This window comes from Camellia sinensis, chromosome 8, assembly GCF_055761805.1.
Source record: "Camellia sinensis isolate YWXY chromosome 8, ASM5576180v1, whole genome shotgun sequence".
Lineage (NCBI taxonomy): Eukaryota > Viridiplantae > Streptophyta > Magnoliopsida > Ericales > Theaceae > Camellia > Camellia sinensis.
This window is the reverse complement of record NC_138968.1, coordinates 24,538,405-24,682,583: the sequence shown is the minus strand read 5'-3', so window position 1 is coordinate 24,682,583 and position 144,179 is coordinate 24,538,405. Positions and strand designations below refer to the sequence as shown.

The 144,179-nt window shown below is 36.0% G+C and overlaps 6 protein-coding genes and 1 pseudogene across 21 annotated transcripts in view; 3 read left to right on the top strand and 4 right to left on the bottom strand.

Annotated features, from left to right (window-relative positions):
* The window catches only part of LOC145797635 (transcription factor MYB17 pseudogene), a 10,043-nt pseudogene extending 1,196 nt beyond the window's left edge, over nucleotides 1-8,847 (top strand). Inside the window, exons 2-3 of the transcript XR_014339112.1 lie at nucleotides 7,795-7,927; nucleotides 8,217-8,847. The product of XR_014339112.1 is annotated as a transcription factor MYB17 pseudogene (transcript). The remainder of the gene's footprint in view (nucleotides 1-7,794; nucleotides 7,928-8,216) is intronic.
* Nucleotides 8,848-24,578: 15,731 nt separating this feature from the next.
* LOC114268549 (transcription factor MYB17) lies at nucleotides 24,579-27,734 on the top strand. The gene is made up of 3 exons (XM_028209734.2): nucleotides 24,579-25,213; nucleotides 26,508-26,637; nucleotides 26,928-27,734. The coding sequence occupies exons 1-3, from the start codon at nucleotides 25,081-25,083 to the stop codon at nucleotides 27,544-27,546; spliced, it is 882 nt and encodes a 293-aa protein (XP_028065535.2). The 5' UTR covers nucleotides 24,579-25,080; the 3' UTR covers nucleotides 27,547-27,734.
* A 470-nt stretch (nucleotides 27,735-28,204) lies between these two features.
* On the bottom strand, nucleotides 28,205-34,200 carry LOC114268550 (remorin). 2 transcript variants are annotated; one of them, XM_028209735.2, is made up of 5 exons: nucleotides 33,510-34,200; nucleotides 30,420-30,470; nucleotides 30,239-30,326; nucleotides 28,758-28,839; nucleotides 28,205-28,596 (listed from the first exon to the last, which is right to left on the bottom strand). In XM_028209735.2, the coding sequence occupies exons 1-5, from the start codon at nucleotides 33,682-33,684 to the stop codon at nucleotides 28,402-28,404; spliced, it is 591 nt and encodes a 196-aa protein (XP_028065536.1). In that variant the 5' UTR covers nucleotides 33,685-34,200; the 3' UTR covers nucleotides 28,205-28,401. The 2 variants fall into 2 exon arrangements, with proteins under 2 accessions (XP_028065536.1, XP_082738415.1); XM_082882289.1 differs by lacking the exon at nucleotides 33,510-34,200 and adding an exon at nucleotides 31,707-31,894 and having other exon boundaries at nucleotides 30,420-30,825.
* A 39,358-nt stretch (nucleotides 34,201-73,558) lies between these two features.
* On the bottom strand, nucleotides 73,559-82,825 carry LOC114268548 (transmembrane ascorbate ferrireductase 1). The gene is made up of 4 exons (XM_028209733.2): nucleotides 82,577-82,825; nucleotides 75,578-75,626; nucleotides 75,280-75,479; nucleotides 73,559-73,939 (listed from the first exon to the last, which is right to left on the bottom strand). The coding sequence occupies exons 1-4, from the start codon at nucleotides 82,715-82,717 to the stop codon at nucleotides 73,640-73,642; spliced, it is 690 nt and encodes a 229-aa protein (XP_028065534.2). The 5' UTR covers nucleotides 82,718-82,825; the 3' UTR covers nucleotides 73,559-73,639.
* Nucleotides 82,826-87,900: 5,075 nt separating this feature from the next.
* LOC114268546 (uncharacterized) lies at nucleotides 87,901-92,785 on the top strand. Of its 2 annotated transcripts, XM_028209729.2 has the most exons (8): nucleotides 87,901-88,039; nucleotides 88,189-88,389; nucleotides 88,474-88,605; nucleotides 88,786-88,823; nucleotides 88,939-89,047; nucleotides 89,137-91,137; nucleotides 92,112-92,179; nucleotides 92,323-92,785. In XM_028209729.2, the coding sequence occupies exons 1-8, from the start codon at nucleotides 87,965-87,967 to the stop codon at nucleotides 92,570-92,572; spliced, it is 2,874 nt and encodes a 957-aa protein (XP_028065530.2). In that variant the 5' UTR covers nucleotides 87,901-87,964; the 3' UTR covers nucleotides 92,573-92,785. The 2 variants fall into 2 exon arrangements, with proteins under 2 accessions (XP_028065530.2, XP_028065532.2); XM_028209731.2 differs by lacking the exons at nucleotides 87,901-88,039; nucleotides 88,189-88,389; nucleotides 88,786-88,823.
* Nucleotides 88,083-120,790, bottom strand: LOC114268547 (uncharacterized). 13 transcript variants are annotated; one of them, XM_082882281.1, is made up of 11 exons: nucleotides 120,386-120,725; nucleotides 119,133-119,860; nucleotides 117,158-117,297; nucleotides 116,760-116,828; nucleotides 116,293-116,420; nucleotides 114,582-114,859; nucleotides 114,063-114,465; nucleotides 112,909-113,969; nucleotides 111,987-112,798; nucleotides 111,771-111,889; nucleotides 111,540-111,678 (listed from the first exon to the last, which is right to left on the bottom strand). In XM_082882281.1, the coding sequence occupies exons 8-9, from the start codon at nucleotides 113,240-113,242 to the stop codon at nucleotides 112,158-112,160; spliced, it is 975 nt and encodes a 324-aa protein (XP_082738407.1). In that variant the 5' UTR covers nucleotides 113,243-113,969; nucleotides 114,063-114,465; nucleotides 114,582-114,859; nucleotides 116,293-116,420; nucleotides 116,760-116,828; nucleotides 117,158-117,297; nucleotides 119,133-119,860; nucleotides 120,386-120,725; the 3' UTR covers nucleotides 111,540-111,678; nucleotides 111,771-111,889; nucleotides 111,987-112,157. The 13 variants fall into 13 exon arrangements, with proteins under 13 accessions (XP_082738412.1, XP_082738413.1, XP_082738408.1 ...); XM_082882277.1 differs by lacking the exon at nucleotides 119,133-119,860 and having other exon boundaries at nucleotides 114,549-114,859; nucleotides 114,959-116,420; nucleotides 120,386-120,790; XM_082882276.1 differs by lacking the exon at nucleotides 119,133-119,860 and having other exon boundaries at nucleotides 114,959-116,420; nucleotides 120,386-120,790.
* Nucleotides 120,791-126,002: 5,212 nt separating this feature from the next.
* On the bottom strand, nucleotides 126,003-127,319 carry LOC114316929 (heavy metal-associated isoprenylated plant protein 39). Its single transcript, XM_082882274.1, has 3 exons — nucleotides 127,150-127,319; nucleotides 126,948-127,026; nucleotides 126,003-126,394 (listed from the first exon to the last, which is right to left on the bottom strand). The coding sequence occupies exons 1-3, from the start codon at nucleotides 127,156-127,158 to the stop codon at nucleotides 126,186-126,188; spliced, it is 297 nt and encodes a 98-aa protein (XP_082738400.1). The 5' UTR covers nucleotides 127,159-127,319; the 3' UTR covers nucleotides 126,003-126,185.
* Nucleotides 127,320-144,179: the final 16,860 nt, after the last annotated feature.

The following is a 144,179-nucleotide window of genomic DNA, read 5'->3' as shown; positions in this document are numbered from 1 at the left end:
CATAATCTGTACATCAAAATAATTTCAATGTTAATTGTTTAAATAAAAATTTAAACATTTAACCATTAGTATGTTTAATTTCAACAATAAATTTTTATTTGTTTAAATAAAAATAATCTGTACCAGTCAATTTTTTATCAATATTAGTATGTTTAAATATCTTTAAACAAAATTTAACCATTAGTATGTTTAATGTTTACTAAAAATAATTAAAATATTAAAGATATGTTTAATATTGCTATTACTTAGTAAACAATTGAAAAAGGGTAAAATAGTCATTTGTTCATTTATCCTATCTAGTCCGTCCAATCAAACGTTGGATTCATTGAAAATAGTCCTATCCAGACATCTAATCCCATGAAAAAACAAACACAGGATACATATCCAATCCGACCAAATAGTCCGGGGGATTCACAGTCCCAGAACTCAAGTCCGATGGATTCTAATTCCCCTTTTCCAGTCCGTCCAATCAAACACACCCTTTGAGATATGTATAACTAATAGTGATGCAATCGTATATAGGCTAATATTGGAGTGTAGTAAACAATATTAATCGATATATGTATTACAAGGTTAAAATCTCATTACTGACAATATTTAAATGTAAAATTTTATTTCAAATAGTCTCCTATCACTCATACCTACTAACTACCGGGTATAAGTTAGGTAGAAATTATTTATTGTAACCACGTGGTTGAGATGACGTGGTATATCTCTTCCCCTAATTAATTGTCATGTGGTAAAAGTAAAACTCGGTAAGTCACTTTATGCTTGGTTAGACGTGTTGAGTATTCGGTCATATCAATTTTCGGTTTCACTTTTAACCCATGACAATTAATGAATAGAAGAAATGAAAGAATACTACGTTATCTTGGTCACGTGATATATTCGTTACATTAAATTAAGTGCAAATTACACAAATAGTCCCTATAATTTGGAATTTGTGTCACTTTGGTCTCTGACTTTTCAATTGTGACACATTTGATCCTGAATTTTGAATCTTGTTCCAAATAAGGACAATTGAAGATACCATTGTTTAATTTCAAGGGCAAAATAATCAATTTAATAAAATATAAACTAATTTGATAAAAATAAATGTCAAAAAAATATTTTTCATTTTTTAAAAATTATTTTTATCCACCAATGATAAAATTATGTAAAAATGATAAAAATTAATAAAAATTACATGATTAATTTTTTAAAATTAATTTTACATGATTATTATCCAAACACATAATAAAAATTAATTTGGTAAAAAACAAATAAATATCTACAAGATTTATCAATTTTACATAATTTTATTTTTAGTGAGTAGAAATAATTTTTAAAAATTTAAAAATATTTGTTTGACATTTATTTTTATCAAATTAGTTTATATTTGATAAAATTGACAATTTTACCCTTAAAAAATCTAATGATATCTTCAATTGTCCTTATTACAAGATTCAAAATTCAGGATCAAATGTGTTACAATTGAAAAGTCAAGGACCAAAGTGACACAAGCCCTAAACCATAAAGACTATTAGTATAATTCATTATTAAATTAATTATCAGAGGAGTCGCTCAATGGGTCAATCGCTTCATGATATTCAAATTGGGGATCTACATTTCTAAAATAATGTTTATCACCACTTAATTTGCCACTCGAGTAACCCTTGGGTAAGGTCCTCGATCATGATTTTTTTTCATGATTTTATCACAGCATTGACACATTTGCAAATGATATAATCCAATGGTCTATATTTGAAATTTCGCACAATGGTACTAGTCTCCATTTGAGATCATGTTATTTTAATTATTTTTTAATTTTTTTGTTAAAATATGAGATAAAAAAATTAGTGTGTTTAGAATATCTTTTTAGTTTTTTATGAAAAAAATATGTAAAAAGTAGAAAGAAAAGAGAATCTTTAAGTTTTTAGTATAAGTTGCTTTTTTAATTTTTTTTTAATAATTTTTTGACTTTTAGGCTAAAATAGTGAGTTGCCAAACGAGACTTAAATGTTTTTTAAAACTAAACACACCCAAAATGATGCAGTTTTGCTTCATCCCAGCATCCCTGCTTCATCCCTGTTTCTGACTTTTATTGGTATTGGGGTTGTTTTGATAATGTAGGATTCAATTTCAACATGAAATTTTGAATTTAAAGTCCATAAATTTAAAGCATGAAAGTGTGACTGTTAACTAGGTCTCCTTTGCGGGTCATTTCCCTAAATAAGTCAAATTATCAATTCAATTCCTAAACTAGGTCTAGTTTTGAAAGATTTCCCAAAATAGGCTAAAACGTGGTTCAGAACCACGCTTTCACGTCTGTGCGCCTGTCCCGCGTGAGAATTGGGAAGTCTTAAAAGCGTGGTTACAAAACGCGCTTTTAATTAAGAAAGCGCGGTTACAAAAGGCGCTTTTAATTAAAAAAAAATTCTTCTGAAATTGCTGTTCTGAACCACGCTTTTAACTTACATTTTTTTTGTTCTGAAAGCGCGGTTGTGAACCACGATTTTAACCAAAAAAAATTTCTTCTGAAATCTTGGTTACGAACCACGCTTTTAGCTTAATTTTTTTTTCTTCTGAAAACGTGGTTATGAACCACCCTTTTTGGCAAAAAAAAATTTCTTGTGAAAGCAAGTTTGTGAACCACGCTTTTTATACGATTTTCTCTCTTTAAGTGAAAGCGTGGTTTGTAACCACGCTTTTAAAACTTATATAAAATCTCCCCAGCCCCGTCTTTTGCAATCACGCTTGTTACACTTAACACATTTCACTCTCGCTGCCTGTTCTCTCTCCCTCGCTCCCTGCTCTCTCTCTCTCTCTCACTCACTCTTACTACTCTCTCTCTCTGTCGCTGTGCTCGAGCTCCCTCTGCTTCAGTACTGTCGCTCTCTGTGCTCTCTCTCGTTAGTATGGCTTCTGTCTCTCTCTGTTGATCTACTTTAATGCGTTTTTTGTGTTTGTGAAAATGTGAATGTGGGTATAATGTTGGTAGAATAGGGTTCATGAATGTGGGTATAATGTTGGTAGAATAGGGTTCATGAATGTAAAAATATTGTGAAATCAGAAATAATAAATTAGGGTTAGGGTTTATAATTGTGAAATCAGAAATTACGATTACGGTTTGAGAAATTAGGGTTTTGAATTGTGAAATCTGTTTAAAAATTTGTGAAATCTGTTTAGAAATGTGAAATTTGTTTATAATTGTGAAATCTGTTGAATGTGAAATCAGATTTCCATTGAATGTGAAATCAGATTTCTGTTCAATGTGACATCTATTAAATGTGAAATCTGTTGAATGTTGAATCTGTTTAGAAAAATTTAAATATTATGTTTGAAATGAGAAAATGAGGGTTATGGTTTCTATTGAATGTGAAATCAGAAATGAGGGTTTTGGTTTTGAATTAGGGTTTTGAATTGATGAATGTGAAATCATTTTTCAATTAGGGTTAGGGTTTTAAATTGTGAAATCAGAAATGAGGGTTATGGTTTTAAAAATTAGGATTTAAGAAATTTATGATAAGTTAAATTTTTTTAATAATGTTATATGATTTTTTTTAGTAACAAATAATTTTTAGGAACAAATAATTATCTATAATAATAATAATAATTTTTTTGTATATTATTATCGTAACTAACTTTATAATTTCTTAGAAAAAAATGGCAAAACACAAGAAAATCTAATTTTGTCTATATAAAAATTATCTATAATTAAAATTTCAAAATTTTCTATCCCTTTCTTTCAAAATTTCCAAATTATTATTATTTTTTTCTTTCACTTTCACTTTCCACAAATTTTTTTTTTTAATCAAAACATCTTTAAGAAATAATCATGCCATTCCCTTTTATTTTCATTCCAATAAATTAAGCACAGCCTAACAATATTTACGATATATTAAAAAAAATAAAAATAGAATCATATAATATATATCAGTGTCATACAAAATTGAATTACAAGGAACTATGTTTAAAGTTGTCATGGTTAGTCTAGTACTAATTTATCCTGAGTCCATGGATCCAACTGATCATTATATCATTTTTTCTTTCTCTATTATGGAAAGTATAAGGGGATGTTTGGCATAAAAGAAAAGCAAGTTCAGCCAAAAGAAAATGAGGAGAAAATTTAAGGGAAAGGGGGAGAAAATTTTCAGTTGTGAGAGGGTGGCCGCGTCCTTCGCCGCGAATAGTCTGAGTGAAACCCAAGATGGTCGTCGACGACGTTCTTCTGATTGTGAATTACAAATATATTTTATAGGGTTTTCAATTGTGAAATCATAAATTAGGGTTATGGTTTCAGGAATTTGGGTTTTGAATTGTGAATCATGTATATATTTATTGCATTGTTAACTGTGAATCCTATCTATTTTTTTACAAATTAGGTTTTTGAATTTTGAATTGTAAATCCTGTCTATATTTTTTGAATTGAAAATTTAATATCTGATTGCTTCTTAGTCCTGTCGATATGGTTAAATCTTGTTATTCTTTCGCTTATCTCTTCAGCTTCATCATTAGGCCATTATAACTAGTACAAACAATTTTTTGAGTTGTTTTAGGAAATAAGTTAATAGCTAATTTTTTGTATTTTTTTAATTTTTTTTTTGGAAAAACGTGTAAAAAAACAGCTCGTTGCAGTCAGTGCCAGCAGACAGGTCATGACAGGCGAACATGTCCGGCGCGACTTGGTCGATGAAGACTATGTAATACTTACATATTATAATATATCATTTTGAAATTCTTTATTTGTAATAGATCATTTAATTATGTATTTTTAAATTCTTTATTTGTAAATGGAGTCGTACATTTAAAATGTGTATTACAAAATGTGTACTTGATTCAAAATGTGTAATACAAAATTGAAAATGTGTATAATTTATTCAAACTTGTATAATTTATTGAAAATGTGTACTGGTTTTTCACTGTGTACTTGATTCAAAATGTGTATTACAAGATTCTATACTTAATTACGTAGTTCTTCTACCATTTCAAAATTTCATATTTTTAAATAAATTTAATATCGAATGCTGGAATCATTGTTCACATTTTATAATTTAAAAAATTTACAAATTTTTAAAAAATTAACCTATTATAAATTAAAATTTTAAAAATTGGAATGCTGCAGTCATTGTTCACAATTACAAATTTTATATGTAATTTACAAAATTTATAATTTATTCAAACTTTTAGCATTACAAAATCAATATTTAAGTTTTGTCAAATATGCCATAAATGTAATCATTAATTTCGAATTGCTTCCATGTAAGTAGCATATAAATTTGTCTTTTCTCGAACCCAAAAGATTTACTTCATTGTATTTTAAATCGTTAAGTACAAAATCAATAATTACAGTTTTTCTGTTATTATGTTATGATTAAATGAGATTTTGATATGGATGATCTAATATTTCAGTTGTACAGGCTTCATGGCACATATACTTGAGGAGGTTCCACTGTTCAGGCAGGCACATCGGGCTGACAATATATGGGAGCGTTCGGTATGCAATAACGTTTGTTAGACTTTATGCTTATAATTAAAATACATTGCATTTTGTTGTATATTTCGTGATAATGCTATTATTTAAACTGGTCATTCTGTTGTGCAGGATGAGGCACGCACCGTGTTGACATGCCGTCGGGCAGATTCTGGATTGTGGGAGCATCCGTTGAACCATAGAGTCTTGCAGTATGTATTACGCGCGGGATTCTATGGTGTATATCGTATTGGGTACATTCGTATATATGGGATTGTTATGCAGGGGCATCTTTCTAAAGCTGTTCATAACCAACTATATAAACGACTAAAGGTGAAGACACAACCTTACAACTCATTTCGCCCTACGAAATTATCATTCATTTGTTTTAAAAAAATTAGCATGGCTACATGGTTCATGGGAGGGAGTGGGAATCGTAGAGGTGGTAGGAACTTGCAAAGGGGTGACAGTTCACGATGAGGAGGGGGAAGGGGACGTGGCGATGCTGAAGACGATTCATGGGAGGAAGTGGGAATACTTATTTTAGATTATGCTTGTGGTTATCGTGATAGGTTTGGGAAGCGACATTTTTTGATGCCCAAGTATTATCCAGTTCAAGGAGGTTCATGTATGGATCCATCAGATAATCAAACAGGATATAGTTTAGCAGACGCTAGACTTCTGAAGTGGCCCGCACTATTTATAGAGCGAGTGCAAATGGAAAGATTATGTCGGAAAAATCGACTGAATGTGCCAAAAGCACGTTCTGTTGAGATTCAAAAGGAAGATCCTGATAATGTTGATCAACTATGTGAAAGACTACAACGTGAGATTTCTCAAATGCGCTGTAGGTTAGCCCGCGATATGCAGCTATACATAGTTAAGAAGGATGCCCAGAAGAACAAAACAGAATCAAGTGTTGCGGCTATCAAGGGTATCATGGAGGATCCTGAGCTTGTCTCTGACGCTGAGCATTCGGATTATTCAGACTCTGAGCCACCTACCGATTTAAGTGCGAATTAGGAGTTAATGTCTACACTTCGGCAATATTAGGTCATGCATTAATATGTAATGTCTGTGTTAGACTAAGTGTTTCCGTAATGAGTTTGTCAGATTGTCTGGCTAATATTTGTCTGTCTAACTGTTATGTTTATGTATATATTGTGTGTTCAGTTCATGGTGTCCAGAATATATTGTTGTCGGAGACTTATGTCTGTACTACCTATGTATTTTTGTGGGAGACTTATGTGTTTTTTCCGCAAGGTTTTCTGAATTACATTATCACCTTCTAACCCAAAACAAAGACAACAGAAAAATATATATATATATATATATATATATTTAAATGAAAACGGCTTTAATAAAGCCAAAACAAATTTCTGAATAACACCTTCTAACCCAAAACAAAGACAAGAGAAAAAAATAAAAAATAAAAAACTTTACATGAAAACGACTTTATTAAAGCGAAAAGAAATTTCTGAATTACATTAACCTTCTAACCCAAAACAAAGACAAAAGAAAAAATATATATATTTAAATGAACGGCTTTATTAAAGCTCAAACAAATTACTGAATAACACCTTCTAACCCAAAACAAAGAGAAAATAAAATATAAAAAAATTTACATCAAAACGGCTTTACTAAAGCTCAAAAAATTTATGAATTACATTACCACCTTCTAACCCAAAACAAACACAAGAAAAAACAAAATAAATTTACATTAGTAAAGCCAAAAAAAAATTCTGAATTACACATTCTAACCCAAAAGAAAAGAAAAAAAAATTAACACGAGAACGGTTTTAGTAAAACAATTTTAACCCAAAAAATTATTCTGAAATACATTATCACCAAAACAATGACAACAGAAACAAAAAAAAAAAGAAAACCAAAAAAAAAAATTTATTCTTCAGAGTTCAATTAAACTGAAACTAAATAATTGGTGTATATAAAAAGCGTGGTTCACAAACATTCTTTCACAAGAAAAAAAATTTTGCCAAAAAGCGTGATTCATAACCATGTTTTCAGAAGAAAAAAAAATTAAGCTAAAAGCGTGATTCATAACCATGATTTCAGAAGAAAAAAAATTTAAGTTAAAAGCGTAGTTCAGAATAGCGATTTCAGAAGAAAAAAAAATTAATTAAAAGCGCCTTTCGTAACCGCGCTTTATTAATTAAAAGCGCATTTTGTAACCACGCTTTTAAGACTTCTCAATTTTCACGCAGGACAGGCACACAGACGTTGAAAGCGTGGTTGTGAACCACGTTTTAGCCTATTTTAAAAATTCTTTCAAAACTAGGCTTAGTTTGGAAATTGAATTGATAATTTGACTTATTTAGGGAAAGGGCCCCTCCTTCGCTGCGGAAAGAGCTGTCGCCTTCGGTGGACCAACTATCTTCGCCCTGACATTATAAGGGGTCCATTCACTCCTGAAGAAGAGAACAGAATCATCCAGCTCCACGGCATGCTCGGTAACAAGTAATCTATTTTTCTCAATTTTCATCTATCAATTTTTGATCACTTAAACAGTTGAGTTTAAGGATGTTGCTAACTACTTTTTCAAATCACTTCCTAGTAGAATTGTGGAGTCTTTTTTTTGTTTTGAATGTTTAAGAATTTGTTCTTTAAGATAGATAAATCAGAAGTGAAAAATTACAAATTTGCTGTCATGGGTGAAAATTATGTTTGTGTCCTTTATTGGCTCATTGATTTTTGGCAAACCTTGGGCAATTTTTGTTTTCTTGCTGACTGACCGTGGAAATTTCAGGTGGGCTGCCATTGCTTCCCATCTACCGGGAAGAACAGACAATGAGGTTAAAAACTTCTGGAACTCCAATCTCAAGAAGCGCTTCTTCTGCATCAGCGGCCTCAACCTGCAGGCCTCCAAGACACCCTCCGCTTCTAATTCAATCAACACAAAACCCGAGCCCCCACCAACTCGTCATATGGCACAATGGGAGAGCGCCCGGGTTGAGGTTGAAGTATGGCTCTCAATGAACTCACTTCTCAGCCCATCACAAACTGTGAAAACTGACTGTGATTACTTCCTCAGGCTATGGAATTCTGAAGTTGGAGAATCATTTCCAAGCCTAAATGGAAGGAGGAAAAGTCAGAGCCCAATGTCCCAAACGTCCTCATCAACAAAAGTGGGGTCTGGTTCGGGTGTCACGATGCAGGCAGGGCCCTCGAGGACTAGTTCCCCAATAGAACAAAAATGTTTGTATGTCCCAAAAATGTATGTATGTATGTATGCAAATGATATGATGGATAGGTCCCAACCATTGGTTGAGATAGGATTAAATGAGTTTAAATTTTTTGTAACAAGGTCTTCACACCACAAAAAAAAAAATGACCAAAAAACATTAAGAATTGAACGAGAAATTGTCTCACAAAATTGACCTCATGAATAAGGTATTGGAAATTGTGTATAACTCCCAATCCCACATTGATTGTAGAAAAAAGTTTTGATAGGTATTTAAACCTCAAAATTTTAATAAGGGCATGAGCCCTTTGAGGAATCCAAATTTTTTGAAGGAAAGGAAGTATGGATGTTTCAAAGATGGGCTTGGGTCAAAATTATGGTTCAAGTTGGTTATGAAAAAATTACCAAACGCGCACATGCCGCTCGGATCAGGGCGGGGCCGTGATCCGTGGGTGGTGGATCTTGGATCTTGAGGCTTGCTGAAATGGGTTAGGTTTGGGCCGGATTGGTGGGTGGTGGATCTTGGATCTTGAGGCTTGTTGAAATGGGTTAGGTTTGGGCCGGATTGGTGGTCCATCAACCTAATCTTTTTGGGGCAGGTCTGTCTACAGAATATGTATATACACACAGGTGTATAGTTTGTGTAACTCACACAATGAAGAATGAGTTAGATTTGGGCTGGGTCAGATTGGTGACAGGTGTGTAGTGTGTGTAACTCACACAATGAAGAATGAGTTAGATTTGGACTGGGTTAGATTGGTGATCCACCAACCTAATCTTTTTGAGTTAGATCTACTACGGATATGTATATACACACAGGTATATAGTGTGTGTAACTCACACATTGAATCCCCATCAATTTTGTGCATTATTCCAACAGTTTTCTAGAAGTAATGGACATTGGTTGCTAACTTTCATGGCTAGAGGCTTCTCCTCGATCCCTCATGGTGTATAAATAGAGACGTGTATATGTGTCACCCACCCGCTTAGACCGGGTCAACACAGATTTTTGCCTTCCAGAATTATATAGGCAGTCTGTTTGCTTCTATAATTTTTTTCCTGTGTTCAGAGAGTGCTGTCATTGTCAGGTTCGCTAAAGCTAACAGAATGTACTTTTGCGTTAATCGGTCTAAACCGTCATATCTTGGGAGACAGAAGTCGACATACCTCCAGCACTCAGGATGAGGTGGTTAATCTGTTTTAAGGAGACTGTAATATCACACCGGTTTTGATTTGCTTCTTTATCAGTTTTCTATTTGATATGTATTTCTGTTCGTCATGTTTATGTTCTAAAATTTATTTTATTAAATAAGAATTTATTTATTTTGTTTAATTACCCAATTTGTACAAAACATTTATCACCCATAAATCAAGTGTGACGTTGAGATTTGGGAGAAAGACCAGATATCAGTAACCATTTGATTGCTCAAAATAGACGGGTCGATCTTTCATTTCTTGGTTGCAAATCAGCATATAGTTGGTCCAACTTTATATTGCATCATCAACTGCATTAATAATATTTCCATATCTGTGAATATATGGCAGTCTTTGCATTAAACTTGGTTGGACTTTGGACCACAGTGCCATCCAGAACAGAAATGATTAATCAAATTAACCCATGTGAAACCCAAAAAAAAATAATAAAATAAAATAAAATAAATTATTTTTTTCTTATTTAATAAGTCAGCGGGATTTGAATTGTGTCGTCTTTTCCATAATAATTTTCATATTATTATCATAATATATTAGGCATACATGATTTATGAAAAAAATTGAAATTCTTAAAAAGATGATTATAAATTAATTTTTAATTTATAACAAACTCAATCATATGAGATCTAATTATTTCTTTATCACTTTATTGCAGATGAATTTTAAAGAATTTTTTTCTACACTACAATTTTAATTTTTTTTTTTTTTTATTACAATCTCAACCCTATAATCTCTCTTTACACTTTTTCCTCTTCCTTCGTATCACTTGCCACCACCCTTTTCCAACACCAACTATGGCCACCTAGTCACCATACTTTCTTCTATTGGAAATTTGGTTCTTATAAGCTTAAGGTTGGCTATCTTTGAGCCTAAATTAAAGTAGGATCCACACATTTTTTGGGGTGAGTTCAAGTGATGACATGTTTCTTGCCACATAGTGAGTCACACCTCAAATTCGGTTTGTCAAAAACATTTCTGAGTGAGTGGAAAGTTGATGTCATTTTAGATTTCATAGAGTTAGAAGTTGAAGAAGCAAATGTGGGTTTGCTCAAAATGTGTTGTTCTATATTCAAATAAGAAGAAAGTTTATATAAGTATATAAATTCTAAGTTGGCACACTTGGGAGGGCCCATGAGGGAACCCAAATTTTGTGGAAGGGGCAGTTATGGACCAATCAAGCTTTAAACTCAAAAACCACAAGTGCGCCACCATTCGGCTAAGTCGGGTTGGGTGTGTGGTATGTATTGAGTCGTAACTTTAATTTTTTTGACAAAATTCGTTTGAATTTTTTTTCAAATTTCGTATGAGAAAATTTGAATTTCCAGAACAGATTCAGTTCAATTTTTTTGTAGGAAAATTCAAATCTGAACCAGTGTGTCTCTTTCCCTCTCCGATCACTTCTCTTCACTCTAGTGGTTTTCAAATTCGCACCAGTTTCAAAGGGTTGTCAACCCATCTGAACAGTCACCATGAAACCTTAAATTTAATCCCTCTCCAGCAATTCATTCATTCAGTTTTTTGCAATCATTTCCTTGCATTCTTTTACATATTTTCTTGCTATGTTTTACGTGTGAGAGAGAGAGGGAGAGAGAGTTCAACTCAGTTTGTTTGCCAGACTCAATTTCATAGTGCTGCGTTATTGAGGTATAGTCATTGCATCCTAGGAGATCGATATCAACAGTTCTCAAGCATCATAGTGAGTATGTAACAATCTTAAAGAAAGTGTGTCCAACACACATCTCGACTTTTTCCTTATTTCTGCATTTGAGTTATCTACGTTTTATAAGTTTGTTTTTTGTTTTTAATTCATTTTAATATGCAATTTTATATTCTTGTTTGTGTTTTATACTTGAACAAGAATTTCTTTGTTTATTTGGATTTTCAGAAATAATTTTGTGAAAATTATTTTCAAACTTTTAGTTTAATATTGCAATCAATATTTTATTCATTATATTTATTTTAAACACACAATTCGCTAATTTAATAAATAGTTTCCCTACATCTTCTCCACCAACCACTACCACCTTCTTCCCCCTGTCTCCATCCTTTATAATGTACCATAAAGAGCATAAAAATAATTAAATAATAAATAAGAAAATTAAAATGTATATATGACAATAGTAAATAAATTATAAATAATATTTTGATGGTTTAGAGATATTTGAATGTGATTTTCTATCATTTTGATGTAGTTTCATTTTATTTGCAAAAAAATTGACTCGAAACTCCATTCGATACTGAATCTCTGAACAAGTTAAGATTTTTTAACTTTTGGTACCTGAACATTTTTAAGACTATTCGGAATAAGGTCGAATACGATTAATTTCTCTAATTTTTCTTTAGGGAAGTGATTGAGACCCCCTCCAATCACCATCCCCACCACCCCCCACACACACGTGGCGGATGGTGATTGGAGGAGAAGGAAAAAAAGAAAAAGAAAAAAAGAAAACTGGCCAATCAGAAAGAGAGGGGGTCAAAGGGGGTGTCTTCTTGAAGGGGTCCAACTCATTTTCCTTTTCTTTATTCAGCCGACTAAAATTGAACAAACTTGATTTGTCCATCATTGCCAGTCCAACAAACTTAATTTCAACGAGATATGACAAAGCAAATCAAGTTTGTTTAGCCTTAATAAAATTTGAAGGTAAAACAAATAAAGTTTTAAAAAATTTGTGGTGTGGTGTCATGTGGTGGTGGGGAGGGCTGCTGGTATTGTATTCTCCTTTTTGTGTGGTGGTTTTTTTCAATTCCTTTTAGCATTAGTGTTGTACTTATTGAACAACTTATTGTTATAAATACAATATATTAAGTATCATTATTTTCTAATAAAAATAAATAAATTATACTGATGGTTTTATATTTTATCTATTATATCATCTTAATCCTCACAATTTCAATTGGCCCAAGTTTAATTCTTAATTTTTAATTTTATGTCAATTTGGTCCAACTGATAATGCTGTTAGTGTTTTTGACGAAAAATTATCACTGAATTGATTGATGTTAACTCACTAAATTGAGTGTGTCTATAACTTTGTCCTTTAAAATGTGATATATACCACTTATGTACATATCTTTCATTTAAAAAAAAAAAAAAAAAAAAAAAAAAAAAGAGGAAGTGTTGTAATTAATCTAACCAAATTAAGACAAAATTACAAATTTAAAATCAAAATTATAAAAATTAAAATGATACAAACACAAATCTACCACAAAATTACGATGCAACTGAATTCATTGATTACGTCAGGGCGTTATGGTAATGCATTCATTGAATCAATGGGTTAAAATGAAGTTTACTAGTAATTAGGCTTTTCAAATGGGTATGAGAAAAAAAGAAAAGTTATTGGTTGGTTTAGGGATAGTGTCACGTGATGCTATACTACATATATTGTGGTTGATGGGGGGAATTAAATTTATAATTTTGTATTAAATGATTTAAAAATATAAAAAAATATGAAGATTTGTGATTGACCTGAGATATGGTTACATGATACTCATAACCAATCAATAATTTTTTCAAAAAAAGATCTCACTTGTCCGTTGAATTACAGTAATCCAAAAGTGCCTTTATTTTTTAGCCCTTTTTTGTAAGGATGATATTTTTCTCCCTACGTGTTTTGTCCTAATGGCCTAATTTGGGAATTTAGTTACTTTTAGTCTAGGTGATATCAATTTTTTACTTTTTAAAAAAAAAATTAAAAAATTAATTTTTAACCAACTTCTTAAAACAATTCCTATTTCTCTATGGACCTTTGCAAATTTTTTCACACCTGACGAAGAAATGGGACTGGATTTTTTTTCCCCAACCCCGTAACTAGTCTTTTTTTAATAAAATTTTGAGAATGTTCAAAGCATATTTGATATAAGAAAAATGCTACAAGTAAATTGATTTCTTATTTATTCTATTGAATAATTTTTGTGAAAAATTTTATTATATACACCTCTATATCATATGCACTTTTAATTATGTCATTTTATTTTTTAATTATGACTAATTTTCTTTTATGATATTATTTTGAGATATTCGATTATGACTTTTGTGCTTTTTTAACTTTTTATTTTTTTTACTTTAGACTTAAAAATATAAAATTATGTCATTTTCTTTTATAATTATAATATTTGTGTGGGTGATTTTCTGATCACACTGCCCGCTTAGTAACCAGCTAGAGAGCACTGGCAGAATAGATGGCACCTGACGGACCTGCAACAGAAATATAAGAATCTCGCGGTGGTTTCGACCACCCGGGGGCACTTCGACGATCAAGTCAGTATATCTCTCAAAGATAAATCAAGTACTAAACTCACAAGCTTGAGTATCAAAAGCATACCTTAGACCCATGGGGGTGTCTCTCTTTTATAGCCAATACAATCCTAGTCCCAAAAGGAGCCTGGCCCTAATGGACTTAGGATTACTGCTAATCTGGGACTCCCAGTGGGATTAGGATAAACTCTCTAAGAGTCTTATCTTTACCCAAACTGAAATCTTCTCCCAATCTAGGACTCTTGTCCATATCCAAGTTAAGTTCCCTCTTCATTCTAGGACTCTTGTCCCTTATCCGCTTATCTCGGATTCCGATATCTTTGGAGGCAACCTCGGCCTAGCCGAGATGACCTCGGCACAACGACCAAGACACATGGCACCTCGGCTGATACGTCGGCGTCACCTTGCCACGTGTTGGTACTCAGAAAATATATCCCCACAACTGCCCCCTAGGTTCGACAACCTCGGCATTCTGAGGTGATGGAACCTAAACTGTTCGTTCACTTGTGCCCCTCTGTCCGAGATCAAATTCGCCGACCTCAAAGTTCCCTGGACTTTACTGTCCACTAGTGTCAAGAGACAAGTTTCATGCTTTCCAGGCTGCTTGAAATCGTACCTCCTAGCCGAGATTCTGGTTCCATTAATTCGTAAACTCCAAGAGCTTTGCAACTGCTCCACTCACACTCTCTGGTGAGTTCCCGATTTCCAGTCACCTATTTGACTCCGGCGATTTTCATATCGGCGTTCACTTCACTTTGTAGGTTCATAAACTCTTACTTTTTTATTAAGCTCAATCTTTCATAACTCTTCTGTTTTACTTTGAATCTGTTTATTTGCCATCTGTGGCCTTCTGTTCTCGTCTGTCTTCAAGTTTTTGATTTCTTATTTGCTAAAATGCCTGGAACTGTTCTTTGTCATATCCGCTTTCTGTTGCGAGCATCATGTCTGGTTCATTACTTTCTTGTTCTTCACATATTTACTTAGTGCATGTGCACTTGGCTTTATTCTTTGAACTTTGTCATCTTCTTGACTTCTGTTTTTCTCTTTTTTCATTTAATCCTCTGGCTTCTTCGCTTTATAGCTCTTTTGCTTGAATCCGCCATTTGTTCCAAGCTTTCAAGCTTCTGCAACTGTCTTCGTTTCTCTCCTCCGGTGAAGCTTTACGTCATTCTGTCATTGTCGTCAGACTTCGGCAATTCTCATTCCGGCTTCCCTCTTTCTGGTAAGCCACTGATCCTCCTGGTTTTATTTCTTGTTGCTTTCCAAGAAGCTCTACTTCATTGTTAATCACCATTGCTTGTTTTACCCGTTATTTCCAAATCATCTTCTTAAATACACACTGTTCACACATCTGTTGATTTCTACCACTGTTCTTGGCTTGACACACTTGTGCAATCTTTTTGCCTTGATTTCTTGATAGCTTCATCATCATTCTTGATTACGAATTACATTCATGTTTTTATTTTCTGTGTCTTTTTCCAGATTCTTGCTTTCAATCTTTGCCTTCAAACTCTGAGGTGCCAATCGCCAAGAAGAGCTTTGATCAAACTCTTCAGGAGGTCGATGCTGAGCTCGTGGCTGAGAAAGCTGCCGAGAAGTTCTTTCCAACTGTCTTCTGGGGGTGAGACACAACCTACCGCTGATGCCGAGTAGTTTGCTTCCTTCTTGAAATTGATGCCGAGGTAGTGGTAGAGAAGCTCCTCCAACTTACTACCGAGGCTGAACCATTGTCGTCCGTCGAAGCAGATTAGTCCGACGTTCTTGCTTTCAGTCCCTAGTTATTTAAGGTCTTCATTTTTGTACTTGCCAACCTTCTCAGCTCTTAACAAGCTAGTTGGTCATCCCGGTTGACCATATCTCGGAAACGTCTTTCAGTGTTTATCTCGGCTATACCAAACTTGTAAATTGTTACAAATTTCAACAAGTGGTAGACTTCATAATCTTTGGTTAACTCATTTTGTAATTTTGCTCAAAAATTTCAACAAGTGTTAACATTCCTTGCTCCTTAATTATCACTCCTTCCCCCTGTACCTTCTCCCTGCCCCCTAATGTGAACGTTAGGATCACATTAGGGAAGTGGGCTTCGTGCTGTAGTCACAGACCTGATGTGTTCTTCTTTTGCCAATGTATTAAAACTTCTGGTATTTAATTCACCCCCTTTAGACCCTCTTTCTCTTGGCCTTTGCAAACTATCATCGCTGTTTCCTGAAGCATTTATTCCTTTCACAATTTTGGTCACCACTTCTGGCGTGCACTTTAGTGGTTCTAATCAAAACGACGTTTGACTCCGGCGAATCTTTTGCCGACATTTAACTTTGTGCACTCTTTAACTTGTAAATTCGCTCAGAATTTCAACAAGTGTTAAGCATCATTTCGGTTTAACTTCGGTTAAGTATCATCTCAGTTTAACTTCAGTTAAACCTCACCTCAGTTTAACTTCGGTTAAACATCATCTCGGCTTAACTTCGGTTAAGCATCATCTCAGTTTTTGAAGTTTTTTCCTTTTTTTGTCGCTTGTACTCTTGTACCTTTTTGTTCTTTAGATAATGTAAACTCTGCATATGGCCGATGTGCCTCCTTGTTCTTCAATGTCTAATTCAACTTTCCTTCTCTGAATGAAGCGCTCTTCGTCGCCCTCCTAGACGACGATTTTCTTCAGTGTCTCTTCACTCTTTTTGGCTGGCTCCTTGCCGACATCATCTAGGACCTCCATGTTCTCGTCTTCAATCTCTGCCTTCCCTGGTTCCCGAATGTTGCAGGTAGTTTTCATTGCTGCCATGGAGCAATTCTTTGCCTGCAGTTGGTCTCCTCTGACTTCTTCAATCTCATATACTGTGGGGAACCGCAATAGTTGATGCAACGTTGAGGGAACTGCCCCCATTGCATGCAACCATGGCCTTCCCAAGATGATGTTGTAAGGTGAAGGCGTGTCAATCACCATGAATTCTGTCTTGATCTTCTTCTAACTACTCTTGCATGATTCTATACTTAGAATATTTTGCATGTCTTTCATACTTTGCCTCCTTTATGCAATCTTCTCAGGGTTACATACCTCGGGTATAATAGCTACAAAACTTTTACTTCGGCAAGATACTGACCTGCAAACTTTTCATAAATTCTAACAAGTGTGGAACATATACTACTCAATGTTAACTTTTGCAAACTTTTTCTCAAGTTTCAACAAGTGTTTAAACGGTGATCTCGGTCTAGCCTACTTGTAAATTGCTGTAAATTTCAACAAGTGTTAACATATACTGTAAATTTTTCTCAAGTTATAACAATGATCTACTTGTAAATTGCTACAAATTTCAACAAGTGGTTAAACAATATACTTAGCTTTTACCTCAACCTGTAAATTGCTGCAAATTTCAACAGATGATCACATGTCGGCTCAACATTATCTTGAAAATTGCTACAAATTTTAACAAGTGTTAAGCATCTTCTTTGGTTGGACCAACCTGTAGATTGCTATAAGTGTGCAAACTATAACCTCGGTTTCATTTCGACTTGTAAATTGTTACAAATTTCAACAAGTGAAGAGAACCAGTAATCTCGGCTTAACTTCAACTTGTAAATTGCTACAAATTTCAACAAGTGAAGATAAGGAATCAGCTTAATTCCAACTTGTAAATTGCTACAAATTTCAACAAGTGAATTAAGGAATAATCTCGACTTAACTTCGACTTGTAAATTTCTACAAATTTCAACAAGTGAAGATAAGGAATCAGCTTAACTCCAACTTGTAAATTGCTACAAATTTCAACAAGTGAAGATAAGGAATCAGCTTAATTCCAACTTGTAAATTGCTACAAATTTCAACAAGTGAATTAAGGAATAATCTCGACTTAACTTCAACTTGTAAATTGCTACAAATTTCAACAAGTGAAGATAAGGAATCATCTCAGCTTAACTTCAACTTGTAAATTGCTACAAATTTCAACAAGTGAAGGTAAGGAACCATCTCAGCTTAATTTCAACTAAGCATCATCTCGGCTTAACTTCGGTTAAGCATAATCTCGGCTTAACTTTGGTTAAGCATCGTCTCGGTTTAACTTCGGTTAAACATCATCTGGGCTTAACTTCGGTTAAGCATCATCTCGGCTTAACTTCGGTTAAGCATCATCTTGGTTTAACCAACTTGTAAATTGCTACAAATTTCAACAAGTGGTAGACGTATTCTTCTTCTCTATGCCCCCAGTGTGAACTTAAAATCCACTTGGGTTCTCATCATACATGTAGCTTTGACCTTGTCGCCGAGGTTGTCGGCCTTGGTTTCTCTATTGATCTTACTTGGCTCCAACTTGAGTTTGATTTTTGGCCTCGCATCGGCGAGCCGTTTCTCTTTTCTTGTTCCGACGCCTTTGTTCCCGGCATGTCTTCCTCGGCCTTAGCATACTTCTCAATTCTGGCCAACTTTAGTCTGATCTTGTGTGTTTCTTTTTTATCTTCTGGGATCTGAGATCTGCTCATTGTGCTCTTCTCTTCTCGGACTCAGGTGCCGAGATCTTATCTTCTGGAATCTTGGATCTGCTCACTCAGGTTAAGCTCTTCTTTTCTCGGACCTACTCATCTAGACTGAGATCATGTCTCCTGGGATCTGGGATCCGGGATTTGCTTACTTAGGTTGAGCTCTTCTATAATTGAATGTTATCTCCTTGGGAGCGCTCATGCCCCTGTCTTTGCATCCCTTCTGGAAGGGTCTTCGTTCCTCCGCAGGTATCTATCCTTCCATACCTGGAGGTCATCTTCGTTGTAGTATCCGCTTCGATCTGTTGTCTTTGGTGCGTCACCTTCCTGGCCGGCGTCTTTCACTCCGTGACTCTGTTCACGAGTTTCTGTGTTGCGATCGTCCCCTTCAATGTCGAGATCGATAGGTCTCCCACTCCCAGTATGAGCATTGTCTCTAATCTGATCCTTCTGTCCGTCATTGGCCATCTATTCTTCTTTCTTTCCCACAGGCGGCGCCAAATTGTGTGGGTGATTTTCTGACCACACTGCCCGCTTAGTAACCAGCTGGAGAGCACTGGCAGAATAGATGGCACCTGACGGACCTGCAACAGAAATATAAGAATCCCGCGGTGGTTTCGACCACTCGGGGGCACTCCGACGATCAAGTCAGTATATCTCTCAAAGATAAATCAAGTACTAAACTCACAAGCTTGAGTATCAAAAGCATACCTTAGACCCATGGGGGTGCCTCTCTTTTATAGCCAATACAATCCTAGTCCCAAAAGGAGCCTGGCCCTAATGGACTTAGGATTACTGCTAATCTGGGACTCCCGGTGGGATTAGGATAAACTCTCTAAGAGTCTTATCTTTACCCAAACTGAAATCTTCTCCCAATCTAGGACTCTTGTCCATATCCAAGTTAAGTTCCCTCTTCATTCTAGGACTCTTGTCCCTTATCCGCTTATCTCGGATTCCGATATCTTTGGAGGCAACCTCGGCCTAGCCGAGATGACCTCGGCACAACGACCAAGACACATGGCACCTCGGCTGACACGTCGGCGTCACCTTGCCACGTGTTGGTACTCAGAAAATATATTCCCACAATATGTATATAACTACAGAAGAAAATTAAAGAGAAAAATGATGGGACAACAACATTCATATAATTTTGAGCCAAATTGATGGACAATTTGACTTCCAATAAAAGGCTTTTTAAGAAGGGTTTGGTTATGGTGTGCAACTTACACCTTACACCTTATACCTTACACTTACACCTCACACTTACACCTTTTGTAAAAAATTAAACCTTACACTTACACCTTTTTTGAGGTTGCACACCATGTGCAACCCACTTACACCTTACACCTTACACTTACACCTTATACTTATACTTACACCTTACACTTACACTTTTTGTGTAAGTGGCACATGGTGTGCACTTGCACACTTAAGAAAACTCCTTTTAAGAAATATAAAAAATCTATGTACATAAAAAGGTCTGGACAAAAAATGCAAAGATGTAAGCAAAAATGTTCGGAAGTACATATGCGAATACTTTTATTTTTATTTTTATCACATTTATGTATTTTGTGTCTGATATCTTCTGTAAATGTAGCATAACAGTAAAGAATGATGATTCAATTTTATTTCAATAAACATTACATTACAATATTAGTAGCTTAAAAAATGAGTTTTAATGAAGACTTTTAAAAAATAATTGAAATAATAAATGGTTGTTTGTCAAATATATAGATTATTTATATAATGTTTGGATTGTTTATAAAATATTATTGATTGCACCAATTATAATGGCCTTTATGTTGAAGTGGATAATATTTTTACATTCAATTAGTTATATCAATTTTCTTTTTTATTTTAAATCAATAATGTAAACCATTGAAGATATTAAAAATTTATCTCAATAATTATAATTTACGTTAACTATAAAAATCATATAAAATTGTTCAAAAAATATAATATTATAGTTATTGTGAAAAGCAAATTATAATTGATTTGCTCACTAATACAATATTTTCAAATATGATTTATCACCTAATATTTTAAGTCGTTTTTGCAGACAAACAACTAATAATTTTAATGTTTATGTATATGTACGGAAATTTGTATAGTTACAAATAAAAAATATTTTACCACCAAACTTTTTTAATAAAAAAATAATATATATATGTATGAATGCCTTAAATTTTGATTTCAAATTGACCCCCTCAAAGCTAAGGCGGATCCTATATGAATGAACATAAATAATACACATTATGCTATATATATTTTTTTATATAGAAATGTTAGGAACCTGCAAAGGTGTATGCGCGTAAATTAAATGTATAAATTAAATAAATAATAAAATAAAATAATTCAGAAATTAATTATATAAATTATTTTCTGAATTAAATGCTTACAGAAATTAATGTCGAGGCTTATGTTGGACACAATCTCCTTAAAGTAGATTTTGTCCTCGCTCCGGTGCTTTGAGATATAACCGGTGTCTACTTTCTAGGATGCAACGACTAACACTTAATTTTATAGCACTATAAAATCAAGTCTGGTGAACCAAATAATGTTGTAACTCTTTCTTTCTCTTTTCCTAAAAATAATGCAAAAATAGATGAAAGAGCAACAGAGGACGAACAAAAGAAGAAAGGGAAGAAGTCTAAAAATTTTCGGATACAAAATGAATTGCTGGAGCAGACTTTTTATAGGCAAGTTGGTGGCTGTTCGAACAGGTGCCAACAGATAAGCAACTGTTGACACCTATTCGGATAGATTTCAACAAATAGAAAATCTGTTTGAACTGTTTGGACAGTTCCAAATCTATCCGGGAAAGATTTAAAAAGTTCAAACCCGTTCGGGTGTATTAGAAACTGTTTGGGTGAAGGGAAAAAATTTGGACCAATTTATTTTGATTTTTGAAACCAAAAATAAAAATTAATAAATAAAGTTCAAATGTTTTTGGCCCAAAAAGATAAATATTGGGCTGAACAAACTCAACCCAACTTCACACCACGCACCCATGCCCAATGCGCCCGATTGACCGGAGGCGGCGGTGTGCGCGTGTGGTTTTAATTTTGGGTCCAATGGGTCTAGCTCACTATGCCCATAACCTCACCCTTTCACAAACTTGGGTACCCCTTAGGGCCCATCTTAATTATCCAATGCTAAAGTTTATAAACCCAAATAATTCCTTAAGTCTTTCTAATGTGGGACAAGCACATTTCACAAATTTGTAATAAACCCATCAAAATACATTTTCACGAACCCGGAAATGCACGTTGAACTCTCATTCATTCGGAAATGGTTTTGAACAACCAAATATATAAATTTATTCACTACGCGGCATTAAACATAAATCCAATTAAAAATGTTAAAAATAACACTTGGGTCCCACCTTAATTAATAGTCAAAGTTAACAAAAAATAAGGCTATAAAAAGCTATTTTCCAACAAGAAATTCTGTTTTTATAGCATTATATTTTTCAAGCAATGAATTCTACAAGTTTTTGTTGATATGAATCTCATTACTTTTGTGTTTGTAACTATGAAAATCGGATAAGAAATCCCTTAATATATAATGTTGGTATAATTTTGATTATTTTTTAAATAATTTTTAAAAATTAATTCTTGAAAAATTAAAAGTAAAATACTTTTGACTTATAAAAATAAACAAAATAAATAAAATAAAGAAAAGAAGTTGCAGCAAAGCAAATCACACACTTGTTGTATTTTCTTTTAATTATTTGTATTTTGTAACTCACACTCTTTTTGTCCTGTTTTGAGGCAGAGGCGCAAAACAAGAAGAAAAAAAAAGAAAACCCAGAGGTGAAACTGAAGAAGAAGCCAAACCTTAGTCAGAAAGCATCGAAACAGAAAAACAAAAACAAAAACAAAAAAAAAAAACAAAATGAACCCAAACTTTCACTTCTCCAACCCAATGTCTTCCCTTTTACTATAAATTGTTTGTCAAATGAACCCTCACTCCCACTTTCAAAACCAAGCTTCTCTGTCTCTCTCTAGGCCATTCTTGAGCTCTGCAACTCTCTCGCTCTCTCTCCAAAATGTTTTTCAAACATAAGTTTTAGGTATGAATCCAGCCTCATATACCTCTGTCTCTCTCTCTCTCTCTCTCATCTATATGTGAGTTGTGTTGTGTGTATAGAAATACATATGCCCACCTGGGCTAATAATAAATGTATGCTACTATATAATTTATAATTTTTTTAAATTTATTGTTTGTCATGCGTTGTAATAAATGTTAATATTTAAAATTGAGATCAATATGTGATATGATAAATTTAAAGCAAAGAAATATGAAAATTTTATAAAATTTATTAATTTATTGAACATTTGTGTGAAGTTTTGTAGACGGTATGTATTTATTCCAATAAAATTTTCTTTTCTTTGCATTTTGGGTATTTACTCACTAGGTTTTTTTTATTTTTTTATTTTAAATAACCAAGTATTCCGATCAACTTACACGCATCTTGATTAAACCTGGAGTTTTTTTTTTCAATAAGATGTTTAACATTTGATGATAAATAATGAGATTATCATAATATTGTTGTTCATGACTATTATGTGATATTATTTATGGGAATCAATGTTGTATGACCTTGACTATATGGTCGGGCTCATTGGCCCGTTACGGTTCCTTTTAATTATTTGAATGGTTTATTTTATTTGATCTTTGGTGTATGATTTTGGTTAATATAATAATCATAATTTTTTTATTTTATCATATTTATCTCTATAAAAATAGACAATAAATATGTTTTAAAAAATAGATCATTTGATTTTTAGAAAAAAATTTGATAACATGAAAAAGTTATAATTATTAAATTGATCTAATTTTTTTTTTTATGAATAATATAAATAAAAAAATCTTAAAAAATAAACGATTCAAATTATTGAAAGATGCCGTGAGGACCATGAGCTTGAGCACGACCCTCAAGTACATGTTTGAATTTGAGAGAAATTCAACTTTTTTTGTGAAATTATTAATAGTTTGTTTTGTTGATAAATGATGACCAACTTAGGTACTGTTTAGTGCACTTTATCGGAACTGTTTATATATATATATATATATATACTAGTGGGTGGCACACATGATGTGTGTGCAATTTAAATAAGTAGGAATAAAAATAATAATAATGAAATTAATATTATAATGTATACTTAGCTTAAGTGGTATTGCACATCTCTTTATTTAACTTTTTTTAAAAAAATAAAAAATACTGCCACATGGCATGAGGAGAGTAAAGCTTCAGGACAGTAAAGCTTCAGGACACCATAAAAGGTATTCACTTTATAATAGTATAGATAGATAGATAGACAGATAGATAGATAGATAGATATATTTTAATTTCGAAAATATGTGTATGTTTGGTATAATTTTGGCTCATAACTTTATGAAGTAGAGAAAAATTTAAAAAATTAAAAAATATTTTGTTTGGTTTGGTTTTTTTAGAAATATTTTTAAATGGGTTCTTTTATTCTTAGTAAACATTTTTTTTATATTATATATATATATATAAATACATTTAATCTAGATGTTTCTAAAAAATATAAAAAAAATTGATTTAGATATATAAAAAAAATTTAAAAAATCACCAAAGACAAAGGAAAATCCATGTAAAAACACATACAAATTTTTATTCAGATTGTTTTTAACAAACCTTTTTCATATTTTAGTGATTATTTCTTTGTTTTGAGAAAATATAGATCAAATCATCTGAAAAGTGAAAAAAAATCATTTAAATTTAAAAAATTACTAAAAACAAAAAAAAAATCTTTTAAAAATTAAAATTTTATTTTTATTTTATAATTATTAATTTTTAACTTGATCCACTACACTCCAAACGAGCCCATGTTTTGTGATTCTTCATTTATGGAGCCACAATAATTTCACTGGGAGACCTTTTTCTTTTTTTTGTCTTCTGCTTTTGTTTAACAGTAGGGTATCTGCATCAACTTATGCACAGCTCTACTAATTTCCTCCTCAGTCCGGTTAAAGGGAAGTCAATAGAAAATTCACAAATTTTATTTTATTTTATTTTATTTTTTATGATCTGACCCAAGAGTTAAACTGAATAATTATGTGAAGAGTATACCACCAACCATTCAAAGTAACCTGAACAGTACTCGGAGACTATAGCAAACTTTTTTTTGGACTGCAAGTCTATGATGTGTGCTTGGACAAGAAGCAATTGAATGCTAAGAAAGAGTGCAGAAAAGCCCAAGTCTAAGTTGTCCGGATGTCTGCGACATTTGCCTTTTTTATTAAATGTTGTATAGATGAGTATCCCTTGCATTTATTATTTCCTTGAGGAGATTCTCCCACTAACCTCTCTCTCTCTCTCTCTCTCTCTCTCTCTCTCTCTCAAATTTCATTTGAGATTGTAGGGTTTGTATCCAGTACTAGGTGGTGTGTGTGTGTGTGTGCGCGCTTGGTTGTTGAATTGAAAGTTGAAAGCTGAGGAAGAGAAAGAGGAGGGAAGAGGAGATGGGAAGAGCGCCATGCTGTGACAAAGAAGCAGTGAAAAGAGGAGCATGGACTCCTGAGGAAGACAAGATCCTTGTTGACTACATTACCACCCATGGCCATCCTACCTGGCGCTCTCTTCCTAAACTCGCTGGTCTGCTTCATCTCTCTCTCTCTCTCTCTCTCTCTCTCTCACTCTCATCATCATCATCTTTTTCTTCATCATCATCAAGTATTGTTGGACATGACTTCTTTTGATTGATGCAACTGCTGCTGCAAATCCTTCATTAAACTAAATTAAATTTCTGGGTATTCTGGTAGGGTTCAAGATGAGTCAAACTAACCCAACTTGAGCTTCACTGACTCAGATTAAATTGAGACATGTATCACTAGTAGTGATATCAGTGACTAATGGTATCATGAGGTTAAAATCTCAGTGACTAATGGTATCATAAGGTTAAAATCTCGTTACGTAACAATCTCGTTACGGATGATATTTAAATGTAAAATTTTATACCAAATAATCTCCCTTCCACTCATACCTGATAATTACTGGTTATAAGTTTAGGGAGAAATTATTTATTGTAACCACGTGATTGAGATGGCGTGGTATATCTCTTCCCCTAATTCATTGTCATGTGATAAAATAAAACTCGATAAGTCACTTTATACTTGGTAGAAGTGCTGAGTATTTGGTCATATCAATATTCGGTTCCTCTTTTAACACATGACAATTAATGAATAGAAGAAATGAAAGGGTATATCACGTCATTTCAGTTACGTGATATATCTGTTACATTAAATTATTTATCAGAGGAGTCACCCAATGGGTCAATTGCTTCATGATATTCAAATTGGTGATCTACATTTCTAAAATAATGCTTATCACCACTTAATTTGCCACTCGAGTAACCCTTGGGCAAGGGTCCTCCATCATGATTTTTTTTCATGATTTTATCACATCATTGACACATTTGCAAATGATATAATCCAATGGTCTATATTTGAAATTTCGCACAATGGTACTAGTCTTCATTTGAGATCATGTTATTTTAATTATTTTTTAATTTTCTTGTTAAAATATGAGGTAAAAAAATTAGTATGTTTAGAATATCTTTTTAGTTTTTTATGAAAAAATATGCAAAAAATAGAGAGAAAAGAGAATTTTTAATTTTTTAATATAAGTTGTTGGTTTTTTAATTTTTTTTTAATGATTTTTTGACTTTTAGACTAAAATAATGAGTTGTCAAATGAGACTTAAATATTTTTTAAAACTAAACACACCCAAAATTATGCAGTTTTTCTTCATCCCAGCATCCCTGCTTCATCTCTGTTTGGGACTTTTATTGGTATTGGGGTTGTTTTGATAATGTAGGATTCAATTTCAACAAGAAATTTTGAATTTAAAGTCCATAAATTTAAAGCATGAAAGTGTGATTGTTAATTAGGTCTCCTTCGCTGCGGAAAGAGCTGTCGCCTTCGGTGGACCAACTATCTTCGCCCTGACATTATAAGGGGTCCATTCACTCCTGAAGAAGAGAACAGAATCATCCAGCTCCACGGCATGCTCGGTAACAAGTAATCTATTTTTCTCAATTTTCATCTATCAATTTTTGATCACTTAAACAGTTGAGTTTAAGGATGTTGCTAACTACTTGTTCAAATCACTTCCTATTAGAATTGTGGAGTCATTTTTTTGTTTTGAATGTTTAAGAATTTGTACTTTAAGATAGATAAATCATAAGTGAAAAATTACAAATTTGCTGTCATGGGTGAAAATTATGTTTGTGTCCTTTATTGGCTCATGGATTTTTGGCAAACCTTGGGCAATTTTTGTTTTCTTGCTAACTGACCGCGGAAATTTTCAGGTGGGCTGCCATTGCTTCCCATCTACCGGGAAGAACAGACAATGAGGTTAAAAACTTCTGGAACTCCAATCTCAAGAAGCGCTTCTTCTGCATCAGCGGCCTCAACCTGCAGGCCTCCAAGCCACCCTCTGCTTCTAATTCAATCAACACAAAACCCGAGCCCCCATCAACTCGCCATATGGCACAATGGGAGAGCGCCCGGGTTGAGGCTGAAGCACGGCTCTCAATGAACTCACTTCTCAGCCCATCACAAACTGTGAAAACTGACTGTGATTACTTCCTCAGGCTATGGAATTCTGAAGTTGGAGAATCATTTCGAAGACTAAATGGAAGGAGGGAAAGTCAGAGCCCAATATCCCAAACGTCCTCATCAACAAAAGTGGGGTCTGGTTCGGGTGTCACGATGCAGGCAGGGCCTTCGAGGACTAGTTCTCCAATAGAACAAAAATGTATCTATGCAAATGATATGATGGGTGGTTCAGAGTGCTCGAATTCATATGAATTGGATGATTCTTCGAATTCAGCAATGAATTTGCTGCTAGATTTTCCTAGCGGCGACGATGATATGGGATTCCTACAAGGACAGCCCGATGATGTCTCCATTTTCTTTCGACATTGAATGCTTACCTGGAGGTGATATTGATGGAACTTTTCAAACCTAGTGTGTTTACTCTGTCATAAATCTTTATTTTCAATCTAGTTGGTTTTCTTGAATTTCATCTAATAGTTGCCCAAATTTCGACTGTTGCCAAGAAGATATCTTTAAGTTGGGTTTGTTGATGAAAAAATACCCAGTTTTGGTGCTAAGTTGACCTGGCTCAGTTCAATGACCCTATCTATACATATATATATATATATATATATTTGTGGTTTGTTTTCTTTTATCCAAAAAGTTCATCTGATATGCATATACAAGTGTAAATCCCTTCTTTACGCTCCATTTGTTTTTGTAGAACATATTTTCTGACATTCGATTCAATAGAAAAAACAGAAGTTCACAAAAATAAAGCTTATTTGAACAGAAAATTTTCACCTCTATAATGTCAAAATTGTTTTTCAGAGTAAAATCTTATCAATGCCACAAGCACTATCGTAACCCCTAGCACACTAATTTCAAGGTCCCAATAAAAATTTATGAAAACGTTTTTTTACAGAAAATATTTTCTGTTAGAAACAAACGACACATTAGTTTGCCTGTAATGTGCTGCAGGTGAGGAAGAACACATACAAAATACAAATTTGTATACCATTTCTCATCAGAAATTGCATCCATAGGCTAAACTGAATAATAATCTTCATTCCAAAGAAATCTGTTTTGTACATATACATAGAAATACATCACTATACACACAATAATGAACAGTAAGAAATTGACCAGCAAATAAGCACGCAAAACAGCCCAAAATACAAAAACAAGCCCAAAGAAGAAACTTTACAAATAGAAATTCATTGTTTTTTAACCAGGTTTGATACTTCAAAATATTCCAAGTAGTTTCTTTGGTGCACTTCCAGTGGCACGATACTTCGCTGCCGTTTCCTCTGCCTTGAGAAGATCTTCGCCGCGTTTGGCTTCAATCATTGCCCTCTTTTCTTCTGCTGCCTTGTGGTAGAGTGCAATCTTGTTTTTCATTTTCTCCACATATTGGGCTTTCTGTTTCTCCAATTTCTCCTACTCACATGATATGTCACAAATATCAGCCGAGTTAAAATAAAAAATAAAAAAGCCTTTGCTAAGTCAAGGACCAAATTCACATTTGAGTGCAAACAGAAACCACCAACTGAAGGGGCTATTGGTAATATTTTTCAACAATGTGAATAGTGACTTCTTACCTCAATCTGTTTCAACTCAGCTTCTATGGCAGCTTTCTTGCTGTTCTCCCATGCTCCGATGGAAGATAGCTTTTTATGAGCTCTGTTCAATAATTTCAAATTGTAAGGTTTGGTATGCATTGTCCACATAGATTACTAGAAACAAGTCTTATTTTGATTTGAAGAAAAATAAGACTTTCAAATATCAAAACCTGTCCATCCAAGAGTGCAAGCATCTCTAAGAGTTTGGATTTTAACACACAAGCATATAACAGTTCCTCAAATTGTTGTCATGTATCAGATTTGCAAATGATGTCAATAGTAGAAAATGGTAGCAAACATTGTGGAGGTTTCAATACACCATATACAATTAGGTTCTTTTTTCTTTTCTTTTAAATTCTTGCATATATATATAATGGTCATGAGCATATATGGGTCCCCCAGGTATACACAATCCCAACACATATTGGGTAATTATTGAGGTGGTGGCTCCCATGAACACTTCATGAGATTCGAACTCGTGACTTACATTTCTTGAGGCACTTATTGCGGCTCAACTTGCCACTTGGCGATAACTGCTTGGGATACAATAGGTTGTTCTTGTCAAGAAAATACCTAAATCTCAAGTTTTACACTAGGACGCCAATATCAATGTACAAACTAAAAAGTGTTGATGAAGTAGAGGCTTAACCATTAGGCGAATAAGCCCATTGCCAAGGCCCCTTATTGAAAGAGGCTCCATATTTTACCAAATCGTATACTTAAATTAAGTGGACGACAATCGTTTTTGTAGAAAAAATGTTAGGACACCAACGATTATACACAACAGTACACGAACACACTCACAAGCATTGAGTGAGCCCCATGCCAAGTGGTGATAAGGCCCATGAAGACTTGTGAGTGCTTCATATGCTTGTGTGTATAACTATTACTAGTTGGCTTAACCAGTAGAATTATAAATGTATTAAAAAGATTTCAAATGATTATTGAATTATATAAAACGATTAGATTATTTCTTTAAATGCATATATTGTTCACATTGGTGATATTATGATATAGTACTTGTAGAAAAAAAAAATGTTTTTCAAAATTAAAATTGATAATATCTTACCTGAAGATATGTTAGAAAAGTTGAATACAAAAACTTAATTAGTATATTGTATCTCAAAAATAAATAATAATAATAATAAAAATAGTTTTAAATAAAAAATTATAATGTAAAAACGTAAAAATCTTGTCTTGTTTAGATTTTTTGCCTTTGGCCTATGAGAAGGTTGAGCTGCCTCTATAGCATGCCATGCTCCTAGGTTCAGTCTTTTTCTCTTTTCCAAAACACCAGTTTTTATTTTTATTTTTTTATTTTCCCTTCAAAGATTATTTGCTGGACATAATAAAGAAAATTGTTTTTAAGTCTTCATCATGATTATGGCATACTCTTCCTTTGGCAATATAAAGTTTTAGATATTCTTGAAAAAATAGCATATATTCAAGAAAGCTCTTACTTGTTCTCTGCTTTTGACTTCTCACTGTCTTCCCATGCTTTGATTAGGGATAACCTCTTCTCAGTTGAAACTCGTGCAAGAACAGCATCTAAAAAGAGTATGAGCATTCCTTTCAATCATTAAGCTTTGCAATAAATGTACCAAGGTAGAAAATAAACATTGAGATGTGATTTTTCATTACCTCTGTTAATAGAACCCTCAGCAGTTTTCTCTTTTTCAGAATCTGGAACGCCTGCATAGAGCAGAAAAGTCCAAAGGATTAGAAAACAGAACATCCAAAGTGTTACATGGTTAAGCTTGGAAGCAAATAATGATTTGGGTGGGAAAAAATGGGACAAACTTTTAGAACAATTCATGGAATCTTTTAAATTAAGTGCCTAGGCCAGCACCTTGAAGTTGAAGCATGTATTATGCAATGACTGGTGGTTCAATCAGACCAAAATCGGCATCAATAAAGAAAATCAATGAACAGGTAAGTATTGAGGCTAGCACCATGAAAGTAACATACACATATCAAGACTCAACCCTATGCTCTTTCACTGGAATGAATTGGAATTCCATCATAATGTTCATGCACATTTGGTTCCCTTAAAAAATGAAAGAAAATGTATTACAAATGGAATATTATCATTCACCATTGTAAGAAAATAGTTACGAAGGTTAAGGCCTCGTTTGGAAACAGGCTAATTTAGTAACTTTTTGACTATTTGGCTAAAACATGAACTAAAAAAAACTAATAATATGTTTGGGGTGACTTTTTGGCTTTTTACGAAAAGATGTGCAAAAAGTAGAGAGAAAAAAGAATCTTTGACTTTTTAGTATGGGTTATTAGCTTTTTGGCTTTTTTAGTAACTTTTTGGCTTTTTGCCTAAACCGGTCTGCTGCCAAAGGAGGCCTAAGGAATGACTTTTGTTTTATTCCAATGAACCGGCACTACATAAATTCCTTTCAACGTCAGCATGTGAAGTGGGAAAGATGCTGAGATCTCTACCTACGTTTTCTAATTTAATAAGCATGTGTTGGACCAACAGACAGTCTCAAAGAAACTAAATCTAAGAAGCACGGACAATTCTAAGAAGCTAACGTGCTGTATCCAACACTGTGTCGGATACCGACACGACACTCGTCAGACACTTCCTAATACTTGAAGACACATAAAACACATTAAGAGTTTGAATAAAATAACTTGGAATCCAATAATAAAACAAAAACAATCTAAATTTATACATATTCTCCTCTATTAGGTTTTAAAAAATTTATCTTCGGCTTAAATATTCATAAATATGACATAATGACATATAATAAATATATAAAATTATAAATCTTGCATGTGTTCTACAATTTTTGAAAATTTCTATGTCGGCATGTCTATGTCATGTCATGTGTCCATGCTTCTTAAAGCTAAGCCCATTTTTTATTTTTTATTTTTTTTAATTATATAAAAATACATCATCTAAATTTTCCTTACCAGGACAACCACAAATAAAAGTACATGACAAGTTCTTGTTTGGCACCTCAAAGCTTAAGGAGACAATAAATATGCCATCCAAGCTAATCTCTAACAGCACATCTTGTACCATGAACCAAGACTTGACCAATTTTCTGTTTTTAGGCCATACAAAACATCTTAGTTGGGGAGATGAATTCACTCCAGAACTGCAATTCCGCGATTCAGATAAAAAATCTAGTTAGAACCATAATTGTAGCTTATTAAGCACATCAATGGACAGATAACCGTAGTTGCCTCGCATCAGTGACGACCAGACAACATTTAATGTCCTAGCCATCATATTATAAAAATATCCGCATCAATGTTACAAACAAGACTAATGCTAGGCACCATCAGAAATGTCATGGCATTTTTCACCAGGTCGACTTGGTTTTCTAGCCTCTTAATTTTTTGGGAAAAAAGGTATGCTTTGGCAACAATTGTCCATTGCAGACGAACTTCTTAATACAACTTGGAATAGAATAATTAAAAATGTGAATTCCGATGTCATTTTGATGTCAGAGCATTACAACTGTTTGTTTGCCTAAAAAGTTTACGGAATATTTTACTAACCTAGTCAGTTTATAAGTCATACTTAGTCGCCGTTTGGCATTGACTTTTTTAATTGACTTTTCTGAGTTGGGATTTTTTTAGCTTGGGACTAAAAAGTTCTTTTGGTTGGACTTTTTTTTTGACTTTTTTAACTTTTGTGAGAGAAAAAATGAAATGATTATAATTTGAATATAACATTTTGTCTTATTACTTATTTAACCTATTTTTGTCTTTTGTACTTTTTTATCCCAACTAAGTTAACCAAACGAACGCAAATGAATAAGTTAACTTGACAATCTTATTGACAAATCACATCGAGAAAAACTAAGGAAAAATACAAAGAACGTCCTTGGTATTAGCTCTGTGAATGCATCAGAGTGTATTTTTGTGCTTTAAGAGTTGTAAATAAACACAATTGCATATCAAACATCATGGTTTCTATGTAAAAAGGTATAGCATGTTTCACTTGACGGGTCTTTCATCCCCAGATTATGGAGTTAAGAGAAAAAATCTGAAACTTTGAATAAATAAATCACAAATTTGGTTAAACCTCAAATTTTTTAATAAATATTATTTGGTGAGGAAAAAAAAAAAAAAAAAAAAAAAGGCAATCTAGACAATTTTGGATTCGGGATTAGATCAAAATATTGGTATTGCTTTTTAAAAAATTGGTTTTTGATTTTTTTTTTTTTTTTTTATGTTGGAAACATATCAAACGAAAATTAGAATGGAAAATTTGTTTGGTAATAATTTTGTGAAACTGTTTGCTAAATAAATTTATGAATACACCCCCATCTTTTAGAAAACGTTTTAAAGTTGCTTTTTTAATCATCGAAAACTGTTTTAGGACCCAAAAAATTGAAAACAAATGATATTTTCGAAAACTAAAAATATTAAATAAAAAAAAATGAAAAGTGATACCAAATAAAATTTTATATGTCTTAGACTGGATTAGTGATTAAAAATTCAATACAATATGATAACAAAACAATAAATCCTGCCTTATAATAAATTTTGAGTTTATCTAAACTTGTAAAATTCAACACAATCGAATTACTATTCAAAATATCCAATTAAGTTGAGCTAAACATATAAACACTAGCAAAACTCCAAAACAGAGACTTTAATTTCTTAGCCACCAAACAGAGCATAAACCCTATTATACCCGTAGAATTTTCAAAATTCATCAAGAGATCGCGAAATTAAACTAGAGAGAGATGTATATATTACTTTCGACGATGGCGAGAGCTTTGGAGTCATCAAGCTTCTCTTCAGGAGCAGGAACAGGTGGTGGTGGTGGTGGAGTTACGGATTTATCTTCGGCGGATTCCGGTGCCGTCGCTGGAGCTGGTGGAGCCTCCGATTGCGTCTCTGATTCGACCTTCTTAGGTTCGTCTTCTGCCATTTGTTACGGTAAATTTGGCTTCAAGAAATAAAGATGATTATACACACAGAGACAGAGGGATTGGATAGGCGATGATACATATATAGAGATATGGGCAATTGTTGAGTGTGCTTATAAGCATACCCCACCCTATCCCACCTTCCTAATTTATCACAAATATATATATATATATATATATATAAATTATTTTATAAAATTATGTAAATTTGTATAGATTTACATAAATTAATTTATAAAAATTTAAAAAATTACAATTTATATACTATACACTTTGCACTCTCAAACAATTTCTCACGAATAATGATATATGTATTAATTAATATATTAATTAGTGTATCAAATTGATAATGTGGTATAATTTAAAAAAAATTTAAAATTTATAATGTAATTAATCAGTAGAGTCAATAATAATATCATAATTAATATTAATACATTAATTAATACGTTAATTGATATATGTAATATTACCGATTTTCCACTGATATATACAGATATTTGTATAGGCGGAATGAAAGTGTAGATGCAGAGACTAGCTGGATGGTAGGTATGGATGTCCAATTGAGAGCTGTCACATATAACGACACTTGAGAGAGATTCTAATAAATTAATTGTAAATTAAGATTCCACTTTGCCTAAACCCGAATAAACCAAAGATATTTGTCTTGCTTTTTTATTTTTTTGAACTCCCAAACTTTCTTTTAAAGAGGAAAATGGGATACATCGAAATTGAGTATGGAGACAAAGATATTTGTCTTGCTGTGGTCGGTAGGATTGTTTCAATTAGTTAAAAATAGTTTAATTGGCACCTATTTGTTTAGGGTCATTTTGGGAACAACATAATAGGCAATTTTTGTTTTTATTTGAAATAAGTAAAAAGTTACTTATTTGGTGCATTTTTTTTTTTCTTCTTTTAGGAAGATCAAATAAGTCATGACACAAATTTATTAAAATATTCGTAGGAAAAACAATAAAATTTGTTACTAAACAAGAAGGGTAAAATGGTAATTTTCAATATGTGCATAAGGGTAATATGGAAATTCACTTCACAAATGAAGTGACACTATATTATAATAATTCACTTCACAAATGAAGTGACACTATATTATAATAATTTACAAAAAACCAAAAAGCAAATGAATTTATGAAAAAATCAAAAAGCAACCAAAAAAAAAAAAAGAAAAGCAAATAAGGTTTTTTTTTTTTTTCTATCTACCCAAAGTAATCCTAAGTTAGTTAATCTGTGGTTTGAAATTTATAATTTGTTTTTGAAATTATTTCTACTCATCATAATTAATACATATATATTTCTTTTTACTTCCAATCAAATATTAAATTAAAAATTAGTGTGTGGGTGAAAATCTGACCACACTGTCGACTTAGTATTCAGTTGGAGAGCACTGGCAGAATAGATGACACATGTCTAACCTGCAACAGAAAGAGAAGATTCCGGCAATGGTTCGTCGACCTGGAGGCACTCCGACGATCAAGTCAGTATATCTCTCACAGATAATCAATAGTGTAAACTTATTATTCAGAATATAAATTGGGTACTTTAAACCCATGGGGGGCCTCCCTTTTATAGCCAACACAATCCTAGTCCCAATAGGAGCCTAGCTCTAATGGACTTAGGATTACTGCTAATCTTAGACTTCCAGTAGGATTAGGATAAACTCTCTAAGAGTCTTGTCTTTACCCAAACTGAAGTCTTCTCCCATTCTAGGACTCTTATCCCTTATCCGCTTATCTTGGATTCCGATATCTTCGGAGGTAACCTCGGCCTTGATGAGATAACCTCGGCGTCATGACCAGGACACGTGGCACCTCGGCTGACACGTCGGCGTCACCTTAGCCACGTGTTGGTGCTCAGAAAATATATCCCCACAACTGCCCCCTAGGTTCTATTACCTCGGCATTCTAAGGTGATAGAACCTATATCATTCCTTTCTTCCAGTACGTCGGTTTACAGTATCTCAGCCGAGATCATTATGTTGGCTGACATGTCGTCGTTAAAGAACAAGAACTTCAAGAACCCTTTCATGCGTATGAGCTGTCATACAATAATTCAACCGTTTATGACACGTGTCTTTCATATATTGGATTGTACCTGCGACGCGCCTAAAAACTGCCTCGCGCCTGCGTGCGCCGTCTGACAAAGTCGTCTTCCTATGCGCATTGATTGCCCTCTTTTGCCACCGTTTCAAGTTTTTGACAAAACTTGTTTCCCTCTTTTGTTTTTTTTATTTTTCATTCGATTCCATTGCTTTTTCTCTCTCTAGCTCTTGAATACGCCATTGTTCCAGACCTCAAGCTCTGCAACTGCCTTCATTCCTCCTTCTGGTGAAGCTTCCGCCGTTCTGTTACTTCTGTAACCATTGTCTGACTTTGGCGATCCTTACACCGGCTTCTTTTCTTCGGTGAGTTTACTGTTCCTTTCGTTTTCAATTCCTTGATGTTTTCTATTACTTGTTGTCATTACTGCATTTGTTCAAACTTTTAACTTGTGAATCATACATCTGAATGTGTTTTTTCCATAATTTTGCCCTTGCCCATATCTAGAACACACACACTGTTTCACCACTTTCCTGTACTTTTGCCACTATTCTTGGCCTTATACTTCTTGTATTCTTTATGCTCTTGATAGACCATCTCTGTTCTTGATTCTGAAACTCGTTCCTGTTTCTGTTTTTTGTGTCTTTTCCAGATTCGTGCCTTCAATCTTCGTTTCCATAGACTTAGGTTTGGGATTTGTCTGTAGAACCCACAATTTAGGAAAAAACTGAAACATGTATTTACCTAAGTGTTTTACCGAGGTCCCAATAACCCTTTCGAAACATCTTCTGAAATCCAACCCCTTTGATTAAGCCGATATCATGGGTATGTGGAAACATAGGGTAGACACCCTATCCAAACTAAAAAATTTTAGACAAGAGTTTGAAATCCCAGCCGACGTCCATCTGAGATTGGCTGGGGATGATGACTCTATCATGCTTACTGACGACTCCATGCCTTTCCTTGTGGTAGCCTTCATTGAGTGTGGACTTTGGCTCCCACTCAACATCCTTTTCTGTGAAATACTTCATTATTACAAGTTGAATCCGATGCAACTTTCCATCAATTCCTATCGAACCATCAATGGTATCATAGCCTTAGCCAAATAAGAAAATGCTAGGATCACATTAGCCGACATCCAATATTGCTATACTATGTGTGGTCTTAAAAAAGACACTGGCTATGTTTGCTACCTCAAGCCGAGGTCCACTGAATACAAAATCGTTGCCGACCTCCCTGAATCCAACAAGGGAGCTGGGGACGATTATTTCATTACTTCAGGGAACTGGGAGTTCGCCCCAGATGAAGACCTATATCTTTTCCCTCTCCTCTGATCAGTCTTTGTAGAGAGCAATGGTAAGAGCCCTGTATTCATACCTACTTGTTTTTTAAAGTCTTTCATACTTTATCTATTTCTTAATGTTTGTTTTTCTTGTAGTTGTTCCTAAGCCACCAAAAAAATTTTGCCAATCCTTTATTCCCAGCAAGGATTTGAATAAACTCTTGGACCTGCCAGTCCATAAACGAATGGCGCCTCTGGTTCTCAATTTTATTCCAACATACAAGTCAGCTCTGCCCGTCGTCCCTAGGAGGAAGAAGAAAAGCATTTCTCCACCATCTGTCATAACTCCACAAACTGCGTCCACATCTCGGACAGACCAAGGATCGACTTCGGATCCAGCTGATCAGCCGTCGACCTCGGCTCCGTATTTGATTCCGATATCCCAACGAAAACGTCGGCGATGACTTGTTCTTACCACCGAGATGGGCCGCCCAAAACCAGTTGCTAAAGATCTTCTAGCCAACATTCCAACTGATGTTAATGCTCAATCAACACAAACCCTGCCTCCACCGAAGCCGAAAAGAACAAAAAAGGCTCAGCCAAAGGCTAAAGTTACTCAAATTGAGTCTGAGGATGCTTTGTCAATCTCCAAGTTGACTGAGAGTAACAAATCTCAATCCTCTGCTAGGAAGAGGCGCTCTGAGGCCCAACCATCCGAATCGCCATAATCAAAAAAGTCGAGGTCATCTTCTGCAACGACCTCGGGGTCTAAGAAGTCTGATGCCCTCTGGACCCCCGAGATTACTCTGGAAGCTAGCCTGTTATGGCTAGTGATAGCGCCAATGATATCAATGTTGGTGTCGCCCTCAGTACTGCTTTACTTCTTCTCGGCAATCTCGACCGGAATGCCGAGTTGAGTGAGTATGAAAATTATGCTTTGATGCTCTAGCGATCTGTTCAGGTAAGTATCTTTACTTGGTAATTTTTCCTCTCCTGTACTTTAGAAGATTTTGCAATATCTTTTGTTTTGTGTTTTTTCAGGCCATCCAGCATGCCTATTCTTTCTCTATTCAATCTTTTAAAAATAGGGAGAAGTTGGCCGAGATGAAGAGGGAGTTCTCTACTCTTCAAAAAGCTAACAAAAGCCTTCAATCGAAAATGAAGAAGTTAGATGACCAGGCCGAAGCTGCCATCAAGGCTCAAATCGATGCCGAAGAGAAGTTTGATTCTACTGAGGCCATTAGGAAGGTTGCTGAGTCCTAAAAAAGAGAGGCCGAGAAGAAGATGGCCTAGGCCCAAAAAGAGCTGCAGGAGGCCTTGGCTACCAAAGAGGCTGAAATCAAGGATGCCGACGAGAAGGCGTATGCCCAGGGCATGGCCGATGTCACGGAGGCCTACGAAAAGCAAGTGAAGGAGATATGCAACAAGGGTTTCACCCTTGGTTGGATGTCCCTTCTAAAAAAGCTCAATGTCCCTAAGGACTTGCCTTTGAGAAACGCCAACGTCATTCCTCTTCCATTCCCTCCAACACCAACTCCAGCTCAATCTGATGACGACGACTCTGAGTTTGAGGAGGATGAGGTTTTGGTAAGAAAGTCCAAAGATGCTGCTGGGGCCAAGTCTCCTCCTCAAAATGAGCAAGTCCTGGACTTGACTCAAGATGAGGAGTATGAGGAGGTTCGCAAAGATGTTGCTTCTGAGAAGGCTTTATCCGATATTCCTCTTACCGATAAGAGCCTAAATGAAACCCTGCAAGAAATCAACGCTGAACTTGTAGCCGAGAAGGTTGCCGAGATGTCTTCTCAGCAATCCTCCGAGGTCCAAACTCAACCTGCTGCTGAAGATGCTTAATTTTGATGTTATTTGCTTCCATCTTTTGTACTTTTGCTTCTTTTTTTTTTTTTTTGGGAACGATTGTAAGCTTTTGGCTGACGTGTCTTTTTTGAATATTAATACAACTTTCCTTCTCTAAGTGCTTGTATCTTTATCTTCTCTTTACTGCTCTTGTATGATTCTATACTTAGAGACTTTGGTATGTCTTCAATATATACTTCAATCCTTGTGCGACCTCCTCGGGGTGACACACCTCGGTTGTACAAACTGATGATTTATCTCGGCAAGTACCTAACAACCTTTCTCGGCGTAATCTTGGTTTCACTTTGTAGATATAAAATTTCAACAAGTATTTAACCTTAGTCTTCCATATTGTAAATTGTCCACAAATTTCAACAAGTGTTAGATATCATCTCGGATTAACTTCAACTTGTAAATTGTCAACAAATTTCAACAAATGTTAAACAATGATCTCGGTTTAACTTCAACTTGTAAATTGTGCACAAATTTCAACAAGTGTTAAACAATGATTTCGGTTTAACTTCAACTTGTAAATTGTCTACAAATTTCAACAAGTGTTAAACAATGATTTCGGCTCTCTCTGCCCCCTCATGTGAACCTAAGTTTCACTTGGGTTCTCATTATGCATGTATTCTAGAGACAATGTCAAGTATTTTGAAAAAGAAAACCAAGCTGGATCTTTATTTATTTACTTCGGCAAATGACAAAAGAACAAAGGAATTCTAATGATAGAAAAATTTCAAATTGTAAGTATTCCAAGGTCTTGGCAACTTTTTGCCCTCATTATCTTCAAGCCGATATGCCCATTGCCCAACACCGAGATGATTCTGTAGGGTCCTTCCCAATTTGGGCCAAGCTTGCCCTCTCTGGGATCCTTCTTGTTGCCGACGACTTTTCGCAAGACCAGGTCGCCGACGTGGAACTCCCTTGGGTTAACCCTCTTGTTATAAGCTCTGGCAAGTTGTTGCTGGTACGCTGTGAGCTGAATCGCAGCTTTCTCCTTCGTTCTTCTAGAAGATCCAGATCTCGGGCTAAGAGTACATCATTAGTTCCGTTCTCTACTCCCTGGGTTCTGATCCCAGGGATGCCGACCTCCAGCGGAATGATTGCTTCTGTGCCATAAGTCATGGCAAAGGGGGATTCCCTTGTTGATCTTCTCGGCGTAATCCGATATGCCTAGAGTACATTGGGCAATTCGTCTACCCACTTTCTTTTTGCTACCTGCAGCCTCTTCTTTATCCTATCCAAAATTACTTTGTTGGAGGCTTCTGCTTGTCCATTGCTTTGTGGAAAGCTTGGGGTTGAAAAGTAGTTTTTGATCTTGAACTTTGCACAGAAGTTCTTGATTAGCTTACTGTCAAATTGAGTTCCATTGTCTGCGACAATTACTCTTGGAATCCTAAACCTGGTGATAATGTTCTTCCAAATGAAGTTCTTTACGTCCACATCTTGGATCTTGGCAAGAGGTTCAGCTTCTATCTATTTAGTAAAGTAATCTGTTGCTACCAGCAAGTACTTCCTTTTTCCAGTTGCTTGGGGCAGTTGCCCGATGAGATCCATGCCCCATTAGGCAAATGGCCAAGGACTGGATATAGGGTTCAAGTCTGCTGATGGCTGGTGTATCAGAGGTGCAAACCTTTGGCATTGTTCACACTTCTTTACATAGGCTTCTGCATCTTTATGCATGTAAGGCCACCAATACCCTTGGGTAATGGCCTTATGGGCAAGTGATCTGCCCCCAGCGTGGCTTTCACAAATTTCTTCATGAATTTCATATAAAAAATCTTCCACTTGTGAAGGATGTACACACCTCAAAAGGGGTCCAGTGAAAGATCTTCTGTAGAGGTGTCCCTTTGCTGTTAGACTGAATCTTGCCGACTTCAATCTGATCTTGTGTGCCTCCTTGTGGTCGTCTGGCAACTTTCTTTCTTTCAGGAATGTAACAATTGCATCCATCCAGCTTGGTCCCATGTCCACACACATTGCATCATGCTCTGTGGACAGTGGTTCAACGCTCGGGCCCGACAAATAGTCGATCATTATTGTCCTTGCTTTTCCAAGTTGTATTGCACTAGCTAGGTTGGCCAATGCATCGGTGTGGCTGTTATCATCTCAGCTAACCTGAAGTAGTCGGCAGTTGTAAAACAAGGCTGCCAGCCTGATGACCTCTTTTGCGTAGGCCGACATCTGTTCATCTCGGGCAGCAAAACTCGCTCGTTGTCTGGCTGACAATGAGCTGGGAGTCGCAGAAGACTATTACCTCGTCTGCCTCTGCTACTACTGTCAGCTTTAGTCCTGCAATCAATGCTTCATATTCTACTTCATTATTTGAGGCTTTAAACCCCAAACGAATGGACTGTTCCACTATCTGTCCATCTGGAGATATCAGCACTACTCCTGCCCCCGTTCCCTGTCGGTTTGAACTCCCATCAATGAACAATCGAAAGGAGTCGCCGATGTAAATGCTGCAGGGTCTGAGTTTTTTCTCTTTTCTTTGTTCTTTCGCCTTTGACTGAGCTTCTCCTTGCTTGGTTGGACATCGTTCATCCTGGCTCAACGGAGCCCGATGTTCGATGGATTCTAGTGTGAACTCGGCTACGAAGTCGGCCAGAACCTGGCCTTTGATTACTGTCCTCGGCCTGTACTCCAAGTCCTACTGGCCTAGGGTGACTGTCCACCTGGCTATTCTTCATGTTAGGTCTCCTTATTGCAGTAAGGACTTCAAGGGATGCTCTGTTAGCACCATAATTTTCTGGGTCTGGAAGTAATGGTTCAACTTCTTTGAAGCCATTACTAAAGCCAGTGCCAATTTCTCTAAGGGTAGATACCTCGTTTCTACGTCGGCTAGGGTTTTGCTTACATAGTAAACAGCCCTTTGCTCCCATTTTTCTTCTTGGATTAGTACTGCACTTATCGCATGTTCTAAAACTGCCAAGTACAGGGATAGCTCCTCCCCAAGTTCTGGATTCGAAAGAACTGGAGCTGTGGTCAGGTACTTCTTCAGATTGGCTAATGCTTCTTCCCACTCCTCTGTCCAAAGAAAGTCTGTGGCTTTCTTCACTAAGTTAAAGAAAGGTTTGCACTTGTCTGAGCTTCTACTTATGAACCTGTTTAGGGCTGCGGCCCTTCCAGTTAGCATCTGCACCTGTTTTGTCGACATCGGGCTCTTCAACTCTAAGATGGCCTTGATCTAATCTGGGCTGGCCTCAATGCCCCTTCTGGTCACCAGGTATCCTAAAAACTTACCAGATCCAACTCCAAATGCACACTTCGATGCATTGAGTCGGAGCCGATATGTTTTAAGGATTTTAAAGATTGGTTTTAGATAGGCGAGATGACCCTCAGGCTCCTTGGTCTTAATGACTATGTCGTCGATATAGACGTCAACTGTTCGGCCAATCAGGTGTTTGAACATTTTGGTTACCAACCTTTGGTATGTTGCTCCTGTGTTTTTCAACCCGAAAGGCATTACTCTGTAACAGTACAGGCCTTTTAGGGTGATGAACGTGGTATTCTCTTCGTCTAAGGGGTACATGGCTATCTGGTGGTACCCTCTGTAGGCATCTAGGAAGCTCATTCTTCTATGCCTTGAAGTGGCATCTACTAGCTGGTCAATCTTAGGTAGAGGAAAGCTGTCTTTGGGACAAGCTTTGTTGAGGCTGGTAAAGTCTACGCCGACCCTCCATTTACCGTTCTTCTTCTTTACCACCACTGTATTGGATAGCCATGTCGGGTAGTGAACTTCTCTAATGGCCCTGGCCTCTAGAAGTCTGTCTACTTCTTCCTCTACTGCTTCGACGTGTGCCAACGTCAGTCTTCTCGTTCGTTGAATTACAAGTTTGGCTGACCTGTCAACGTTCAGGTTATGGCAAGTGACTTCGGGGTCAATGCCTGGCATTTCGTAAGGTGTCAAAGCAAACACCTCAATATTTGCTCTCAAAAAAGCTTCCAATTCTTTTTCTTCTTCTTCGGCTAAGCCCAAGACGAGAAGAAAGAAGTGTTCTTCATCCCCATCTTGGACGAGGATTTTCTTCAGTGCCTCTTCGCTCTTTTCGACTGGCTTCTTGCCGACGTTTTCCAGGACTTCCATGTCCTCATCTTCAATTTCTGCCTTTTCTGGCTCTCGTATGCTGCAAGTAGATTTCATCACTGCCATGGAGCAATTCTTTACCTGCAGCTGATCGCCTCTGACTTCCTTTATCCCATGCTCTGTTAGGAATCGTAATAGTTGGTGCAATGTTGAAGGAACTGCCCCCATCGTATGCAGCCATAGCCTTCCCAAGATGATGTTGTAAGGGGAGGGTGTGTCGATGATGGTGAATTCTGTCTTGATCTTCCTGGTGCCAGCCTGCACCTCCAAGCTTACTGTTCCCAATGGCCATGTCGGCGTTCCATTGAACCCAACCATTGGGCCATTGGATTGTTCCATATCGTTTGGGTGAAGGCCGAGCTCCTTGTAACATCGGACGTACATGATGTCACAAGAGCTGCCTTGGTCAATCAGGATGCGTTTCACTTGGCACTTCCCAACCTGGAGGGATACTACCAAGGCATCATTATGCGGATGCTGGACCATCTTTAGGTCGGCTTCAGTAAAGGCTATCATTGGTCCCTGGCACTCTTCTGCCCGATGTCTTTTCTCCCCGACTTGGTAGACATGTTGTAGGTGTTTTACCTTCTGGGTCTCTCCTCAGATTTCGTTTTCGTTGACCTTCGAGTGGATTACGTTGATTACCCGAGGTCCTCTTGCCTGCGGCTGCTGTGCTGGGGGAGGTGGGGCTGCTGGTGCCTGAGGTAACCTTGCCCGTTCTTCCTTTGTCCTGGTCTCATCGACAAGGTCTCTCAGATGTCCTTGTCTCACCAGGTCTTCCAAATGTGTTTTCAGGGCTCTACAACCCTGAGTTGTATGTCCATCTTCATTATGGTAGGCACAATGCCTACCAACGTTTCTTTCCATGAACTCTCTTGGAGTCCTCTCCGGCGTTCTGAAATAGGGCTAGTTCCGAATTTGATCCAGGACTTTGTGGATTGGGATTCAGAACACAGTTGTTACTGCTTGTGTGGCCCTCAGTTCTGCCTCTTGTTGGCTCGATCCATTGTTACCTCGGCCTCACTTCGGCGAGCCGTTTCCTTTCTCTTGCTTTATTTCCTTAGTCCCCGACGTATCTTCTTCGGCTCTGGCATACTTCTCGATTCTCGTCATGAGCTCTTCCATACTTTTTGGCAATGTCTTTGCCAAAGACTTTTGTAGTGGACAATTGTCTTTCAGGCCGTTCTTGAAAGATACGACCGCCACCTCTTGATTACATTCAGGTATTCGGTTGAACACCTCATAGTATCTTTTGGCGTAGGCCCTAAGGTCTTCATCTTTGCTGATCTTCAGAGCCATCAATGCGTCCACTCTTAATGGTTGAAGTTTGTTTGTCACGAACCTGGCCACAAACATCTCGGCCAGGCCTTCCCAGGTCTTCACACTTCCCTTTGGTAGTTTGTGAAACCAATCTGATGCAATCTCCCCGAAGGACGAGAGGAACACTTTGTAGAGCAATGGCTCGTTCCCACTATATAATGCCATTGAGTTCAAATATAATCCAACGTGGAAGTTGGGGTCTGACTTACCATCGTATATTTGAAACCTCGGCATATTGAATCTCTTTGGTGCCTCGAATTTGTCTAACTCCACCAAGAATGGTGTTCTCGGCTTAACAGGTGAAGTTACTTTGACATCGGCGTTCTGTTGCTTCCTCTTGAGGTAATCTCTCAAGTCTTCTTTGCTCCACCCAGGAGCTCGGCTATCTTTTGACTTCAGTCTTTTCGGTACACTACTCTCGATCTCGTGGTGAGCCCTTTTCGATCCTTCTCCATGAGTTGTGTCGAAGCACAGCGCCTGCCCCTGAATATGCCGATGCCCTTTGGGGTCTGCCTCCTTTGTGCGATGCGTCCTCCGTGATTCTTCTCTTCTTGACTCTCTTCGTCCGACTTCCTTGGAGGGTCGGTGAGAGTGTCTCTCGCTCCCGTTGTGCTGAGGTGCTACGGGGATTGTTTTCTGCCCTCCCTTCTGGGTATTGGCCGCTGGAATCGGTGTGTCATGCAGCGGGAACGGTGGCTGCATGACATTATTTTGCATCATGAAATTGACGACCGACTGCAGGTCTGCCAGTTTGTTTGCCATCTTTTTTACCTCTTCGTCCCTCCGCAGGCATCTATCCTTCCAAACCTGGAGGTCGTCCTCGTTGTAGTAACCACTTCGATCTGGTTTCTTTGGTGCGTCGCTAATCTGGCCGATGTCTTTCACTCCGTGATTCTGGTCACGAGTTTCTGCGTTGCATTCGTCTCCTTCGACATCAAGGTCAATAGGTCTCCCACTCTCAGCAGGAGTGTCGTCCCCAATCTTTTCCTTCTGTCTGTTACTGGCCATCTATTCTTCTTTCGTTCCCACAGACGGCGCCAAATTGTGTGGGTGAAAATCTAACGACACTGCCAACTTAGTATTCAGTTGGAGAGCACTGGCAGAATAGATGACACCTGTCTAACCTGCAACAGAAAGAGAAGATTCCGGCGGTGGTTCGTCCACCCGGGGGCACTCCGACGATCAAGTCAGTATATCTCTCACAGATAATCAATAGTGCAAACTTACTATTCAGAATATAAATTGCGTATCTTAGATCCATGGGAGTGCCTCCCTTTTATAGCCAACACAATCTAGTCCCAATAGGAGCCTAGTTCTAATGGACTTAGGATTACTGCTAATCTTGGACTCCCAGTAGGATTAGGATAAACTCTCTAAGAGTCTTGTCTTTACCCAAACTGATGTCTTCTCCCATTGTAAGACTCGTGTCCCTTATCCGCTTATCTCGGATTCCAATATCTTCGGAGGTAACCTCGGCCTTGACGAGATAACCTCGGCGTCATGACCAGGACACGTGGCACTTCGGCTGACACGTCGACGTCACCTTAGCCACGTGTTGGTACTCAGAAAATATATCCCCATAATTAGTGTGAAAGAAATTTGAGATATAATTTTTTTTTTTGCAAAGTAATGTTATATATATATATATATATGAAAAATATCATGTAAAATCAGTTAGTGTTATATATTATATAAGTACTTTATAATTGCTTAAGGTTTACTCTTTATTAACTAATAGGTTGAAATTGTTCAAACTGTCGAAATCGCAATTTGGTTACGGATAAAAAATTTCTCAAACTGCCATCCAAGATTTGAATTTAATTTAATCATCAAACAGCACCCACTACTAAAAAGCAGGGCTTTTGAGTCGGCAGCTTGCCGTCGCAAATAGCGGATTTGCCGACGCAAAAACTTTTTGCGACGGCGTTTCGACGGCAACTCAAGGGACGAAAATGGTGGGGTCGCAAAAAGTTTTTGAGTCGGCAATCTGCCGACGCAAAAAGTTTTAATTTTTTGAGACGGTAGATTGCCGACTCAAAAAGTGGTTAAATGTTTTAAAAAATTTAACTCATAATTTCCTCACTGAGGCTCCCAAGGTTCGAACACACACCCATTTGGACAAGTTGACCCAAGGTCAACGCACTACACCCACTTCACCACCACACCTCTTTCAGATATTAAACGAGATATATATTATTTATAGTATATACACTCAATATTAATATAAAAGTATATGTATAAATAAATATATTTATTAAATATAATCAAGTAAATAAATATATATCTTGGTTATAATTTTTTTTTTTGCTACGGCATCAGTTGCCGACACAAAAAGGTCTAATTTTTTGCGTCGGCACAAATTTGCCGACGCAAAAGGTCTATGCCGACTCAAAAGGTCTAATTTTTTGCGTCGGCACAAATTTACCGACGCAAAAGGTCTATGCCGACTCAAAAGGTCTATCTTTTGTGTCGGTAAATTCAACCGACTCAAATAATACTATCAAATATTAATTTTTTGTGTCGGCCAACGGTGCCGACACTAAAGGTTTGGTATTTGAGTCGGTAACTCTGTGCCGTCTCAAAAAGGCTACCTTTTGCGACGGTAAAATTTGCCGACTCAAAAAACCGACTCAAAAGACCCTTTCTTTAGTAGTGACCACACACACTGCTAGTGGTCTGTTTGGCATCACTTATACCTTAATTTTTAAAATTATTAATTTAAAAGATTTAAAATATATTATAAATTTATTCAATATAATTTTCGTAATATGTAAAAAATAAATTTAGTTAAATAAGTTGTCAAATAATTTTTTTTATTGTGTAAAATTTTAAAATACCTTTAAAAGTTATAATTAAGGTAAAAAGAATGAGACTAAATTGTTCATAATTATTTATTATTATTATTTTTTTTGATTGGAATATCTAAGTCAAGTGAGTTAAAAAAGTTACAAATTATAATTTAAGAAAATCTCACTTATTTGGGTCAAATAAGTTGTAAAAGTCAAATAAATTATAATTAAACACTATTAATCAACTTATTTTAATTAAATACCTTCACTAATAAATATTATGAAACAACCCATACACTCTCATCTATGTTTACGGTACAATCTAATAGTGACTACGTTCGTTTTTATTGTTTCATGCATGGGTGAAATCAGAATTTTCAATCAAGAGGGACAATTTTCCTTCAAATTCTTTTGATATATATATATATATATATATATTTACAACAGTACAATTTCAAAAGCCTAATTGATGTATAGATTTAATCACATTGCTTATTATTATTTAGGCCAAGTTTGGCTATCTTAAATAAGTACACATTTTTTATCTTTTTATCTTTTTTTCATCACATCATCTTTCTACTTTTCTGCACATATTTTCGTAAAAAGACAAAAAGTACACTTATTTAGGTCATCCCAAACAATCCCTTTTGATTTTTTTTTTTTTAAGATTTAAAACTTATAATATTCATTTGTTAATTATATAATACTAATAAATTATGATATTCATAACTGAGAAGGTAATTTATAGGTAAAGTGGGCCGAGCTGGGTAATGGGCCGTAGTGGGCCACAGTAAAAAGGGCTTGGAGATGGCCCGGTCCAGAGAGAGCTTCGGAGTTAAGCTCGGTCCATAAGAGCTTGGTGATTAGCTCAGTCGTCACTGTCAGCGCGGTTACAGTTAGTTCGGTCAGATCATCTTGAGCCAGTATGTTGAGCTTTTCTCAGAACCATGCTATGGGTTAGTTCGGTCTTAACTTGGAGTGGTTAGCATGGTCTTAGAGCCTGGTTGGAACGTGTTAAATCGAGGTACGGACAGTGAAAGGAAGAACCGAGCTAGGTGGAGCTCGGTCTAGCCTGTAGCTTTAGCATGGTCGTGTTATCTCGGTCGTATTAACATCTAACCAAGGTAAAACCATCTCACTTGGTTTAAGCAGTAAGGGGGGTGTTGAAAGATAGGCATTATCTTTCAGGAGAGTGACTCCTAGGAGGACTTTACATGGAGGAGTAAGAGTCCTACTAGGATTGTGCCACACGGAACCTATAAAAAGCTCATAACATCACTTATGGAGAGGTAACACAACTTTGATTCTCGAACACACAGAGCTTTTTGTCTATTTGTCTATTTTGCTGACTTAGGCATCGGAGAGGTATCCGGCACACACCCGCCGGCTAACTCACGTTTGTGTTTTCAGGGAATAAAGCGACGACGTTTGGAGGAGCGCGGACTTGATCAATAGGATTATACGAAAAGGTTTATTTCTTTCCCGTACAATTGGCGCCGTCTGTGGGAATACCAGACAAAGAACAAAACCTCTTGATCAAGTTTCCATCGCTAGTTTAATGGCACACAATGAAGATTTGCCGCAATCCGCCATCGACGGACAAACCCCAGAGGGGGTGGGAGGCGCGAGGGATTGCCCTTTATCCTTCCCATGGCGGACTTAGAGCCCCAGCGACAGAATCCCCGGAAGGATACAAGGGGGAGGCAGAACAACAGCCCCCGTCGCTCTCGCTCACAAAGTCCTGAAAGGCAAAGACGAAGAATCGACCCTCAAGCTCTGGAGGATCGCGTAAAAAAGCAAGATGAGGAAGATAGCGGCGGACATGGAGGCCATGAAGCGCCAGATCAAGGGAAAAGGGGTGGTGATAGAAGAGGGGCGCAAAGGCAATACGCCTTCTTGCCACTCAGAAGATCGTGGTAGGCATACCATGCCATCACAAGCAGAGAGTAGAAGCCTCAAGACAGGCGACACTCAATCAAGGACTTTCAGAACTCGTTACTCCAGGTCTGAAAGAACAAGATCATTGAGGTTTTACACTGAGGGAAGTACCTATCGGCCCTCGCATACGCACCAGACGTCATCTAGGCAAACGGAGTTACCTAGATCGTCCGACTTACGGACAGTGCTTGAAGAAAGGGCGCGACAGAAGGAGGATATCAGGGCGCGCGACCCGCACAGGGTTTCAGTCCTTCAGCGGTTGGCTCCTCGGACGCATGGAAGCGTCAAGGTTGGAATGCCAATGCTGCACCTTGCCTACGAACCAACAGATAAAGCATTGGCAAGATTACATAGCTTGCCGTTCGTTCCGGCGATTGAGAACGCACCATTACCCTCAGGCTTCATCTAGCTTCAATTTACCACGTACGAAGGGAAGACAGACCCTTACATGCACCTAAGCCACTTTCGCCAGGTCATCGCAGTATACCGGTGGAACGAAGCTTTGATGTGTATCATATTCCCATCCAGCCTTGGCGACCTAGGTTTAACCTGGTTCGAAAGGCTACCAGAAGGCAGCATAGCCTCCTAGGCGCAATTAGCAGAAGCGTTCGTGACAAGATTCAGAACGAACACCAAGATGCTAGTCGAGATTGATCAGCTACTCTCCATTGACATGGGCGACAAAGAAACATTGAGATCCTACAACAGTCGCTACTGGGAGGCGTTCAACCAGATAGGGGACTGTCCCACCAATCTCGCCATCGCACAATACAAAAGAGGACTTCTAGTCGGAAACAGATTAAGGGATTCGATTACTATGACTCCACCCCTCACAATGGAAGCCTTGATGGAAAGAGTGCACCAACATATTCGGGTGAAGGAGGATGGCGCCCGTGCCAAGGCAAAATCTAGTGTAACAGCAATACTAGACAAGAAGACTACAGCAAAGGTTAATACGATAGAACGTCAAAGTAAGAATGGACGAGGCAAGCGAGATGGCGAAGAGGACCGAGATAAAAGATGGTTGAGAGTCCGCACTACCATTACCACGGTATTCAATAAACCAATTTACCGGATTCTCAGTGAGATACGCGATGAACCTTTCGTCAAATGGCCAACTAAATTGGGAGAAGCACAGAAGGACTACGACGAAAGATCTCGGTGCACCTTCCATAAGGAAAAGGTGCACCGCACTGAAAACTGCACGCTGTTGAGACAGCATCTGGAGGAATTAGTGGCAGCTGGTCACCTGGACCGGTACATAGAAGGAGGGACGCAGCTAGCCCTCCAAAACCACGATCACCCAGACGGAACACTGACTGATGCCCCATCTCAAGGCGTGATAAACGTAATAGATGGGGTATTCGAGCCTGAGCGAGTATGTGAGCTCAGGGGCATGATAAAGAAGGCTAAGCACTCAAGGGAGGTATTAAGTGCGCAACCTACCATTAAAAAGGGGAAAACAGAGGCCACAAACGTCATGTCTTTTTCAGACAAGGACTTGGAAATGATATATTGCCCTCACAACAATGCACTGGTCGTCACTCTCCGCATCAAGGATTACGACATCAGGCGAATTTTGATTCACTAAGGAAGCTCATGTGAGATAATGTACTACGAAACTTTCAAATAGTTGAAATTGAAGGACAAAGACTTGGCACCCACCGTATCTCCCCTGATCGGGTTCAACTCAATGCCAGAATGGCCAGTCGGCAAGATAATCCTCCCAGTCAGAGCTAGAAGCATGACTAAACAAGTGGAATTCTGGGTATTAAAAGTGCCCTCTACTTACAACATAATCTTGGGAAGGACATGGTTGCACGCCATGAGAGCGGTAGCGTTAACATACCATCAAGTCATGCGGTTCCCCAACGAAGCCGGAGTAATTGAAGAATTTTATAGAGACCAAATTATGTCCAAGCAATGCTTCGTCACAGTAAATGGCAGCCGAGCTGCCAAGGGGTTTGTTCAGATGGTAGAAAAGCCCGAAAATAATGAATTGTTTGCGGATGTTGGCAAAGTCGCTGAACAAAAGGCAGTGAAAGAGTTGGTACAGGTAAGAATAGATGAAAAGAACCCGGATAAGTTCTTTTTGCTTGGCTCATCTATGTCCAGCACTGAGAGAATAGAGGTCATAGAATTCTTAACCTCTAAAATCGAAGTGTTTGCCTGGACGCCGTATGACATGCCTGGCATTGACCCAAGCTTCATCTGTCACAAATTGAATGTCCACCCAACTGCCAGACCAATTATACAGCGCACTCGCAGATCGGCACTCCATCATGCCGAGATAGTAGCGGAAGAAGTAGAAAACCTACTAGAAGCAGGAGCTATCAGAGAGGTGCACTAACCCAGATGGATCTCCAATACAGTGGTAGTGCCTAAGAAGAATGGAAAATGGCGTGTCTATGTGGACTACAAAACGGTCAACAAGGCGTGCCCAAAAGACAGCTTTCCTCTTCCACGGATAGACCAACTGGTAGATCTGACGGTAGGACACAACTGTCTTAGCTTCCTCGATGCGTACAGAGGCTACCATCAGATCGCTATGTATGAACCAGACCAGGAGGTCACGTCTTTTACAACACCAAGAGGACTGTACTGCTACAAGGTCATGCCCTTTGGCCTAAAGAACGTAGGGGCAACATTCTAACGGATGGTCACCAAGATATTTGAACCATTGTTGGGCAGAACAATGGAGGCTTACATCGACGACATGGTGGTCAAGAGCAAGGACAAGAGTGAACATCTCAAGGACTTAGGTGAGATGTTTTAGATCCTGAAGAAACACAAGTTACGCCTTAATGCATCTAAGTGTGCGTTCGGCGTAGGATCTGGCAAATTCCTAGGCTTCCTGGTAACCAACCGTGGCATAGAGGCAGACCTCTCAGATCAAAGCAATCTAGGATCTAGAGAGTCCCAACTCAATAAAAGAAGTACAGCATCTCACCGGTATGGCAGTCGCGCTAAACCGGTTCATAAGTCGGTCGTCAAACAGATGTCGACCATTCTTTCAAGCATTGAAGGCCAAATTTCAGTGGGATGAAGAATGCGACCGTGCCCTTGAAAGTCTGAAAGAATACATGTCTTCTCCACCGCTGCTAATGACCCCAATACCTGGAGAAGAACTATTTTTGTACCTGACAGTCTCACAGCACGCAATTAGCGCAGTGTTGGTCCGAGCGGAAGGAATCCAACATCAACCCATCTTTTATGTCAGCAAGACATTGCCGGCGTGGAAACTAGGTACTTACCATTGGAAAAATTGGCCTTAGCCTTGATGATGGCATCAAGGAAGTTGTTGCACTACTTTCACGCCCACACCATAATCGTCTTTACAGCTTTCCCATTAAAAGCTCTGTTTGAGAGGGCGAACTTTTCTGGGCGAATCTTGAAGTGGGCAGTGGAGTTGGGATAATTCGACGTCAAGTTCCAACCCAGAACTGTGATAAAAGCCCAAGCCTTGGCAGACTTTGTTGCAGAATTCACCCCAGGAAGTCATCATATCTACCCAGTCGACCTGACTAATACAACTGAACTAGGGTTAAAAGTTGACATCGGAATAGCGCAACCCTGGTACAAGATACCCAGTCAGACCCTAAGGCAGACCAGAGTAAAGTAAGGGAGACAGAAGCAAACCATGCTACACCAGGCAAAGACTCACCAACAAATGAAGACTTGGTACAATCAAATAATGAGGGGCAAACAGCAAGCATGGACTTCGAAGAAAACACTAGCAACACTCTTGATCCCAAGGCATCATCTGATCCCTCTACTTGCTGGAAACTGTTCGTTGGAGAGATGTGGAAGCTCTTCGTGGATGGAGCGTCCAACAGGCACAGTGCAGGACTAGGCATAGCCCTCATCTCACTAGATGGCCTAGTGATGGAGCAAGCAGTCAACCTTGGCTTCCCAGCATCGAACAACGAAGCAGAATATGAAGCACTTCTGGCAGGCTTAAAATCAACATCCTACATGAAGGCCACTGAGCTAATGGTTTACAGTGACTCACAGTTGGTGGTAAACCAAATTTTAGGTAACTACGAGGCAAAGGACGACATGATGGCTAAGTACCAAGAATTAGTCAGAAAAGAGATCAAGAAATTTGAAGTAGTGAGGATAGAACAGATTGGTAGGGAAAAAAATAGTAGAGCGGACGAACTAGTAGGCTTTGCTTCAATAACAGATATATCTGTCCCATATCTGTTATTGATTAACTACTTACCAAGACCAAGCATTGAAGAACCTGAAGTAGAAGAAGTATGTTGCGCCGAACTAGGCCCTTCATAGATGGATCCCATCATAGCATTCTTAAAAGATGGCGTCCTACTAGAAGAGAAGAAAGAGGCCAACAAAATAATAGCAAAGTCGCAGCGATTTTGGCTCTCCCCATCAATGGCCTTGTACAAGAAATCCTTCACAGGACCTTATCTAAAGTGCGTCCATCCCAGCAAAGTTGAAGCGTTCTTGTTCGAGATACACGAAGGCGTATGCGGAAGTCACCAAGGAGGAAGATCATTAGCTTACAGAACCATTTCGCAAAGATATTGGTGGCTATACATGCAAGTAGATTCAGAGAAGTATGTAAAGAGGTGTGAGAAATGTCAGAAGTTCGCACACTAAATACATCAGCCAGCCAGAGAACTTCTACCATTAACTAGCCCATAGCCCTTCGCAATGTGGGGCTTAGACATAGTAGGGCCACTCCCAATAGCACTCGACAATAGGAAGTTCTTTCTAGCAGCAACAGACTACTTCACAAAGTGGGTAGAGGCAGAAGCACTAGCATCAATAAAGGAGAAAGATGTGAAGAAGTTCGTCTGGCAGAATATCATTACTTGGTTCGACATACCAAAAGCTCTAATATCAGACAATGGCACCCAGTTCGACGGTAAAATTTTTAGAAGCTTTTGTGAAGAGTACAAGATAGAGTTCTACAATTCTACACCGGCTTACCCCCAAGCAAACGGCTAAGCAGAAGCATCAAACAAAGTTGTCTTGGATGGATTGAAGAAAACGCTAGAAAAAGCAAAGGGCAAGTAGGCTGAAGAACTTCCTCATGTTTTATGGGCTTACCGTACCACACCTCGGCGATCAACCGGAGAAACACCCTTTTCCTTGGCCTATGGCATGGAAGCAGTAATCCCACTGGAAGTGGGACTCCCCACAATTAGAAGTGAAAATTTTGATCCAGACTTAAATAGAGAGACCATAGCATTAAAGCTCGACCTTGCAGAAGAAAGAAAAGAAAGAGCACTGGTTCACATCGTTTCATACCAGCAAGAGTTGTCCAGAAAGTATAACAAGACAATGCACCCAAGATAATTCAAGATTGGAGACTGGGTACTGCGCAAAGTAATGGGAAACACCGTGGTACCTAGAGATGGCAAGTTGGGGCCCAATTGGGAAGGACCTTACAAAGTGGTCGGATTAGCAGGAAAAGGGACATATCACTTAGAAGATGCGAACAACAAAGCCATCCCCAGGCTATGGAACACTGACAATCTCAAACTATTTTATTTTTAGCTTTTTCTCCTTAGTGTTTGTAATTTTCTTTTTTCTTTCTCAATAAAACAAGTAGTTTCTTTTCAATATAGCTGTTTCCTTCTGTAAAAGATTGTTTTAGTAAGTTAGGAGCACTGTAAGCATAGTTGGCCGGAAAAACCAACTTTGCATTCTCTTCAGCTAAGATCAGGATCAGTGCTGAAGAAGTTGGCTGGAATAACCAACACCCCTCATAAGCCCAGGATAAGGATCCAAGTTGTAGAACATTTGGCTGAAAAAACCAAACACTTTACTCTAGGTTGGCTGGAAAAACCAACTTAGAGGTTGGCTGGAATAACCAACACCCCTCCTAAGCCCAGGATAAGAATCCAGGCTGCAGGACGTTTGGCTGGAAAAAACCAAACACTTTACTCTAGGTTGGCTGGAAAAACCAACTTAGAGGTTGGCTGGAATAACCAACACCCCTTCTAAGCCCAGGATAAGGATCCAGGCTGCAAGAAGGTTGGCTAGAATAACCAACACTCCTCCCAAGCCCAAGATAAGAATTCAGGCTGAAGAGTGATTGGCTGGAAAAACTAACACTTAGTCCTCTTCAGCCGAGATAAGGATTCAGGCTGAAGAGTGGTTGGCTGAAAAAACCAACACTTTATACTCTTTAACCGAGATAAGGATCTAGGCTAAAGAGTGGTTGGCTGAAAAAACCAACACTTATTGTTCTTCAGCCGAGATAAGGATCTAGGCTGAAGAGTGGTTGGCTGGAAAAATCAACACTTATTGTTCTTCAGCCGAGATAATAATCTAGGCTGAAGAGATTGGCAACTACGGCTTAATAGATTGGAAAGCTAAAGACCGGGATAAAGTATCTCGGCAAGAGAAGGTTATGCTTCATTCAGATTATAGTTAGAAAGCAAGTACCAGCATGAAAGTGAACCGAGATAACAGTTGGAACAAAAGAGGATTTCATTAAGTGCAAATTAAATACACAAGGTGGGACCTCAGCCCGGTTACAACTTCTTGTCCAAAAGCAAAAAGACGTAATACAGAGATTAGGCAAAAAGGTCATCTATTTTGGCAACAAGATCAACTCGGAGCCCGGTCTCATCTGGTAGCCTGGTCTCATCTGGTAGTTCGGTCGTCAGATCTTCAACCAGTGGCTCCAATTGAGCTGATTGAACAGCAGGTTCATTAACAATTGGGGTATTGTTTGGCTCGGTCTCTTCTTCGTCATACAGAGATTAGGCAAAAAGGTCATCTATTTTGGCAACAAGATCAACTCGGAGCCCGGTCTCATCTGGTAGCCTGGTCTCATCTGGTAGTTCGGTCGTCAGATCTTCAACCAGTGGCTCCAATTGAGCTGATTGAACAGCAGGTTCATTAACAATTGGGGTATTGTTTGGCTCGGTCTCTTCTTCGTCATCCTCAGCCTGAAGAAATTGTTGTTGAATGGCAGCAGCGTACTCCGTCATCGAACCCGGAATAAAATACGGAGGAGGGTTGAAGACCTCAGTCTCTGGCCCATGGCCAAGCTGTGCCACAGCCGCCCTCCATCTGCATTTAAAGAATAAGTCTTTGGCCGCCTCACATTGCTTAATGTAAAGAGCCTCCCATTCCTTGAAACCACGGTCCTCCGTATCTTCCAGCTTCTTCTCAAGCTTGGTTATCTCGGTGTTCTTTTTTCCCTCGAGCTTAGCGAGCTCGCACAGATACTTATCTTTTACCATAGCCGCTGCCTTTTGCTTGTCTACTTCAGCCGAGCTAACAAGACCGGTCAACCGATCATTCTCGATTTTCAGCTCGGCTAGTTGTTTCCTAGCCACTTCTAGTTCGGCCGTTCTTTCATTAGCCTCGGCCATGGCTTGCCTGGTGGTTTTTCGAAGTTCCAATACTCGCTTGTGAGCAATGTGGTTCTTCTGCATGGCCAACAAAAGGATGGAAAAAAACTTTTTAAGTACGATCGAGCAGAAAGTTATAAGAATTTGAAAGATAAGCAAGAGAGCTACTTACTAGCACCATGGATTTGGTGGATGAGCGAAGTGCCTTTAGCTTGGTTAGGTGGTCGTGGTGCTCCATGTCAGGTAGAAGGCAAACACTTTTGGCCAGATTGAAGGCCATTAGGTGATCTTTTTCAAAGACCACTGAATCAGTATCCCGTATAGCACGGTTCTGAAAAGTGATATTTGGAGCCCACTTAGAAGAACTAGCCCGGTCTGAGCACTCCGGTTGTGGGCTTCGTGGAGGAATGGTATCCTCTTCATCAACAAGGCGTGGCTCGGTTGTGGAAGTTCGAGCACGCTTGTTTGGACGAGATGAAGAAGGTTGATGGAACGGTAAGGCCACTACGGTCTCTTGTGGTTGGCTTGCTAGTGGTACCTCGGCTTGGTTTGTTTCGGTTAGAAGGGCCCTCACAGCTTGTTTTTTTGCCATCTCTTGCTCAGCGGTTAGAGGGATCAATCTGATTTGGGGCAAGTTTGGGTCCGGTTCAGGAGAGGCTTCCAATAAGAAGTCAGTTACCTTGGTCTTCCGTTTGCCACTATATCGGTTGGTCGGCTGAAAGTCCAATAGCTCGGTCCAACTTCGATTGGGATATCGCAGGGCGGTGCGAAGTATATTCAAGTTGGGGTAGCTGTATTGGGACTTGAGGAAGTTCAAATCTGCATAAAAGAAGACAACAGTTAGAGCGGTTTAAGATGGGAAAACCGAAGTAAAGAAAGGCGTAGTATGAAGCCGAGGTAACTTTATCAGCTACACCCTTGTTCCAATTTATTCTGTCACCAAGGATTTGGGCCTGTTGGTCCTCAAAATTTCCAGATACCCAGAGAAAGTCATCATCATTTACGTCTTTATCCAGGGTATCCTTTATTATTTTCTCACGCCGGCGTCTTATTCTTAAATAATAGACCCATCCATCTTCGCGCGGAGCCTATAGAATATTGATGGAAGAGCTTGGCTAAACCGAGGTTAAGGCCAGCCCGACGGTTTAGCTCGGCAATACCATTTATTATACGGTAAGAATTGGTAGAAAGTTGGGTTGGGCAAAGGTTGGTCTGCCTAAGGAATTCACAGAGAAGAGGCTGTACAAGGAATCTTAGTCCGGTTTCTACAATGGACAGAAGGGTAAAGGGAACGAAGTCGTGTTTTCCCCATGGTATGATGTCTAGGTTGGCTAAAATGAGATGGACATCATCAGGGATGTTATAATCCTTTCGGAATTCGGCCATGGCACCTGGTGAGTTAACTAAGAACCTATACTTTCCCATTTATGGTTTAAGTTATAAATAAGTTAAACAACAATATTAGCTCAATCGAAGTATGATGCTGAGTAGCTCGGTTGAGCGCTCAAAGGCGTGCCTGGGCAACCTAAGTCTGCAAAGTGAAAAACAAAGGTGTTAAGCACAGATTGCTGGACCGTGCTACAAAAAACAAGGGCAAGATAAATGAAGTCCTAGCTCGGCTACATAAAACGCTATCAGTTTTTAGCTCGGTTTGTGCAAGGGGCTTTTTAGCCCGGTTGAGCTTTTGGGGCAGCACCCTTAGTTCGGTTTGAACTAAAGGAGTTGGTTTAGCCCCAGGTTTTAGCTCGGTCGGTGGCTAAAGCTATTGGGGAGCAATCTTAGCTCGGTCTGAACTAAGGGAGATGGTTTAGCCCAAAGTTTTAGCCCGGGCAGCGATTGAGGTTCTCTAGCATGGTATTACGCAGACCTAGTACGGTTCGATAGCTCGACTAATTGAATCAAAAGGTGGTTTGACTTGTTAAAACTACTGGAATAGCATGAAATGTTAGATCGGTTGGTTAGTCTGGCTAGACTGATATCAACTACAAACAACTTCCTAGTTCGGTTACATTGTGATTTTGGATCAGATGTAGTGTTCTACAGATTGTTTCATGAATACTAGTGGTTCTTACAAGGTTTTTCCCAGAAAACGCAAGGCAAAGCAAAAAAATGGAGAAAATGTGTTTTACAAAAACACACAAACAATATGTTGTGGATTGTAAAAAGCAAGTGCGAAAATAACAAAAAGAGAACAGATGTAGCTTACCAGGTCGAAGAGGAAGGAACTGAAAAATGAAAATGGCACCAGAAGCAAGAACACGAAGCTTTTTTCAGTTGCAGGTCGAAAAACGATGATAGCTCAGGAGGAAAAGGGAGAAGAGTGTGAATAGTAAAGTGATGGATTCAAAACCTTAGGGTTTGTTTTGGTGAAAGACCCAAACTTTGGGTGGGACTGTTCAAAAAACACGGAGTACGAAGGCGGCGTGACAGCTGCATTAGGCCAATCAGAGTGTGCCACGTGTGCTTGGAATGAGAAGCGATTCAGTTACAGCGACTGAAGAGACGTTTTGACCGGACAGACAAAGCTCAGTATGAATTTAGCTCGGTTGGGAAGCTAAAAGATTTTAGCTCGGTTGGAAGGCTAAAAGTTTATTTAGCCCGGTTGAAAGGCTTAAGTTGTTCAGCTCGGCTGATAAACGGGTAATCTCTATCATGCTGTGCAGATGGAATTAAGAGGCAATTGAGAGGGTAATTTATAAGTAAATTGGGCCGAGCTGGGTAATGGGCCGTAGTGAGCCACGGTAAAAAGGGCCTGGAGATAGCCCGGTCCAGAGAGAGCTTCGGAGTTAAGCTCGGTCCATAAGAGCTTGGTGATTAGCTCGGTCGTCGTTGTCAGCACGGTGATAGTTAGTTCGCTCAGATCATCTTGAGCCAGTATGTTGAGCTTTTCTCAGAACCATGCTATGGGTTAGTTCGGTCCTAACTTGGAGTGGTTAGCATGGTCTCAGAGCCTGGTTGGAACGTGTTAAACTGAGGTACGGACAATGAAAGGAAGAACCGAGCTAGGTGGAGCTCGGTCTAGCCTGCAGCTTTAGCATGGCCGTGTTATCTCGGTTGTATTAACATCTAACCAAGGTAAAACCATCTCACTTGGTTTAAGCAATGAGGGGGGTGTTAAAGGATAAGCATTATCTTTCAGGAGAGTGACTCCTAGGAGGACTTTACATGGAGGAGTAAGAGTCCTACTAGGATTGTGCCACACGAAACCTATAAAAGCTCATAACATCACTTATGGAGAGGTAACACAACTTTGATTCTCGAACACACAGAGCTTTTTGTCTATTTGTCTATTTTGCTGACTTAAGTATCAAAGAGGTATCCGGCACACACTCATCGGCTAGCTCACGTTTGTGTTTTCAGGGAATAAAGCGACGACGTTTGGAGGAGCGCAGACTTAATCAACAGGATTATACGAGAAGGTTTATTTCTTTCCCGTACAATACCCTCTTAAAAAATACCACAATTTTGTTTATTTTTTTAAAGCGTAAATTAAAATTGATATTAATGAAATATGTGTGACTAGAATGATATAAAATGAATCTTTATTATAAAGTCTTTATCATCACTCTCACTTAAGTGGTGAGTGGTAAATTAAAATGATGATATGAATTGCGCAGTAATGCTAAAAACAAATAATTCAAATATAGAAAAATATCAAGAAAAATAATGTGTTAATCCCCACCATACAAGAATTAAATCTTAGACCACATATTATTTTTGCTTGATACTTTTTGTTTTTGAATTCTTGACATTATTACTCTTTGGTTATATTCAATTATGAAGAGCAGTTGGAAAATGTTGGAATAAGTGATAAATCTGGAGGAGATTTTTAGGGATAACAAAAAAAAATTATTTAGATTTTGAGGAGATCAAATCAAATTTATTCAAAATTTAAGAATAATATACTAATTATATTGTAAACATTCAAGATTATATAGGGATATTAGCAAAAAAATTTATATTTTCGAGAGAGACGCCAGAGCCACCCCTCTCCCTTTTCGTTTGGCAAGTTGGGTTAGGGGCTTTTTTTGGTTATTTTCGCCACAAAAAACAAAATAGGCTATTTTAGCCACACAAAAAAAAAACATCACATCTAATTCATAATCATTACACTTTTCTCTCACAAAAAAAAGTCAAAAATTCAAAAAGCCCTGCCCAAATCAAGCTTTTTAGCCCAGGCTAAAATAGCCAAAAAAGTCAAAAAGCCAACCCACTTCCCAAACCAACCCCTGCTGTTGTTAGTTTTGTGAAAAAGTAAGCCTTCCTATAGGGAAATTATTTAATAATTTCAAAATATTACGTTTTTGCAATTTTTAATCAATCATGTTTTAATATAGCATTTCATATTTTTTAATTACCCAACACAATAATTTCGTAGTGGAAATGCTACTGCGTGGGCAGCAGCAGCTGCTGTGTAGCGAAATAGGTCCATTTCGAGACCCATTTTAATAATTCAAACCGTTCACATTTTAAAATACATCAAATAGAAGATCTTTGTAAAAAATCAAATTAATCGAATATCATTTATCTATTCGTCCACTCACATTTTTATCTACAAAAATAAATAATAATTGTGATTTAAAGTATTAAAATGAATATAAATGTGAGTGGATGTATAGGTAAACAATATCCGATTAACTTGATTTTTTACAAACATCTTTTATTTGATGTATTTTAAAATGTGAATGGTTTGGATTATTAAAATAGGCCCCCAAAATGGGCCCATTTCGTTGCCCAACAATCGTTGTTGCGCAGTACACGTATCAGCGTCCCCACTTCCCCTACCTACCCATCTTTTTCATCAATCATAATACTATAAAATATCACATGTCCATATTCTAAAATTACTGAATAATTACCCTTTCCTATGCCCATTCCTCTGCCCATATAAAATACCAAATGTCTATACTTCGAAATTACTAAATAATTACCTCTTCTATGCCCACTCCTCCGTAGGAATGGCAACGGGGCGGGGCGGGGCGGGGCCGGGAATCGCACTCCCCGTCCCCGATCCCCGAAGGTGTTAAATTCCCCGTTCCCTCTCCTGATCCCCGGCGGGGAACCCATCACCCCCCCCGGCGGTCCCGTTTCCTAACCGGGATCGGGTTTCCCCAACCCCAAAAAATTCCCGAACATACAGTGATCTGTAAATAGCATTTCCAGTTGTTCCCATGTCTTTACATTAAAAAATTGACACTCAACATTGCAACATCTGCTCCAGTTCTTCAAATTTCACAAAAAGATTTGAGACTCATTTTTCAAAACATAAAAGTTGTTATATTGATCTGTTAAAATTCTTACAACTTCCCAATCCACAAAACAGTAGCACAACAAAACCATTTTTGACTTGAGAACCTTGTTTTCTCCACATTGACAATAAAAATGCATTCATAGTATATTCAGCATAGTTTGGAGAATCATTTGCTGAGCCAAATTCGCAACACTGAAAAAGTAAGATCTTTTTTATTAACTTATATGAAAAAAAAGAAGCATAATACATCGGATCTCCATGATAGGGACATCATAAAATCAATTTTAGTTGAAGAAACAATAGAGTGGTATACATCAAGGTTATAACTCCCCACTATCTTCTTCGATTAGCAGCAAAAAATAAAAACAAAGAGAGAAGAAAGTAGTGATTTTTTATGGAAACCCTAGATCGAAACCGAAATCGTTGAAAATTGATCAAAATTGACCCAAAACCCTGGATCAAACCGAAATCGTTGAAAATAGATGATGGAGAGTGAAGGAAAAATAGTGATTGAGGCGAGCGGTGAGGGAGAGAGTACCCTTTGAATCGGCGGTTAGGGAGAAGCGAGCGAACAAGCAAGCAAGCGGTGAGGGAGAGGGAGAGAGGCGATGGCCGTGTGTGAGAGAGCAAGAGCCGACGGCCATGTGTGTGTGAGGCGAGCGGTAAGAGAGCATCAGCGCCGCGTGAGAGCAGAGCAAAGAGAGAGAGAGAAAGAGGCGAAGGCTATGTGTTTGTGTGAGTGCAACCAAACCCTAAAATGGGCCAACAACACAGAGAGACACATATATATAGACAGGGGTATAATGATAATTTTACTTCGGGGAAACAGGGCGGGGACCAGGGCCAGGGATGGGCCGGGTACGGGGCTGGGAAACATATCACCGTCCCCGGCCCGAAACTCATCGGGGATTCATTTTTTAATACCATCATCGGCCCTATGAAAATTATTTTCGGGAAAAATTCGTTCTAATCAAGATCGGAGGGGCGGGTTCCCGTCGGATCGGGTTTAAATTGTCATCCCTACTCCTCCGCCCATATTTAAATTTAACTTAAATTTGAACAAAAAGTTTATGTGATATGAAAGTTGAAAAAGTAAATGGTTCTGAGTAATGATAGACTTGTAAATTTAAAAAGATTTTAAAATTTTTCAATATCTTAATTTGAGTGAAACGTTGAGAATTTGATTTTTATGTTAAAAAAAACTAAAAAAAAATCATTAAATAAATATAAAGTCATCAAAAAAAAAAATAATAATCACACATGCTAATCATTTACTTTTTCTATAAAAAAAATTTAGACAAATTTAATCATACATGCTAATCATTTACTTCATAAAACAATTACCAAAAAAAAAAGATTCCAAATGAGGTCTCAATTTAATATAAATTCGAGTCAGGGAAGAAATTCTTTTAACCAATTTTAACTCAAATTTAAATTTCATATAAAATTAAATAAAGAGTTGGAGATGTCTTTGAGAATCTACAAGGGAGCTGTTATGGTGTGTTGGTGCAAATTCTAACAAGAAAAATTACGGTTAGTCAAAAAGAAAAAATATAAGTCGCAATTTATAATTCAATTCCAGCTGAAATAACGCATTTAAGTTATAAACAAACTTGCCGACGTACTTTTTGAACTCATCTCCAGATTTATATTCTTTTGTTTTATTCAGATAGTGACGGATTAGAGAGAAGGAAAATTTTGTGGTTTCACATCTCTTAAATAATTTTTTTTTTATTTTTTTTTATCATATTATTTTTTTATATATATTTTTTTAAAAAGTTAAAATATGTATTTATTTAGATCATCTCAAATAATCGGTCAAAACTTTTTTATTGGATCATTTTTTAGTGAAAATGACCGTCTAAATTATTTTGCTTAATATAATTGAGTAAAGACAAAGTAAACAATATATATCTTTTATTAGACAATATTACCAAAATAACATGTTACTGTAAAGGCGGAAGCAGCATATATATGAAGGAGATGGATTATATGAAATCAAAAGACTAGAGCATAGCATACTTGGAATAACACATTAAAACATTAACATAAACATTTAATTAAAATATTGAAATATTTTCATTAAAATACAGGAAATAACTTACAATTCCAAGAACTGCAAGGATCTTTAATTAGGTACAACGGGGAAGCATATAAGGCTCTCAAAACACTCTGGTTTTCTTACAACAAAGATGGGGAAGAAAATTGAAGAATGCCTGAATCCTTACAATTGATTACAATATAAAGAAAAGCAAAACCAAATAGTAAACATGTGACTTTTTGAAAGCAGCTGGCTGAGCATGTGAAAAGTAGATGCTGTCGGTTGCTTTCGGCTGATTGATTGAATAGTTGAGCAGCTTTAACCAAAAGTTGATTGAGTGAATAGTGATGGTGAACAGTAAAAGTGAACAGTATCTTTTACTATTCATCACTTTCGGTGGAACATGTGAATAATGGAATCAATATAAATACAAATTGGCAGCTTTTCTCAAAAGAGTATTGATTGAAGCTAATTTGTATCTATATAGAATCCAATGTTGATTAAATAAATGGATCCTGAGCATCTTGAAACTCTGGGCCGGAATACTGATTTGTTGATTCTTCAGAAGAGTGGATCTGATCTGGGTCGTCTTCTGAACTGTCTGAATTGGTGGATTGGGCTTTAGCTTGATCCAACAGTTTTTGGACTAACTGGATCATGTCTTCTCGGGATGATTGGGCTTTACTTTTGGACTTGCCTTTGGGCTGAGCAGGAGGTAGAATGGGCGTTGCCTTAGCTTTAGATTTTGCTTTGGGCTTTGATTGGGCTGGTTGAGCAGCAACAGCTTTGGACTTGGCTTTAGATGATTTGGGCTTGGAACCACTGGATGAGGGGCTTCCAAGATTGACTAGAGGAAGACTGGAGTGACTTCCTTGAGTAAATGCAGCAATTGGGTTCTGCTGGGCTTGAGCAAGAGCAGGAGTTGGAGCACATTGATCAGGTGGAAATTCTTCTTGAACAATTTCAAGAATTCTGGGAACATTGAACTTAACCCACCATTTAACTGTGTGTTGGCGGATGATGATATTATCATTAATTCCAAAGTGCCATTTGAAGATCCATGGAATTTTGTATTTGGCAATGAATATGAGTAATAAGGGAAATTGTTTCTGGTGAGTAGAAAATGGGTAAACAGAGTTAAAATAATGAATTATGTTTTTGAGATTATCAGGAAGGATAGCTGAAATGGCGCCATAGTGAGACCACCACCTCAGAAACCAGGTAGGTAATTCAGATTTGAATTTTTGATCAAATGAGATGAACCAAGAATGACTGAAAGTTTCATTTTGGTACAAGAAAATCTTGAACCAAGCATCAACGTAATCATGGTAATTATATTGAATAGAATGACCAGGTAAATTACGAAACTGATTAGGATTGCCCCATTCAGCCATGGAAACGATGTTGTGAATATAGAGTGAATGGTATAAGACCTTATAGGCATAGGTGCGATCCTGAATTGGCTTGATTAAGATGGAATGATGGTTGATTAAAATATCCTTGTAATAGGCTAGGGTTTTCTCTGGATGGGAAATGGTGAAATGGCATCCAGAGCCAAAATGGAATTTAGCAATGTCATTGATGGTTTGATTTCTTGGGTGACTGGGTTCTTTATAGAATAGGTTGGTAACATGTGAATTAGTGTATTCGGATTTAGATGTGGTAACAGGGTTAACCGGGAATGGAGTAACTGAAACTGATTGGCTAGATACAAAAGGATCAGAGGCCAATGCGGATGAATAATCAGGACGATGAATAGTACCAAGGGTTTGGTAACGATTAATGAGGTCAAGTGAATAAGAGGGGGTAACTGACTCCAAAGGAGGAGGGACAATAAGTTGATTTGGTTTATTGGAAGAGGAGGCCAAAGCCTTAGAAGGAGGCCTTGGACGAGACATCTGTGAAATAATAAACAGTAATTAGCAACCAGAGAGGAGATCAAGATAATCTTGATGACGATGTAAACAATTGTAGTTGTGAGCAAGTAAATTGCGGCGAGCTAGAATTTGGTGGTAATTGATGTATTGGGCGCGTTTAGTAGTGGGTCTAGCTGATTTGAGGCGGTGAATGTGATGGGTAAGTTGTTTAATGAGAGTTTTGAAATAGGTAATTCGGGATTTATGGTAAGCAGTAAATGGTGCAGTCATCCCTTGCCCCCCTGTAAAAATTCCCGGGTAAGAAAATCAGGGAGGGAATTTTGACAACCAGGTATATAGGTAATATCAAAATCAAAAATACTTAAAATAGCTTGCCAATGGGCAAAAATCTGTTTACTAGCAAGATTTTCAACATCTTTTTCTAAAATAAATTTAGCAGATTTGCAGTCAACGCGAAGTAAGAATTTTTGATTTAAAATATCGTCTTGAAATTTTTGAATACATAAAACAGTAGATAAAATTTCTTTTTTAATAGTACTATAATTGAATTGTGCTTTATTCCAGACACCAGAATGATAACGAACAATTTGTTCAGATGAGTGAGGAGTAAGTTGCTGAAGAAGAATGCCACCATAACCAATATCGGAGGCATCAGTTTGAATAATTTTGAATGAATTTTCAGTGGGAATACCAAGACAAGGAAGGGACTTAACATATTGTTTGACCTGTTTAACAATAGAAGTATGAACAGAAGACCAAGGAGGAGGATTATCCTTTAACCTATCAAAGAGAGGTTGACAAGTTTTCCTAAGGTCTTTATAAAATTCAGCAATATAATTGAGGGATCCTAAGAACCTTTGTAATTGAGTTTTATCAAGAATTTCATCAGGAAATTTGGATGCAAATTCAATAGAGCGACTAATAGGTAGAATAGTATTATGATGAATATTATAACCTAAAAAGCGGACTGTAGTTTGAAATAATTTAATTTTAGGAGCAGAAATAACAAGACCATGACTTTTAATTGTATAAAAGAAGGCAGTTAAATGTTTCCAATGTTCACTAATTGATTTTGAGAAGACTAAAATGTCATCAATGTAGACAATGGAAAAATGACTAAATGGGTTGAATATGTCATTCATAATATGTTGAAATTCACTAGGAGCATTTTTTAAACCAAATGGCATTACATTCCATTCATATTGACCAAAGGGTGTATTAAATGCAGTTTTATATCGATCTTTAGGATGAATTTGAATTTGCCAAAAACCACTTTTTAAATCGAATTTACTAAAAATAGTAGCTTGACTAAGACGTTTAATTAAATCTTTTTTATTATGAATAGGATACCTAATCCATTCTAAAACAGCATTCAATGGTTTGTAATTGATAACAAGCCGAGGGACCCCTCGTTCTAATTCAGCATTTTTATTGACATAAAAAGCAGGACAAGACCAGGGTGATTTACTTGGGCTGATTATACGATTTCTTAATAATTCATTAATTTCTTTTTTACACATTTCAAGTAATTCATGATTCATTTGAATAGGTCGAGATTTTGTAGGAATTTGGGATTCATTAAAATTCTTAATATAGGGTAAGGTAACGACATGTTTTTTCCTATGCCAAAATGCAGTAGGTAAAGTGGAGCAAACAGTTGATTCAAGTTTTAATTTAAAACCATTGATTTGAGAGACAAGAACTGGATTAGTTAATTGTTGATCAATTCGTTTGTGATTAATTTCTTCTTTAAGAAATTTTAAATGCCGAGTTAGGCGGTTAATTTGATGAGAAATAGAACAATCTTTTAATTGATTTAAGTGTAATAATTCAGGAGGAGATAAAAACTTAAATGTAACTGGTTGGCCTAAAACATGTGTAGTAATTCCTGTACTAGATGTAGTAAAGGGATATAGTAAATATATAAATGGGGAACCCAAAATAATTTTATCAGTCATATTAGTGACTAAAACAAAAGAGGTTTTAAAACATACATTATCTTGGCAAACATGTACTTTTGGTAATTTATATTTGATATGCATTTTAGTACCATTAGCAGAAGTTAATTTTTCTTGACATTTTTCATAATATGTAGTAGGAAGTAATCCTTCTTGGATACAATTTAAATCAGCACCAGTATCAATTAAGGCAATTAATTCTAATTCAAAATTATTAACAATTATTTTGATTTTAGAGTACCATTTTTGAATGTAAAGTTTGTTGATTAGACTTAATCGTTTTTCTTCAGGATTATTGGATTGAGATTGGTGTGATCGATTATCAAATATTAAATTCTCAGGATTAGTAGGATCAGATTCATGATCAGATTCATGTGGGGATTCTTGCACATTAGTTTGGAAATTATCTAAACTTTTTATCAATTTTGAGTGTAATAATTTCATCTTCAAGTTTTTTATCTTTATGTTGTAATTCTTTGATTGTTTGTTTAATCTGATTGATTTCTTGTTGTAAATCTTGTAATGTAACTTCTTTTTGTTTAGTTTTAAATCTTTCTAAAGTTTTAGATAGGCTGATTATTGGTTTATCAAACTTTGGTTTGGAATCTGAATGGATTAATAAGGATTTTAATTTATCTGTATATTTTTGTTTTAATTTTGGATCATCTAATTTACTAATTAAGTCGATTAGGGCAGATTCTTCCTGAGTACTTTTGGTGAGAACAGTAATTTGTTTAACTGGTTTACAACAAACATCATTACAACCTAAATTAATATTGTTATCAGAATCACTACTAGGTGAATGGTAGTCAGAGGAAGTATCAGGATGATCTGAAGAGGAGCTACTAAGGGATTGATTTAATTGAAAGATTTCATATAATTGATTTTTGGAGTTATCATCAATTTGGAGTTGATTGACTCTATCTTTTAATTTTTGTTTTTCTTTACATTTATTAGAGTAATGACATTTTTTACCACAGTTATAACAAGTAACATCTTTAGTAGATTTAGATTTTGGATGTGATTTAGATTTATAATATTTCTTTTTAGGTTTGGTATAAAATTTATCATTGGATTTGGAAGGTGAATAATTCTTCTTATATTTATATTTATTGGAATGTTTGTAGGAGGATTTATGCTTGGAGTATTTGTGTGATTTCCTACGAGAGGGTGCAACAGGAGGTAAACCATATTGTTCACAGAAATTTCCTAATTCGTACTTAGCTTTATGTTTATCTTTATTAGCTTTTTGAGTAAGTTTGAGATCAATACACATTTTTAATCCTTCTTTTTGAATAGTACTAATTATATCACCATACGTGAGATTATCATATTCAATAACACCAGTGGGTTGGCTAAGAACATCTCTAATTTTATGGGCAAATAAACTAGGTAATCCATTAATAAATTTTTCTTTCCAAAATGATTTAGTACAGTCTTCTCTTAACATGACTCTAGAGGTAAATACATCTTTATACCATCGAAAATCACTTAAAGTTGGACAATTAAGATTACTAAGTTGATCATGTATGCGAGAATATATATTTGTAGGAGTACCAATAAAATGGCGAACTATTGTATATATGAGTTGATTAATACCATCAGGGTGACAACATCCGATAGTTTCATCAAAAATAGGGAGACCATTGTCATCAGTTTGATTGGCATAAACAAAATAATATATTACTAAGGCTGGGTATAGGATTATTTGAACTACCCAATCCGCCCAGTCCGAAGCTATCCACATACAAATGGGTGGTTTTACAAACACAATGCGAGCGGATGCAGTTTGAAATATGACATGATTGCGGGTTGCGGCGGGTTGCAGGTTTAACCCGCACTAGTAAGAACCCGCTCGCACTTTAGACTTTTTGTTTTAAAAAAACAATAAAATAAAATTGGCCCATTGGTATTTTATTATTGCACTTTGGATAAATGTAAAAATTAATGAAGAAAACTTTTAGGTAAGCTTAGGATTTTGAATGATTTTATCTGAATTGTATTGTTGGGTAGTAGATAGTGAATGAGATTAAAAATCTAGTTTAAGATTTTGAAAAATTTGCTTGTGTTAGTTTATGATTTGATTTAAAAGTTTAGGATTTTGAATGATTTGTTTATATTAAGAATTAATTTTGTTGTATTTTTAATTTTATAAGTTTTAATTCATTAATTATTAATGTTGGAGTATTTTAGAAAATGGAGGGAAAATTATCCATAATAAACATTTACAAAATGGAAAAAAAAAAAAAGTTCCAAAATAAATTTTTAAAGAAATAAGTTATCTACACAAACCGCAATTCGCACTACAGGCTTCTGCAGGTTGAGTTTTTTCCAAACAGCATACATGCGGGTGGGTCCAAACCGATCCACAAACCGTCCAAAACCGAACCACGACTACCTCTACATATTACTGTTACTGTTACTATTTACATCAATTTCAACGGTAATATTTATTTTGATCGTGCTACGTAGCTCGAAAACGGGGAGCCCGAATGGCTCGATTTTTTTTTTTTTTTTTTTGCAGAAGAAGAACGAAGACCAGGAAGAAGAAGGAAGAAAGGAGGAGGAGGAAGAGGATGAAGAAGGGAGAAAGAGGAGGACTGGAAGGGGCATAATATTCAGAGGAGGAGGAGAAGGAGGAGGCGGAGGCGGGGCGACGGCGGTCGGAGGCTGCGGCGGGGTTGGGCTGGGCGACGATCGGCAGATCGGCGGCTGGGAGGGGCGACGATCGGCGGCTGGCCGGGGCAACGATCGTCTTCTCTCTCTCTCTCTTCCCCTCTGCTTCTCTCTTTCTCTCCCTCTGCTTCTCTCTGCGTCTTCTCCCTTGAGCCATTCAGGGCAAAATGTTTCGAGCTACGAAACATTTCCCTATTTATTTATTTATTTTTAAGTATTTCATAGTCAATATAAATTTTATTTGATAAATTTTAATGAGAGAATTTTAAAAATACTAATTTTATTAAAAAGTTGATATTTACATTAAAAATTATATTATTTTAAAATTTAATATTTTAATAATAATAATATTTATATGACTTTTTTTTAAAAAAAAAATTTACACTTACTTTTAACATATTAAAATTCTATTATAAAAGAGTTTTAATCAAATCTCTCCAACCAAGATTACAAAGCAACAGAGCTCTTCCCAAGGGTGAGTACCGAAAATTGATCTCGAACTTCATCCATTCACATTTGCCACGAGTCGCAACTCATAGCCATTCGAGCCAATTCATGAGCCAATATCCTTCCGATAGACATGTGTAACTGTAAGATAGACATGTGTAACTGTAAGATTGCGTTGCATAGAATTTTGTAATTATAATTTAAAAATATGAGTTGTATTTTGAATTTGTGAGATTTAGAATTATGATTTGAGTGTGAAAAATTTGTTTGATAAATAATTCTGAAAATAGTTTTGAAAAGAGTTTTGAATTAAGTGGGGAATTATTGATGTGACATTTGAATTAAGTGGGGAATTGTTGATGTGACATTTGATATTTGATACAAAAATTTACAACTCATAACCAAACATACAACTCAAAATTATTTTAAAGCACATAAATTTTTTTTAAAAATTCAGAGAATATTTTTTTCGAATATATAAAAATTAACATATCAATTTCAAAAAAAAAAAATTTCACTGTTCCGGTCAACCGGCCGGAAGACCAGTTAGGCCAAATTTCAAAAAAAAAAAAATGAAAATCGCGCTCTGTTTGACAGAGTAAACAGAGCTTTCTGCAGAATTGTGAAAAATTAATTCCACAACTCTATCCAAATATCATACTCAACCTACCAAGTGGAAAACTAGTTTGAAAACGGTTCTAAATAGAGCCTAAATCTCTAAAATTGTCGACTCATCTCTTATCATATATTTGAAAGGTATGTCTTCGCCTCAGTTTTAATTCATATTAAAGAGAATTGTTCAGGCTTATAAAACTTATTACAGGTTTCATTTTAACAATTTAAATCGTTCAATTTATCAAATCCAGTGTGTATGTCATGCATAAAAAATAAAAATAAAAAATCGAGTTATCCAATATTTGTAACCCCATTATTTTGTAAAATTTGTCTCCAAAAAAAATTAACGATCAATGTATTTTAAAAACAAACCATCCATTCTTTTTAGTACAAAATTTATAAAAGAGAGAGATTACGAATATCGGTTTGACTTAATTTTTTTTACAGATAATATACACAGAGTCTGATAAAATAAACTATTCAAATAATTGAAACACGACCCATAATGGTCTTTACAAGTCCGAACAATCATCTTCAGTACATATGAGGACCGGAAAGAAACCTTACCCTATCTAAAATTTACCACGAGCTAAAGGGATTATTACCCGACAACTATGTCAAAAAAAAAAAAAATACAAATTCATGAAAAAGTTTACAAATTTAATTATTAATCTTTATAAAATCTCTTATTAATTAATAATTTTTTTTAAATGATATTCCCCCCGAGCTAAACATGATTTACCACCATCTTAAAATCTACCAAGTTTATCACTGTGGGTGAATCAATTATTTACACTACTTACATCATATTTTGATACAAACTTATATAAATAAAAGTTAAAATGTTTAACTATTTATTACTTTGATAAATTTCTCTGAATTATTAGTATTAAATAATTATTTTACAAACATAAAATATATTTGAAGTTTCAAAATTTTCTTATTATCGTATAAAAAAAAAAAGACTTAACACTCATAAATAAATAAATCTAATTAATAAAAAATTTTAATAATTATATCTAATTAAAAGAGTTGCTTTGAATAATTAGTTAAAAGTTGATTTTTTAATTTTTTTTTAAAAAAAGGTATAAAAAAATAAAAATAAAAAATATAACTCAAAATAAGGTAAAAATTTAATTTAATTTTTACCCAAGCATTGGCCACAATGATTATGAGCAGGTTGTGCATTAATCATTCAATAGTGAAACAAATATAAGTAACAACTTGTCGTTTTGTCCCCACCAAACAAGACCCCATCAAATTCCAAGAAGCCATTAACAATAATGAAACCAATAAACTGTTACTTTTGTTTTATATGATATTGCCATCCTGTGAAGAAAGAATCTAAAAAAGATTAACAATTATTAAAGAGAGACCATCTACAAGTTGATAGATAATATGTTATACATATAGAAAGCTTAGAGATTAATCAAACTGTTACTTTTGTGTTATTCTTTGGCCATTGTTATGATCACCCTCTAGCTTTATGTATTTATAATTATAGAGTTTTACAGCAATCAAATTAATATAGATTACTTTGATATCCCCCTTGTATTTAATCAACAAAATCATTTGTTGAATAATTTTATATGTACCAATTAATGTATTAACTAGTATACTAACAGATGATGTGATATAATTTTATAAGTTTTGAATATTTATAATTTGTACAATAGGTGAAATCAGTAATAATGACATAACACTAATTGATATACTAGTGTGTGTATTAATTAATGTATGTAGCACCGCCGTTATTTTTTATTGTAACGAAATTTTTACAGAATTTTATAAATTTAGTTCTAATCAGTTAGTGCAAAATGAAAATGAGCAAGGGATAAAGAGTAGGTCTAAATGCACGGATAAATCTTACAATATTAGGTATAAATATAAGATAAAGGATGGTTCACTACAAGAAATTAGATTTTAAAGAAAAAGTTTAGAAATAAAATCACTTTTTAATAATGAAATATTTTAATTGCCAAAAAAATTTATTATTGTATTTTTAGTACAAAATTAAACATTAGTGATGAATTACAAAATTTTGTAACCAATTTTTTTTGTCAAAAAAATAAATACTTTTTGCACTAAATTGTTTTGTTCTTAAAAATATATTTATTAGCGACCTTTTCAAAATTGTTTGTAAAAATTATTTTTTAACTTTTCGAAATGACTTTTTAGCCATGAAAAAAATTGATCTTCAAATATTTTTTACAACAAAATTTACTTTTGGGAGAAAAAAAAGTTTAATCCATAAAACCCTTATAAATTGTAGGTCTTGCATATGCTAGACTCCACATGTGAGACTGATTCTTTGTCTCATATTTGTATCTCATCCTATGAAAATCTTCGGTGTTCAGAATAGAACTTTTGATAACATAATCATGTAATAAACAAAACATGAGCATGGTTCAATAAAGTTGCAACCACAAGTTTATAATGCAAAATAGCTGTACTTGTCTTCATTTGGAGGCTGAGAAAGAGATGTCAACACCACAAAGGCTCCAAACAATATTGTCACAATGGCAGTGAAGTTGACAAGGAATGCCTCAGAGCCATATTTGGCAAGTCCAGAGCTCTCAAGGAATGTCAGCTTCTCAAGAAACCCCAAAGCAGCATTGCCAATAGCCAAGATGTAAACAAATAGCCCAAATAGCACATGCCATGGTAGTGATTCTCTTCTTACTGAAGCTGTTCCACCAGGGTAGAAGAACACAATGAATCCATATATCCACTGCAATTTTTCTTCCACAAATTAGCCAAAAGTTCCAACAAAAAAAGAAGAAAAAAATTCTTGAAATATAATTAGGTAGAGCTTATCAAATTTTAATAATTTATGATATGACACCATGTATGACATTAATCATATTTCACATGACATTATTAGTGTTGGTGCTTTCTAAGTAACTCAAATGATATATCCAAATGGGGGTACTTCAAGGAAAATAATTTACAAATAAAGTGTATAGAAAGTTATAGAAAATCTGATCAGAATCATTCAAAAGTGACATTTTTAAAATTAAAAAAAAAAAAAAAATCACTCTTAGAGCATCTCCATTCAACCCTTAAAAAATTTGTATGTCAATTTTTTTAAGTGTCAAATTGGTATATAAATTTGACATATATAAAAAAAACAAATCCTTCTGATATGCTAAATTTATTATTTTATTGCTTTAACTTTAATTTATCATTAAAATAATGAAAACAAAGACATTTGACATATTTTTTATATGCCAAATTGACAACTCACTTTTAAAGATTCAGACGGAGTACAATTGGATGTCAAATTCTATTGTCAAAAGTGCCACCTCAAAATTGACAATTCAAGTGGAAATGCTCTAAAACTCGCCAAATTCTATTGTCAAAAGTGTCACCTCAAAATTGACAATTCAGGTGGAAATACTCTAAAAATCGCCAAATTCTGTTATCAAAAGTGCCACCTCAAAATTGACAATTCACGTGAAGATACTATAGAGCTCCAACCAAAGTGCTAAATCCTATGTGCCACATCAACAACTCAATTTTGACACGAAAAATGAAGTCTACTTAATATGTCAAATGTTGAGTTAGCATTTGGCATGAACTCAATATGTCAAATTTGACATGCTTGCTCCCAAGTTTGAAGTCCATTCAATAAAATAGTTTTATTTTTAAAAATAATAAAATAATAGATTTGATATATCAGGTGAAAACTTCCATGTCAAATTGACATATGTCAATTTGCCACCCAAGCTTTCAAAAAAAATTTGACACACCAAATTTTGAAGATTTGGGTGGAGATACAATAAGTTTTTTTTTTTGTTTAAAATAAATAGATATAAAATTTTCATATTATTCTATATAATTTTTTTTTTCCCTATTCATATAATATTACTTGATAGTTTAAACGTGTATTGATCACCTTAGGATTAATTTGGGTTGTCCTTATTATATGATTTTAAACCAATAAACTCATAGTATGAGTTAGAACTCAAGTCAAAAGCCAATTTCCAATTCCATCAATCAATAGAGCCATCCTAGGTTATTCTAAAGGCCCATTTCTTCACAGACAATCTAGGGTCGGATTGTAATTACCTGAACACCATAGAGAACAACAATTCCGATACCAAGCCAGGAATGTAAACTGTAGAGATTGGCAATACCACTCTCATTATGATATTTGAATGCAGCATAAACACCCACTATCCCCAATATCAGTGCAATTGAATGAAGAACTAGATGGATCAGTTTCTTCACTTCTTTCTTCAATGGAAGAGCTTTATAACTGATAATGGCTGCATTTGAAGAGAAAAAAAGAATAAAAAAACTACTCTGAAAAATTCAAGTTCAAGAATTGTAGCAACTATGGAACTATAAATAAATTATTAATTACCTTCGCCTCCGATAATAATTAGGCCAATCAAAATCAGAACAGGATGAATCTGTATTGACAAAAAAAGAAAAGAAAAGAAGATTCACAAAATTAATATGGGGAAAACTTGATTAATTGCATTTGTTAGTATTTTAGAGATTTATGTTACATGCACTCGGAATATGAATATCAAGTGAGTGTGCGCCTAAATGTATACATTTCTAAATCTAGATATTGAATTTGAGTCCAAAACTTATGAGTACAAGACGACACACTAAATTGTTATATATATCTTACATATTATATAGTATTTTTAGATAAGATGTAATTTATTTATAAAGGTAATGAAATTTAAGAAAAATATGTAGGCATTTTGGGGAAAAGAAAGTTTACTTTTCAAGGATATTAGAGGGAAATTATATTTTCACATACTGATTTACCTCGATGCATATCATTTTTTCAGTACGCACACTTATAAATTTGATTAAGTATTATTTGTCTCATTCCACACACCACATATTCTAATGATAACTCTTAACTCAAATATTATACACGCACTTTCCACCCAAACACCCCCACACAGACTCATCAACAAAGAAATCAGGTTTTTTCTGCACTTGAATAGAAGGAAAATTAGCTATTCTTTCTATAACTACACCAACCCCAGGGACCCCAGCACCACAATATGCAGCCTCTGCAATTGATACACCCTTGAAAAACATATTCACTAAAATATCATCAAGATTGTTCTCTAAACCTTCCTTTGCGGTTTCTTCCCTCTCCTTCAATCACGGCCGGCCCTTGCTTAAGGCCAATAAGACTTGTGCCTTATGCCCACAATTTTAGCCCAAAAAAAGGATTTCCAAATTTAATAAATTGTTATAGGCTCAACTTTTTTTTTTTTTTTTTTTAGGATCAATTTAAAGGGTCTCAAAATATTTTTTTGGTCCATGTTTGATTTAGTCCATATTTAGGCCTCGTTTGGGAACCCTCTCTTTTAGCCAAAAAGTCAAAAAGTTAAATTAGCCAAAAAACCAACAACTCATACCAAAAAGTCAAATATTCTCTTTTCTCTCTACTTTTTGCGTATCTTTTCGTAAAAAGTCATCCCAAACATACTAGTTTTTTTAGCTCATATTTTAGCCAAATAGCCAAAAAGTTATTAAATTAGCCTGTTCCCAAACGAGGCCTTATGTGGTTTGACCCATATTTATTAAAATAAAAATATATAAAAAACAAAAAAAAAACAAACAAATAAAGTGTTTGGGCCAACCCAACCAGAACCATACATACAATATACAACATTTTTCACTTAATATATGAAAGTAAATTTTAGTTTATAATTTTAATAATTATATGTGAAAGTATACTTAAATAAAAAATTTGTGAATACTTATCATTTTAATCATAAATTTTTTATTAAAAAAAATATATTAGTGGAACCCCATTTTCATAATTCGCCTTAGGTCTCACAAATCTCAAGGCCGCCCTGCCTTCAATTCGTCTTCATCTTCGTAATAGCTCTGGAAATCTTCTTCATCTTCTTCTAATTTCACTTCCCTAGATGAATTTACACCAAAAATTACTTGCTCTTCCATTTTCACCAACTTCCCCAGGAATCAACAACAATTTTATTTATTTATTTATTTTGGCATGCCAAATTCTAGGGATGTTCCAACTCTTGTTTTTCAAATCAAAATCTAAGAAAAACCCATAAAAAACTAGATGTAAAACTCCAAATTATGATAATACAACCAAAAGGCTAATCGTAAGAATTCAAAGGATTTGTGAGTTTGTTTGTTGTTTTTTTTTTTTAGAACAGTAGGTTTGTTTGTTGTTGGTGGTGGTAAATAGAGAGAGAGAGAGAGAGAGAGAGAGAGAGAGAGAGGGGGGGGGGTGTTTAGAGATGAGATAGGATGAGTTGATTGGAGTTTTGATGCCTATTAGGATCATTTTATTTTAAGATATAATTGTCACTAAAATAAAATTTTATTAAGTATATGCACTAAGATAAATAGGTGTGTGAAAATAGAATTTTCCGATATTAGATTATTCGAGAAAAGGAATAGTATTTTGGGTAAACTATCAATAAGTTTTAATATTTGGACTTAATTTCCATCAAACTCTATTGAAAATAAATCCTAACGAAATTGTTGCTAGAAATAATTTTTTGTGATTATTTTTTGCATGTCACTAAAAATTGACAATTAGTGATTTTTTTGTCACTGTTTTTACAAATTGTCACTAAAACTTATAATTAGTGATTTTTTTTATGACAAAATTTTTAAAATATCGCTAAAAGTTAAAAATTAGTGATTTTTTTTTGTGACGATTTTTTAAATTGTTGCTAAAAATTAACAATTAGTAATATTTTTAAATAGTATTTGATAAAAACACCATTAATTATCATAAAATTTATTAAATAATAAGTTTACCCATTAAGCGATCTAGGATAAACTATCAATAAATCTTAATAGTTAAACTCAATTCTCATCAAATCCTATTAAAAATAAGTTATAATAAAATCGTCCTCAAAAATAATTTTTTTGTGATGATTTTTTTCATATGTTGCTAAAAATTGATAATTAGTTTTTTTTTTTGTCACGATTTTTATAAATTATTGCTAAAATTTACAATTAGTGACTTTTTTTGTGACAAATTTTTCAAACTATCGCTGAAAATTATAACTTAGTGAATTTTTTTTTGTGACGATATTTTATTAAACTGTCTCAAAAATTTATAACAAGTAACAGTTTTTGTGACAAAATTTTCAAACTATCACTAAAAATTAACAATTAATGACTTTTTAAATACAGTGGTGCTACGTGCACCAATTAGTGTACTAACTAATATATCAATACTAATTATGATATTATTCTTAACCCCACTCATTAATCACATTACAAATCCCAAAAACCTTTTAAATTATGTCATATTATCAATTGGTACACTAATTAGTACACTAATTGATACATATAGCATTATTCTTTTAAATAATGTTCAATCAAAAATATCATTAATTATCATAAGACTTATTAAATAATAAATTAATTTATTAAGACCTGCATATAAATCTCCCTTCTATACAGAAGTCTTCTAATATTTGAATTCGTTTGGGATGTAAGTTGGCCTTTTGGCTAAATGACTATTTTAGCCTAGAACTAAAAATCTTCATTTGTGATAGACTTCTTGACTTTTTTAACTTTTATAAAAGAAAAAATAAAATAAGTATAATTTGAACATGACGTTTTGTCTTATTAATTTTTTAATTTATTTTATCTTTTTATAATTAAAATAACAAAAAAAAAAAAATTAAAAACTTTGACCTGCCGAATGAAGGCTTTACGTGTTACCGAACAAAACGTTCATAATAAGCTGACAACATTAGCTACATGTGGGCAAGCACGTGACTCATTAATAGCCCACAAAATAAGGATAAGAACACAACCCAACGTGTGTGACAGTGCGATGAGGCTACATACCGGAAATGGTAGGTAGCATAATAGAGTAACAAAGTGGAATACTTTTTATGGTGAAAAAGGGCTTCAGACCGTGTTTGGGTCTACTAAATAAAAAACAACTTTTTAATTAAAATGCCAAAAAAATTATGTCATTAATTAAAAAAAATTAAATATCACATCAACTTCCTTGTTCAAAAAACTAAAAATAAAATAATCATTGCAGCTTCTCAAACATAATTTTTTCAACATTCTAAAAAAAAATTAAAAAATCAGTAAAGAAATTAATCCTAAATGAAACCTAAAACTAGCCCAAAATATAGTTAAATATTGTATAAATACACATATAAACAATACAAAATATATATTTTGATATAAAAGAGATGACAACCTATTTTTCTATCATATATATATATATATATATATTTTGTTCCCAAAAATTAATTGTTAGTTGCTATATTAGCATCTATCAGAGTTACCATTCTCACCCCTTGCAAAATAACAAGTGTTTGCATCTTAATTCAACTCTCCTTAAAGATATTTGAACCCATAACCTCCGAGAAAATCCATAAGAGTATGAATTAAAACTTGGGGTAATTCTAATATACATAAACACTTGAAAAGAATATACCATATCTACTCTTCATTATGTTATTTTATTCTTTAATTATAATCAAGGAGCGTTTTGGAAATGGTTAAAACTTAAGGTAATTCTAATATACACACTTGAAAAGAGTATACTATATTCACCCTTAGGTATGTTTTTTTTTTTTTTTAATTATGATTAAGGAGTGTTTTAAGAAGATGGAGTTAACTTTTAATCAAGTTTTTTGTCTTTCGTAGAAAGTGATTTGGGAAGTTAATAAAAAATTATTTTTGACTTTTTTTTGTTGTTAACATTTGTCTATAATATTACATCACAATAAAATGACCAAACTCCCCCATCTATTTTCAAAAATTTGTCTTTTCACCCATGTATAACCATAAACAATATGGAAGGTATAATTGTAATTTCACATATAGCTTTTTTAGACCTCCTCAAATGACTTTTATGTTAAAAAAGCCAATCTAGCTTTTTTGGACGAGTCCGGATCCTCGGCCGCCCTATCCAGCGGCCCTTTCCAGCAGCGTGGGCCAATTTTCCCAAAAAAAAAAAAAAAAACAATGGGTTCTGCTGGGTTCATCATGTTCCTCAAGTTTCTCACTTCAACAATGGGAGGAACAATGTTTCTTCATCATCTTCATCAACAATGGGTTCTGCTGGGTTCATCATCAACAAAAAAAAAAAAAAATTTGTTCATCAACATCAACAAGGGTCTGCTAGGTTCCCAAATCACATCCGAGATTGAAATTGAAAACCCAAAACCCAGTACAATTCATATCAAAATTATTTGACTTGAAACCCAAGACTTGCTTAAAAGAGTACATGTTTGTGTGTGTATGTATGTGATTACCTAGATATGGAAAAAGATGTCAGAAATCATCATGAACATCAACATCACAGATCCAGATCGTTGCTGGGTTCATCAACACCAACAAAAAAAAAAAAAATCATCGTCATCAAGATCAAGATCAACAAGGTTCTGTAGATCCAAATCATCAACATCAACAAAAAAAAAAAAAAAATTGTTCATCAACAAGGTTCTCCAGATCCAGATCACCATCATCTTCAATCCAGATCAACATTCCCTACATCTTCAGATTTTGCCCTTCATCTTCAGTTTTGAACATCATCATCATCTTCAACATCATCATCATCTTCATCATCTTCATCAACAATCAAATCCAGATCTACTGGAAAGGGCGACTGATCACCAACATCACCGATCCCGATCACCAACCCTCGTTCTGTTTTTTTTTAGATATATATATATATATATATATATATGGATGAACCCAGCCCTCGTTCTGTTTTTTTTTTTTTTGTTTGGAAAATTGGCCCCAAAACAATTTTTTTTTTTTTTTTTTTTGTTGATGACGAACCCAGCAGAACCCATTGTTGATGAAGATGATGAAGAAACATTGTTCCTCCCATTGTTGAAGTGAGGAACTTGAGGAACATGATGAACCCAGCATAACCCTTTTTTTTTTTTTTTTTTGGGAAAATTGGCCCCAAAACGACGTCGTTTTGGGGCGCTGCTGGAAAGGACTGCTGGATAGGGCAGCCGAGGATCCGGACTCTTTTTGGACAAGCTACAAAACACAACTTTTAACCAAGTTTCCAAATGAACACTTCTTCTTTAATTATGACTCATGACTTTTTTAGTTATATCTTATGTTGTGTTTAGTTATGATATTTTTTGAATTATGATTTAGAAAATATAAATTATGTCATTTTCCTTTTTAGTTATAATGTGCATATAATACATATTATTTAAAGAGTATGTACCATAATATTTCTCTAAAACTTATTAATGAAAACATGACTAAATATTATATGAACTAAAATTTTAAATAAACACATTAATATAATTAAAAACAAGTGCAATTTACCTAATCAAAATTTACATTGAATACTTGTTTGTTAGTATTTCAAAATTTGGTAGCTAAATTTGATCGTCAAAACCTTAACCCTACTACAAGCAAACTCATGGTTACGTATACAATTCTCACTCCTTGTTTTTGGGTAGACAATTCTCCCAAACAAACTCACCTTGCCATGTCCATTTCCACCCACGAAAGCAGTGACGTAAGCAATATTAGTAAAATGAATCAAATTGAATCAAACAGTGAACAGCCATGTGCTCAGCCAACTCTAACCAACTAACCCAGCCAGCCCTCATTCAAAATATAAATAATAAATAAATGAATGACACATAAAAGGTCTATTTTGAAAAGAAAATTAATTTTTTAATTTTTTTATCATAAAAATGTGTATAAAAAGTAAAGAAATAATAATATGATTTAAAAAAATTAAAAGGTCAAAAAAATAATTTTTAACTCAGTTATCAAAATAAGCCTTAATATATATATATATATATATAAAATAATTATCAACTCCAGATTAATTGTAATTGAAGTATTAGATCTCAATACCAATTACCAAGAATCCTCTAGAGTGTTTTTTTCCTAAAGTTTCTAAAGTGGTGTATTGTGTGGTTGAGATTTAATGCTGAAAAATTGATGTGACTTTGTCATTAAATCTCAACTACACAATGCACCACTCTAGGAAACTTTAAGAAAAAAAAACTCTAGAGGATCCAATACAATACCCACCTTTCATGTCAAATTAACATATGCCAATTATTATTTAAGCCTTCAAAAAAATTTGATATATCAAATTTTAAAAATTTGAATAAAGATGCTCTTATGTCCTAATTTATTTTTATTTTTATTTTAATCTTTTATGTTATAAATTCTGTGCATAACACGGACATTATGCTAATACCCATTATGAAGAAAGAAGAAATGCACCACCCCCTTCTGATTTTTAATCTCATAGATATTGATTCATTAAAATTACTTCCCAGAAAAAATAAAAAATAAAAAATAAAATCAAACAAAAAATGTTTACAGATATATAAAAAGAAGAAGAGAGAAGGATAAAGGGGGGAGTGCTTACATTGAAGATGAGGCTTTTGTTGGAGGAATCCCAGGCTAAGCCACCCCTAAAGTGAATGCACCAGACCAACACCATAACCGCACCTGCTATCCCCAGTACGTGCGCCACTATTGACAGCACCACTGCCTTAACCCCTATCATCTCTCTCTCTCTCAACAATATACAGAAGAGAGGAATGATGTATAAGGAAGGAGGAGTTGACCTGCTCTTCTATTATTGTTATCTTTTAGATTTAAAATCCTATTTTACATATTTTTTTATTCAATTGGAATAGAATTACATAAAATATTAAAAAATGTCCAAACATTCATTATTGAAAATATTATTAAAATACTTAATTAATATTTCATTAAATCGATTATTTGTGTCAATTTCATATTTTGTAAATTTTACACTATCCTAATATGTTTAATAATCACGCTATCAAATTTTTTCCTATTTAATCCTAACCCGTTAACTTTGAATACAGTTTGAATCATATTAAAAAATTTCACCATTATTTCAATCAATATAATGGTTACATTTAAAATAATAAACGAAATATAGCATATAATTGTAATCAACATAGTTTTTCAAGTTCAAATAATATTTATAATATTAATGTGCTGTCAATAAAAAACCAAAGTATTAAAAAAAGTTGAAATTTCACTACAATCGTAACATATTCAACTTCTTTTATTCCCCTTTTTTTTTAACATTTTTTTTACATTTTAACACACTTATTATACATCTCCAAATAACTGTCATCATTATTTTCCTATTATTAATACACCCAAAAAAAAAAAAAATTAATGGGCTCACATAATTTGTGAATTGATGAAAATTATTAAAATGTTGCTCCAATTTAAGGTAAATTACCGATAATTTAATAATTGAACTTAATTTCCATCAAATTCTATTAAAAATAAGTCATAATAAAATTATCATTAAAAATAATTTTTTGTGATATTTTTTGCATATATCGTTAAAAGTTGATAATTAAAGACTTTTTTCTCACGATTTTTATAAATTGTAACTTAAACTTACAATTAGTGACATTTTTTTATGACGATTTTTTCAAGTTGTCACTAAGTTAAAAATTAGTGACATTTTTTTATGATAATTTTTTTAAACTATCGTTAAAACTTATAATTAGTGATATTTTTAGTGATAAATTTTTTAAATTATTGTTAAAAATTAACGATTAGTGCCTTTTTTTTTAATAATATTTGATAAAAAAAAAAAACACTATTAATTCTAGTTGGACGCCTACGTATTCCGGGCTTCTTGTTATTTTTTCCACCTTCGCATTTGGTAATCATTTGGTTCGGATGCCGTGAAACGGCCCAAGCCCTCCTGGCCTTTGGGCTTTCGGCCAACCTCAATGAAACTTAGGCTGGGCCTTGACCTGTGTATTAGAGTTTGATCTGTCTATTAGCCCATGAAATGCCACCCCCTAGACGGCCCGTTAGCCCAGCAAATTCTAAATATTTGCCCTTAAAAACTGACTTGTAATTAGGGGGTCGTGAAATGGCCCATGGACAAAAAATCGGATATTATTCGACCACCTAACCCATTACATGCCGTCCCAACGCGCTTAATTATCTAGCCTGTCCCATTAGATCATTTAGGATTTTGGACAAAGATTTAAAACCCAAACCCACTCATACAAGCACGCATGGGTGAATCTAATTCGCCCATCCCACGAGCTCGACTCAAACTATCTTGTCCAAATTTTTTTTAATATTATCCAAAAAATAGCACTGTTAAATTTAATTTTAATTCATTAAAATCAATACTGTTCCATTTAAAAAAAATTAAAAAAAAATTGATAACCCATATTATCCTTGTAAATTGTACTTTTAAAGAAAAATGTATAACACAATTTGTTAAAATTGAATCTGATAATGACCGGTGAATCTTCCTAACTTTCAACTTTTTACATATAACATTGTTATAATTTGTTAATTTGATGAATTTATATTTTAATTTGATTATTTTAATAGTATTAATTAATTTGATCATTAAAAAAGAAAAAATAAATGTGTATCACTTAATAAAAAATGTATAATTCAGTCCAGTTTAATTTTGACCCATACAATTTGAATTTATAAGTAGGACATGATTTTAATTTTTTTAAATAAACTCGTCTTGTATTAACCTGTCGACTAATCAAAACCTAAAAATTCATTATTAGATGGTACGTGGACACAATAGTTATAGGCCAGGTAAGCCCAACCCGTCCCATTGATGTCCCCTAACTTTATTCTTATGATCCAACATAAAATTATAAGTCTCACATTTTCTATTAATTACAATATTTATAGAATACCACCTAGTCATGCCTAGGATAGAGGTTATCAAATGGCCCACAGACAAAAAAAAATCAGTATTACCTAACCTATCCCATGACCCATCCCAATCCGCTTGACTGCCCAACCCGTCTTATCCCATATAAAATCATTTAGGATTTTAAACAAATATTTAAAACCCGAGCCCGCCCATGAACCCAGCCCATACAAGCCTGTATAGGTAAATCTAGCCCGACCATCCCATCAGCCCGACTCAAACTATAACGTTCAAAAAAATAACATTGTTAAAATCAATTTTAATCCATTAAAATTAATATTGCTCCATTTAAAAAAAAAATAACATTTGAAAGTTCATATTATCTTTCTAAATTATACTTTAAAAAATACACAAAATACAATTTGTTAAAATTAAATTTGATAGTGACCAATGACATCTTCCGAACTCTGAGCATGATTTGTTAATTTTGTGAATTTATACTTTAATTTAATTGTTTTAATAGTATTAATTAATTTAATCACATGAATTATGAAAAAAAAAATTATGTATAACTTAATAATATAAGTATAATAAAAAAAATATGTAATCCAGTTCAATTTGATTTTAACCCGTCAAATTTGAATTTATAGGTAAAACATACTTTTAAGTTTTTTTTATATAAATGCGACTTGTACCAACCCATTAACTAATTAAAATCCAAACAATCTATTAATATATCAAACGTGGATATAATAATTGTGAGCTAGATGAGCCCTATTCTATTGATCACCCTACTTGTAATGGGTCAACCCCCTTCTCCGGGTAAAAAGGTTGAATCCAACCACGTACTCAACATGATGGTTGACTTTGATACCAAAACTCTGCTAATTTATTTTTTAAATATTTTTAAAAACTAATTTGATGAAAAAATAAAAAAAAATTATAATAAAATATTTATTACTTTCATATGATTGTCCCCTCTTTGGGATGGGAATAATGTTTGAAAATTAAAAATATTTGTTTTAGTATTTATTTCTGCCAAATTAGCTTCTAACTTCTTACAAAAAAAAAAATCTAAGAATTTAACCAAGCAAATTCATATTATTTCTTAAGGTTATTTTGAATCATGAATTTTGGTATGGATTTAAAAAAGAAAAAGAAAAAAAGTGAATGAAATGTAAATAAATATTTTATTTATATATATATTTTTTCCTTTTCAACTCAATATCCGAATCTATAACCTAAACAGAGTCTAAATATAACTTACCCTTAGGCCCCGTTTGTTTTTGGTGAAAGAGAGGGTATTGGGATTGCTAATACCAAGGTATTAGTAGTAGCCTTGTTTGTTTTGAGAGAATGCCTTGGGACTATTAGTCCCTTGGTATTACTAATACCCTTGGAGAGGGGATTGGTAAGGAGGAGGTAGAGATGGTATTAGAAAAATAGTGAGGGGATTAGAATTTTTTTTATTTTTTATATATGGGAAATTTTTTTTAAAATATAATTTTTAATTTTTTATATTTTTTTATTTGTTTTATTATTTTATATAAAAATAATTTAACAATTCCTCACTACTAATCCCCTCACTATCAATCCCCTCACTAATAATCCCCTCACTATTAATCCCCTCACTATCAATCCCCTCCATTCTATCTCCCAAAACAAACGGGGCCTTAGAACCTAGTTTGCAAGGGGCGCATAATAGGGCATATTGACACATTACCAACACAAACTAGACCTAAAAAATTTGCGCCAAATTAGGTAAGGCATAAAAACTCAGGTCAGCTGTTGACATCCACCTCACCACCCAAGAGTGATCAATTCATCAACAGATCCAGCTCAAAATAAATAATTAAAATGAGATTTCCCACACACAAAATTTAATACAAGATCACAAGATGCGTATGTATGAGAGAGGAGCACATGGTTTCACGTGTTTTTACACATTTACAAATGAATTTTTGCAGAGGGTATTTGATTACCAACAAGCTACTCAATCATGGACAGAGAGCACTACTACTAGTTGCATTGCACTGCATTGCATTGCATTGCTGGAAGAGACATTGTGAGGCTGTGTTTCTTCACGGGTCAGATTTGTAAAGGGAGTTTGGTCCACCATTAATAATGTCTTATCACGTATATTGAAGTCCAGAGACATCAATATGGTTGTACCTTCAACTACCTTGCACTACCGTGTAAGGTGGTCCAGCCTTGGTTGTTAAATTATAATTGTCATAGCAATAATGTTCCATTAAAAAAAACACTAATCCCATGGAACTGCTATCAGATTCACTATTCCAAAACCTAGATCTTGACTCAACGGTTGACAACTGGGTATTAACAAAAGCCAAAGCCACAGTTTGGACTAAAAAAGTTTCATTATTTGCGAGTAAAAAAAGCGACTACGTGCACGAGATTTGCGTTAAAACATAGTCTAGGAAGGACAAAATGTACACAGTCTTATTCCTATTTCTGGAGACAATTTCCGTGATTTGAATCCGCGCTACCTAGGATGCTAACAACAAGCCTTACCATTGATTTTCCACATCAAAATAGACTTTTCTCACTGTTCGTTGTTATTGGAGCTTTACACTCAATGGCTGGGTTTATCAAGTTTGGGGGAAGCAAGCAAAGAACAAAGTTTGACTTTCTTTTTTCTCTTTTCTCTCTTTTTTTTTCTTTTTTTTTTTTCATGTCCAGTGAAGATATGTCATAGAAGCAAAGTATAGAAGTGTAGAGTGATCTACTTTACTTAAAGCTATAAAGTATGAACTCGAGCCACAAGCCAGCAAATAAGAAAAATCTTATAGGATCTAGAGCTATTCTTCTGAATAAATTATTTATGTTATCTATTTTTTCTTATATTATATGATTCTCTTGCATTTTAATTAGAATCCCTACTTCTAGCTCCCAAACTAGCATCTGATTCTTTAACTAGTTAGATTTGACACACCTGACAGCCTGTTTGCCACTTTCACACCAGTTTTCATTGTCAATATCACAAGAAACACCTAATATGTTTAGCAATCAAAACCACATATTCATCATTCCTGTTTGATGTCTCAATGAAGTAAAAGTGAGACTGTTTCAGAAGAATTGAGAGCTTTAGTTTGATCAAAGATGTTCAAGCCAGGAAGATGGAGAAGCGAGAAGAAAATCAAAGCCGTGTTCATGTTGCAGTTTCAGGCAACTCAGGTATATATATACTAAGATGACAAACTAAGAGCAAATCATCACATTTCCTACAACTAAACTGAAATATTTGACTATATAAGTGTTAATCAATATACAAAAAATGAAAAGTAGATAATATTTATCTGGTTTGTGAACTGTACCGTTTACAGGTGCCACAATTGAAAGCAAAAACACTGACAATATCTCTGGTTCCCGCGGATGTTGGAAAGCCGACGGTGAGATTAGAGAAAGCTGCCATTGTGGATGGAACCTGTTGTTGGGATAATCCTGTGTATGAAACAGTGAAATTAATCAAGGAGCTGAAAACAGGAAAATTCAATGAGAAATTTTATCATTTCATTGTAACAACTGTAAGATATGACCACAAGTTTTACAGGTTTACTCCTTCAGACTTTGTTCCCATAGATGTCTTCTGAAACTTTGAAATCTTGCAGGGGTCGTCAAAATCAGGTCTCCTGGGAGAAGTCTCGATTAATTTTGCAGATTACGCAGAGGCAGCTAAACCTTCAATAGTCTCCCTACCCCTCAAGACTTCAAACTATGCAGGAAATGGAGCAATTTTGCATGTTAGTCCCTCTCTCATACACAATATTTCTTCTGATATGTGTCTTGATAGAGTTATTCAAATGATTTAGATCACCCAAAAGTTACCTAGGAAAAAATGCAATGTCATACGTAATACATTAATACAAAGCAAGCAAATTGCAAGATTTTTCACTCTCATATATGAAGGTATAATTGGACAGGTCACAATTCACAATATGCAGGGCTCTAATGATCAAAGGTTAGATAAAATATTACCACTCAGTTCAACTTTGCATTTATTTATTTTATTTATTTCCTTTTTTCACATGTTCATAAAACAATGAGCTAGTATCTTTCTTCATGTGAATCTTCAGAGACAATGATGAAGGTGAAACGCCAACAACCAAGTCACATGATAGGAGCTTGAAGAATAATTTAAGGAACAATGATAGAAACGGAAACAGCAACATCAATTTTACTGAAGTAATGTCTCTCACATCATTAACCTTTTCACTTTTCAATTTGCAGCAGCAGACAAAGTTGCAATGAAATGTTTCTTGACTGTTCTACAGGATGATTACATCAATTACCTCACATCAGAGGAGTGTGAACACAATGCGAGCTTAAAAAATCTTCTTGTGGAAAATCCTATAATCTGTGAGGATGATACCACTCTCAGACAACACTCCATGCCCAAGAAGAGAACAGTTGATGTTGTTCAGAAAAATAGCCATATGCATCAGAGAACAAACACAGACTGGTCAGTGGGTTCTGTTTCAGATGGAAGTATAGTCGACTCACCAAACAGCCCCGAGGAAAATTTACCAAGGGACAGGTCAACAGAGGCTTCAGATAGATCCAATGAAAAACTTGTAAGAGAAATTTCTATGTTGGAAAGGCAGGTAGCAGTATCAGAACTGGAATTACAGTCGCTTCGGAGGCAAGTTGTGAAGGAAAGCAAAAGGGGACAGGACCTAACGAGACAAATCGTTAGCCTGAAAGAAGAGAAAGATGTGCTTCAAACAGAATCTGAACAACTTAAGTCTTTGCTGAAATGCAGGGGTGATGTAGAAGTTTCAAATCAATTGCAAATGGAGATCGAAAATTTAAATGCTATATTAGAAGAAATTAGGCAAGAGCTTAATCATGAGAAAGACTCAAATACCACTATGAGAATGCAGCTGCAGAAGACTGAAGAATCAAACTCTGAATTGATTCTTGCAGTAAGAGACCTTGATGAAATGTTGGAGCAAAAGAACAGGGAAATAGTTGATCTCTCAGCCATAATAGAAGCCTGTAAGAATGAAAGGGAGGCTTCCAAAGAAGTTTCAGATTGCAACAATGAAGCCAATGAAATAGACATGCTCAAGCAGATGATCACAGACCTTTACGGTGAAATAGAGGTCTACAGGAAAGACAGAGAAGAGCTAAAGATGCATATGGAACAGCTTGCTGTGGACTATGAGATTGTAAAACAAAAAAACCATGTTACCTCTCAGAAGTTGGAGCAAAACGAAATAGAACAGATGAAGATGCAGAATGAATGCTCAGACTATTTGGCAACTATAAAAGAGTTCAAACTCCAGATAGAGAGGTTACAGAAAGAAATCAAGAAGCAGGCATTAGAAATATCAGAATCGTCAAACACAATTAATGAGCTTGAAACTCAGGTAAAAAGCTTGGAGAAAGAACTGGAAAAGCAGGCACAAGGATTTGAGGATGATTTAGAAGGCATAACACTTGCCAAAATTGAGCAGGAACAGAGGGCGATCCAAGCGGAGGAGGCCTTGAGAAAGACAAGGTCAAACAATGCTATTGCGGCTGAGCAAATTCAGGAGGAATTCAGAAGGCTTTCTGTTACAATGACATCTAAGTTTGACGAGAATGAGAAGCTGACCATGAAAGCAGTTACAGAAGCTAATGATCTGCACCAGCAGAAAAGTGCTGTAGAAGAAATGCTCCAGAAAGCTAATGAAGAACTAGACTTGATGAAAGAGCAGTACGAAGTAAAACTTCAAGAACTTTCAGACCAGAAAGATCTGAAATCAAAACAAATAGAGCAGATGTCGCAGGAACTCAAGGAAAAGTGCATGCAAATTGAAAAGCTTAAAAAACAAGATGAAGAAATGCACCAGTCTTTCTCAATTGAAATCAAAAAACTCAAAAGTGAGAAAGGCAGGCTCAAAACAAAGAATGGCTTCTCTGAAGAAGCAGAGCATAAACAAAAATTGAGAGGTGAACCAGAGATGCAGCAAAGATGGAGTAAAGAAAGAGAAGAACTAAAGAGAGAATTTGATTCAGCAAGAAAGGAAGCTCAAAAACTACAGAAGGAAACAAATACTTTGAGGTCTTTGAAGGATGAAAAGGAGACAATGGTTAGGATTCTGCAGTCAGACATACAAAAGCTCAGAGTTCAAAATAATGAATTGAAACATTGTTTGTCTGAAGAAGAGCAGGAGAAAGAAAACCTGAGGAAAGAGGCCGTTAAATTGGAGGGTGACCTACAGAAGAAGGAAGAGGCAATCATCGTTACAGGAAAGAAACTGGTCGGTGAGAAGTTTAATTTGGTTGAGGTAATCATTCAATTCTGTTGCTAAGATCAAAAGTTAAGTATATAAGAAAAGAAAATAGAGGCACAAGTGTCACTTAAAGAAGGTCTGCTGTATATGTTCTTTTATTTTCCATATTTTCATAGGTGTTCTAACAAATGTGTTAAGAAACAACAAAAATGCACGATATCTTGTATCCTATGTTAAGGTAACATGGTCTCACAAACACGTCTTCAGCTATTTTACTTATGTAGCTAACTTTACTAGAGATCATAAACACTTGTGTACTGGATTGTAATGTTTAGATGGTCCTTTACCCAACCAAACAAGCTTTACCCATCTTGTGTTTACATCAGTAGTAAGAACAGCGATTATGTAATGTCTAACATGAAAGAGTAGCACATAAGGAAAACAATCTAGGAAACAAGTTTGAAAAAATAGAAAGCAGCATGGAACAACTCAATCACATTAGAAGTTTTTATGCACACAGTTCCAAGAGGTTCATGTCTCAAATATATTGACAAACATATGCACCAAGCACTGTCATTTGAACGGGCCAAAGATTGGTTCATAAATCCATTCTTTTGATTTTTTTAGAGAAAGAAATTAAGAATTGTAGTTCAAAGATTAGCAGCATAGTATTTAAGAAAGAATCTTTTTAAAGACAATTTGTCAACCTGCTAGTTGCCAACTTGCCACACTGTGAAGCACAATAGTTCATAAGTTCATATATAGACAGGCAAGATTCATAAAGGGGACTTTCTCCACATTAGAAATGTTATAAGTAGATGGTTGATTACACCCCTGGAGAAACTCTTGCATGTTCAAGTTCAGTAAAATCCGACCGGATTTTATTCAATCAAAACCTTCTCAAACTTATTTTTTCTAATATGAATCAGATAGTAACTCAAGAAGCACTACCCTTTGACAGTCTTTCAAAGTTGAATGGATTATTTTCGGTCAACACAAAACATTTTCATACTCATACCTTTTTACAGCTTTCAGAGATGAGCTCTACGCCAGGCACATTCAAAGAAAATCGAGTTGGCAAAGCGCTAGTCAAAAGGTAAGAATACGCAACTAGGTCAACCTTAACTTTACTTTATTTTAGGTTACTTCATTGTGACATTGCTTCTATGCATACATTTTTGTGGTATAATGATGTGTTCTCATGCATCCATGACAATGAATTCACTCTTGTTTTCACAGTGAAGTAGAAACTTGCTCAGGGATGAACATATCCATTTCCCAGACAATTGATGATTGCCATCCTACCCAATTGTTAAGTGAAATGGAATTACTGAAGGAAAGGAACAAATGTATGGAAGGAGAGCTGAAAGAAATGCGAGAGAGATATTCAGAGATAAGTCTCAAATTTGCAGAGGTAGAAGGTGAAAGGCAACAGCTAGTAATGACTGTACGAAACCTGAGAAACAGTAAGAAGACTAGCTTTTTCTGAGATGGTGGAAACCTGAAAATGATACTATGGAAAATATGTGCTAGCAGGGTGTGGTGAGTAATAGCTTTTTCTGAGATGGTGGAAGCCTGAAAATGAAACTACAGAAAATATGTGCTAGCAGGGTGTGGGGAGTAATGTCAAGGTTACACTAGAGTTCGGCAATGTAGCATGTACATCAGCAACACGTGTTATAACATTCTTTCATTGTGTTTATTGTTCATCTTCTCTGTAGGAAAAATAAAAAATAACCGGAGTATTTGATTAATTTAACAGAACATGATCAAGAAGCCAAGCCATGTTCCCTAAGCCAATAAGTGCACTTTGTTTCCATCACGGAGACTTTTGCATCTGTAGTGTGTGATATTCACAAATGGGGTTTTGGCCTTGCTCAAACTAGTGGGGTTGTTTGGGATGAACTATATAAGTGCCCTTTTTGACATTTTTACTAAAAAAGTAGAGGGAAAAAAGATGTATGTTTGGGATAATTTTTTGACTTTTTACGAAAAAATGTGTATTAAAATATTGTATCAACTAGCAAAATTACCGAAGTACCCTTCTGAGCACTGACATACACTGTGCTGTGTCTGTGCGCTGTGCGGCGCTATTTTTTCTTATTTTTTTTTAAAATTTCTGTGCATGTCAACAAGGCGTTTTTAGTCTTTTTGCCCTCTGTATATGCTGACTGTTGGACTAAATAATTGATTAGTGAATAGTATTAACTTTTTTGTTTTTTTAGTAATTTTTGACTTTTTGTCTATTTTAGATGATCCCAAACAAGCACTAAATGAAAACCTTGAAATCGGAACTTTTGTGGCACACAATGAAGCAAAAAATAAAATCATTAAAGCTTTGTTTGTTTCGACATAAAATATTTTACACAAAAAAATATTTTTCTTGCAAATTGATTTTACACAAAAAAAAAATGTTTTGTTTTTGTTTTTCAGTATTTGGTTGACACTTGAAACAAAAACATTTTATTGCCTAAAAGATAAATTTTGATTCAATAAAGTGTCATTTATGACTTGTTAAGTGAGCTAAAATATTTATTTGAAAATGTTAAATGTGTTGAAAAAATAGTGATTGAGAGTCAACTGTGTAAAAATTGAGTTATGAAATTTTTAAAGGTAAGTTATTTTTTAGAAAATGATGCAAAAAATATTTTCCTTAAAAAATGTTTTACTTACTTTTTGTTCAACCAAACAAAAAAAAAATGTTTTTAACAATATTTTTGACAAAAATATTTTACGTCAAAACAAACGGAGCCTAAACAAAAAAACTCAATATAACAAATTGATGATACTGATTGCTCCAGATGGAAGGGGTCAGATTGATCCACGCTTCCCAAAACGTTGCCCGAGTGTTAAGCCAGCAGAGAGACCTGCACAAGAGTTCAACAGGGAATGGGGAGTCCCCCAGCGAACCCTCCAATGATCAAGTTAGAGAAGAGAGGGTGATGAAATGTAGAGATAGGATGGAGATAGAGAACTTAACCTTTTCTTTGTCTTAGAAGCCTGCTTATATCTTTTGCTCATCATTTCCTTGTCCACTTCGAGCTGCCATGTTGGCCGAAAGTCTATGTTCTAACTTGCCTTGTTCATAGTGAGGTTGTTCTGTTCCAACATGAAGGGTTATCGTAATAAATGCTACAGGGAAACTCATTAATAGTTGATGTGTGGTGCAATAACTCTGCAGGATCTTTGTCTGCTACTATGGCTAGTTTTTCACTTACAATTCCTATACAATCTATATATAGAAGTAGGTGTAGTGGAGGTGATAGTGGGTTAGGTGAAGTGGAGTGTGTGGTGAAGTGGAGGTAGGTGAAGTGGAGTGTGTAGTGGAGTAGGTGAAGGTAAAGATGGGAAATTCTAACAGCCCCCCGCAAACTCAAGGAGGAGAGAAACTAACCAACTTGAGTTTGGAGAGAGTAACAAAACAAGAAAATACATAAAAATAAAAAAGGATAGGAGACACTGTATGGTCGTGTCAGACCGTTGGTGAAGACACTGTATGGGGTGTCATAACGTTGTAGAGGACACTGTATGGTGGTGTCAGACCGATGTAGAAGACAGTGTATGGGGTCATGTCGGACCGTTGTAGAAGACAGTTTATGGGGTCATGTCGGACCGTTGTAGAAGACAGTTTATGGGGTCATGTCGTTGTAACAGTTTACGGAGTCTTGTTGGACCCTTGTAGAAACTAACCGGAATCTATGTCGGGACAGTTTACAGAGTCTTGTCGGACCCTTAAAGGAGCTAACCGGAATCAATGAACCGGAATCAATGTCGGGACAGTTTACAGAGTCTTGTCGGACCCTTGTAGAAACTAACCGGAATCTATGTCGGGACAGTTTACAGAGTCTTGTCGGACCCTTAAAGGAGCTAACCGGAATCAATGTCGGGACAGTTTACAGAGTCTTGTCGGACCCTTGTAGAAACTAACCGGAATCTATGTCGGGACAGTTTACAGAGTCTTGTCGGACCCATAAAGGAGCTAACCGGAATCAATGTCGGGCGGCAAGAGGCGCGCGATACGCGTGGCTGCCTCGGCTATTTAACCAAGACGAAGGCTGAGGCTGAGGCATACCATTCTGAAACCTCTGAAACCAACCCTTCGCTGAAAAAACTCTGCCTCTGCGGAGAGAGAAACTGTGGAACACTTTGTTGCCATTCTGTCACCAACCCTTCCGAACATTACCAGTCTGAAATTGCTATTTCGCTGAAACACTTAGCAACCCAAAAACATGGCCTCTTCTTCCCGTCCAGCTACCCAGAACCTGCTCACGCTCTTTCCAGAACTGAACGAGCCCACAAGAGAAATAACTGGTGCGGTGGCCAGTGAACCTCAACCAAACACCTCTGGTTTTGCTCCATTGAACTTTCCGATGCGGTCGGTGGAGCAAAAAATGGCGGTGCAAACTGATATTGAGGCTAATCAGTATACTCTGAAGTCATGCGTGGAAACCATGACGGCGGTCACAAATTTGTCGAACCGGCTGCAGAGTAGGACAAATGAGGTGCAGCATTTAAATTCCCAGCTGGCTCTGCTCCAACGCATGTATAAGGATGCGCGAGCAGAGATCAATGTGCTAAAGGCAGAAAATAAGGAACTGAAGCGGAAGGCCACCGTGATGTTCCGATTTGGAGGGCCGCCATATGCTGCAGTGGAGGAGCAGGGAGTAGTGATCATGCCCAGTGGAGTGGGAAATATGGAGACAACACCGGCAAGGGCTGCCCAGGACGGAGGCAAGAAGAAGAGACCTGCAGCAGAGTAGAGAAGCAAAATCCCGCCTGTGGATGTGGTTGTTTGGTTGTGTGATATAGTTGTTTTTTTTTTTTTTTTTTTTTTTTTTTTTTGTGTAAAATGGTGATCGGGGTGAGCCCCGACATGAATAAAAGGAAATGAGGTTGGTGTGCAGTTCGTCTTCTTTTTTTTTTTTTTTTTTTTTTTCTTTTTTTTTTTTTTGCAAAGAAAGAAAGAAAAATAAATAAAAATAATAAATTGGGAATCAAAACGGAGGAGAGAGGGGATATGGCATAGTATAATATGGTAGAATATAGGATAATGGTGTGGTGGGAACGTGGTGGTGTGTGAAGAATAAAAAATAAAAGGGGTCGCTTTATGCAGGTGCGTGTCGGCTAGTGGAGGTGAATATGAAAAGAAAAAGAAAGGAAAAGAGAGGGTGTAAAGGGCGAGAGAGAGAAAAGAGTTGAAAGTGCATTGGTGAGTAGGATCACGTGGGTTAGTGCAGAGATGTCCTGTTCTGAAGAGACAATGGGTTGTGGAGGCTTCTGGCTTCCATGTCTCTGCAATGGGCCTCGAGGGAGGACCTTGTTCTTGCTTTGATTTCTGCGTTTCCGATCTTTGGAAGACCCAAAACACGCAAGAAAACAACCCATTATTTTAGGTTCTCTGTTCTTGCTCTCTCAGATAAAAGTTCTGTTCTAGGCCGAGGACGATTTGCGGCGGATTAAAGAGTCATCATGCTGAGAGAGAGAGATGTGCGTTTGAGCTCGCTAGAGAGAGTAAAGGCTGCCCAATCTTTCACAGACGGTTTAGAGAAGGACAGAGAAGACACACACAGGGCTCTCTTCCCTCTCTCAGCACTAGTCTCTCTCTCGTTTCGGGAGTAGATGGTGAAGGCGATGTAGCCCCCCCGTGGGTCGGCGCTGGTGCTGCCGTCGGCGGTGCCGGAGGACTCACTGCTAACGGCGACGGCGACGGAGATGTTGGCTGCTTGCGCGGAGCTGGGGCCGGAACCTGAGCAGGTGGAGCAGCAAGCGGTGCAGGTGGAGGAACAGCCGGTGGTGGAGTGGCTGGTGGAGGAGTCGTAAGTGAACCTCGGAAGCGACTGGAAGATCGTCTGTTTGAGGCCGTTGTTGGGGGCGGCGGCGGAGCCAGGCGCATCGGGCCACGGCAATGAAGCCGACGACGCAGAGGTATGGAGGTTTTGCTCTGGCGAGGTATGTGTAAAAAAAATCTTAGCGGACTAGATTGAGGTCCGGCGGGCGGCCAAGGCGAGGTTGCCGCCCGCCGGTGACGCGAAAAAAAATACGAAACTCTTAACCTTGCTCTGATACCATGTTAAATAAAATGATGTATATTATTGATTAATTGATCTATTACAAGATTTATTAATTACAATTCCTATACAATCTATATATAGAAGTAGGTGTAGTGGAGGTGATAGTGGGTTAGGTGAAGTGGAGTGTGTGGTGAAGTGGAGGTAGGTGAAGTGGAGTGTGTAGTGGAGTAGGTGAAGGTAAAGATGGGAAATTCTAACAGATGTCATTGGTGCTTGGTGTAACGTTGGGTTCCCAGAATGTTGGGCTTTAATATTTGAATCATGGATTGGGCCTTAAGTGGTGGGCCATATCCTTTATGGGCTTACCCATGTCAGTAGTCCCCCATTTCCAAGTGTAACTTCAGTCCAATAAAGGGAATAAGGAAGAAAACGGGGGTTGTGAGAGGTCGATGGAGAGAAGACCGACTGGGAGGTGGGCCGACCGAGAGGGGTGACCGAGTAGAGGGCCGATCGTGAGAAGGGCCGACCGCGAAGGGTGACCGAGTGGAGGGATCGACTGTGAGGAGAGCCGACCACGAAGGGTGGCCAAGTGAACGGACCAACCGTGAGGAGGGCCAACCGCGAAGGGTGGCCGAGTGGACGGACCAACCGTGAGGAGGGCTGACCGCGAAGGGTGGTCGAGTGGACGGACCAACCGTGAGGAGGGCCGACCGTGAAGGGTGACCGAGTGGATGAACCGATTGTGAGGAGGGCCGACCGCGAAGGGTGACCGAGTGAGAGAGGGAAGTGGCGGGATGCGGGGCTCGAGGAGCGGCGAGGCACGTGGTGAAGTGAAGTGGAATAGACAGGGAAGGGGAAGAGAGTAGTGGATCGTGGTCGTACACGTGACATGGTCCTTTAATGGGGGAGGTGACGCGTTAGCAAGAAGTGAAGAGACAGGGTGATTTAGGGTAGTGGAAAGGCAGGGGCGGGAGTTTTTCGAAATTTTTCAAACTGGCAAAATTGAATCTTGACCCTTAGAATATAGGCAAGCCGTGGGCATTTGGGGTATTCGCTTTACTTACTTTATCGCAAAAAACCAACATACCCCTGAAGTGAACTCATTTGTTTCATGTGATACGTCTCCGCGACACTTTGTGAATTTCCTTGGGCCAGCGTCCGAAGCTATACATAGACACGTAGGAGGAATGGCGTGAGATGAGGTGCCAACTATGAGACTAGACCCTTTGGGGGAAGACGACACAGTAGAGTTGGCGAAACAGTATCGGGCGAAGCGGAGGGAGGAGAGGGAAGCCGCACAAGGGGTGCGGGCTCACACAACTATGATGATCGCGGCCGTTAGGCCGATTAGCCAAGTGGAGCCGAATCATTGGCACACAAAGGTAGATAGATCTACATTTACAGCGGAGAAGTTGGAGGAGGTACGGAGGAAGTACCAGATTCCTGAAGAAATAGAGTTGAGGCTGCCCACATCGAAGGAGAGGGCGTCGGATGTACGAGCGGGAGAGTTCACCTTATACGAGGAAGCACTGCGGGGAGGTCTAAGGTTGTCGCTCCCCCAAATTGTGGTGGACTTAACAAGTTGGAGGTGGCGCCAGGGCAGTTGATGCCGAACGCTTGGAAGTTACTAATGGCCTGCACGAGCGTCTGGCCGCAGGCTACCGGAGGGACGGCAATGACGGTGGAGGAGTTCTTCTCTTGCTACAAGGCTTCCGGTTGCAGGAGACGTGGCTGACTCTGCAGGCAGTGGCGGGCTGAGGTCTGGTGGCGGGCCTGCCATCTTCGGTGAAGGGGTGGCGACCGAGATGGTTCTTCGTGTCAACGAACAGAGGGGCAGGAGTTCGCACAACATGGAAAGTCCCCACAAAATCGGTGGAGCCAAAGCTAGGCGTGGAGGCCGAAGACGGAGTGAAGAAGGTGAAGGAGTGGAGGGAAAAGAAGGGGGTGAAGTGGGATGAGCTAATCCTTCCTTTAACCCTATTTGCCTTGATATTGGGACCGCAGCCGATGGAGGCGGATCCAGTGAGGGAAGAGTTGGAGGCGCAGAGGAAGACGGAGGAGGCGGAAAAAAGGAGAGTGTTCGCCAAGGCGGACAATTATAAGGAGGCAAAGTTAGAGCTGGCCCCAAAACTGGTGATGAGGGAGCGGGTCCGGCCGCGCCCCAAGCCGTTGGGGGACAAAAACCAGACTGACTTTGCCCCGTTGCCACCACCTGTGGACCCGCTGAAGGAGAGGGGCAAACAAGAGGTGGAAGCAGTACTAAAGAAAACGAAGAGAAAGAGAGTGGCAGTTGAGGGCAGTAAGGACGCCCTTGTTGGAAAGTTGAAGGAGAGGAGGGCGGAGGAGGCTCCAGAAAAGGAGAAGTTGGAGGAGGGGAAGGTGAAGGAGGGCACAAAAAAGCGACCGCCCAAGTGGCTAAGGAAGACTTGGGCCTAAGTGCTCCTATGGTGCCAACGGTGGCACCTGCACTAGCAGTAACCTCAAGTCCCAGCGAGGGGAAGGTGGGGATCAGCAAGTCAGCGACGAGTGCTGCGCTGGCAACCGCCTTGTACCACGCGCGCGCGCTGGCAGGTCGTTCGGCAGAGGGAGAGGAAGCCAGGGTCGCAGCTGACCGCCTAGTTGGAGTAGTGAAAGATGCGGCGGTGCGCTCGATGGCGCGTTTAACCGAGGTCGATCTCCTGAGAGGGTTTTACTCAGCCCAAATGGAGGTAACGACACTGGCGACTGCCTTGATGAATAAGGCGGCGCGCGCTAGGGTGGAAGTAGAGCCGCTAAGGACCCAATTGGAGGGGGCAAAATCGCAGCTCCAGGATCTAAGGGTGTAGACAGCGGTGAAGGAAGGCCGCTAAGAGTGCGTGCGCCAAGGGGTTGGAGTATGTGCAGAAGGCGAAAAGCATGGAGGTGTTGGCGCTGGTGCAGAGCTATTTGACGGAACGAGCTAGTGCCGAGCTCCTCGCAACTAAGTCAGAGCTGGAAGCAGAGCATCGCAAGGCGATATCGCTTGAGTTTGAGTTGGCGGGCGAGAAGAGGAAACTAGCAGAAGTCCAGCAAGCCTACACCATCGCCAACGAGAGGTGGGAGGAGGCCATGACTAATAACGAAGAGCTCCGTGACTAGGCGATCAAGGACAAAGAAACGGCAGACGGTCAGATCGCTGAGTTGGAGAAGGCCCTGGCAGAGGAAAGGGCTGAATTGGCGTCTGAGAGAGCAGCGTACCCTGACCTATGCAAGGCGGCGGTGGAGCAATTCAAGAAGTCCGCCGAATTCCAGATAGCCATTGATGCCGCAGTCGCCAGGAGCTTGGTGAGAGAGGGGGATAGAGGGGCTGGGCCGTTGGGAGCGGCCGCTGGGAGTAGGAGTGAAGAGGAAGTGATCCAGAGCTTTTAGCGGTCGGACTTCTACAAACATGAAATGGCTGAGTTTTGGGACAGCGACTGGATGACCTTCAAGCATAAAGCGCAAGAGTTGTTCCTAGATGTGGACTTCAGCCGCGTGAAGGTAGGAGAAGACGACGTTGCCCAGACCCCCCTGGACAAGGGGGTTGTGGAGAAAGATCCGGTCTCTAGTGAGGAAGAGTGATCTATGTAAAAATTTTGTGTTTATGTGTTTTGCTTGTTTCGTTGTTGGTTTGTGTTTTTTTTTTTTTACATGTAATTTTGTGCAATTCCTGCAGCGAAGTGTATGAAATCGTACGTGTGCAAATAAAACAATGAATTTTTTAGTATTGTTGTTGTCGCTATGTCTTGTGAGTTGTAAATTTGGAAATAATGAAAATGGCAGAGCAGAATTCAATGAAAAATGGGTGTGAAATTAAGACTTGTGTGTGAATAATGAAAGTTGTTAGTAGATTGTGATGTAGAAAGTTTAAAAATGGGCAGCCAGCGTAGCTTGTGAGAAAACCATAATGCAAAAATTGTTAAAAATAGACATACATGAAAATATTAAAGAAGTTAAAAATGAAAGACTGGCTTGGACAACTATGGACCTGGATTTTAACTAAATTGAAAGTGTAAAATTAAAAATGTAAAAAATGTTAAAAAATGTTGTAGTATGGGCCTGGATTTTGACTAAGTATGGCCACCACGCTATAACATTAAATTACGAAAATAGACTGGCCGAGTTCTTTATTCAAGTTCTAACTAAGACTGGGCAGGCCCTTCATCTGGTTAAACTCTTCATGCTCAGTCTGGCCAACCGCCACTCAATCTGGCTGAGCCCTTCATGCTCAGTTTGGCTGAGGCTTTAACTAACTCAGTCTGGATGAGGCTTTAACTAACTCAGTCTGGCTAAGGTCTTCGTGCTCAATCTGGCTGAGGCTTTAATTAACTCAGTCTGGCTGAGGCTTTAACTAACTCAGTCTGGTTGAGCTCTTCGTGCTCAGTCTGGCTGAGGCTTTAATTAACTCAGTCTGGCTGAGCTCTTCGTACATTGATTAACAAGTCGTTATTCAAGTACAGTGTAGATAATGGATACATAAGTCATTGTAGCCTATTTATCACAAGTTTACACCACATATAAAAAGGACAAAAACGAACAAGCGTGTAGATCGTTAAAAGAACATACAACAATTGACCAATACAAAAGTAGGGGGCGCTATTTTACTGGAAATAACGCTTCAAGTGCTCGGCGTTCCGTGGATGGGGGAGGTCTCTGCCTTTCACGTCTTGGAGTCGATGGGTGCCTGGGCGAGGTTTGGCTTTAACGACGTAAGGCCCTTCCCATTTGGCGGCTAGCTTGCCCTCGGCAGGATTTTTTGTGGCGAGAGTCGCCTCGCGCAAGATTAGGTTCCCAACTGCGAACTCCCTCGGTCGAACTTTGCGGTTGTAGTGTGTTCTCTTTTTTTGTTGATATAAGGCCCGTCTGACAACAGCTGTCTCTCGGAGCTCTTCAATCAGGTCTAAGTCAGCCCGACACGAGTCTTCGGTTAGTTCAGGATCTAGGTGGAGAACCCTTGGGGTTGGCAAGCCGATTTCCACTGGGATGACCACCTCAGCGCCGTATGTTAAGCGAAAGGAAAGGAGGTCTCCCCAGTAGGGGTTTGGGCGATAGTGCGATAAGCTCAGAGTACATTTGGCAGTTTCTCAGCCCAGAGGCCCTTGGTGGCTTCCAACTTAGTTTTGATGATCTTCAAGAGAGCGATTGGTGACCTTGACTTGCCCGTTGGCTTGGGGATGGCCTGGGGAGGAGAAGCACGGCTGAATATGGAGCTCTGCACAAAATTTCCTAAACTTGGCATTGTCGAATTGCTTGCTGTTGTCTGAGACGATGGCTTGGGGGATTCCAAATCGACATATGATTGACTGCCAGATAAATCTGGTTGTGTTCCGTTCGGTGATTGTGGCGAGGAGTTCTGCTTCCACCCATTTGGTGAAACAATCAATAGCGACCACAGCGAACTTGGTTTGGCACCTACTAGTGGGCAATAGACCAACTAAGTCAATGCCCCCCTTGGCGAATGGGTAGGGACTGCTGAGTGTAATTAGTTCTGTCGGCGGAGCATGGGGGATGTTGGTAAAGTGCTATCATTTATTGCACTTAAGCACGAACTCAGTGGCATCTTGGTTAAGAGTAGGCCAGAAATAGCCAGTGTGGAGTATTTTATGGGCCAGCGATCTGGCACCCGAATGTTTACCACATACCCTCATGGACTTCCCTCATCATATAGGTCGCTTGGGAAGGACTGAGGCACCTGAGGTATGGGTGTGAAAATCCGCGTTTATATAGGAGGCCGTTGATGAGGATGTAATTGGACGACCGGGCTCTGACTTTGGCGGCCTGCTGTTTGTCATCTGGTAACTCCCCACTTGTCAAAAATAGAAAGATGTCCGCCGCCCATGGGATAGGTTCATTTTGGAGGAAGTGGACCTCCAGCTGGGTTGGCGAAGTAGCTGGGTGGGCCAGGTATTCAAGGCGAACTCCATGGCTGAGGTCGGACTGGTCAACCGAGGCTAATTGGGCCATCTCATCTGCCTTGGAGTTTTCTGACCGAGGGATGTGTTTGATATGGAAAGTGTTGAAAAGGCGAAGAAAGGGGAGTGCAATATCCCTATAGGCTCGCATTGTGTCATCCTTGACGTCGAATTCCCCCGTGATTTGTCCGACGATCAGTTGGGAATCACTGAACACTCGGATATGGCTCATACCAATGTCTCTGGCTAAGCGAATACCTGCTATCAGGGCCTCATACGCGGCCTCATTATTGCTTGCGTCAAACAGGAAGCGGAGAGCACACTTGGAAGTAACCACCCTCGGGGGCGGTGAGGATTAGATCAGCCCCACTGCCTTCTTTGCATGATGATCCATTGACATTGAGGGTCCAAGAGAGGGGATCTTCTGCCTCAGTGTTGAATTGCCTGGGCAGGGGGGCCTTGGCTGGAGTGGGATTAGTGAATTCCAGGATAAAATCGGCGACAGCCAATTCTTTGATCACTGTTCGCGGTCGGTAGGAGATTTCAAATTAGCTGAGCTCGACTAACCATTGCATAAGTCTGCCGGACAACTCTAGTTGCTGCATTATCTTCTTCAAAGGTTGGTCAGTGAGGACCACTATAGAGTGAGCTTGGAAGTAAGGTCGGAGTCGTCTTAAGGCTATGACCAAAGCCAAGGCCATTTTTTTCAGCAATGGGTAGTTCTGTTCTGCTCCCCTGAGAGCCCGGCTAATGTAATAAACTAGACGCTGTACTGAGCCGTCCTCCCTGATGAGGGCTGCACTGACTGCGGTGCTCGATATGGCTAAGTAGAGAAAAAGGCGCTCACTCGTGAGCACCTGAGAAAGTAGGAGGGGTTGGCCATGCACTGCTTCAATTGTTGGAAGGCCTTTTCGGATTCGATCGTCCACTAAAAAGCCTGCTGAAGGACTTTAAAAAAGGGAAGGCGCTTGTCCGTTGCGCGGGAAATAAAACGGTTGAGGACGGCAACTCTGCCAGTAAGCCTTTGAACCTTTTTAACCGTTCTGGGTGACTGCATTTCTATCAGGGCCTTGATCTTTTCGGGGTTGGCCTCGATACCCCGCTGACTGACCATGAAACCCAAGAACTTCCCAGATCCAACGCCGAAAACGCATTACTCCGGATTGAGCTTCATTTGATACTTACGTAAGGTTTCGAAAGTCTCTTGCAGGTCTGCCAAATGATCAGAAGAGAGTTTGCTCTTGACAAGCATGTTATCGACGTAGACTTCCATGTTCCGACCTATCTGATGGTGAAAAACGGCATTAACCAACCGTTGGTAAGTGGTTTCGGCATTTTTCAACCCAAAAGGCTTAACACGATAGTGGTAAGTTCCTCTGTCCGTGATGAAGGAGATGTGTTCCTGGTCAACCGGGTGCATCAGGATTTGATTGTAGCTAGAGAAGGCGTCCATGAAACTGAGCATCTGGTGTCCGGCCGTGGCGTCGATAAGCAGATCTATGCCGGAGAGGGGATAGCTATCTTTGGGGCAGACCTGGGTAAGCCCGATTAAGGTCGGAGTAGTCGACGCAGAGTCGCCATTTACCGTTGTTCTTACAGACCAGGACCACATTTGACAGCCATCTGGGGTAGTCTACGTTCTGGACAAACCGTGCCTCCAGTAGTTTATCTATCTCGGAAGCAATAAGAGCATTGCGCTCTGGGTGAAAGATACGCTACTTCTAGCGAAAGGGGCGGAAATGGGGCTCGATGCTGAGACGATGAGTGATGAAGGAGGGATCGATACCCGGCATATCGGAATAGATCCAGGCAAACACATCATTGTGCTCAATTAGAAGGGTTGTAAGGTCGGCCTTGGCTTGGAGGGATAGTTGGCTACCGATTTTGGCTGTTTTTGTTGGCTTGGTAGGGTCGATGGGGACTTCAACAAGTTCTTCTACTGGTTCCCCTCTAACTAACTCATCTTCATCTCTGGCGTCGAGTCCTTTGATGATCAGTCTCCTTCAGCTTGACCTCTTTGAGTGAAGCGACGTAACATTCTCTAGCCACAGTCTACTCCCCCCTCACGGTGCCGACTCCGAGGTCAGTAAGGAATTTCATGGCCAGATGGTACATGGAAGTGACCGCTTGAAAAGCGGTGCGGCCGAGGATGATGTTATAAGCAGAGGGACAGTCGACGACGAGGAAAGTGAGCAACTTAGTGGTCTGCCGTGGGTATTCTCCAATGGTGATGGGAAGATCGATGGAGCCTATAGAGGTCACCCGATCTCCAGTGAAATTGACCAGTGGGGTTTGGAGAAAGGAAAAACTTTCTTCCCCGACCTTGAGCTGGCGATAGGCGTTTAGGAAGATGATGTCTAAAGAGCCACCATTGTCGACAAGCACTCGTCTGACTTTGTAATTGGACAGGGGAGCAGAGATGACGAGGGGGTCGTCATGAGGGTAACGGATGCCTATGCAATCGGCCTCCGTAAAGGTGATGGGCTCCATTCACTGCTTGGGGTGTTTGAAGGGGCGGTCCAATGTCGCGACCTCTTTATCGGCGCCCTGCCAAATTTTTCTGAGTTCTGCTTGTTGGGCCGAATGGGATGGTCCACTACATGCCAACCCGCCGGCAATAACTCTGATCTCTCCAACCGGGGAGGCAGGGTTGCCTTGTGCTCGGGGTTGCTATGGGGGTCGATCATTGCCTTGGTTAGGTTGGGCGGGTCGTCGAGGAGGGGTGTGTTGGTGGTTGTTTCTGGTAGGTTCGGTCCTTGGCTGTTGGTGAGGCCAGGCCGCCGTGAACCGGCTGAGACGTCCCTGGCGTATCAAGCTCTCGACTTGGTCTTTAAGGTTAACACACTCCTCGGTATTGTGGCCGTGGTCCTGATGGAAACGGCAGTACTTGGACTGGTCTCGCCGATTAGAAGGAGACTGCGATGGTTGTGGCCATTTTAAGAGATAATCTCGTTGGATCTGGTTCAAGACTTGTTCCATAGGAGAATTGAGGGGAGTGTACCGTTCAAACTGGCCGGGTGGTCGGGCAGGTGCCGACCAGTCGGCTCGGGAAGGTCGGTCAGTATACTGAGGTGTTTACTGTGTGTACTGGGTGGTTCTGGTTTCAGAGTCCTTTCTCTTCTCTCTAGGGGTAGGGTTTTTGGTTGTGGGGTCTTGTCGGGCGGCTAGGGAATCTTCGGTGTTCATGTATTTTTGGGCTTTAGAGAGGAGGGTTGCCATAGAGGTTGGAGGGTTTTTGGAGAGGGAGAAAAGAAAATCGGATGATCGTAGACCGGCCATGAAAGTCGTGAGAATGACCTTGTCATTGTTTTCCGCCACCTGCAAAGCTTCAGTGTTGAAGCGGGTGACGAAGCTGCGCAGCGACTCTCCCTCCGTCTGACGGATGTTAAGGAGTTGGGTTGCCGGACGCCGCTGGCGCTGGGCACCAATGAAATGGTTGAGAAAAGAGTCACTTAGGTGCTAAAAAGTAGAGACAGAGTCCGTCGGCAGCTGACTAAACCACAGTCGAGCCAACCCCTTAAGCGTTACGGGGAAAGCCCGACACATGATCTCATCAGGGAATGCATGGAGGATCATGAGGGTCCTGTAAGTCTCCAAGTGATCGACTGGGTCCGTTGTACCGTCGAAAGAGTCGATCGAGGGCATTTTGAACTTAGGAGGTAGTGGTTTGTCCTTGATAGAGGCAGTGAATGGTGAGTTGGCTGTGGTAGAGGGTTTATTTTGTATGTTCTACATGACTCCTTGAAGTTGGAGTTTCATGGCTCGGAATTCTACATCCGAAAGAGAAGCGTTGTCACCACCGGAATGCAATGGAGGCTGGACGCTACTGGCCTCTCCGTCGGGAGCGGGGGCTTGGGCCGATGGATTTGGGGCCCGAGATGGCAGGTTCATATCTTGGGGAAGGGGTCGCAGGCCCTCTAAGTTGGATGGGTGGGATTGTTGGATGGGATGGCTCGAGGCTCGCTCTCGGTTGGGTGGGATATCTTGAGGTGGTGGAGGAGACATAGGAAGGTCTTTTTGAAGCAAAGCATTGATCAGGGCTTGATTTTGTTCGGCTAAGCGGTTAATGCTGTTGGTGAGTTCTGTGAAATAGGGCGGTGGGTTGTTTGGGTTAGGAGGGTCAGTTGGGGGGTCGGCAACGTCGTGTTGAGAAGCCATGGATCTAGTTGTGACCATCTACCTTGGTGGGTGGCAAGTAGGGATTACCGGGAATGGGTCTCCGGCGACAATGAGCACAATTGTCGCACGGAGCGAAAAGATTCCCACAGACGGCACCAACTAATGATATCGATTGCTCCAGATGGAAGGGGTCGGATTGATCTACGCTTCCTAAACCGTTGCCCGAGTGTCGAGCCCATAGAGAGACCTGCACAAGAGTCCAACGGAAAACGGGGAGTCCCCTAGCTAACCCTCCGACTATCAAGTTAGAGAAGAGAGGGTGATGGAATGTAGAGATAGGATGGAGATAAAGAACTTAACATTTTATTTGTCTTAGAAGCCTACTTATATCCTTTGCTCATCATTTCCTTATCCACTCCGAGCTATCATGTTGGCCGAAAGTCTATGTTCTAACTTGCCTTGTTCATGGCAGTGTTTTTAAAGGCTCAAGGCACACTAAGGCGCCGAAGGCCTCTTGGAGCCTAGGTGCAAGGTGAGGCGCGGGCTTTATTGAAGTAAGGCTCACAGTATTAGTAGAAAATAGAAAAATTAATATAGACTAATCATTCATAGTAGTAAGACAATTTTTAAAAAAATAAAAAGTAATCAAGATTCAAGACAAAATGTAGAATAATTCTCAAAGCCATGAAAGTGCATATTACATAACATTCCAATTTTCAAAGATCAAATAATTCACATTCAATAAAATAAAAACATGTAAAATTTGATGTATAGAGAAATAGAGAGAATGAATTATGTATTATTGATTGATATAATGTTCTATTTATTACAATGATTCATGATTCCTATATATAGAAGAGGGTGAGTGTGTAGTAGGTAAGAAGTAGGTGAAGTGGAGGTGGTAGTGGTGTAGTGGGTTAGGTTTAGTGGAGTAGGTGAGGTGGTAGTGGTGTAGTGGGTTAGGTTTAGTGGAGTAGGTTTAAGTGGGTGAAGTAGGTGATAAATTTTAACAGCCCCCCGCAAACTCAAGGGGGATAGGAACTAGCCAACTTGAGTTTGGAGAGAGTTACAAAACAAGAAAATACATAAAAATAAAAGAGGATAGGTGACACTGTATGGTCGTGTCAGACCATTGGTGAAGACACTGGATGGTGGTGTCATAACGTTGTAGAGGACACTGTATGGTGGTGTCAGACCGCTGTAGAAGACAGTTTATGGGGTCATGTCGGACCGTTGTAGCAGACAATGTGGTGACAGTTGTTGTGACAGTTTACGGAGTCTTGCTGGACCCTTGTAGAAACTAACCGGAATCAATGTCGGGACAGTTTACAGAGTCTTGTCGGACCCTTGTAGAAACTAACCGGAATCAATGTCGGGACAGTTTACAGAGTCTTGTCGGACCCTTGTAGAAACTAACCGGAATCTATGTCGGGACAGTTTACAGAGTCTTGTCAGACCCTTGTAGAAACTAACCGGAATCTATGTCGGGACAGTTTACAGAGTCTTGTCGGACCCATAAAGGAGCTAACCGGAATTAATGTCGGGACAGTTTATAGGGTCATGTCGGACCCTTGTAGAAACTAACCGGAATCTATGTCGGGACAGTTTACAGAGTCTTGTCGGACCCATAAAGGAGCTAACCGGAATCAATGTCGGGACAGTTTACAAAGTCTTGTCGGACCCATAAAGGAGCTAACCGGAATCAATGTCGGGACAGTTTACAGAGTCTTGTCGGACCCTTAAAAAGTCGCACCCTCAAAAGGTGTGCCCAATCTTTCAAAAAGGCGTGCCATCAAAAGGCGTGCCCAATCCATAAAAAGGCGTGCCATCAAAAGGCGTGCCCAATCCATAAAAAGACGTGCCATCAAAAGGTGCGCCAGACACGCGGCGATGCACGTGATCGACAGTGCGCGTGTCGACCTCTTCGTCATGTGCTATATAAATGAAGGCGGAGGCTGAGAGAACATGTGGAAATCAAACCAGTCTGAAACCTCTGAAAAAACTCTTCGTGGGCTGAGAGAGATACACTGGTAACATTCTGTAAACACTCTGTAACCAACCCATCTCTGAAACACTCAGCAACCATAACATGGCCTCTTCTTCCCGTCCAGCTACCCAGAACATGGCCTCCTCTTCCCGTGGTCTGCTTACGCTCTTTCCAGAACTGAACGAGTCCACAAGAGAAATAACTGGTGCGGTGGCCAGTGAACCCCAACTAAACACTTCTGGGTTTGCTCCTTTGAACTTTCCGATGCGGTCGGTGGAGCAAAAAATGGCGGTGCAAACTGATATTGAGGCCAATCAGTATACTCTGAAGTCATGTGTGGAAACCATGACTGCGGTTACAAATTTGTCGAACCGGCTGCAGAGTAGGGCAAATGAGGTGCAGCAGTTAAACTCCCAGCTGGCTCTGCTCCAACGCATGTATAAGGATGCGCGAGCAGAGATAAGTGTGCTAAAGGCGGAAAATAAGGAGCTGAAGCGGAAGGCCACCGTGATGTTCCGATTTGGAGGTCCGCCATATGCTGCAGTAGAGGAGTATGGTGGAGTGATCGTGCCCAGTGGAGTGGGAAACACGGAGGCAACACCGTCAAGGGCCGCCCAGGACGGAGGCAAGAAGAAAAGACCGGCGGCAGAGTAGAGAAGAAAAATCCCACCTGTGAATGTGGGTGTTTGTTTGTTTGTTTGTTTGTTTGTTTGTTTGTTTTTTTTTTTTTTTTTTTTTTTTTTTTTTTTTTTTTTGTATGTGGAAACATGGTGATCGGGGTGAGCCCTGACATGAATAAAATGAGTTTGGTGTGCAGATCTTCCTGCGTCTTTTTTTGTTTTTGTTTTTGTTTTTTTTTTTTTTGTTTTGTTTTGTTTTTTTTTTTTTTAAAATAAAAGAAAATTGAAGAGAAGTGTGTGAATGTGAAAGTAATAAAAAATTAAAAAAGAAATGGGAGATTTAAAGTTGTGGGCGGGTGTGTTGGTTGCTTTTCAAAAGATGGAGTAAAAAAGTTGAGTGGGGAACATGAGTGTGTGGAAAGAATGAAAAAGAAAAAGGATGGGTTGGATTTGTACAAAATAATAATAAAATAAATGAGTGGAGAAGGTTGGAAAAGGGAAGAGAAAAAGAAAGAAAGGCAAAGTATTGGTTTGTTTTGGATTCCAAGTAACAATGGAGAGAAACACTCTGGTGAGGAAGCCTCACACATCCACTGCGTGCTCACGGCTTTGAAGAGACCCACTTTCCAGAACTTCGACCACTGCAAGCACTCCACCTTCTTCAGATGTCAATGCTGTTCTGCCCTCATCAAAACCCACTAAAGATTCCATAAGTGTGGAAGGTCCAGCCAGTACATCTCCACTTGTAGATACCATTACAGGGTCAACGACTAAAGCTCTAACTGGGAACTGCTTGAGACAGTGATGAAGAACCTTGACTATGCCAATGGAAGGAAGCATGCCTGTTTTCACAATATCAACATTCATGTCAAACAGCACGGACTTTAATTGCTCTGCAACAAAATCCTCGGGCACAATGTTCACACCCTGAACTCCAATGGTGTTCTGAGCAGTGACAGCTGTGATCACAGTGGAACAGTACACTCCACGGGCTGCACAAGCCTTGAGAGGGTTATGATTTGTATAGGGAAATGAAATCCGGCGGGCGGTCAAGGCAAGGTTGCCGCCCGCCGGAAGGCGAAGAACACCAAGAGCTTAACCTATAGCTCTGATACCATGTAAAATTTGATGTATAGAGAAATAGAGAGAATGAATTATGTATTATTGATTGATATAATGTTCTATTTATTACAATGATTCATGATTCCTATATATAGAAGAGGGTGAGTGTGTAGTAGGTAAGAAGTAGGTGAAGTGGAGGTGGTAGTGGTGTAGTGGGTTAGGTTTAGTGGAGTAGGTGAGGTGGTAGTGGTGTAGTGGGTTAGGTTTAGTGGAGTAGGTTTAAGTGGGTGAAGTAGGTGATAAATTTTAACAAAACATAAACACTAAACATCCAAAACATAAATATCCAACAAATATTAATATATGTCTTAGCACTTAAAAACATCAATATCAAAAGAAAGGGTAGGTTAGGTCGGTGTCAATCAATCATCATCCTCAACATCAATGGCAAGCAAACTATCATCTTCTTCTCCATCAGTTGATTTGTATCCCTCAACATCTTCCTCCTCTGTGTCATCTGAGCCCGTTTCCTCATCATCTATTAATTGAAGTGGAGTCAATGTTGATGATTTAGATATCCTCGGTTGTGCCTTTGAGCGTGAACTTGTTGCTCTACTTGCATGGCTACTTTCTTCTACTCCAGAAGCTCTAGCAACAGTGGCCCACGTCAAGCCATCATCATCATCAAACACAGACTCATTATCTTCATCTGATTCTCCATCCATCCTCCCAAGCAACCACTCATTGCTTTCATCAATATTTTGCAAAGATATGGGATCAAGAGTGTCGCGCATGTCATACCTAAATCTCAATGTTCTATTGTATTTGACATACACTAAATCATTGAGACGTTGTTGTTCCAATCTATTTCTTTTCTTGCTATGAAGCTGCAAGTATTAAAAAGATATTAAATTCTATATAATGAGAATAAAAAATATTTGAATTGAACAAAAAATTAGTTAGAATGTTAAATACTCACATGTTCGAATACACTCCAATTTCGTTCACAACCCGATGAACTACATGTTAGGCTAAGGACTTTTATGGCAAAAGTTTGCAAGTTTGGAGTATAAGAACCATATGATGCCCACCAATCAGCTGCGATAATCCACTAGTTAGAAATAATTGTTACCAAGTATTAAGTTTTACTAAAAGTATTACTGAAAATAAACTCTATGAGTCTATAATATATTACCTGGTGCTCTTGTATTTCTTTGCCTAATCGCAACAACCTTGCCAAAAAGACTCTCAGCCTTCATATAAATACTCATCTCATTAGTGATCAAATCTTGAACAGTGACATCCGGGACCAACCTTTGCATGCATTCATAAAACCCATTCATCACTTCATGATCTCTTTGCACCTCTAACGCTTTTGGGTAAAAGAATTCTGGGTTAAGAAATGCGCAGCTGCATGTAAAGGTCGATGCAATTGGACATCCCATCTTTTGTCAATGATTTCGAAGATTTCATTATACTTCTCTTCTTTATGATCAAATGAACTTGCAATGCATTCTTTTGCCCTATCCATTACCTCATAAATGTATTGCATGGGAGGTTTCTTCTCGGTATCAACCAATCTAAGCACTTTGACGAGAGGACCCGAGACCTTAAGGGCAAGCACAACAGTATTCCAAAATGAAGGCATCAACAAAGTTTGTGCCATTCTTTTACCTTGTGGCTCCTTTGCCCATTTGCTTGAGGTCCAGTCTTTGGAGGTGACCATCTTTCTCAAATTATTTTTTTGTTGATGCATCCTAGACAAAGTCAAAAAAGCGGTTGCAAATCTAGTTTTTGCAGGCTTGATCAAATTCTTCAAATTTGTATAGCGCCTCATCATGTGTAGCAACGTAGGCCGATTGTAAATGTAGCCATGTACTGCAATACCCCTTTCAAATGTCTTTTTCATTCTAGGTATCTTGAAAATGTCTTCTAACATCAAGTCCAAACAGTGAGCAGCACATGGTGTCCAATATAAGTGTTCATACTTAACTTCCAAAAACCTCCCTATAATGTAACAATAATGAAGAATTATTATTTTCAAGTTTTTAAATTTTAAATGCAAAACAAACTATGAGTAAACAATTTTGATGTAAGGAATGAGGAAATATTCTTACCCGCCAACACATTAGTTGCAACGCTATCAGTGATAACTTGCACCACATTCTCTTTTCCAACTTTCTCCACAAACTTGTCTAGTAATTCAAATAGCTTTTGCCCATCCTTTGAATAGCTAGAAGCATCAACCGACTCAACAAACATGGTTCCTCTTAGACAATTAACTAAAAAGTTAATCAATGTCCTTCCTCTCTTATCAGTCCAACCATCAGCCATTATGGAACACCCGTATTTTGCACAATCCTCTTTATGATACTTCATCAAATTTTCAGTATGTTTCACTTCTTTTTTGAGTTGGGTAACCCGCACTTCACAGTAAGTCGGTGGCTTCATACCAGGACCAAGGTTGTTAAGATCGAGATCTTACATAGGATCGTTTTGAGGGTCTGGAGGATCGGATCGTAGGATCGGATCGAGGATCGTAAGATCCTACTAAAACGATGAAAAAATGCAATAATTCTTATATGTCTAACTAATACTGTCAAAATACATATACAATGACCCAAAAAAACTTGAGAATGTAGCTCAAATGGTAGAGCTCTCATACTTATGAGCAGATCGAGGTTCAAATCCTCGCATTCTCACTTGGGCACTAACAACAATCAATTCAAACATACATTTTGCACATTTTTTTAAACAAAGAAAACATAATAAAGGAATGTGGCAATTCAAGTTGTCATTCAAACATTTTCCTCAAATCTTAACAAAAGAACATACTAAAAGAAAATAGCAATTCAACTTCAAGTTAACACTTGCACAACATTGATATCCTTAACAAAACAAACTAAAATAAGAGAAGAATAAATAAACAAGAGACTAAAATAAGTCATCATCTTCATCGCCGAAATCATCATTGCCACAATCAACAACATTGTCGATCTCATTGTCTCCCTCATCTTCATCATCACCCACAATGTCACCCAACTCCTCAATGTCATCATCACCAATAGTAGCATCATCAAAGTCATGATCAAAATCCCTTGGAGGATTCATGTTGTCATCCATATCATCATCATCACTTCATGAATTTCATCGACATTTTCTCCAATATGGTCACAGCCTAAGTTGGAGTAAAAAAAAAAAAAAATCCAAATTAAATCCAAATTGCAACTTCTAATTAAAACTAAAAGATGTATCATGTACCTAGACTTACATGCTTGTTCCAAATCCCTTGCAAGAGCATCTGCCTCCTCATCTTCTGAATGACATCCATGTCGAGCATTCCTATCAAGCACATGCAACCAATTTCCTTCTCTTGGAAGAGTTGGATTCTCTCTCTGTTATCCACTCATCGTCTGATGGAACATCATCCAAACATAATGGATTCATGATTGATTGTCTATTCTTGTGCCTTTGTCTCAGTTTCAAATTGTACATGACAAAGACCAAGTCATTCATTCTCTTTTGGTGTAAACGATTCCTCCGCTTTGAGTGTACCATCTCAAAAGCACTCCAATTGCGCTCACACCCCGATGAACTACATGTTAGACTTAATACCCTGATTGCAAACCTCTTCAACTCAGGACATTCATCACCAAAAGAGTCCCACTAATCCCCTACATCGAAATTTTAATTAAGTAGTTCAAAATTTAAAGTTCTTCAAAACAAATAATCATAACATAAGATTGATACAACTTACAAATCAACTTAAGTTAGGGTAAAAATAAATAACCCGGAGATTTCTTTTTTCTAGTCAAGATTGCATTTTGTATACCAAAGAGTCCTCTTGCATTCTTGAATGCATCAATTTGCAAATCTATCTTCACCCTCTCATTAGTGTCAGGGACCATTTTTTCAAGACATTTGTACAACCCAATTTTAATCTCTGCATCAGCTTAAAAATTGGGACTATAATGAAGCTGAGGGTTCAAGAAGTATGCTGCAGCATGCAATGGGTGATGGAGTTGGGTTTCCCATCTTCTATCAATGATGGCCCATATAGGATCATAGCTGACACAATTTAATAAATATCATTAATGAATAAATAAAAAGTTTAGGGAAATAGTATTGAAGAGTAAATAAATAGCCAACACTAAATAAAAAGTTTACCATCTTAGGACATTATTGAAATTCTTTTGAATTTCCTCTTTCGCACGATCCATTGCTTCATAAATGAATCCCATTGCCGGATGCTCATCCGAATCCACCAACCTAAGTACCTTAATGAGAGGTACTGCAGCCTTCAAGCAAGTAGAAACACCCTTCCAAAAATATCGATTGTCCAAAACAATATTTTCAATTTTTTTCCCCTTCTCAAACTTCGCAAATCTACTATTCCTCCACTTGTTTGATGTAAATAGAGAGAACAATGCACCTTTTGGCTCATGAAGACATCTCAATGTCAAGTAAGAGGTAGCAAACCGAGTTACCGCAGGCCTTATAAGTTCAATGTCTTTTGTAAACTCCTTCATCCAATGAATAAGATTGATTCTTGAATAAATGAATAAATGTATGCCACAATCTTTTTTTCTTTACCAATTGTAACACGATGAACTTGTATTTCCTTCTCAAAATCTTTTAACATCAAATCTATGCAATGGGCGGCACAAGGAGTCCAAAACAAGCCCTTTCTCTTATCCATTAACATTTGTCCCGCCAATTTATAATTAGAAGCATTGTCAGTTACAACTTGCACAACATTTTCTTCTCCAACCTTCTCAACAACCTCATCTACCATCTCAAAAACCTTTTCACCCGTTTTTGAAATGTCGGATGTATCTAGTGATGACAAGAAAATAGTTCCATTAGGGCTATTCACAAGAAAATTACATATGGATCTTCTCTTTCTATCTGACCATCCATCCGACATAATTGTACATCCGATCTTCTTCCATTGTTCCTTAAACTCATCAACCAATTGTAGTGTCTCATGCACTTCTTTTTTTTAAAAATGTCACCCTAATTTCATGGTAAGATGGTGGCACAAGCCCTTTTCCATAATCCCCAATCTTCTTAACCATGAGTGGAAATATAGGGTTGTTGACACAATTAAAAGGAATAGCACTAGTGTAAAAAAAACGAGCTATGGTTTGACAAACATCATCTCTCTCTTCTTTCTTAAACATTTGATTGAGAGTTTTTTGATTTTGACGTCCAGATTTCTTCATCACAAATTTATCCATGGCACCCACCCGTTTTTGTTTGTTTTGATGATGACATGATAAAAGTTCCACCTCCTCTTTAGAATCATCACCAACATCAAACATCTTTCTCTTTTTATTTTGAGACTCTAATGTTTGAGTTCTTAAAAGACTCATGAACTTTCCTCTAACATCTTCTGGGACTTGAGGACATGGCTCAACATTTTGATGAGTACAAGCTAAATGATGTTTTAATCTATATATACCTCCCGATCGAGTCACATTACAATACTTGCATTGTACCTTTTTGGTTGCAGCATCTATTTCAATTCCATGTTCCTAACCAGGATCCGTTCGGTTACCCGTAACATTTTTCCTCTTCCTCCCTCTTCCAGAACCAGAGGCAGACATTGTTAACTCAATTCACAAACCTACAATCATATATTGAGTATCACTGAATCAATTGACTACAATTTACAATTTGATAGTTGTGAAATATCAGAGAGAAAAAAGTCAAGTTACAGTCAAAAATAAATTGATTACAATAGTAATACCATGATGCCCTACAAAGGCCTCATTGAAATTATAGATAAGGATAAATTAGAATTTAGAAGTTAATTTACAAATTACAAATGAAAGACTACATAATCATAAGCAACTTTAGCTTATGTTAATAAAAAGACAGAGCAAACATTGAATCAATTGTTACCAACATGAACACTAGGTAATCTAAAGTCATGTTACAAATTACAAATTAATTGAGAACAAACCTGTATGAAATGAAGCTGCACTTTTCCTTGGTGGTACACTGGTATCTGCGCAGTTTTCCTTGGTGGTATCTGCAAAAATAAATTACAAGTTAAAAATTAATTTAATTAGGTTGACAGGAAAATGGAAAAATGGAAGAAGGGAAAAAATGGAAGAAGTGGAAAAGGGGGAAAAACAAAAGGGGAATGAAAGACAGAAAAATGGAAAAAGAGGGGAAAAAAAAGCAGTAGTAGAGGAAAAAGAAGATGGAGGAGAAGAAGAAAAGGAGTCGAAGAAGACGAATAGAGGAGAAGAAGGAGTCGAACAGTGGAGAAGAGAAGGAGTCGAAGCATAGAGAAGAAGAGAAGAATGAGTCAAACAGAGAAGAAGAAGAAGAGAAGACGAAGAAGACGAAACATACCTGGAGCTGGAATCTGGACTGGATGGAGGCTGGATGGAGGCCGGATGGAGGCTGCTCAGCTCTCGTGACCAACTTTCCCCCAATATTTTGCCCTAATCTTATGTCGTGGGTCTTTAGAAAAGAGATTAGGTGCATCAAACCTGTAATAAAAATATCAGAAAAAGGCCAAAAGTAGGATCGTATAGGATCGCGATCCAAATACGATCCTACGATCCCATGACCGATCCTAACGATCCTGTTCTGATCCTGAGCAAAATACGATTCATCATGCAATCTAGATCGATTCTCCAAAAGTGGATCGTAGGATCATACGATCCTACGATCCGGATCGCGATTTTAACAACCTTGACCAGGACCATATTGGCCAATGGCTTCAATCATTGGTCCAAAACTCTCATAATTTACTGCATTGAAAGGGATACCAGCATCATACATCCACCTTGCAAATCTTTGCAGTATCCGAGCTCTCATTTCTTTTTTGTAAGGGTCATTTGCATCAATTTTTGTTTGTTTCCCTTTTGCTTGGTCTCTTCGTTTTTTCACCACTGATTCAGGATTGGGTGTGAAGTAAACATCCATAGGCCATTTTCTCTTTGGCATTTTTGATTTGGATTTGGATTTGGATTTGGATGAACCTTGGCTACTACTTGTCAACTTGCGGTGTTGATTGACATTGATCTCAACAACATCATCATCTTCATCTTCATCTTCCATGTCCATGTCATCAAAATCAGGCAACATGTTCATTTCTTCTTTTTGTGTCTTTTTTTTGCACATGAACTCTCTAATCTCTTCTCTTACATGAGAAGGACACTTCGGGCAAGCAGTAACATTCCTATAACCTCCCGCAAGGTGTTGTTTCACCCGATAAACACCTCCATTTGATACTTTACCACAAAAATTGCACTCAAACTTGTTTAAATTATTCTCCTCCACCAAATGGGCATATTGCCACACCGGATCTTTTCTATTACTTTCCGATGTCATTTTCTACTTAGTACTTACTACACAACACAAAAAATAAATAACAGAAAAACAATTTCAGTATAATGAATGTAATGTATGTTATGTGATGAATTAATTAATGTATGTAATGTATGAATCAATTTTCTATTTTTTTAATTAATGATGAATTAATTAATTAATGTACATTACATGCATTCCTATGTCACATTATTTTTTCAAGAAAAACTTTGACCAACTTATTAATTCATCACATTAATAAATTGATTAACTTATGAATCAATTTATCAATTAATTAATCAATCAATTTTCTATTTTTTTAATCACAACACATTAATCACAACACAATAAATTGATTAATTGATAAATTGATTAATCTTTACTAATCAATTAAGTTCTTATTAATCACATTAATCACAACACATACAACACATTAAATTCTTATTAATCACAACACATAAATCTTTTCTAATTAATTAATCAATTTTCTATTTTTTTAATTAACTTATGAATTAATTAATGTTATGATTCAATGTATGTAATGTAATGAATGTATGAAATTAACTTATGAATCAATTTTCTATTTTTTTAATTAATGATCAATTAATTAATTTCAGTATAATGATGAATCAATTTCAATATAATCATAATGAATGTAATGTAATGTATCTATTTTTTTTATTTATGTATGTATGAATTAATTTATTTATTTATGTAATAATCATAATGAATGTAATAATCATTAATGAAAAAAAAAATAAAGAAAAAGAAAGTCGAAAGAAGAAGAAAAAATTAATAATTGAAAAGAAGAAGAAAAGGAATGGACTGAACTGAAGGAAAAAAATAGACTCAAATAATTGAAAAAAAAAAAGAAAAGGAAAAAAAAAGGAAAAGAGAGGACTGAACTGAAAGTCGAAGGAAAAAAAAGAAAAGGAAAAAAATATATATATATGAAAGTCCAACGACCAGTGTCAAAGACGAAGAAGAAGGAAAAGGGGAGAGAGAGTCGAACCTGCGAAGCCGAAGTCGATCCAGTGTCGCAGTCGAAGTCCAGCTCTTCTGTCGCAGTCGTAGTCGCAGACCAAGTCCAGCTCCAGCAGCTCGATGTCGATTGCGAGGCGAAAAAGGGAGAGACGACTTCGATTAGGGTTAATCTGAGTCCTATTTGGCTCATATGGTACATGAGTTCTGATCCTCTGTGATTACGAGCCATTCGAAAGGTTCATCTGAGTCGCATCTGAGTCGTTAGATCAAATCTACAGATTAAACACTCAGTCGCGCCTAGGCGAGGGCCTTGCGCCTCACTCGCCTTGCTAAAGTCGCGGCTAAGGCGCTCACCTGGCTCAAGCCGCCTCGCCTGGTACCTGTACAGGCGCAGATGATGCGCCTCGACTCGCCTTGTGCCTAGGCGCGACTTTGACAACACTGGTTCATGGTGAGGCTGTTCTGTTCCGACGTGAAGGGTTATTGCAATAAATGCTGCAGAGAAACTTATTAATGGCTGATGTGTGGTGCAATAACTCTGTAGGATCTTTTTCTGCTAATGTGGCTAGTTCTTCACTTGCCAATTGTTTAGATGTCATTGGTGCTTGGTGTAACGTTGGGTTCCTAGAATATTGGGCTTTAGTATTTGAATCATGAATTGGGCCTTAAATGGTGGGTCATATCCTTTATGGACTTACCCATGTCACATATCATTGCCAGCAGTCTCAAGTCTCCTTTTGTCCTAAGGCAAAAAAACTGTGAAGCAAAAATCTCTTAATACAACGTAATAAATGGATTATGGGGCAGAGCAATCCAAGGCAGAAGGGAGGATAAAAAAATACAGCATTAGCCCTTTGTTTGGCCACTCAACAAGCAGACAATATTAAAACAAGGTGAGTCGTCGCAATGTTGCCACAGGAATTATATGAATTTTTTATTAATCAATGTATTATGTTTGAAGAGAGAGTAACCAAAAAAGCACCCAATTCAAAACTACTTCCTAAACTGAAAAATAAAATTGACAGCAGGATTTACAGACAAAAAACATATATAGAAAGGACCACTCAAATGTTGATGAAAATATTCAAGTTCAAGTTCAATTTCCAAATGCATTTTCTACGATTTGATTGCTCATCTCAAAGGTTCCAAATTTGGCAAACTACAATTAAAATGTCGGATCATAATCACCAAATTTTATGCTAAAATAACAAAAGAAACAGAAAAATAGTTGAAGACGAAAAATAAATATGCATTTAATCGCACACGTCGGTCACAATTTACCTCCGGAGCTTCCTCTGCTTGTTGTCATTGCGAGATTTTCCATAAGCAGGTATAAGTATTCACAAAGTCTCCGATTTCGGGAACAACTTAGAGAGAGAGAGAGCATTATCGATCGGAAGCGTCTCGATTTCGAGAGAGAATCTCAGAGCAGAGGCTTCGTCGAAGCAAAGAAGGCCTTCGAAGATGGGGAATTGGAAGGAGGGAGGTGAGGCAGACGAATTCTAGGGTTTCTAGGGCTTGGATTGAGGCGCCGGCGTTCGCATTGTCACCAAGTGTTCCATCTTCGCTTGGCTGCCTGCGAGGGATAGCGAAGGAAACTCGATGAAATTTAAAAAATGGCGCTCTCCATTCATTTATATATTGGAAAATTTGTACTTTGTCCCATATTTTTTTATTTTTAATCTTCTACATCATTTGTTTTTACGTAAAATATTTTTGTCATAAATATTTTATTTATTTTTTATTATTTGATTGAATAAAAAGTAATTAAAAAATTTTCGAAGGAAATTATTTTCACATAATTTTTCTAAAAATTACTTATTTTTAAAAAATTTGTAAGTCAATTTTTAAAAAATTGACTCTCATTTACTACGTTTTTAACACAATTACCACTTTCAAATAAATATTCTACTTACTAAAAAGTTATAAATGACATTTTATTCATAAAAATTTCTCTTTTAGACAATAAAATATTTTTGTTTCAAGTGTCAAGTAAATGCCGAAAAACAAAAATAAAAATATTTTTTCAGTATAAAATCAATTTACAAGAGAAACGTTTTTTATGTAAAATATTTTACGTAGAAATAAATGGAGCCTTAATGATTTTATTTTTTTTTTATATTTGACCCTTTATGTTTCAAGTTTTTTCTTTTAATTTATTCTAAAAGTTAACTTATGTATAAAATTAAATAAAAAATATCATATTAACAGTCGCGCAATATAAAAATATTTTATTATATATAATTCACACATACATATATCCAAACCTCAATATAATAATTTTTTTTTTGTGTGACAGTTAACGTGGAAATTTTATTTAATTTTGAGTAGAAATTAATTTTAGAAGTAAATTGAAAATATTTTGAAACCTAAAGAGTCAATTAAAAAGACTTAAAGTTAAAGTGAAAAAATAACAAAACATAAAAGACATAAAATGTAATTTTCCTTCATATATTAGTCAGTGACCTTCCCCTAAGTTACAAGGGAGATGCGTCAAACGAATCGAGTTGTTCATAAATTTGGCTCGATTTGTTAAGTAAATAAACGAACTTGAGCCTAACTTTTAGGTTTATTTATCTTTATTTAAATTATAAAATAAATATATTATTTATACATTAAATAACATAAAATATGTGTAAATAATAGCATAAATATATTATTTATGTTAAAAAAATATAAATAAACATATTATTTATGTTTTTAAATAATGTAAATAATAATTAATTATTGAGCCGAGCTCGAGCTCGAGCTCGAGCTCAGTAAAATTCAACTCGACTTGGTTCGTTTGCAGCTTTAGTTGCCTATGTGTGGATATTGGGCCGTGGTCAAGTCTATCTCGGCCCACTCATAATTTTTATTTTTTTTTAAATGTAATTATAATATGAGCCAGATTTGAGAAAGAGTATTTCAAACTCAATTCCTCAACAAACTATATTGAATAAATTATTTAAAAAAAATTCATAGTTTGATTTTTATAAAACAAAATAAATGTTTAATTTTAAATATTATCAATTTAAATTTTTAATTTTTAATTTTTAATTTTTAAATTTATTTTCAACTTAAATCATTTGTCTATTTTCGCTAAGTAAAATCGACAGAAAAAATATTTCAGTCATTAAACTCAACAGCAAAAAATATTTTAGATATTTTACGTACAATCACATTAAGTTTAATGGTTATAATTTTTTGTTTTTCAAGTCCATTTTACTTGATGAAAAGGGTCAAACCTTGTTAAAAAATTTTAAAAAAAATTCAAATTATATTTTATACAATATATTTTTTAGAGTTAATTATCTAAAAGTACTATTTACAAATGTTATGATAGCTCATGTTCTATTTAAGATTTTTTGAACCAATAAATCCTATATACTAAAATTGAGAATATTATCAATTTTTTTCAATTTTTAAAACTGAGAACATTATCAATTTTGTGAGTAATATTCTAGATAATTGTTTCACTAATCGATGAAAAAAAAACAAAGTATGAGATTAAATATTTTTGTCTTTTTACTTATTGGTTTGATTCAACTATTCAATAAAACTGAGAATATTAACAATTTTTTTCAGTTTTACACATCAATGTTCCAACATCATGCTTCTTTGTAGACACAAAATTTTCAGTTTTGCAGAAAAAAATAATTTATTTTTTTTCAATTTGAAAGTTTTGAAAATTAAAATAAATGTCAAATCATCATGTTTCTTTATAGATAATCATAAATGATAAACAATCATTACTTGAAGGCCAATTTTGACTATTAAAAATTTAATGGGACTTGAAGGTCAAAAAAATCTTAATTAAAATTTTAATAGAGTAAATTTCAAAAATTAGAACTTGTGTGTAAATGTCTTTATTTTATATATATATATATATATATATATGTATGTGTGTGTATTTTACCTTATTTGACTTAATTTCTTGTAAGTATAAATTATGTATTACTAGTTGTGTATTTTACATTATTTGTCTTTATTTCTTGTAAGTATAAATGTGAACTACTAGTTTTGAATAAGTCAAAGAAACATCCAAATGATTAGGCTTCGTTTCTGGAAGTTTGGTTGACTTTTTAATTTTTTAGTTATTTTAACTTAAGTTAAAAAGTTTATTTGGCTTTTCTTTTGACTTTTTTAAACTTTTGATTCTGATTTAAATGTGATATTTTATCTTATTGATTAGTCTATTTTGTCTTTTTATGTTAAATTTAGCCAAAAAATCAAAAAAAGTCCAATTGTCAACGAGGGCTTAAATTAATTATAGTTTTTATTCTTAAATATGAAAAAATACTTATAGTAAATAATATTTTCATACGTTAGTCACCTTAAAACTACTATATTTGTGGTGGTGGTGAAAATGATAGTAAAGTGTTGACATTGATAAAACTTCTGTTCATAAAAGATTTTACCTTTTAAAAATAAAAATTATTTTTTGCCCAAATTAGTTTTTTTTTTTTTTTTAATTAACTACCAAATGTCAAAAAAATATGAAGAACAAAAAATCAACAGAAATAAATGAAAATTTTATTGAAATTTATATTTTTTTTCATTTCACTTTATAATGCTAACATCTCCATTGGATATTAGTAGATCTAATGTAAGACCCATTGCATTAATAATTGTAAATATGTCACAAGAGAGACTAAAGTTAAATGTGAGATAGAAAAATGATAAGTGTGACTTAATTTATTCTATTATAAACATTCACTGAATCAGTGTAACGAATTCATGTACTTTTCTTTCTTAATAATGCCTGTTTTAATAGCTGTCACATATAATAACTTTAATACTTGATGAATAATTCCTCAAGTATTGTACTTTAATTATCATCAATAAATTTTTTTTACTGATAAAAAAATATAATTTTTTTAATTCATTAAATTATTCAAAATTACCACTAATGAATTATTCATCAAATTAATTAAAAAGTTGAATATAAAATTACAACACAATGTATTTGCGTCAAACATTAAAATGTTTGTCCATTAAGTTGTTTTCGAGGTGCCCACCAAAATTGACACTCATGCCAAAAATTGACCATAATATTTTATACAGACGGCTGCATGCATAAAACTCACAAGGAAAAAAGATAAATATTTAATGGTGGTGGTACATTCACTAATTAATATATACATTTATGTATTAATTATAGTATTGCATCATTATTACTTGACTCTATCTATTATACAAATTATAAATATTTAAAATCTCTAAAACTATACCACATCATCTATTAATATACTAATTGATATATTAATTGATACATATAACATTACTCAATATTTAACCAACTTATCAACATCAATTCCTCTCATTAAAGTGATCTAAATGCTTTTAGTCCCGTTTGATAGAATTATGAGAAAGTGATTATAACTTATAACTTAACAGTTTATATTTTATAACTGTGAAAATAAGTTAATTTTTGACTTATGAATTAAGTTTTTTCTCCCCCACTCAAAGAATAAGTTGATTTTTGACTTACAAAAAACTATAAACTGTATTATTAAACTGAACTAAATATATTAAAATAACTTAAATTAAATTAAAAACTGAAATAAATTGAAAATAAACCCACCAAATAGGGTCATTATCATATACATGAGCCTAGGTGTCTGGTGCTTTTGGGAACCATTTGTCTATTTCTCTGCCTTGTCGTGTTGAACAAGAAAAATGTTATCAATTATAAAAATTTATCTCAAATCTTATTTCAAAAATAATGGATTCCGTTCACAATGAATATAGTTTATTGATTATTTTTTGAATTATATGCATTTGTTTCTATCCAGTGCTTTTTGTCTTTTTCTTTTTCCTGGTGGAGAATTTATTTGCTTTTGGACTTTGGTGATCGACATTCAGACCTTATTTTTTTTAATGGGAAAATGGACTGTGACTTGTTAACAAATAAGCTTTTTTTTTTTTTTTTTTTTGTTTTTTTGCGCAAGTAACAAAACCAGTTATCACATCGTACAAAATTGGAAATTTTTTTTAAAGTGATGAATATTTGTGATATGTTATGTCACTTTATAGTAAGGGGTTGTTTGGGGTGTCCTAAATAAGTACACTTTTTGTCTTTTTAGACTAAAAAATTGAGGAAGAAAATATGAATGTTTGGGTTAATTTTTTGACTTTTTATGAAAAAATTTGTAATAAAAAATTGTAAAAATTGATTTATAAGAAAAAATTAAGATTGGAAGTTGTGCAACCGTAATTGTTGACTTTTAGTGAATAGTGTTAACTTTTTAACTTTTTGAGTAACTTTTTGAATTTTTAGTTTTTTTACAATATGTCAAACTTGACCTAAAATTATAAATAATCAATTTATAATGTGCATTTCAAAATTATAAATAATATCAATCTAAAAAAAAGTTACAAATAATAAAGTTGTGATATTTTGTAATCAGAAATTATGCGACAAAATTTTGTAAATCCTTTTAGGAGTGCACATAGTCTCCCTCTATTATGAAAGGGCACATCCTTTTGAGTTGATCTTGATATTCTTATATTGCAGTTAAAAATGTACTAAAATAGAAAATACCTAACCAGAAAAGGAAAAAAAATAAAATAAAATAAAAAGAGTTCCAGAATATTCCCTTGAAGATTAAAGAAGGACGGCAACTATTTTGTTCAATTTTATTTATTTACTTTTAAAATTTCCTCTCAAACTATTTTAACGCAATGGTGCTGTTAAATATATAATATATACATTATATATTATATAAAAAGAGAAAGCAGCCGAAAGCGAAAGCAATGGAAAGAAGAATAAGAATCCTATGCTTTGTCCTATAATCCTATAGCTAGCTGTATTAATATATTATACATTAATATATAATATATACATTATGCATTAACAGGTGCCATAGGAGAAAGAAACGTAATGATATATAAATGAAAAATTCATACAAAATGATAAAGTTCAAATTAAAATTTTTATTTTAAAATGAAACCCTTATAATGATGAGTTTATTTACAAGAATGACAACATCACGTTACTTTTGTGAAATTTTTTATATAATTTTTTTTTTCTTTCTATGAATAGAGTTTTCCGATCAAGAAAGGCCTGAATAGTGAAGTACATGGAATTTAGTGCTTTTTATTTTTTGTCATCCTCTTTCTTTTCTTCTTTTTTCTCTTCTTTCTTTTCCTCTTTCTTCTCTTCTTTCTTCTCTTCTTTGGCTGGACCAACTGATATGATATCAACCTTCCCAACTTTCTTCATCTTTCTCACCACTGCCACTGTGTCCATCTCTCCGATCACCGTTAGCTTCTGCTCCTTCAGATCCGCCGCTATCGAATCTACTCCTGTTGTTCAAAAAATTCAATACCCATACCCATCACAATAAGAAACAAATCAACATCAATTATACCTAATTAACCATCAACTCATCTATGGTTTTGTTGTATGTGTATATGAAAGAGATGACGAATCAGTAACGGTTCGCAGTGTAACGGTATCACTATCGAGCAATACATTTTCACTGTATTTGATTGGGAGATTTAGAAAGAATTTGAAAAATTTTAAAAAAATAAATGTATAAAAACTATATAAAATATAAATATATTTTATTCATATTTTACTGATTTTTTCTATTTCTCTCTCTAAATCTTTTTCTAAATTCCTTCATCAAACGCTGCCTTTGTGAATCGAGTGACACAGTTGTGAATTTAAAATTATTAAAAAAGAGTTTTTATAGCAGTCAAATCAGCTCTATTGACAGTATGCGATTTTCAATCCCACTAATATACGGGGTGTGTTGGTATCAAAAGATCAAAATCCGATGGTTATAAGACCCCATAGAAGAAATAATTAAAAAAATCATCGAATTAAAAAAGAAAAAATTCATATCACGAGTACCGAAGATATCAGCAGCGGCTTCTATAGCTTTCTTCTTTGTCTTCTCATCGGTCATGGTCATCACCTTCAACACCAGCTTCTGCAATACAATTTGAATTCGAAATAGAAAAAGTAAATAAATAAAAATGAGGGGAAAAATATAGAAAATTGGTTCTCGACATCATATATAGTTATGTAAATAACAATCATGAAAAAAATTTACCTGAGCCATTTGAAGATGTAGGATTGTAGTTGTATTATGGAAGATAAGATACAGTGAAATTTTACCCTTTGGATACGAACGAAGATGCTTCTGGGGCTTTTGTAAGCGTGAGATGTGAGGCCTTGGGTTTGGTTAGGCAGCATCTAGTGTATATATAGTCAATTATTTTAGAGTAATGCCAGGTATCATGAAAAAAATTTCATGAAAATAATCATGAAAGATTCATGACCTTTGGATTACACTTAAAATAAAACACCACACACTAATCAAGGTAATCCAAGGATCAAAAATTTTTCATGATCATTTTCATAAAACTTTTTTCATGATCCCTACTTTTTCTCATTATTTTATTCTATTTGGAAATAAATTACGCATAGCTTCTAATAATTCTTAATTTTCATCCAGTGTAATTAAAAATAAGTTCTTATAAAATTATTACTAAAAATAATTTGTTGATGATTTTTTATATATGTTATTAAAAATTGATAATTAATGAATTTTTTGTCATGATTTTTATAAATTATCACTAAAACTTATAATTAGTGAATTTTTCAAATTGTCTCTTAAAGTTAAAAATTGGGTATATTTTTTCTAATTATTTTTGTAAACTGTCACTAAAATTTATAATTAATGAAATTATTTGTGACAAAATTTTTAACTTATCACAGAAAATTAATAATTAGTTACTTTTTTAATAATATTTGATGAAAAACATTATTAATTATCCTATAACCTATTAAATAATAAACCCACCTATTATGATCTCCATATAACTCTCTTTTATTTATTTACATGCACAAAATTCAATTACAATCATTTTATAAAATGTGAAATTTATTAATGAGACTCATTAAATGTGCGTCCCACCCAAGTGAGAATATTTTGGCCTTGTTTGGTTTGTTTTTCAAAAAAAAATTTTGAAAAAAATTCTCTACAAACAAATTTTCAAGAGTAATCAAATCGAACAAATTTTTTTTAAAAAAACTCAAAATTTTGTTTGGTTACCTACTCTCCAAAATCACTCTCTCTCTTATACACATCAAATCAATCACTTTTTTTAAAACTCTCTCCCCAAAATAATTTTTCAAAATCATTTTTGAAAAAAGGCAAATCAAACAAGTTTTCGTATTTTTTATCTCAAAAACTACTCTACAAACACAAACCAAACATAGGAAGAATTATATTAAAAAAAAACCCTCAAGATTTGAGTCTTATAAGAAAATAAATTTTTAATTTTATTAATTTAAATCTTAATCTTTTAATTTGTTTTTAATTTAAATCATTTATTTATTTATATTAAGTAAAATTGATGAGAAAATACATATTTAGATTGAAAATAAATTTAAAATTTAAAGATAAAATTAAAAATGTATTTTCTTTTATGGTTCAAACTTTTAAATTTGTTTTTGTAATTTCTCCTAGAGTATAAAAATGATACAGTACAGCATGATGAAACCTACTAGGGCCTTGGGCCCGTTTGGTAGGGCTCATAGTCCCGTTTGGTAGAACAGTAGAAAAGTTATTATATATTATAACTTAATAGATTATGACTTATAGTTGTGAATATAAACGGTTAATATGTTTGGTGCAACTATGGGATTATGGATTTAAGCAGCTGAGTTGTAAAATAACTTTTTATTGTGTAATTGTCCTTTTTGCCCTTATATGATATAAAAATGATTATTTTGTCAATTTTTTCAGTTTTAATTTAAAAAAATTATCTCATTAATAAAGTTACTATAATTAGTATTACAAACATTATCATTTCATTAATAGTATCAACTAGTATAAAATTAATGGCTTAATTAGCATCAATTAATACTAAAATTATTAATAGTATCAATTAGTATAAAATTATTTCATTATTTCATTATAAATTAATTAGTGTCAATTAATGACTTAATTAGCATCATTAATTTTTTTTATTGAATTTATTAATTCATTACAATTAATATCAATTAATATCCATGTATTTATAATAATGTTGTCATGTCATTACATATTATTTTATTTCAATTAATTCTGTTTAATTCTGTATTAATTTGTGTAATGTTATAATATCAATTTAAATTAATTCTGTTTTTATTAAATTTTTTTCATTACAATTTTTTTTTGAAATAAATTGTTTTTCATTTTATTTTGAAAAGTAAATATTAATTCTGAAAAGTAATTTTTTTAATTATGAAAAGTCAATATTAATTTAAATAAATTGTATTGAATATTAATTCTGAAAATAATTTTTTTAATTTTTTCATATTAAATTAATTATGTTTTTAATATTTTTTTTAATTTTTAAAATTTTTTTTTCTAGGGTTTCAACGCCATCGACGAACAGTCACCAAAGGCTAGGGTTTCAATGCAAATCAACACAGATCGCGATCGCGATTGCGACCGTGACGACGACGACGACGACGACGACAAACAACGCAGATCGAGAGAAATAGAGAGAGAGAGAGAGGGGGATGGCGGTTGTTAGGGTTTTAGATCGCAATCGTAATCGCAAAGAGAGAGAGAGAGAGAGCACAGAGCAGATCGTGATCGCGATGGCGGTGGTTAGGTTTAAGGTCGCGATCGCGATGGCAGTGGTGACGGGAGGTTCGTAAGAGAGAGAGAAAAGATAGCTGTTCGTCAGAAAGAGCTCTGGTTTCTTCGTCGGCAGCCCTCATCGTCAGATCGAGAGAGAGAGAGAGAGAGAGCTCACCGGAAATTGCTATCGGAAAAAGCCTTTCAAGTTTTTGTTTCTTAAAGAAATGAACAGTGATTGAGATCGGGGGTTTATATATTGGTGTTTTGGTAATACTTGAAGTTGATGAGGGGCATTTAAGTAATTTTACCCATTCCTTCCCAGCTTGCCGTTTAAGTTGATTTAGAAAAGCACCCCCATAGCCACTTCAAGAAAAAGTTAATTTTTGACTTATAAAAAGCTATAATCTGTATTATTAAGTTACGCCAAACACAACAAAATAGCTTAAATTAAGCTAAAAACTGAAATAAGTAGCTTATAAGCCCTACCAAATAGGCCCTTAGAAAAACACCCCCATAGCCACTTCAAGAAAAAGTTGATTTTTGACTTATAAAAAGTTATAATCTGTATTCTTAAGCTACACAAAACACAATAAAATAGCTTAAATTAAGGGGTTGTTTGGGGTGTCCTAAATAAGTGTACTTTTTGTCTTTTGGGACTAAAAAGTTGAGGAAAAAAATATGGATGTTTGGATTAACTTTTTTGACTTTTTATGAAAAAATGTGTATTAAAAAATTGTATAAAGAAGTGTGTAGGAGAAGATTGTGAAGGAGGCCGTACGGATTAGCAGTGGAGTGGGCTGGTGGAGTAGATGAGAAATTATTGTCTCCTTCTCGGGCTTTGATTGGATGGTGTTGTTTGGCGCATAGGGGCCCACCACGGGTCCCGTTTTTTTAATTGGAACTGTTCAATGTATAGAACTCGTCGAGTACTATATGTTTGTAAAAAATCACGTTGATTGGATATCGATAGCTATCTGATCATGTTAGTTTTTTTTGTTAACTATTAACTATAACACCATCTATTTTTATACAACACTGATTTGATCATGTAGTTAGCAATATCCGATAGACGTGATTTTTTACAGACATATAGTGCTAGACGAGTTCTACATATTGAACAGTTTAGATTATCAAAACGGGACCTATGGTGGGCCCCTATGGGCCGAACTTTATTATCCAATTTAGTTTGGGGCACACATGGAAATTTTTTTTCCTTCCTTTCACTGAGTAGTTCATCACGTCATTGGCCATAAAGTTGATTTGAATGAATATTTGTGTGTTATTTTTTAAATATTTTTTTTTGTGAATAGTGATAACTTTTTAACTTTTTGGGTAACTTTTTGACTTTTTGGAAGGTTGCCAAACCAGCCCTAAGCTAAAAGCTGAAATAAGCAGCTTATGGGCCTGTTTGGTAGGGCTTATAAGCTGCTTATTTTAACTTTTAGCTTAATTCAAGTTATTTTGTTGTGTTTGGTGTAGCTTAAGAATATAGATTATAACTTTTTATAAATCAAAAATCAACTTTTTCTTGAAGTGGCTACGGGGGTGCTTTTCTATGTTTGGGAAGTTAGCTAGTTTAGTAAGCTATTTTAGTTTTTGGCTATTTTAATAGGTTAAAATTTTTGTGTTTGAAAAGATGATTATATTTTTTTATAGTTGGATGTGATATTTGTGAGAGAAAAAGTGAAATGATTATAGGTTTGATGTAACATTTTGTCTTATTAGCTATTTTAGCCTATTTTGTCTTTTTATAAATTTTAGCCTAAAATTGGCTATTTTAGCCTTTGCCAAACAAGGCCTAGGATTCCTTTATTTGTAAGTATCTTGATTAGTAAAAAGAAGTGAGCTCAATAGTGTTTTTTTTTTTTTTTTTAATTGGTGAAAATCAATGGTTAGTTGTTAAGTTAGGGATGTTTTGAAATATTGGTTAAAAGTTGGTTTTTGACTTTTTTTGGCTCTGTTTGGATGTATTTTGAAATTACATTTCTAACCTATCACTCCCGCTTCACGTTTGGATACCACTTTCAAAATAGAATTCCACCATGTAATTCAAATTACAATTTGAAAACCCGTTTGGCAGCTTTGTGATTCATTTCTCTACTTTCAACGTCTTTAGCCTTCTTCCACTTCCTTTCTGAAAAAGATTCCATATCCATCATCGTTGAAAAGGTTCACGTGAACTAATCTACTCATCTTTCTTTCTCTGTTTCAAAGATCAGACTGAAGATTTGTCACAGGTAGTGTTTGCAGAGAACTCAGACTATTTTATAAATTATGAATCCTGTGAACCCGCTCTCTACTCATACCATCTTCCACAAATCAAGTGACTTACAATTTGTGCGTTGTGGAAGATTCCTTCTACGGGCAACCAAATAACGACGAGTGTGAGGTCAAATAAATCACAAATTTATTTCACATATTTCTTATAGGTCACTGATTTGAAAAAATCATCCCTAATTTTATTTCCCATTGTTTTTTGTCTCAGGTCAAATTTATTAAACCTATTGTCGAATCAGACGATTACGAAAGAGTCGCACATTTACTCACTGTACGCACTCCATTACCGGTGATAACTATTCAACTCCCACTAATCTGGTAAATATATCCTCCAATCATCTGTTATGTGCAAATGAGTTCTAAAATGATTTCTGAGAATTCCAAAAATTGTTCTGAGAAGTCCAAACGAGTATAAAGATAGTTTCTGATCTGTCTGAACTCTTTGCACCTTTTCTCACCTTTATAGCTGACCCGGTCGTCCCCCAAGTCATCCAGCCGGTCGACCAGCCTACACCTTCTTCTGCCCTCTTCCTTCTTCTGCTTATTTCTTCTTCTCTTCTTCTACTTATTTCTTCCCGTGGCCTTTTTCTTCTGCTTATTTGTGGTTATTTTTTACTATGTAAACTTGCTTCAGAAAATTTTTATAGATAATGTTACGTGATTTTTATTTTGTCTCTGTTTTGGCCTTCAAATCATCTACCTTTCCTACAGTTCAAATAAACATTAATGTATGTGTTTTTATTTTCTCTCTGTTGCCCTTCAAATCATCTGCTTCTCCTAACATTATTTAACAAGTTGAAGTAAACATTAATGCTATGTGGTTTTATTTTTTTTATCTATTTTGCCCTTCAAACCATCTATTTTTCCTAATATTATTTACCAAATTGAAATAAATATTACTTTTGGTTCCTACATAAATAATTGTAATTGGTTTTTGCTCTGTTATTCTTTTATATCCACTCCAGAGTAGTTTGCTCTGTTATTCTTTTATATCCACCACAGAGTACTTTAAATATAAATTGTATGTTTATGGATGGATGAAAACAATTCCGATGGCAATCAAGATACAAAAATGTGGACTCCCAGAATTGAAATGAAATTAATAAACATGTTAAGAGAAGAAGTTCAAAAAAATCAAACAATGGGCCATACTATTGTGTGGACAATTAGGCATTGGAATCATTTTGCAAATCAGTTGCACAATCTGTATGGATTTCGATATATAGCAAAGCAGGTGCGACAAAAATATCAGCGATTGAAAGCTGATTACTAGACGTTTAAGCGACTCCAGGCACAGACTAGTCTGGGATGGGATCCCATTGTAGGCATTGTTGTTGCACCCGATGAATTTTGGGATAAGGTTTTTCATTAACCTATACCATTTTCAATATTTTTTTTTTAACATTTCATCACATAGTATGCTTAATTCTATATTTTTAATTGTTGTAGGCTACCAGAAATGTGAAGAAGTTTAGGACAAAAGGATTTGAGTATTTCCAAGAAATGGCGGAAATTGTTGAAAATTGTTGTGCCACAGGGGCCTTGTCTCGTGCATCCACACAAGGAACCCTTGACTCAGATGAAGAAGATGAAATGCTAAATAAATTTTGGAACCCTGAAGTTTGTGGGAGTAATGCTGCTGAAGCCATTCCTGTTGACTTATTTGGCGATGAGTACATGGATCCGGCAAAGGGAAAAAGTCACAAGAAGGGCCCTACAAGCAGCCAGACTGACAGTAGTCGTTCGAAAAAGTCATGGTCAAGTGGGTTCGATGATGTCTGCGCAGCTTTCATATCCTACATACAGGAAAAAACAGAACATTCACGTGCACGAGAAAATGAGACAGAGGCTGTAAGTGCAGGTGTTGATGAGTATTCCTTTGATACATGTCAAGATGCATTGCTAGAGCTTGGGGACATACCACCGGTGCAGTACGTTAGGGCACTGACACTGTTTAAAGATAAGGAATGGCGAAGGTTTTTTATGCGTACTCCTACCCATATGTGCCTAGCTATGACCCTCGCTTTGTAGTGAAGTGAGAAGTTGTGTTTTGATTGTGTTAGCGAATCTTTTTGTCGTTTTGTAAGATGATTTCATGATTCCTGATTTGTTTTGTATCATTTTTTTCAATTCCATGAGATGCTTTTTCTTTTCCATCTTCGTATGTTTAATTTTATTGAACTTTTAAGTAGTTTCTGTTTTACATCAATATGTTGTGTTATTACAAGATGACTACATATTAAACAAATTTACTTCTCGTATACATTTTAGTGGATGCTGGTAAATGACTAAGGCCGACTATTCATGTAGCCACTTTTTAATTCAGTTTCACCAATAATGGTAAGTGTTACCATATTGTCAAGCAACAGTGGATCATATTGAGAATGTAGATTTACCTTTCTCCCCGTAACAATTGGCCAATTAGCGAAATTTGAATAAGCTTGTTCATGATGAAATGTGAGAAAATCAACAATTGGATAGTCATGATGTTGTTGCTGTGGTTCACGTTGTACAGGGTTAGAGGTTTCGCCACGTTCAGGTCTCGCTGTTTTTGTTCTCGGCATGATGACTGCAAAAGTTAAGAAAGATGTATGAAAAATCAACCAAAAATGTATAGTAAAATGTATGATGTTGGTGTGAAAAAAAGGAACAAATAGGGAAATTGAGCCGCTACTAAAAGGCAACCAACAGATAGCGAAACTAAGTGAGGTAGGCGAACTGGTGGCTGAACCGGAGGGCCGGCCGGTTGACCGGCGGGATGACCGACTGGTTGTCCCATATGGTGATTCTTCGCCTGCAATTCGCCTTTCTACAACTCAACTCTGAAGCTATTTCAAACTAACCTCTTCTCTCTTCCTTCACACGGATATGTACACTGAATATAGTTAATATTGTAGTGTGATGGAGTTACTAAAAGTGTTGGAATGAGATGGTGAAGATAGTGTGGTTAAACGAATGCAGACTCAGATGACTTATATAAAGGCTGAGGTTCAGAAGGTCCAGAAGGGTTTTTATTTTTTTTTTCTTATTTACTTTTCATTTCTTATTGATTATTTTTTTTTTGTTTTCCTTACCTACTTTTAATTTCATCCTATAGTGATTACTGACTATGTGTGCAGGTTTTTGGCTTCTTCTTTCTTTTCCTTTATCGCACAGTGTTGAACAGACACCCAGGATAGGATATGAGAGGTAGGTGTATTGGTTGAGTGAAATTATAGTATTATCCTTTTCATTTTGTTCTTACATAATAACCTGCCATTCAAATCAAGAGGGGCGAATCGGTCATTTTGTACACAATTATCACTCCCCCCAATTATATGACCTTCACAAGTGGGTGACATTCAAAGTACAATAATGCACGAAAAAGAAACGATTTTTTTATTAAATTAATAAAATGTAATAAATGAAAAAATATTGATAATGTTTGGTAACGTTTGCGTTTTGGTTTGTATTTAAAAATATTAAACACACTGATTTTTGTTAATTTTTATCAATATGTATTCTCCAAAGTTGTTGACTTCAACAAAATTTTTGAAAAATATTAAAAACGTATTGTCCTAAAAAATGAATTCACAGAAAAATTAATTGACACAAAATAATTGACATAGAAGTTATTAAAGAAAAAATTATTCAAAAAAATTAATTAAAAACAATTAATTAAAAAAAATTATTTTTTTATTTGAGTATTTTAAAAATAGTTTGGTTATGATTGTTGATAAAAAATACGGATATCGATATATGAGTTGTGTGTTTGACACAAAATTAATAGGTTGAATTAAGTTTTGAAAACTATTTTAAAAACTCATCACCAAATAAATTTTCTTATTTCACATGTCATATCAAACTTTTAAAACTCAATTCCACATACAATTCAAAACACAATTCAACACTCTATTCAAAAACCATAACTAAACAAATTTTCTACACTCAAATCATAATTCCACAACTCACAAACTCAAAATACAACTCATACTCTCAAATCATATTTACAAAACTCTACCAAACGCAACCTTTAATTTTTTTTTTGTCTTTTTGTGAATAAAAAATATAAGAGGTGAAATGAATCAAAATGAATTAAAAGTCAAAAATTAACTTTTAACCAGCTTCTTAAAGTGCCCCTTAGTATATCGGAGGAGTTAAAACACACATCCATACACGTTGTAAAAAAAATCTTGTCCTATCATTTTATTTTGGGAGTAGAATTCGTAATCTCTCCTTTAAAGAGAGACTTAATGGCTAGAGGGTTAGCCAATTAGGTTTGAATTCCTTGATTCAATAGCGTTGTCATAATCATTCTTAGAAATTTTTTATGATTTTTTTTTTTTTGGGGGGGGGGGGGTTGATTCTATTATTTAATTCTATATAAGCTACAAAAATCTAATCAAAACACATTTATGATAGTATCCAAAAGAGCGAGATTACCATGATTTGTTATTGGGTTTTTTTTTAAGGTCCCTGGTATTATGATTTTATAGCATAAAGGACACCAAATATTTTCATAATGTCTAAGGTCCCCCAACAATATTTTCATAATGTCTAAGGTCCCTCAACCTTGATCCAGAGAAATTTCAGTCCAGAGAAAATTGGTCCAGAGAAATTTCAGTCCAGAGAAATTTCAGTGCAGAGAAAATTGGTCAGAGAAATTCTGGCCTAGAGAAATTTCTCTGGACCAAATTTCTCTAGATGAGTTTCTCTACTTTTCTTCTCATTCACATCCAAATCATTGTGATTCATTAGGTAGCAACATTGTTCAACTGAATTCAACTGGAAAAATTCCACATTGTAATATGTAAGCAACATTAGAATGGAATAACAATGGCAACTTACCAGAACCAGAGAAATTTTGAAAAAATCTGAGTATTTCTCTGGTTTGTTATTGAAATATCAATTGAGAATTTCTTTGGTTTATTAAAAATAACAATTGAGAATTTCTCTGGTTTATTAAAAATCACAATTGAGAATTTCTCTAGTTTGTAATATCTGGAAAAATTTCTGCAACTTACCCAAATCTGTTCTTCGCTTTTTTCCAGTTGAATTTTTCAATCGAAAGTGTTTCTCTGTTGAACAATGTTCAACTGAATTCAACTAGAAAAATTCCACATTGTAAAATGTAAGCAACATTAGAAGGGATAACAATGGCAACTTACCAGAACCAGAGAAATTCTAGAAAAATCTGAGAATTTCTCTAGTTTGTTATTGAAATATCAATTGAGAATTTCTCTGGTTAATTAAAAATAACAATTGAGAATTTCTCTGGTTTATTAAAAATAACAATTGAGAATTTCTCTGGTTTGTAATATCTGGAAAAATTTCTGCAACTTACCCAAATCTATTCTTCGCTTTTTTCCAGTTGAATTTTTCAATCGAAAGTGTTTCTCTGTTGAACAATGTTCAACTAAATTCAACTGGAAAAATTTCACATTGTAATATGTAAGCAACATTAGAAGGGATAACAATGGCAACTTACTAGAACCAGAGAAATTCTGGAAAAATTTGAGAATTTCTCTGGTTTGTTATTGAAATATCAATTGAGAATTTCTCTAGTTTGAGAATTCACCAGGTTGGTTCCTTTCATTTACAAAAACATTCTGTGAAGACCAATCAAACATTAACCAAAAAATTCTATTTTCTGTCACCATTCGAATCCGACCACTTAGCTTACTTGATCTTCTCAAGCTGAACCTGAGTATCCTTGGACAGCTGCATTCTCTCAACCTTCAAATGTCAACCACGACAGCTTCATTTTTTGAGCTTTACACCGCACACACACAGCTTCAACCCATGCACATACACAACCCATGCACACAGTCACACACATACACGGCACATACACACACCACAACACACAGATAACTAGCTATATCAACATTTCTTTGGATCAATCCAGAGAAATTTTAGCGGCTTGGTTCTTCTCTGATCTGTCACTTATATACTCTATTACCTCCAACTGCTGATCCATCCGAACAGCATTCTAGGTGAATATGATTTTGGATCTTTCAATTCTCATGAATCTGATTTTGCTTTGGAATTAGGTTTTGTTGGGAAAGATTTCAACAGGAGCCCAAAACGACTTGGAGAAGGTGACCAAGATGACCTATGCTCAAGTGGCGATCTATGGTTTCAGCGATAAAGTAGATCTTCTCTCCTTTCCTCAAAGAGAGGACACATTTGAGATGACGAAGTTGTACAGCAGCAAGACCACTGCAATCATCGACAACGAAGTAAGAGAATGGGTGGCAAAGGCATACGATCGCACGTTACAGTTGATAGAGCAGCACAAAGAGCACGTAGCTCAAATCGCAGAGTCGATCGATGTGTTCCTGGCGGAGGAGCTGAGTGCAGGAAGGAGAGCAACTGGTCAAGGGTTGGGGATTTGGAGCCAGCGGTGATCAAGCTTAGGAAAACGTGGATGGAGAGGGGATGGGGTGAGGGACCTTAGACTACAAAAGAACAGATTGTGGACCTAATCCATTACTAAAAGTTAGATAGGGACCTTAGACCGATTTTCCCTTTGTTATTTTGAACCATGAGATTTGTGGGGCTGTCCTTTATCAATTATGTATTTTTTAAAAAAATATTTTGCTTTAGAGAAATACTGTGTGTCCTCATTTTGTATAGGGTTGGGATAGACCTATGAAATTCATTTTATGTCTTATTTTGATAATTTAAATAACTTATTTTGTAAAATCATTCATATATATCATTTATGAGAAAAATTATGTTAATTTGATAATCGTTGCCTTTCATTGTATTGTGTTTATCTCTTAAAATAATGAATAGTCTATTTTAAAAATATATTTTTTGTTTATTTTTTGAAAACAAATATGATAAAATAAAAATATTATAGTTATTTGATCGAGTTATTTTTTTTTATAAATGATATAAAGAGAGGAATTTTTAAAATGAATGGTTAGAATTATTATAATGAGACTCGTTGTTAGCCACAACCCATGTCGGAAAAAAAAAAAGATAATTTACAAATATATTCCTTAAAGTTAACTTAAAATACGGATAATTTTATGTGGTTTTAGAAATTATATATACCCTCTTATAAGTTTTTTTTTATTTAACAGAATTAATAAAAAAAATAAAAAATAAAACTCCTAACTCTTTCCTATACAACAATAAAATTACATGAATTGTTAAATGAAATATATTTATGACATCGTTAAAAATGTTAATTACATGATGATTTATTAATAAAAGAGGTCAATTATTATATGATTAAAAACTTGAAGGGGAAAAATTATAATTTCCAGAACTATAAGTAACAATTTATATTTTAAGAAAATCTCAGGGGTACATCTGTAATTTATCCAAAGAAATAAAGGGAAAATTACAAAAAAAAAAATCTAAAATTTGAGCTTTATAACAAAATAAATTCTAAATTTTTAAATATTTTATGTACACTTATATTGAGATTAATGATTAAAATATTATTTTTTTCGTTAATTGTAACAAAAATAGACAAATGGTATATACTGAAAACAAATCAAAAGATTAGAATTTAAATTGAAAAAATTAAAAATTCAGTGTTTATTTTGTTACAATAATAAAACCTTAGAGTTTTTTTTTTGGTTATTGCTGTAATTTTCCTAAAAATAAATGATAAATATTCTTTAGTTTATGAATCATGATTGGAGTGTAACGTTTTGTCTTGAAAGATAAATTTTTAAAATGTATTTTAAAAAGAGAAAATTGGTTTGGTTATGAGTTTTGAAAAGAGGTTTGCATTTTGAGTTGTATTTTCAAATTGTTTGGGTTTATTTTTTTTAAATAGTTAAATATTTTCTTAATTTTAATTTTTTAGGATAAGTATTTATTTATTTTAATGTGAATTGTATTTACCAAATTTGAGCATTGTATTTTTTAAAATATTTAAAAAATTTATTTTTTTATTTTAAATATATAATTTTTATTTTAAATATTTTATTTTATTTTTTAAATATTTTTTAAAATTTTAAAAAATTCTGGATTCCCCCCCCCCACATATATATATATATATATATATATATTTAAACCATAACAAATTATTTGGCCAATACTTAAAAAAATAGAAAAACATTTTTTCAAAGAAATAAAAAACAATATTTTCTGAAAAAAAATATATTTTTTTCAAAAGAATAAAAGATAAACAATATTTTTTTTGTTGTTTTGCAAATAGAGTTTTGAATTGAATGTTTGGTTATGAGTTTTGAAATTTTTTGATTAGAATCATGATTCCAAAATAAAAACCAAACGTTACTTAAATTTTTTAATGTAATAATAATGGGGAATTTTTTTTAAGGTCCCTCTTATTAAGATTTTATAGCATAACGGATGTGAAATATTTTTATAGTAGTTGGGGTCCCTCAAATTTTGATCCAGAGAAATTTCGAAATAGAGAAATTTCGATTAAGAGAACTTTTGAAACACAATTTCTTTGGTTTGCTCACAAATTTCTCCGTGTTTTGACCAATTTTGTCTGATTTGCTCACAATTTTCTTTGTATTTTCTAGAAAAAATTACAGAAAAAATTAAGCTACTCTTACAAACCATTTTTTTTATATATAATTTTTACAAGCAAACACTATGCTAAGTTCATCAAAAAACTTAAAATGCAAAATCTAATTACAGTTTGAAAAACAACAAACATTACATATCACAAAAGATCAAAAATAAAATTAGAAATTAGAAATCTAGTGAAAATCAAACAAGCAACATAAATTAGGAGGAGTTTAATATGGGCAGGAAAAATTTAAATGCCAGAGAAAATTCGAGAGCGAATCAAAGAGACAACTAGTCAGAGAAAATCAAGTAAGGCACATAGAGAAAGAGAGTCCAATGTGTTCAGAGAAAATTAATCTAAAAGGGATATCTTAGTGCTAGAGAAATTTATCCCAAAGGGAAAATTACATACAATGAGACAACTAATCAGTGAAAATCAAACAAATAACCTAAATTAGTGAGAGTTTAATATTTTCACAGAAAATTCAAATGCAAATAAAATTCAGCTCAAGGAACAACTAACTAGTGAAAGTCAAACAAACAATACAAATTAGTGAGAGTTTAAGTTAGAGAAAATTGGAGAGAAAATTAAAGAGACAACTAAACATAGAAAATCAAGTAAGGCATATAGAATAAAGTGAATCCAATGTGTTTAGAGAAAATTGTGATGTCAAAGAAAATTCATCTCAAGAAGAAAATTATACACAAGGAGACAACTAACCAGCGAAAATCAAACAAGCAACTTAATTTAATAAGTCAGGGAAAATTTAGATGCCAGAGAAAATCAATCAAAATTTTGGCCCAAACTCAAATAAATTTCAACCAAACTTAGAAAAATTTTGCCTAACTCAGAGAAATCCAGAGAAATTTCTTTGATTTTTTTCTATATTTAGGAAATTTCTCAGTATTATACAGAAAAAAGAGAGAAGAAAAAAAAATAGTTTCTTGTCAACCTTTTAATTCTTCCCTCTATAAGGGAAGTAATTCAACAAGTGATGCAAATATATATCTTACAAATATACATATATATATATATATATATATCGTCTATACAAAAAATAGAGACATGGTCACCAATATATTTGTTGTTCAACTCTATATTCATTTTTAGGTACAATAGAGTCAAGAAAGAATATCCACCTAGACAATTATGGAAGCTTGAGGATGTCAAATTGTAGAAGAAGAGACAGATAACTAAGATATCACCCATTGCCATACATAGTTTCTTACGTTTCCAAGCACAAACCACATGTTGGACTAATCTTTTAGCCGATTTTTTCTGAAGCACCACCACAAACATTAATTCTTTCTTATATATATGTATATATATATAGAGAGAGAGAGAGCCTTAATCAAATATTTGCAGTGTGGAGCAAAATTCACATATATATATATATATATATATATCCATATATAGAATATAGAGACGGAATAGAGACAAATAGAAAGAGAGAGAGTGTATATGTAATATATGGGTGTGGGTAAAGGACCTTAAGTTACCAAAGAAAAAAAAAATATTATAGACCTCTCTCATTAGTAAAAATTAGAGAGGGATGTTACGTTAATTTTTTTAATAATAAATTGGCTCAAATTAAAGGTAACAAAATAGAACATGTAGTCAAGTTGGCTAGGCCATCATCTGGCGAAAAGGGTTGGTGTTGCTTTACTTTTCTAAAGATTTTGTTTATTCAAAAGTTGTAAAGTTGCAATGGACAATCCCTTCACAAGTACTCTGTATAATTTCACCCAAAAAGTACCCTGTATAATTAAAGCATGAAAGGCTTTGAATATGACCACTAAAATGGTCAACTTCCCCAAAGTACCCAATGTTTTGAACATTTGGTTTCAACATTAAAACGATGGGTTTGAACATATAAGCATCATAATTGTTTTGTTTATTTATTTATTTATTTTTAGAATGGGAAATACCTAAAGATAGATTACAATTCAGCGGAATCTCCTCTATTTAAACAGATAGTCTGAAAACTTTAGCATTCATCTGAGTTAAACCATAAATTGTTTGATTACCAAGTCATGGAGTACAGGAGATACAGAAACGGCGAAAATCATGACACCTCTCAAAAGCTTTTTGTAATAAGTGACCACAAGGGGAGAGCAAAGATTCCTCTCTTTGAAGAGCTTTAACAGTCCCTTTCAAAATGAACATCATGGATACCCAATTCGAAAGTGAAAATCACTGTTCGCAACACTGCGAAAGCTTTATTACATCCCTCCTCCCCCAATCAATTACCACTTCATTGTGATCACGAACAATTATACCAACCCCAACCGCCTTGAGTCGATTGAACACAACTTCATCAAAGTTGACCTTATAAAATCTGTTAGGTTTTTATTCTTGGCAATCCCGTTTGACAAAACTCTTTTGAGTTGTAATTTTATTCGCACTTTTATTTCAGTGAGGTTATGAGTTTATTAGATGCGAATCCAACCCGAATTGTGCCTTGCAGAGAAGTTTTGTGATGTTAATTCTTTCAAGATTGCCACTTCGCTGATTATGACGGGGATCGAGCTGCCCGGTCAGCTCGCGGGAGTCCAGGGGGTAGTGCCCCTTGGCAGGTCTAGGGCAGCGCCCAAGCGGGGTCGAGGGGTAGCACCCCTGAAGTAAAATGCAAAAATGCATTCAAAGTTGCCTGTCCGCTCGAGCGGACATTCCCCCCGTCGAGCGGAGAATGCTGAGTGCCAGAAGTTTGTTCGCCTGCAAAAATACTGGATGTTGTTTTTTCCCGCTCGAGTAGAACTTTCTGCGCTCCAGCGTAGATCGGCTCGAGCGGCCAATCTGACGCTCAAGCGGAGATTACAGGACAGATTTCTATAAATATGTGTTTCAGTCCAAATCTAGGGTTACGCCTTCAGATCTTCTTCTTGGATTCTAGGGTTTATATCTGGAGCTATTTTGCTAGTTTTCTTTGATGTTTCATTGAGTATTCAACTCATGGTTTAAGAAGCATACATCAAAGGTTTGTTTGTTTATTCTACACAAAAGAGAGAGTTGTTCTTTAGTAGATTCTGGGAATTTGAGCTTGAAGCTTTAGTGGATTCTAGAGTGGCTCATCGTCAAGACAATTTTGAAGTGAAGACGGGGTTGGAAGAGGCACATAGGGGTTGTTTCAATTCGGGCGTGTATTCGCTAAGTAATTGAGAGTATACCTGTGTAATTCCTTTATATCTTCTTAGTGGATTGTTTTGTGGCTGTTGCCCGTGGTTTTTTTTTATCACAATTGGAGGTGCTCCAATTGTGATTTTTTCACGTTAAAATTGTTGTGTTGATTTGTCTTGATTGTTTGATTGAGATTGTTATATACTGTTTAAAATTGATACATAATCACAAATCAATATCTAGGGGATTTCTAGATTTTTCAAAATCCATTGTTTGGAGCTTTCCGACAGAGGTATCACATTTCACATTTGTTGAAAGGGACTGGTTTCTCTCTATGTGGTCAGATTCAATTTATTGGATTCGCACGTTTTATTTTTTTAATCTCCATGTATAGATTTATGTAAAAAATTAAATTGATCTAACACTCGTAACTACTTAATTTTATTCAAAACAATGAACAACAAATATAATTTGACAATAAATCATTTATTTATTTTTAATATGAACCCATTACAAAATTATAAAATCTTTAATTTTAAAGACAATTTTGCCCCTCTTCTCTCTCTACCTTTCTCCTTGCTCTCTCATGTTTTTTTTTTCCCTTCCACTTTTGTAAACCCCC

Coding starts and splice junctions, on each gene's coding strand:
- LOC114268546 (XM_028209729.2), top strand. CDS start 87,965: ATGTTCAAGCCAGGAAGATGGAGAAGCGAGAAGAAAATCAAAGCCGTG. Junction 88,606..88,785: donor GAAATGGAGCAATTTTGCAT/GTTAGTCCCTCT, acceptor ATAATTGGACAG/GTCACAATTCACAATATGCA. Junction 89,048..89,136: donor GCAACATCAATTTTACTGAA/GTAATGTCTCTC, acceptor ACTGTTCTACAG/GATGATTACATCAATTACCT.
- LOC114268549 (XM_028209734.2), top strand. CDS start 25,081: ATGGGAAGAGCGCCATGCTGTGACAAAGAAGCAGTGAAAAGAGGAGCA. Junction 25,214..26,507: donor CTCTCTTCCTAAACTCGCTG/GTCTGCTTCATC, acceptor ATTGTTAATTAG/GTCTCCTTCGCTGCGGAAAG. Junction 26,638..26,927: donor CACGGCATGCTCGGTAACAA/GTAATCTATTTT, acceptor GGAAATTTTCAG/GTGGGCTGCCATTGCTTCCC.
- LOC114268550 (XM_028209735.2), bottom strand. CDS start 33,684: ATGGCAGAAGACGAACCTAAGAAGGTCGAATCAGAGACGCAATCGGAG. Junction 30,471..33,509: donor AGCTCTCGCCATCGTCGAAA/GTAATATATACA, acceptor TGCTCTATGCAG/GCGTTCCAGATTCTGAAAAA. Junction 30,327..30,419: donor TGAGGGTTCTATTAACAGAG/GTAATGAAAAAT, acceptor TACTCTTTTTAG/ATGCTGTTCTTGCACGAGTT.
- LOC114316929 (XM_082882274.1), bottom strand. Junction 126,395..126,947: donor AGCCGCTGCTGATATCTTCG/GTACTCGTGATA, acceptor TTTGAACAACAG/GAGTAGATTCGATAGCGGCG.
- LOC114268548 (XM_028209733.2), bottom strand. CDS start 82,717: ATGATAGGGGTTAAGGCAGTGGTGCTGTCAATAGTGGCGCACGTACTG. Junction 75,627..82,576: donor ACAAAAGCCTCATCTTCAAT/GTAAGCACTCCC, acceptor TTGTCAATACAG/ATTCATCCTGTTCTGATTTT. Junction 75,480..75,577: donor AATTATTATCGGAGGCGAAG/GTAATTAATAAT, acceptor CTTCAAATGCAG/CCATTATCAGTTATAAAGCT.
- LOC114268547 (XM_082882277.1), bottom strand. CDS start 113,242: ATGAAGCCACCGACTTACTGTGAAGTGCGGGTTACCCAACTCAAAAAA. Junction 112,799..112,908: donor TGCAACTAATGTGTTGGCGG/GTAAGAATATTT, acceptor GTTACATTATAG/GGAGGTTTTTGGAAGTTAAG.